General features: G+C 38.2%; 1 protein-coding gene across 1 annotated transcript; it reads right to left on the bottom strand.

The window, feature by feature from the left end:
• Nucleotides 1-11,126: 11,126 nt before the first annotated feature.
• LOC131901796 (sulfotransferase 2A1-like) lies at nt 11,127-55,648 on the bottom strand. The gene is made up of 6 exons (XM_059252872.1): nt 55,516-55,648; nt 54,232-54,440; nt 52,445-52,571; nt 32,711-32,805; nt 15,660-15,837; nt 11,127-11,239 (listed from the first exon to the last, which is right to left on the bottom strand). Exons 1-6 carry the CDS (start codon nt 55,646-55,648, stop codon nt 11,127-11,129), a joined length of 855 nt encoding a protein of 284 aa, XP_059108855.1.
• Between the last annotated feature and the right edge of the window lie 75,525 nt (nt 55,649-131,173).

Raw genomic sequence — 131,173 nt, 5'->3', positions numbered from 1 at the left:
TAATCCATTAAGGAAAATAAAAAATCAAAATAAAAACAAAAATTGCAGTTGATTATAAGAAAGCCATGCTAACTATAAAAATGGCAAGGCTCTAAATGCAAGGCTTCATAGTTAACTCATTCTTGGTGTCATTTGAACCAAATATGTTCAATCAATACACTTCATATTTTGTACACAAATTTAGTAAACATTAAAAACCCCTATATCAACACATGAACATCATTAGGGTCAAATATAATGTACATTCCATTAGTAATTTTTTTTTTGGTTTTTCGAGACAGGGTTTCTCTGTGTAGCTTTGCACCTTTCCTGGAGCTCACTCTGGAGACCAGGCTGGCCTCAAACTCACAAAGATCCACCTGGCTCTGCCTCCTAAGTGCTAGGATTAAAGGCGTGCACCACCACAACCCAGCATTCATTAGTAAATTTTATGTGTTAATTTTTCATGGGCAAACCCACATGTATACACATATTTATACATAATTAAAAATGAAATTTTTGTTTGTTTTTCAAGACAGGGTTTCTCTGAGTAGCCCTAGCTTTTTGGAACTTGCTCTGTAGACCAGATTTTCCTCAGTCTCAAAGATGCACTTGCTTCTATCTCTCAAGTTCTGTAATTAAAGGCTTGTGCCACCATCACCCACCTAAAATAAAATATTTTAAGAAACATATATTTTAGGGGGAATGTCTTCTACACTATCCTTGTGCTAGTCTTGTTTCATGTGAGGGCATACTTAACTTACACTCCAATGTAGCACCCCATATCACTCAAGATTGAAGTCTAAAATCAAGAGGGGAAATGTAACCAACCTAGAATAAAAGGTTATATTATAACTCTAGAGTCTATGGAAGAAATCCTTTTTTTTTTTTTTTACAGGATATGTTAAGAATTTCATAAGGGAGCTAGAGAAATGGCTCATTGGTAAAAGAGGGGTCCTGCTCTTGCAGAGGACCTAAGTTCCACTCCTATCACTCATTATAACTGCCTAACCACAACTCTAAGAGATCCATCAATCTCTTCTTTGTTCCTTGGGAAATACACACACACACACAAACACACACACACACACACACACACACACACACAATATTAAATATGAAATGTTTTTGACAAATACATAATGATAGCTAATGTAAAGAGGTGAGAGGGATCCTTCAGACTTTAAATGTTTTATTTACACTGAATTACTCTTATTTGCATATATGAGTGTGAGTATAAGGCATGTGCAAGAGTAGAAGTCAGAAGACAGTTTGCAGGATCAGTTCTCTCCTTCCACATAGGTTCAGGGGGTCAAACTCTGATCCTCACAATTGGCCACAACTGCCTTTTCCAGCTGAGTGATGTTGCTTGTGAAATAGCATGGGGGGCCACACAGTGTAGCATGGACGTCCTAATAGATGTCACAACCCCAAAAGGGAATAATTCTCTCCCCCAAGCAGTTAGAGCTCTTCAGTGTGGGACTTGTCCTAGAGACCATGTGCCCCACGGATGACAGACTTCTGTTACTTGACCTCCTGCAGGTATCCACAGCTGCTGCATTTTCATATTTGCTACATCATGATGAACCCAGTAAGATGTACTAGGAGCACTTTTGGAAATTAATTGCTCAACAAATGTTTTTTCCTTGGTTTCCCTATAACCTCTAACCCTTAACCCATTTCTTACTAAACACCCATTACATAAATATCCTCTTTCTCCCGAACCCTACGGTTAGGTCTGATCTTTCCATTATCCTTAGTCTAGTAGTTCCTTTTAATTTTACATATTATAATTTGACATATTCTCTTTATTACATCATCTAGGGATTTTTTTTTTGTTAAATGTTTTTTGAGACAGGGACAAACTGTATAACCCTGGCTAGTTGTCAAATCTCAATGAAGAGCAGGCTGTCCTTGAACTTAGAGATCCTCCTGCCTCAACATTCTAGGTACTGTTCGACCATGCTTGGCTATTTTTAAATTATAACTATATGATTGAGGGGCTTTTAGAGGAAGGTTTGTGCACATGAGTACATGCTGAGGGATGGTCTGTATGTCAAATATGTTGCTGATTGGTCAATAAATAAATCACTGATTAGCCAGTGGCCAGGCAGGAGGTACAGGTGGGACAAGGAGGAGAATAAAGCTGGGAAGTGGGAGGCTGAGTCAGAGACACTGCCAGCTGCCACGGTGACAAACAGCATGTGAAGATGCCGGTAAGCCACGAGCCATGTGGCAAGGTATAGATTAATGGAAATGGATTAATTTAAGCTGTAAGAACAGTTAGCAAGAAGCCTGCTATGGCCATACAGTTTGTAACCAACATAAGTCTCTGTGTTTACTTGGTCGGGTCTGAGCGGCTGTGGGACTGGCAGGTGAGAAAGATTTGTCCTGACTGTGGGCCAGGCAGGAAAACTCTAGCTACAAGTACACTTGCACAGGAGAACAGAAGCAGCCCTCATATACCCTCAAGCTATTCTTATAGAAAGTTGTGAGCTGCCCGCCCTGGGTTCTGGATACTGAACTCCAATCTACTGGAAGAGCAGCAAGTAATCTTAACCTCTTAGTCACATATCCAGTCTCAGTACATTTTATAACTCCTTAAACAATTTTATCTATTGAAACAATAGAGGATGAAGTCTGTTAGAAGTATGTTTAAAATGATCCAAAATTTGATATTTCTGAAAATCCCTGGAAATAGTGACATAATATCCTAGAAGCAGAAGTTGAAAATACTCAGAACATTTTTCTCATATTGGTATTATTCTTAAATGTAGAAGTATTTGATGAACAAATATATTTCTTTTAAATTAAAATTAATATAAATACCATGTTACAAGTAATATGAAGGGAAGTAGGGAAAACAGGTGTGTGTACTAACTACAGTGGGGTTGTAGATACATATAGAAGAAGAAAAAACATTGATAAATTAAGAGTATGTATAAATATCATACTATAAAGAAATTAGCATATAACAATTAACATATATAGTTTTTATGACTTTTTTTAATGTGGAAAACAAATCTACACTTTATTTTTGCAAAATGTCATCAAACATCATAAGAATTTAAAATAACTCATTTAATATTCATAGATCACTTAGCTAAGTGCAGACTTAATTCAGGGTATTACAAAGACATGGGAATTTTTCATCTTCATATGAAAAAAAGCCTTGTATGAAATGTAGAATTTCCAGCTTCAGATTTAATAAATCTAATATATTTATAAAACAGAATGACTTCACACTTTCTAGGGGTAGGTTTGGAAATCAAATATCAATATACTAACTACAGACAATATGTATTTTGTGGATTAAAAAGGGCTTTATCTACAGTTGAGTTATGGAATATAAAAGTAATTCTAAAGAATTAGTAATTTTAAGCCATCAAAATCTATGACAATCACCTTGTCTTCCACTCACCATCAAAGACATAAAAATATGTTAAGATGTGTTTGAGAATAATACAGTTGTTTTCCTAGTTTCATTTTCTTTCTTACTTTTTTATTATTAAGAAATTTTATATTCATTTTATATACCACCCACAGATCTCTCTCTTCTCCTCCCCTGCCCAGCATTCCTCCAACCCACGCCCCATTCCCACCTTCTCCAAGGCAAGGCCTCCTATGGGGAGTCAGCAGAGGCTGGTACACTCAGGTGAGGCAGGTCCAAGCCCCTCCCCCTGCAACAAGGCTGTGTAAGTTGTCCAACCATAGGCACTTGGCTCCAAAAAGCCCACTCATGCACCAGGGATAGATCCTGATCCTACTGCCAGCAGTCTCTGTAAACATTTCAAGCAAAACAACTGTCTCACCTATTCATAGGGTCTAGTCCAGTCTCATGGTCACTCCAAAACTATTAGTACACAGTTCATGATCTCCCACAAGTTTGGTTTGGTTGTCTCTGTAAGTTTTCCCATCATGATCCTGATGTCCCTTGCTCATAGAATTCTTCTCTCTCATCGACTGGACTCCTGGAGCTTGGCCTGATGCTTGGCTTTGGATCTTTGCATCTGCTTCTATAAGTTACTGGATGGAGGCTCTATGATGACAGTTAGGGTATTCACCACTCAGATTACTGGAGTAGGCCAGTTAAGACATCCTCTCTACTATTGCTGGTGGTCAAAGGTGGGGTCATCCCTTTGGATTCCTGGGAACTTCCCTAGCACCCTATTTCTCTCTATTCCCATGATGTCTCCGTCTATCATGGTATCTCTTTCCTTGCTCTCCCATTCTGCCTGTGTTCTAGCTTGAACCTCCCATTCCCCTGTGTTCTAATCCCCATGCCCCACTCTCTATTACCCCCTTCACCCCCAGATTGCTCATGGAGAACTCATCTATTTCTCCTTCACAGAGAAATCCATGAATCCCTCTTAGGGTCCTTCTTCTTAGCTATCATCTCTGGAGCTGTGGGTTGTATTCAGTTCATCCTTTGCTTTACAGCTAGTATCCACTTATGAGTGAGTACATACCATGTTTGTCCATCTGAGTAAAGGTTACCTTACTCAGGATGATATTTTCTAGTTCCATCCATTTACCTGCAAATTTCATGATGTCATTGTTTTTTTTTTTTTTTGTTTTTTTTTTTTTACTGCTGAGTTATACTCCATTGTGTATTTGTACCACATGGTCTTTATTCATTCATTAATTGTTTGAGTGACATATAGGTTGTTTCCATGTTATGGCTATTATGAATAAAGCTGCTATGAACATAGCTGAGCATGTGTCCTTGTGGTATGAGTGTGCATTCCTCGGGTATATGTCCAAGAATGGTATGGCTGTGTCTTGAGGAAGGATGATTCCCAATTTTCTGATAAACTGCCATACTGGTTTCCAAAGTGGCTGTACAAGTTTGCACTCCCATAAACAGTGGAGGAGTGTTCTCCTTGTTCCACATCCTCTCCAACATAAGCTGTTTTCAGTGGTTTTGATTCTAGCCATTCTGACATATGTAAGATGTTATATCAGAGTCATTTTGTTTTGCATATTCCTGATGACTAAGGATGTTGAACAATTCCTTAAATGTCTTAAGGCCATTTGAGATTCTTCTGTTGAGAATTTTCTAGTTAACTCTGGAGCCTACTTTTTGAATGGATTGTTTGGTATTTTGATGTTTAGTTTCTTGAATTCTTTATATATTTTGGAGATCAGGCCACTCTCAGATTTGGGGATGATGAAGATCTTTTAACATTCTGTAGGATGTCATTTTGTATTATTGACTATGTCCTTTACCCTACAAAAGTTTCTCAGTTTTAGGAGGTCTCATTTATTATTAATAGTTGCTCTCAGTATCTGTGCTACTGGTGTTCTATTTAGGAAGTTGTCTCCTATGCCAATGAGTTCAAGACTACTTCCTACTTTCTCTTCTACCAAGGTCAGTGTCATTGGATTTATGTAGAGGTCTTTGATCCACTTGGACCTGAGTTTTGTGCATGGAGAAAGATATGGATCTACATGCTGACATCCAGGTATGCTAGTATCAATTGTTGAAGATGCTTTCTCTTTTCCGTTGTACAGTTTTGGATTTTTTATCAAAAATCAGGTGTTCATAAGTGTGTGGATTAACGTCAGGGTCTTCAATTCGACCCATTGATCCACATGTTGGTATTTATGCTGATACCCAATTGTTTGTATTATTATAGCTCTATATTAGAGCTTGAGGTCAGTGACCATGATGTCTCCAGTGGTTGCTTTATTATACAGGATTCTTGTAGCTATTCTGGTTTGTTTTTGTTTTTGTTTTTGTTTTTTTTATGAAGATGAGTGTTGTTCTTTCCAGATCTGTGAAGAATTGTGTTAGGATTTTCATGGGGATTGCATTGAATCTGTAGATTGCTTTTTGGTAACATTGCCATTCACTATGTTAATCCTACCTGTCCATGAGCATGGAAGATAAGTCCATTTTTCTGATATTTTCTTTGATTTCTTTTTTCAGAGAATTAAAGTTCTTGTCATACAGGTCTTTCACTTGCTTAGTTAGAGTTACCCCAAGGTATTTTATATTATTTGTGTCTACTGCAAAGGGGGATGTTTCTCTGATTTCTTTCTCAGCCCATTTATCATTTGTGTATAGGAAGGCTACTGATTTTTTTGAGTTAATCTTGTATCTTTCCACATTACTGAACATATTTATCAGCTGTAGGAGTCCTCTGGTAGAGTTTTTGGTGTCACTTATGTATGCTGTCATAGCATCTGCTAATAGTGAAATTTCACTTCTTCTTTTCCAATTTGTATTTCCTTGATATCTATTTATTGTCTTATAGGTCTAGCTAGAACTTCAAGTACTATTTTGAATAAATATGGGGAAAGTAGATAACCTTGTCTTGTTCCTGATTTTAGTAGAATCACTTTGAGTTTCTCTCCATCTAATTTGATCTTGGCTGTAGGCTTGCTTTACATTTCCTTTATTATGTTTAGGTGTATTCCTTGCATTCCTGAACTCTTCAGGATGTTTATCATGAATGGGTGCTGGATTTTGTAAAAGTATTTTTTCAGCATCTAATATGATGATCATGTGGGTTTTTCCTTCAGGTTATAAATATCTGGTGTATTATATTGACAGATTTTTTTTTTTGTTGAATCATCCTTGTATCCTTGGAATGAAGTTCACTTTGTGATGTTTGATTTTTTTTCCTGTTCTTGATCTTGGTTTGTCAATATTTTATTGAGTAATTTTGCGTCAATGTTCATGAGGGAGATTGGTCTGTAATTCTCTTTCCTTGTTGCATCTTTGTGTGGTTTGGGTATCAGGGCAACTGTAGCCTCTTAAAAAGAGTTTGTTAATGTTCTTCTGTTCTTGTGTGGAACATTTTGAAAAATGTGGCTATTAAGTCTTCTTTGAAAATCTGGTAGAATTCTGCTCTGAAACCATCTGGACATGAGCTTTTTTTTTGATTGGGAGACTTTTAATGACTGTTTCTATTTCCTTAGGGATTATTGGTGTATTTAAATTGTTTATCTAGTCTTGATTTAACTTTGGTATGTGGTACCTGTCTAGAAAATTGTCCATTTCTTTTATGTTTTCCAATTTTGTGTAGTATAGGTTTTTGAGGTATGATCTGATGATTCTCTGAATTTCCTCATTGTTGTTATTTTTCTCTTTTCATTTTCGATTTTGCTAATTTTTGGTGCTCTATTTGCCTTTTGGTTAGTTTGGATAAGGGCTTTTCTGTCTTGTTAATTTTTTAAAAAAAACACAACTCTTTGTTTCATTGATGCTTTGTATTGTTCTCTTTGTTTCTATTTCGTTGATTTCAGCCTTCAATCTGATCATTTCCTGCCACCTATTCCTCCTGGGTGAATTTTGCTTCTTTTTGTTTTGTAGCTTTAAGGTGTGCTATTCAGTCACTAGTGTGAGATTTCTCCATCTTCTTTATGTTGACATTTAGTGATATGAATCTTCCCCTTAACACTGCTTTCAAAGTGTCTCATAAGTTTGGTATGTTGCACTCTCATTTTCATTGAATTCTATGAAATCTTCAATTTATTTCTTTATTTCGTCCTTGACCTATTTGTGATTCAGTTGGCCATTATTCAGTTTCCATGAGATGTAGATAACTATTAGGTCAATTTGAGTCATAGTATCTATTAGTTCCCTTTTTTATCTGTTAAGTTTCTGTTTGATGTGTGATTTATGCTTTAGTAATGTTTCTTTTACAAATGTGGGTGTCCTTTTATTTGGAGCATAAATGTTCAGACCTGAGATTTCATCTTGCTGGTTTTTTTTTCTGTGATAAATATGAAATGTCCTTCCTGATCTTTTTTGAATGATTTTTGTTTGAAGTCTATTTTATTAGATATCTGGAAAGCTAAACTAGCTCACTTTGTAAATTCATTTGATTCGAAAGTCTTTTCCCATCCTTTTACTCTGAAGTAGTACCTGTTTTTGAACGTTTGGTGTGCTTCCTGTATGCAGCGGAAAGATGGATCCTCTTTTCATATCCATCCTGTTATCCTGTGTCTTTTTATAGATCAGTTGAGTCTATATGGTTTTGTGTTATGACTTTTTTGGCTTTAGTGTTTTCTTTGGTGAATCTATTTCCTCTATTGTATCCTCCATGCCAGAGATTCTCTCTCCTATCTGTTGTATTCTGTTGGCTACACTTGCATCTGTAGTTCCTGTTCATTTACTCAGATATTCCATTGCCAACAGTCCCTCTGTTTGTGTATTCTTCATTGCTACTATTTCAATTTTCAGGTCTTGAACTGTTACCTTTACCTGTTTAATTGCTTTTTCTTGGCTTACTTTAAGGGATTTATTGATTTCTTCCATTTTTTCTTTGTCTTTTCCTCAGTTTCATTAAGGGAATTTCTTATTTTCTTTTAAAGGCCTATATCATCTTCATAAAGTTATTTTTAAGGTTTCTTTCTTCTGCTTCTTCTTTATTGTGATGTTCAGGTCTTGCTGTTGTAGAACCACTAGGTTCTTCTGGTGCCATATGGCTCTTCATGTTGTTGTATTTTTGCACTGGTGTCTACCCTTCCTTTAATATGTGCAAGAGGTGTCTATGCCTTTGGGAGCTGTACTTAGTACAATCTGTGCTTGTTGTGTCTGTGTTTCAGGGTGCCATTCTTAGTACATATGGAGCTCTTGTTCTAGTAGGAGATTGAAGATTCTGTGTCTCAGGGAGCCACTGAGGTATTTGGGGGGATGCATGGGTTTGGGGGAGGGAGTAGGTCTTGTAGATTGTAGGGCCTGATGGCAGTGTTGATAGTGAGGCCTGGCTGCAGGAGTCTTCCCTGCTGGCCTGCAAATGGGGCAGCAATGTATAGGAGCCTGAGTTGTGCCCCAGGGAAAGTCTCTGCATGGGAGAAGAGTCACTCACCTCTTTGTTCAATCAGAACTGACAGATTCTGTGTCTCAGGAAGCCACAGAGGTCACTGAGGGATGTGTAGTTTTGGGGGAGCAAGCGGATGTTGTAGGTTGCAAGGCCGAATGAGGGATATTACTGGGGATGCCTACCCAATGGAGTCTTCCCTGGTGGCCTGCAACTGGGGCAGTCATCACTTGTATATTTTCAAGGACATTGTTTAACCATTTGGTAACCCTGGGGAAGTCTATTCCTCTTGTTATCAGTATTCCTTATTTGCCTGCAGTTCTTTGTGTAGGGTTGAGGTCTCCTGAGCTTTCCCTTGTACATGTTTGCTCTGTGTTCAGCTCATATTTAGGCAGCTGTGTTGGTCAGACTTAGAAATCCCCAAAAGTACACTAACATCAGATTTTTTTTTAAAAAAAAGGAGAGGCTAGAGTGAATGTTCAGTTGTTGAGAAAACTGGCTGCTCTTCCTGGGGACCTGAGTTCAGCTCTTAGCATGTGCACGGTGTCTCACAATCTTTCAATTCTGGGATTGAATGTTCTCTTCTGTCATTTTTGGCTTCCAGGCACACAAATGGCACTCAGATAGACATGAAGGCAAAACATTTATACACATGAATTAAATAAATCCTAAACAAATACTACTCTTACAGAACACACAGGTTGGATTTCTAGAACCAATATGGTGGTTAAAAACCATGTGTATCTCCAGTTACACATAATCCAGGGCTATAATGCTCTCTTCTAATTTCTGAGGGCACTGGCCACACACACATATGTCCATATTATTATTCATTTTTAATAATGATTTATCATTAAACACTTCATTTAACCTCAGATGGATTTATTTGTTTGTTTATTAGTTATGTGTGTGTGATATTGGATAAGTCCACAGAAGTTCAGGGTCCTCCAAGGTGATGAGGATGTTGGATTGTATGCATGGAGAGTTATAGGCAGTTGTTAACCACCTGACAAGGGAACTAGGAAAAGAACTTGGGTTCTTTGCAGTCCCTGGTGACTGGTTTTCCTTGTGGCTTTGTGGTCCAGGAGGGGCAGAAGGAAGAGTAAACCTATTCATCTGCCAGAGCAGAAGGGAAACTTAGGCATTCATAGCTGTTGTGATGCTAATAGCCACTAGGAGGCAGAAACACACCCACATCCCAGCCCCAGTGTGCACCCTGAACATGAGTGCTTGGTCTTGTGATTTCTAATTACCACCTGGGTTTTCCACATGGCCTCATATTTGGGAAAAATAAGGGCAGTCGACACATATTTCTCCCATTCCCGTCCCCTCGAGTAAACACACAGAGACTTATATTACTTATAAACTGCATATCCATGGCAGGCTTCTTACTATCTGTTCTTATATCTTAAATTAACCCATTTCTATAAATCTATACCTTGCCACGTGGCTTGTGGCTTACCGGTATCTTACATTCTGCTTCTCCTCTTGGCCGCTGGCAGTGTCTCCCTGCCTCAGCATTCCACTTTCCAGAATTCTCTCTCCCCACCTATACTTCCTGCCTGGCTACTGGCCAGTCAGCATTTTATTTATCAATCAATCATCCACAGCAATACTGAGTAAATTACAATGGTGTGCATGTTTGTTACAAATTTCATAGTGTAACCCAGTATTTTATACACTTACTAAAAGTTACAAAAAAAGGAAAAGTGAAATACTGATATAAAATACTAAGCAAAAATGTAAGTTTATAAACGTCTTAATATACCTTAGGCTATTTGAATGAAGTTTCAAATTCTCCAGAAATATATTTTTTTTTAATTTCTTTTGCACAAAAGTCACAGAATAAAAATTTTAAAATTCATGTAATTTTTTTATGTTTAAAATGTTTCAAAAATTGTTTTAAGCTGGGATTCCATGAAGCATATTGGAGTTTGCTGATAATGTATAACAAACCACTAATAAAAGAAGCAAATATTTGATGACTCAAGACTCCAAGATTCACAGCTGGAGAGATGATGCTGAGGTCAAGAAAACTGCACTGACCTTATTGAGGACCTGAGTTCAGTTCCAAGACACAAAGCAGGTAGCTTATAGCAATATATAACTATAACTCCATGGGAACCAATGAGCTCTTGTGACCTCTGAAGGTACTATAGACAAAAATATGGGGACACACACACACACACACACACACACACAAAACAGCTACCTCCACTACTATTACCACTCCTAATACTTCTACCACTTAATATCTAAAAAAAAACTCTAAAATTCAATAACAGGATTTATTCTGTGACAACACTCAGTAATTAACATATACAAGAACAGGAAAATAAATACCACTCTTTATATATAAATAAATTTAACAATTTATTCCCATGGAAACAACCCTGAAGGGAAACCGGCCATTTTCTCCTGGAATACTTCATCAAAGGCTTCAGCTTGGGCTACTGTAAAGTGATTCTTCCAGTCCCCAGCCATGCCTAGAAAATGTGAAGCAGATACATAGTTGGGTTAATGATGATCTCAACACTGCTCTCAGTCTTTCCTTCACATGCTTTTACCATCTGCTTGACAAGAACCACAAAGTTAGTAAAGTAGAAGTACCAGTGACTTCCTGGAGAATATATCTTATTCTCTTGAAATAATATACATCAATCTTCTAAGTCTGTGGTGATAATGTAACCCCTTATTCTTTCTCATCATATCAGCTATATACTCTAATAGCTTCCACACTAGCTCTACCTTTTAGATGTTGAGATTATTCCTGCTTCCCACTACACCTGCATCCATCACACTGTCCAACTACTCAACAGAGTTTCTTATTTCAATTATCCAAACAGATTTCAATTGTTCTTTCTTAATTTTAGTGTACACTTTTAAAAGTTCTATAAAACATGCAAGCAATTTTTAAAAGATCTTTAAAATTAAGTTTAATTGTATGTGTGTAGATATACATGAATGCAGGTTCCTGCAGAGCTTTAAGGCATAGGATCCCTTAAGCTGTGAGCTATATGCCAATTATCTTGATGCTTTCATCAGATGCAAGAGACCCAGATACTGCCAGCTGAGAACATTCCAAGATTTCTGTTTTCAATCACCATGGTGTCTGGTGATGCATGAAGACATACATGATCTTTTCACCAGACTTTGGTTGTCACCACTCCTTTCTAGTATGTCTTTAGTTTTGACATTAAAGATGACAAATTGTCCATCTCTATTATTGAATTGTGTGTTCCTTTTTTGTAGAATGCTGATGTCTTCCATGTACTCACTTCTTGTTCTTTGGTTTCCTAATTTATGCAACTGTGAACACCTCTTTCTATCTTCCCTTCATGTAGTATTCTGCAGGCCCCATCCTTGCTGTCTTTATTTCATAACTCTCAAATTTTGATGAATTTTCTTTTTGTAAAGATGCCTCAAATATGTATCTAATATATTTAAACTGTAAAATGTTTTTTTCATCAGCAAAGGCTTCATTCATCAAATAATAACAGACACATAGAACATACTCAGTATGGAATTGTTGAAAGCTTTTATGAATGAGGAAGGAAGGTACTGGCCTTGTTTTCATTTTGCAGAAGAGGAAAAATTAGTCCTTGAGATGATACACAGATTGATAGTGATGGATATAGACTTGAAGCCAAAAAGACTGATAGCAGAAGTCATGCTATTCCTAATTACGTTGTATTTCTTATGTATCATTTAAGTTAACTTCACATTCCCAGTGGTATTATTAAAGAAAATATATGCTGTTCAAAATTAAATGGTAATTATTGGTACACCATATTCAAATAATATGCCATTAATTGATATGAGTATAAGAGTGTCATCTGTTAAGATGGGAATCTATCGGTATCCATTGCTACTCTCACGTTTGTTATTTACTTCATTATTGGAATAAATTTCTTTATTGTTTCCCATAGCACCCCTGGCTCTTCATAAGCCAGACTGGATGCTGAGCTACCAGAATCTCAGTCAATTCAATGTCTACCCACATTGATTGAATCAGCCCAGATGAGAGAAGCATGTATTTGCAGGTACAGACATGAAGTTGTATGCCAAATTATATCAAAATCCTGAGCACATTATAAGCATATATTTCTCTTCATGTGTTCATCTTAAAAATCTCTTCAAACTCTGGTGTGTCAGGGGACAGGATAACCCTAATTTTTGGTGGCTTAAGTCTTGTTGGAAAGGAACTTCCTCATAGTTATGGATGCTGCCAGTCTCACAAACGTTTGTTGTCCAGTCTTTCCCGATTTTTTATTGGCCTGCAGATAGTAGGCTTCATTCTAGGTCTTCTTCCCTCTGTGTCTCAGATTAATGCCTTCTAAGGACATGAGTGAAAATGATTAATGGCTCAAGCATTCTATTTAGGAAACATCCAATATGAAGTATTGAGTTCCAAAACCTATTAAGTTTATCAGAAGATGTTTTCTTCCACATGTCTTCATTGTGACAATGTCGAATGACTATCTCTCTAGTCTGCAGTATCTAAATATGGAATCATAATGATCAAAGTTGTTTGTACATAATTATTACTTGAAGCTTAAAACCAAATTCATCCCACCAAGTCAAATAACTGAGTCTCCCAGGTAAAGAGTAGCTCTTCAGAGGCAAGAAAAGGAATTTTTCTTGGATCCTGAGAAGATCAACTAAAGGACAGTGAAAATAGGTCTAGAGAATTCCTCCCACTTAAGGTCAGTATAGCAGTTAGCAAAGCTTTTCATGCATTATGATTTAGGGAATTAAGTATCTACTGGTAAGTAATTCAATTAATTTTAGAATTAATCTTTGATCACTCATACCTTCAATTTAAAAAAAAAAGGAACCAACCTGATGTAGGAATTGAAAAGACCAACATTATGCTCAAGCATCTTATTCTTTTAAAAGTATTTCCCAGATATCCATCTTAGCAAACTCTATTTATGAAGTCATGAATCAGGGTGACGTAAATAATAAAGTTGGTCTCCCCCTTCAATGACCTGGTTTCCAGTGGGACTCATGGCTTATATTTTTGGTTGTGAGCCTAGCCTTTAATGGATGAGCTATCCCTCCAGCCCGACTCATGGCTTATAATGAGTGTGAGTACAAGAAAAATCCCCACAGTAAAAATTATCTTCTAATGTAGAAGAAATGGATGTCATATATAGTCACTACAATAAATTACAAAGGACTTACAGAGTCACATCATTTTTTTTGACAGAAATAACATATATAATACACAAAAAATACAATCTTTTGGAAGAGACTTAACTACAATTCCATTGTGGTCTCATCCTAGAAGAGTCTACATGGAAAAAAGGAAATGACAGATATCTTCACAGAATTGTGTCCTTAATTCTATTGCATCAGCTCAAGTGTGTTTCTGACAAAACTTTTTTTTGTTGTTTTTTATTTTTTGAGACAGCGTGTCTCTGTGTAGCTTTGTGCCTTTCCTGGAACTCACTTTGGAGACCAGGCTGGCCTCAAACTCACAGAGATGTGCCTGGCTCTGCCTCCCAAGTGCTGGAATTAAAGGCGTACACCGCCGCCGCCGCCACCACCACCACCACCCGGCCTGACAAAACTTTTACATGTAACTTTTACATGTTAGTTCCCATAGCCTTTCCCTATTAAACAAGCCACTTCATTCCTTTTGGCTTTCATTAAAGCCTTTTATGTATACATACTGTTTTGCTTTGGCCAAATTCGGATTCATTGCAAGAAATCCAAGAATGGGTAACTTCTCTTCTTATGTGGCACCTTCAGTTCTAGTGCAGACAACTCTGTCTCCATAGAGTCTGGAGCACAGCAGTCTGAGGTTATCTGTCAAAAGTAGTGGATTCTCCAAAGGTCTCAGTCCATAGTATATAGATGACCATATTTTTGAGGTGACATGTATGTGTGCTCAAATCTGAGCCCAAACTTCCTCTTGTGAGGACACTAGGAGTATTGGTTTAAATGCAATCTGGTAACCACTTTAACTTACTTCTCTATATGTATACTTCTGATGTCTTTATGTTCTATGACATGATCCTTATAATCTAGGTAGAGGAGGATTGGAGGTTAAGGCTGAAGCCTGTAAATTATTAGAAGAAGAAAATTAAACCCATAAAACATAACTCTCCACTTGCTGCATGTATACCCATGTTCTTTACTTGTCCCCAAAGACCTGACATCTGATTCATTCCTTCTTCAATGCCAAGTCCCACCTCACTAATTATTTGCTAACTAGTTAAAGGTGACACTCGAGGTGTGATTCTTTCTGGCAAAGTTGTTCCTTAACTTTACAGCTATTAAACCATACCCTCAATCTGCACCAAGCATAGAGAGATAGCACAGACATAGAGAAGATGTATATACCCATTCCTGGAGAGGCATTCAGAACAAACTGAGTAGCCCTGACCCTGAAGAAATCTCATTTTAAGTTAATAAACATCATCAGATTGTAATATTAGTAAATAATTTGCTCAGTCTTTATGGGGTCTATTCTCACCCTAGTGTGGGACAGCAATCTTGACATGTTCGACATCTTTTCCAGCCATGAATGGAAGTTTTTCTGTGGTTATCATCCCAGGTATATGTTTGGCCCTATGCACTACATGTTTTCTTTAGATTTTTATGATAAAAGAATCCTTACCAGACCTCATTGCAACATGTCTACCCTTTTGTTTTCCATTTAGGGTATTGGACACAACCATTTGCAAACCCAAGATGCTCAGCCAGAATAAATCAATTTTTTCAGAGCTACTGAAGCCTACATCATCACCATGGAATGACTAATCTTAAGGTCTGTGAGAAACTATGATATGATGAGCAATGACTTCTGAAACATTCCCAACTTTTTCTTAGAGTCTTTTTAAAACACCAAGCCCTTCACATGTTCTGACATCATTTAAAGCTCAAAAATTTCTTCACCTTTTCTCAAGAGAACCAAATCATTAGCAGCCACATTTTTTGTCAGGAGACTGAAATTGGACATTTTATTTTCCTTCATGGCTTGGAAGGAGCTGTACTTGAGTACCATATCCAGCTCATCTGGCTCTAATCTTTTTCCTAGGAAGTCACAAATCTTCTTTATAGTGCTCTTTGTGTCCTAAAAGAAGAAGAAACAAAAATGAAGGTAATCAACAGAAAGCTCTGAGAGAACAGATGCAGAGATGGGAACTATGGATGGAGGGTGAAAAGGGACATGAAGGAAGAAATGGCAATGTTAAATGAGAAAACACTAAAAAGGTTTTAGGAAAGATACAGGCAATGTAGACAGAGTAGGAAACCCACAGCATTTGTATATTGTGTGGGCTTGCAATGTGGCTGATCTTGCAGCCCTAAAAGACAGAGGCTGAAATTTCTTCTAGGGAGGGGAGGATATTAGAGACAGTGTCTCATAACTAATGCTGTTCTCAAACTTACTTCAAAGTGGATGAAGTCCTTGAACATCTGATCCTCCTGCTTTTATCTCTGTAGTGATGTATTCACAGGTGTGTGACAACCCACCTACTAAATGCACTGGGGTCTTTATTCTTGAGAAGTGTCTCAATATAGGGCCCTGTCTCATGGGATGGATGTTGATCTGGAGAACAGACTGACTTCAAACTTAAAGAGATCAGAGATCCACAAACATGCCTTTGGCACCTAAGTGCTGGCATTAAAGGTGTGCCCCACCATACTCAATCTGCCCTGTGGTGTTCAAAGATACTTATAGAAATAATTCTAGACAATTATCCTTGAGAAAAAAGTCAATGTGCACAAAGAATTTGAGAGAGGTTAATGTTTACACCATGTAATATTGTATCCTATGGGTAAATGAGAATAATATAGTTTTACACTTTTATAAGACTGATAATAATTATTACTTGGGGGTACTTCTCTAGATGAAATTCTAAACAGTCTAATTAAATAAGAAACACAGAGCCAAATACAGGGATGAAAGCTTTAGAAAGCTATCATAAAGCTAGTGATAGCCAACAACTAACTTTAGCTCATCATGATGCCGTAGCTTCCCAAGAGAACCAGCTTCTTCTTGTCTAACCTGCACTTTTATTGCCTTGCTCTTCTGCCTTCTCATTGGCTCTTAGCCCAGCCACCTCACTTTCTCATCACTGCCTGTCTACACAGACCTCCAGGTCTCTATGGTTGGCACTGGAATTAAAGGTGTGTGTCACTGTCTTTTGCTGAGTCCTTGAACACACAGAGACTCTGCCTGCCATGTGATTGGATTAAGGGCGTGTGCTACCACTGCCTGACTTCTGTTTATGGCTGGCTATGACCTCTGATCTCCAGGCAAACTTTATTTATTAGCATAAAAATAAAATATCATATTTCAGCACAAATAAAATATCACCACATACTTCTGGGAGACAATAGTTTTGAGTTTTACCTCATGTTCTAATTCAGATGGGCATTACATTCACAGATATCTTACTTCAGATATGTGTAGCTTGAGTTTTCCTGCCTGGCCCACAGTCAGGACAAATCTCTATCACCTGCCAGTCCCACAGCCTCAGACCCGACCAAGTAAACAGAGACTTATATTGGTTACAAACTGTATGGCCGTGGCAGGCTTCTTGTTAACTGTTCTTACAGCTTAAATTAATCCATTTCCATTAATCTATACCTTGCCACATGGCTCATGGCTTACCGGCATCTTCACATGCTGTTTGTCATCATGGCGGCTGGCAGTGTCTCTCTGACTCAGCCTTCCACTTTCCAGCTTTATTCTCCTCCTTGTCCTGCCTACACTTCCTGCCTAGCCAATGGCCAATCAGTGTTTTATTTATTGACTAATTAGCAACACATTTGCCATACGGAACATCCCACAGCAGATATGCATATCCTGGAATTACAACTGTGCACTGTCACAAGTGGGTTAATATTAGAAAATAGTCACAAGAAGGCACAATCTTCGATTGTGCTTTGAATTCCAGTTCTTTTCCTGGGTATCTTAATGTATCATTGTCTCAAAACTTTTATTATATATTTAATATTAGAATCAGTTAATAATACATGGGAAGGTAAGCAGCTATGTCAAGAACAGAAAACAAATATGTTGAATGGTTTGACAGAAAACTTATGGGAAACTGCACTACAATGCAACAGAGATATCTGAGCAAGGAAGTTTCCTGAGGAATATTGAATTTTATGATGAGAAAGTAAAAGATTTTCCAAAAGACAAAAGAGTCTTTAGTATTGCTACTTATGTGGAAACTTTCTGTTCCTGGATGACAATATTAAGAGATCAAATTCCTTTTGAATATTCCAATTTTCCTGTTTTTCTTGCTCCTTAATATTTTTCATTAAGAATTATTTTTTGACTACTGCCAGGGAAGCAGGTAGGCTGACTGCAGATTTTTACCTTTCACTGTGTTCTTCCAGATCCAATTCCCCAGTCTCATGCCCAGTTATGCCACAGAAAATTTGTGGCAACTCCCCCCACTCACCTAGAATGGATTCCACAGACCTTCTAACCTCATTCCTCCAATTCATTGTACTATCCCAATATCCAACTCCAACAGGCCCTCTTTGGGGAACCAAAGACCACTCTGGCCAGGGAAGAGGTAAGCTAACTACAGATCTTCACCTCCCCCTCATTCCTTTAAGACCAATTGTCCAGCCTTTCTACCAGCTCTGTAGCAGAACACCGGTTTAGCCACCCACATCCCTAGTGGATCTCCAAGACACCTCGTAACATTCCAACACCAATGCATTGATTTGTTCCACACTTCAACTCCATCATGCATTTCCTGGGAACCCACAGAACAAGCTGGGCATGGAAGCAGTTACACTAAATGCAAATCTTCACATCTCTATTTGCTCCTTCAAGTCCAGTCTCCTAGTCTCATTCCCAGTTCTGTGTAGAACAGGTGCTACAGTCTCCCTCCTACAAATGTCCCTGTCTCATATTGATAACACAAGTCTTAAGTTCCAAAATTCCTTCTCCCTTCACATTGTTTTGTCCTAGCAAATCCTGTAAGCACCTACATGCCACCCTAACCAGGGAAGTAAATAGGCTGACTGTAGATCTTCATTTCTTCCTCCATTCTTCCAAGTCCATCCCTTAATCTCTCAAAAGCTTTATATTGAACTTCTGCTGTGGCCTGACCTCACTCAGTGGCCACATTCTCAGGTTACTAACTAAGCAGCTCCTGTGGAAAACTCTGCTCTCTTCCCTCTTATGAAGCTTCTAATGACCTCCTCCTAGGTGATCCCCATTCCTAAGTGTCAGCTTTCTATATCTGGAAACATTTAACCTGGAACTCCCAGTGTCCACATCTATCAGGATCCCAGAATAATTTCCTACAAGGCAACACACAGCCACCACACTCTCCTAAGTACCAGGCAGAGCAACAAAAAATTAGGAAGGAGGAACCAACCCAACAAAGACAAGACCAGATATCACCACCTAGAATTATAGTTTTCCCAATCCCAGATGCTTAGATGCCAACCTAAAAGCACAGTTAATAACATCCAAGACAGTGTGTTTTCGGTAGAGCCCAGCAACCATACTACAACAGGCACTGAGTAATTCAACATAGCTGCAGAACAAGAAAATGACCATAAAATAGCATGCATGGAGATGATAGAGGTCCTTAAAGAGGGAAAAGAGTAAATCTCATAAAGAAATCTATGAAAACACAAACAGTGGAAGAAAATAAATAAACCATTCAATACCTTAAAGTAGAAATAAAATCAATAAAGAAAACCAAATTGAAAGAAATCTGCAAAAGAAAAACCAAGGAACTCAAACAGGAAGCTCAGATGTGTGCTTCATGAATAGAATATAAGATATGGATGAGAGAATCTCACTCAGACACTAAAGATAAAATAGAAGAAATGGATACATTTGTCAAAGAAAATGTTAAATATAAAAAATACCCATCACAAAACATGCAGGCTATCTGGGACAGTATGAACAGAACAAATCTAATAATAAGAAGAGAGGAAGAAGATGAAAACCCAGGTTAAAGGCACAGAAAATATTTTCAAAAAAATCATACAAGAAAATTTCTCTAACCTAAAGAAGAACATGCCTATCAAAGTGAAAGAAGCATACAGAACACCAAATAGGCTGAATAAATTAAGTGAGTCCCTACAGCACATAATAATTATAAAAAAATCTAGATATAGAGGGCAAATTATGTATAGATACCTATGTGCTTGAATGGTAAGATCATGTGGGGAGGGTGAAAGGAGAGAGACTTGGAGGAGGGAGTATTAGGAGATACATCAAAAACTAAGGGACATTTGAGGGAACATATTCTACCCAATAGTAGTAACTTCTTTATATATATATATATATATATATATGTATATATATATATATATATGTATATGAATGAATACACACAAACATATATGTATGTATATATGTACACACACACACACACACACACATATATATGTATATATACCATCTAAATAATATAATAATGGGGAAGATGGTGTCCTAAATGGTCATCTCTTGTCACCATAGACTTTTCTATTTCTGAGATTTGTTTACACCTAATTGAGTTGTTGGGCAAAGAGATCTCATGGGAACTCCTAACAACACAGGCTATAGATTGCTCTTCACACTGATAGCAAGGTACTGTTGCTGAAGACAACACCTTCATAACTCATTGAACATGGAGATGCTTGGCTGGTGACTACAAAGAGTTTTCATCCCTACTTTCTAGCATCTTTGCAACAGGAATGTACTTTGCATACCATCAAAAAAGAAATGTAAACATGAAGCCAGCCACAAACCCTTTGATCTACCAGGGTTTCTGCTGTAGTGCAATCTTTTTCTACATTATGAATCTGTATTATTCACATTGTTTAATAAAAAACTGACAGGCAGGTAGCTGGGCAGCAAGGTAAATGGGAAAGCCAAATTGAGAAGGATGGGAAAAAGAAGGTGGTGCCAGGAGAGCTGCCAGCCAACCACCCAGGAAGCAAGACATGCTAGAGGACAGGTAAAATGACAAGCCACCAGGCATTAATAGATTAATAGAAATGGGTTAATTTAAATGTAAAATTGAACTGATAACATGCCTAAGCTATCAGCTGAACATTTACAATTCATACTCAGCCTCAGATTCGGTTATTTGGGACTCGGAAGTTGCGATAGGAAATGTCCCTTTACATATGGTATTCCAATGTGTGGCTGAAATTTCCCCATAAAATCTGACAAAGCTTATAAAAGGCTCCTAGAGCCCCACCCCCTCCCCAAGATAACCATTCCATGTGGCACTAGAGACCGCTGGAGCCATAAGCCCACCCTGCACCACTTAGGAAATGGTAAGGCCCCATCTCCTGACTGTGCAGACCAGTTCTCTGACCCATAGAACCAGGGGATATGTTCCATGCCTCTCCCCTTACAGCTCAGGCAGTACAGCCCTAGAGCCCTACTTGCCAATCCAATAATCCCCTGCAACACCAGTGACAACAGTAGCTATAAGCCCCCCCCTCGCACCAATAGGGAACAAGTCGAGCCCCATCTCTGGACAGTGCAGACCAGGTCTCTAGCCTCTAGGCCCTAGGGGCACATTCTGTGCCCCTCTCCCCAAGTCACTAGAGCCCCAGGAACAAGGGAGCCATATCTGCCCTCCCCCCTCTTCAAGCCAACCACACCCTGTGGCACCAGTAACCACTATAAGTGCACCCTGTACCAACTGGGAATAGCTACTCCCCAAGACAGAGCCCACTAGTGCCAACTGGATTAAGAGCTGCTCCCTGAGACACAGAGTCCAACAGCACCAATTGAACCAAGAGCTCCAGTTAGATCAAAAGTATCAGTTGGACCAAGAGAGTCTCCCTCAGACATAGACACTGCTTACACCGAGTTGAGGAAGAGACGTGTAGATGCAAATGCAAAAATACAGTCAACAACATAAATACCAACATGGCACCATCAGAACATAGTGGTTCCACATTAGCAAGACCTGAACATCCTAACACAGAAGAAGCAGAAGAAATTGATCTTGAAAATGACTTTAAGAAGATGATAGAGGCCATGAAAGATGAAATGACAAATTCCCCTAAAGAAATTGAGAAAAAGACAAAAAATTGGAAGAAATCAATTAATCCCTTAAAAAGAGGTAATAAAAAGCAATTAAACAGGGTTAGGACACAGTTCAAAATTTGAAAAATGAAATAGAGGCAACAAAAAAAGACAAATTGAGGGAATGCAGGAAATAGAAAAACTGAGTAAATGAATAGGAAACACAGATGCAAGCATAACCAACATAATGCAAAAGAAGGAAGAGAGAAACTCTGGCACTGAAGATATGATAGAGGAAATAGATTCATCAGTCAAGGAAAATACTAAAGCCGACAAACATATAACACAAAATTTCCCAGAAAATTGGGACAATATGAAAAGACCAAACCTAAGAATAATAGGGATAGAAAAAGGATACCAACTCAAAGGCACTGAAAATATTCAACAAATCATAGAAGAAACATTCCCAACCTAAAGAAGGAAATGCCTGTAAAGATACAAGAAGCTTACAAAATGCCAAATAGACTGGATCCAAAAAAAAAAAAAATGTCCCCTTGCCACTTAATAATCAAGCCACTAAACATACAGACAAAAGAAAAAATATTAAGAGCTGCAAAGGAAAAAAAGCCAAATAACATATAAAGGCACACACTTCAGAATAACACCTGACTTCTTAATGGAGACTCTAAAAGCCAGAAGGTCCTGGTCAGACATTATGCAGACACTAAGAGACCATGGATGCCAACACAGACTATTGAACTCAGCAAAACTCTCAATCGTCATAGAGTAAAGAAAATATTCCATGATAAATACATATTTAAACAATACCTATCTGCAAATCTGGCCCTTTAGAAAGCACAAGAAGAAAAATTCAAAACTAAGGAAGTTAGATACATCCATGAAAATACAGGCAAAGGATAATCCCATATCAACAAATGCCAAAGAAGAGAAACACAACAGTACCAAAAAATAACAGGAATTAACAATCACTGGTTGTAGCATGAATCTTAGAGAGTCTTACTAATAAAATCAAACCCGAGGCCAGTTATTGGGGTTAATGCTGGTAGATCAGAGAGACAGAACGAGCCACAGCTATCTCACCTTGCCGGATCCTCAGCTGGTCTTGTTTCCTCAGACTGGAAGCTTCTGTGTCCTCATCCCAGTGGCTTTCAGCTGAACTGTTGCTCGAAATCCTGAACGCTTAACCAGCCAAATGCTTAACCAGCCAAATACTTAACCAGCCAAATGCCTAACCAGCTAAATGCTTCTCGTTTCTGGTCCTCACGCCTTATAAACCTTTCTGCTTTCTACCACCACTCCTTGGGATTAAAGACTGCTTTCTGGGATTAAAGGCATGAGTCACCATGCCTGGTTGTTTCCAATGCGGCCTTGAACTCACAGAGATCCAGAGGGATTTCTGTCCCTGGAATGCTAGGATTAAAGGCATATGCTAACATTTTCTAGCCTAAGTATCTTGTAGCTTTTCTGTTCTCTGACCCCAGATAAGTTTATTAAGGTACACAATATTTTGGGGAAAACAAAACCACCTCATATAATCCCATATCAACAAATACCAAAGAAGAGAAACACAACAGTACCAAAAAATAACAGGAATTAACAATCACTGGTCATTAATATCTATGAATATTAGTGGTCTCAATTTGCCTATAAAAAAGTCACAGGCTAACAGAATGGATACGGAAACAGGGTATTTCCTTCTGCTGCATAAAAGAAACACACCTTGACTTCAAAGCCAGATACTACCTCAGAGTAAAAGGCTGGGAAGAGACTTGCCAATCAAATGGACTTAAGAAGCAAGGTGGTGTAGCTATTCTAATATCTAACAAAATATAATTCAAATTAAAATCATTTGAAAGAGATCGGGAAAGACACTACATATTTATCACAGAGAAAATCCATCAAGATGAAGTCTTAATTCTGAAAATTTATGCCCCAAACATTACTAAAGCTGAAATTGCACTTCAAACCCCACACACTAGTAGTTAGAGATTTCAACACCCCACTCTCACCACTGGATAGATATACCAGACTGGAACTTAACAGAGAAAGAAGGGACCTAACAAATTATGACTCAAATGGACTTAATAGATATCTACAGAATACTCTGCCCTAACAAAAAAGAATACACCTTCTTCTCAGCACCCCATGGAACCTTCTCTAAAATTGACCAGATAGTTGGTCACAAAGCAAATCTCAACAGATACATAAAAAATTAGAATAATCTCCTGTATTTTATAAGTCAACCATGATGGCTTAAAGTTAGAATTCAACAAAAGAAAAATTACAGAACCCTACAATCTCATGGAAATTGAATAATTCTCACTGAATAAACAATGTGTCAAGGAAGACATAAACAAAGAAATCAAAGATTTCCTAGAATTCAATGAAAATAAAAGTAAAAAATACCCAAACTTATGGGACACTATGAAAGCAGTGCTAAGAGGAAAATTCATAGCACTGAATGCCCACATAAAGAAGATGGAGGAATCTCACACTAGTGACTAAATGGCACACCTGAAAGTTCTAGAACAAAAAGAAACAAACTCACCCAGGAGAAAAAATACCAGGAAATAATCAAATTGAGGGCTGAAATCAACAAAGAGAACAATACAAAGAAACAATGAAACAACAAGTTGTTTCTTTAAGAAAATCAACAAGATAGACAAGCCCTTATCCAAATTAAATAAAAGAGAGAGAGAGAGAGAGAGAGAGAGAGAGAGAGAGAGAGAGAATGCAAATTAACAAAATCAGAAATGAAAAGGGAGACATTAACAACAGACATTGAGGAAATCCAGACAATTGTAACAACATCAGAAATGAAAAGGGAGACATTAATAACAGACATTGAGGAAATCCAGACAATTGTCAGGTCATACTTCAAAACCTGTACTCCACCTGAAAGAAATGGACAATTTTCTGGATAGGTACCACATACCAAAATAAAATCAGGACCAGATAAACAATTTAAATAGACCAATAATCTGTAAGGAAATAGAAACAATCAGTAAAAGTCTCTCAATCAAAGGGGAAAAAAAAACCCGGTCCATGTGGCTTCAGAACAGAATTCTACAAGATTTTCAAAGAAGAGCTAATACCAATATTCTTCAAATTGTTCCACACAACAGAAACAGAGAAACATTAACAAACTCTTTTTTATGAGGCTACAGTTGCTCTGATACCCAAACCACACAAAGATGCAACAAAGAAAGAGAATTACAGGCCAATCTCCCTTGTACACATTGATGCAAAAATACTCAATAAAATATTGGCAAACCTAATCCAAGAACACATGAAAAAATTATCCACCATAACCAAGTAGGCTTCATCTCAGAGATGCAAGGATATTTCAATATATGCAAATCTGTCAATGTAATACACCATATAAATAAACTTAAAAAAGAAAACCTCATGATCCTCTCATTAGATGCTGAACAAGCCTTCAACAAAATCCATCACTCTTCATGATAAAGGTCCTAAACAACATAAAGGCAATTTACAGCAAGCCAACAGCCAACATCAAATTAAATGGAGAGAAAACCTAACCAATTCCACTGAAATCAGGAACAAGGCAAGGCTGTCCACTCTCCCCATATTTATTCAACATAGCACTTGAAGTTTTAGCTAGAGCACTAAGACAACAAAACAAGATAAAAGGGATAGAAATTGGAAAGAGAGAAGTCAAACTTTCAATATTTGAAGATGATATGTGTACATAATTTACCCCAAAAATTCTGCCAGAGAACTCCTACAGCCCATAAACTCCTTCTGTAATGTGGCAGGATACAAGGTTAACTCAAAAAAAATCAATAATGTTCCTATTATATACAAATAATAAATGGGCTGATAAAGAAATCAGAGAAGCATCACCCTTTGCAATAACCACAAATAATATAAAATATCTTGGGGTAACTCTAACTAAGCAAGTGAAGGACATGTATGACAAGAACTTTAAGTCTCTGAAGAAAGAAAGTGAAGAAGATGTCAGAAAATGGGAACACCTCTCATGCTCATGGATAGGCAGGATTAACATAGTAAAAATGGCAATCTTACCAAAAGCAATCTACAGATTCAATGCAAACCCCATCAAAATCCCTACACAATTCCTCATAGATTTGGAAAGAACAATACTCAACTTCATATGGAAAAACAAAAAACTCAGAATAGCTAAAAGAATCCTGTACAATAAAACAACTACTGGAGGCAACACAGTCCCTGACCTCAAGCTCTACTATAGAGCTATAGCAATAAAAACAGCTTGGTACCAGCATAAAAACCAACATGTGGACAAATGGAATCTAATTGAAGACCCTGACATTAATCGGCACAACTATGAACACCTGAATGTTGACAAATAAGCCCAAACCATACAATGGGGAAAAAAGACATCTTCAACAAATGGTGCTGGCATAACTGAATGTCAACATGGAGAAGATTGCAAATAGATCCATATCTGTCACCACGCACAAAACTCAAGTCCAAGTGGATCAAAGACCTTAACATAAATCCAGTTACACTGAACTTGATAAAAGGGAAAGTAGGAAGAAGTCTTGCATGTATTAGCACAGGAGAGCACTTCCTAAATATAACACCAGCAGCACTGACACTGAGAACAACAATTAATATATGGGACCTCCTGAAACTTAGAAGCTTTTGTAGGGCAAAGGACACAGTCAATAAGACAAAATGACAGCCTATTGATTGAGAAAACTCTTCACCAACCCCATATCTGACAGAGGGCTGATCTCCAAAATATGTAAAGAACTCAAGAAACTAGACATCAAAATACCTAACAATTCAATTAGAAAATGGGCTACAGAGCTAAACAGAGAATTATCAACAGATTTATCTCAAATGGCCTAAAGACATTTAAGGAATTGCTCAACATCTTTAGTCATCAGGAAAATGCAAATAAAAATGACTATGAGATACCATGATCAAAAACGCTGATGACAGCTTATGTTGGAGAGGATGTGGAGGAAAGCAAACACTCCTCCACTGTTGGTGGGAGTGCAAACTTGTACAGCCACTCTGGAAATCAGTATGGTGGTTTCAAAGAAAATTGGGAATCAATCTTCTTTAAGACCCAGCTATAGCCTTCTTTCGCATATACTCAAGGAATGCTCAATCATACTACAAGGACACAACTATGTTCACAGCAGCATTGTTCATAATAGCCAGACCTAGAAACAACCTGGTGTCCCTCAAACAAAGAATGGATGAAGAAAATGTGGCACATACACACATTGGAGTACTACTCAGCAGTAAAAAACAATGACATCATGAAATTTGCAGGCAAATGTATGGAACTAGAAAATATCCTCCTGAGTGAGGTAACCTAGACTCAGAAGGACAAACATGGTATGTACTCACTCATATGTGGATACCAGATTTCAAGCAAAGGATATCTAGACTGCAACAGGCAACTCCAGGGAGGCTAGCCAGCAGGGAGGATTCTAGGAGGGATGCATGGATCACTCAGAGAAGAAGAAATGGATGATATCTACATGAGCAAACTAGGGGTGAGGGGCTAATGGAGGGCAAGGAAGGGAGGATGAGAACATAGTGGAATGGCAGGTTTGAGCTGGAACAGGAACAGACTGGGAGAGCAATGAAAGAAATAACATGATAAATGAAAACATCATGGGAATAGGGAGAAACAGAGTGGTAAGGAAGTCCCTAGGAATCCACAAGGATGACCCCTCTTTAGACTATTAGCAATAGTTGAGAGGGTGCCTGAACTGGCCTACTTCAGTGATCAGATGGGTGATTATCCTAACTGTCATCATAGAGCTTTCATCCCGTGACTGATGGAAGCAGATGCAGAGATCCACAGCCAGGAGCCAGGCCAAGCTCCAGGAGTCCATTTGATGAGAGAGAGGAGGGATTCTATGAGCAAGGTACATCAAGATCATGATGGGGAAACATACAGAGATGGCCAGCCAAATTAGTGGAAATGCATGAACTGTGGACTAACAGCTGTGGAGCCCCCATGTTACTGAACTAGGCCCTCTGGATAGGTGAGACTGTTGTTTAGTTTGAACTGTTTAGGGGGCCTCCAGGAAGTCGGTTCAGGATCTGTCCCTGGTGCTTGAGCATGCATTTTGGAGCCCAGTGTCTATGGTGGGACAACTTGCACAGCCTTGTTGCAGGGAGGAGGGGCTTGGACCTGTCTAAACTTACTGTACCAGGCTCAGCTGATTCCCTGTGGAAAGACCTTGCCTTGGAGGAGGGGGGAATGTGGGTTGGGTTGGGGGTGAATGCAGGGGTGCAAGAGGAAGGAGGAGAGGGGTATCTGTGGTTGGTATGTAAAATGAATATAAAATTTCTTAATAAAACTTTCTTAGTAATAATTGAAAAAAGGAACCTAGACACACAAGAATGTAGTCAAGCATTGCTGATAGCAACTTATTTGCCAGTGGTCTTGGTTTGCTGGCAGTGAGCACAGGCATGGCTCCTTTAAGAGATGGCTTTCAGGCTTAGTGCTAGCAAAAATAATAGGCGGTGGCTCTTTTAAGAGGCCCTACTACCAAATACTTACATGGGGCTTATGAGCAGCTGGCAGCATGCTACTATGTGGCAGCATGGAACTAGAAACTTCCTAGAGGTCAGGAAGTAAACATGGCTCCCAATGCTGATGGTAAACACGCCTCTGCCATGAGACTAGACTCTCAGGGAACTGAAGGGGAGGAGCTAGTGTGAGCATTCTGTGATCTAATTTACATAGCACTTTTTTTGTTATCCATGTTTAATAAGGACAGAATTTTAAAGAGAGCCTCTAAACAGGTCACAGTGTGTTTAAAAATATGTATAGGCTTGGGAGAGAGAAAAAAAGAATATATATGGTCATTGATTAAAAAAATATAGTTTTTTAAAAAAAGAAATTTCCTTAAACAACAAGCCATATAAATACGGAAAACACACTAAGAGTCTGTATCCTGTATGCTATTGTATTCTCTTTAAATTTTTGACTCCTCATCAACAAATGAGAACTGCAAAGAAACATTTAATTATGAAAGTTGCTACATTAAACCAACCTATATATTTTAAAACTATCTTGACCTCAAAATTTAAGTCAAAAGATATGTTACTTTGGGAAAGAAATTCTGATTTTATTTCCACAGGAAGTGAGAGGCTCTGGAGTCATTCAGGGTTAAGAAAAATCAGGTTTGAATGAGAAAGACCCCCTGAAAAATCTCCAGTGGAAAGGGTTACCCAGCTGATGTAATGTTTGAGAGACCGTCTGTTGCAGTTCCCTCTGAGTTCTGCATCAGAACAACTTCAAGGCTGCTGGCTGAGATGATCCAGCCTCACAGAATACTTCAGTCAGAACTTGACCATAATCCTGAGTTTTCTCAGGATCCCCAAAAGATTACCAGAAGTCAAAATCAACTGCAAATAGTCTGGAGAGTTACACCCATGTTCCCAATAACACACTATGATTGTCATTATTTGGAGGGTTGGCTACAAGTTGTTATACATAATGGTCAGAAAAAAGACAAATGAAAGAGGTTAGATTCAAGAATCTTGTTCTGAAAAAGATAAAGGGGGGTATAGAAATGATAGGATAAAAGGGTAGACTATTGAATCTACTTTAATCCAAAAAAAAACAAACATTAATCTTATGTGTTTGATATTGATATGGATTTTGGTTTATTGATACAAATTTAAAGTTAATTTTGTTATAATGTATGTATATTTCAACTCTTGTTTCAGGTATTATGTTTATGCTGCTAATTTTAAAATGTAATATATAGTTAAGAAATATAGATTAATAGTCATCTATAATAGCAAATGTATAGTTGTGTTAGGTCTTATAGGTATACATAGGTATATTTTATATAGATAGGCAATCTTCAAACACTTCAAAGACCTACAGAATATTTAAAATGTTTTAAGAACATAGACTTTTCTGACAGTGAGACAGTAATCAACAATTACTTCAAAGAGGATGATGGGAATCAAAGAAATTCTATATGGAGTTTGTTTTCTTTATGGCAAAAGCTATCCACAGAGGTAAAGAAACTGACATTGCCTCAATTGCTAACAGTTACTGTCTGAACTTGACCAGCAGGGTGCTAGAAATGGGACTGCTGAACTTTGCCAAGATAGTGTAGGACAGTCCTTCAATATTCCCTGCTTAACAGAAAAGTCTGTCAGATATACTTGGCCTGAAGGCCAGCATTGGATGACTATCCAGGCAACCTGATGCCCTGCCATTAGGTAACTTTTTACTCTTCTGGGTTCTTTGATGGAGTTGAAGACTAGTTATAATTATAGTTTTCCTTAGTTATAATAGATAGTAAATTAGATACAAAATTTTAGACAGACCAAGATAAGATAGATAATTAAGTATTTTCTCTAATTTTGCCAAATGTAAATGGATCAGATACGATTACTCTAATTCTTACTTAATAACTGTTTTAGCTGTATATAGTTTTACTCTATTAAGGGGAAAACCTTCCTTTTTAATTAGACAAATAGGGGAAAATTATCTGTAACAATCCTTTCTAGACTATGAATATGTATTACTCATATTGATTAATAAAGAGCTGACAGACCAGTAGCTGGGCAGGAAGTTAGGCAGTAAAACCAAATTGAGAATGATTGGAAGGAGAGCAGATTCAGGAGATATGCCAGCCAGCTGATCAGGAAACAAGACATGGTAGAGGACAGGTAAAGCCATGAGACACCTGACAATACATACATTAATAAAAATGGGTTGATTTAAAGGTAAGACTTAGCTACTTACAAACCTGAGCTATCAGCCGAGCATTTATAGTTCACATTCAGCCTCTGAGTTAGTTATTTGGGACAAGGTGGTTGGGACAGGAAACTTCCTATTACATAGTCCTACCTACAAGATAAGCTAGGGCAATGATGCCACAAAGCTCATGAGAGTAACCATTGACGGGATTGATATGAAAATAACTGATTTTACTTAAGGCCTACTCTATGAAATGGGACACACAGCTGACACTGCTTTGTGGACCAGAGACTAGACAGACTGGGAACCTAGGGTAAAATCAAATAATACTGGTCTGAAAAATTCGTGACAAAATGACTCCAGATGGTGATCTGCTACGCTCTGAATAGTGCTTTGTACAGCCGCCATCGGAGAAGTTTTCTCCCAAAGCAGTTGAGGAGAAAAATAGAGATCCACAGACAGAGAATACACAGAGTTTGAGATACTTTTGAACAATCAGCCCTAAATGGTATGTCTCTACCAAATCTCTCACTTTAAATCTCAGACAACTCTCAGGAGAAGGAAGAGTGTTAGAGCCAGAGAAGAGGGAGGACACTAAGAAAACATGACCATCCACATCAACATAAGAAAAGCTCATATGAACCCACAGACTGGAGCAGCATGCATAGTGCCACACCAGTCTGCATCAATCCTCTGCTTATATGTTAGGGCCACAGATTAGTAATTTTGTGGTCTTCCTGGATGTATGATAATGTGGGTCTCTGCTTGTGCCTTCTCTTGTGCTGTTTTCCTTCTATTGGTTTGTCTTGTCCAACTTAGAGGAGATAATATTATTTCATCATATTGTACTTTATTTTGTTATATTTATTAAAAATAAATGAATGAAAACCTACCCACTAGAGTAAAGGTTAACAACTGAACTGTCATTTATACCTGCTGGTAGAGGGAAAATCCATTGTCTCCAATGAAGTGACACTGGATATATCAACCACTGCAGACAAAGTCTTCATGTGAAGGAGTAGTTGACCAACATGTACTAGACTCCACAGTTGTGTGTGTGTGTGTGTGTGTGTGTGTGTATGCTTTTATTTGGTTGCAGTTCAGTGGGTTTTTTGGTTATTGTTTTATTTTGTTTTCTTTCAGGAGGAATTTTGTTTTATTTGGATTTTGTTTGGTTTTTCAGAAACAATTTAAGCTTGTGTGGATAAGGAGGAGGAGAAAATTTGGAAGAAATTGTGGGAGAGAAAGAATACATTCAAAATACATTCAAATTTAAAAATTCTTTTAAACAATAAAAATTTTTATAAGAGAAATAAAAATGAAAACAAAAAATTTACAGTTGTCAGTAACCTTCATCATCACCAGAGTCTACTTCTAAAAGGTACACAGTGGCTATAAGATTCTTTTCCTTTCAATTTAATTTAATTCTTCTTTTCCTTCTTAACTAAATTTTTGAACTAATCTAAGGATGAGAAGTGTTTTCTCTGACAGACTGCATATGTTTTTTCTTGTTCAGTAAAAATTACAATTGATATTTTTATCTGTGATATATAAATGATGGTTATCTTTCACTGATAATTTCCAAACTACCTAAACTTTTGAGTTGCTAATCAAATTTGAATATATTTGTGCTTATATGCTTGGTGTCATTATTATGTGTCCATCAGTAGAGGGAGAAATTTTTAACTATATGAAAATAAAATACACAAATGAACTTAAAATTATTTCAATTAATGATCTTGTAAATCAATGTCTCTTTTAGTCAAGGTTGACCTCAATCCTACCATACAAACAAGGATAACCTAGATACCCAGGCACTCAGTGCTGTTCATGTGACTTCAGCACTTGTGCTCTCCCATGATTCACAGATTTCCTGTCTTCGTTTCTCTTGTTGCCATCAAGGGGAGATGACATACATTTGGGCCCAACAGTGGAATGAAGCTGCTTTACAAATTCCCCACTGACCACTGAGTTATCAGGTGTATCAAATGTGTTCCATAGACAAAATCAAAAACCCTATAGTACAAATGTGAGCAACCCCACCCTATCCCATGGTGGAGTAGGACAAAGAAGTTGTGGGTGATGGACAAGGAGACTGGAGAGAAAATTCCAGATTCAGCTCAATAAAAGACATAGGGCATAATCTCACTTTTATTGACTCTTCATTGACCTACCACTGACATGGGTATACTGAAGAATGTGAGGTGCTGCATGGGGTTAGTTTGTGAGAAACCTTGTGATTGAGGTAAGAATTTAATCTACCTGTTTCATGTCTTTGTAGCTCAGTAGCAGGAAGTTGTCACTTTCTCTCATGGACAGCCAGGCACGGGTGTGCTCAAACCATGATCCACATAACACTATGTGAAGGGAAGAGAAAAGTGTTGATTATAAAGAATGAAATGAGGTCTGCCTGATATTCTTCTCTTTTCTGCAAATGGCACACAGCTTTACTAAGAAAAATCAAACTGTGTTTCCAGTATACAACGTGACATTTAACACATAACACAGATAGTGACCTGATTAAATCAAGTTCATTAGTAAACTTATCATCTCACAGCTTTACCCCTGATGCCTCATAGAAACATCCTCCTGGTGGGCTACAATAATGGAGACATATTTTGAGAAAAGCAATCATATCAATACAGTAAGCCAGAGGGGTCTTTGCATGGCCATGCTTAGACTTTATATTACCATCATGTCTAAAGGTCTATCTTACCACTTTTGGAGGAAGATCCCCTCATCCTGGCATCTACCTCTAAGGTTCCACCACTTCTCAATAGTGACTCCTCAATACCCTAGCCTCCTAAACACAGACTACTAGAGACCTTCCAGGAATAGCATGCCACCTTCACTCCAAAGCTTCAATTACATTACCAGGGCTACTGTGATGTATTCTCAACAGTCACAGTGTCCTAACTGTTCTTGGTCTAGAGCTCTCTCTACATTTCTCAGATGCCATTGCACACTTGCATTTTTCATGATTATCTGAAGACCTAACTAAATCAAGTCAGAAGTGAAGTTAAGAGTTAAGCAAGGGTCAGAGCAGTAGGATGCATGAATTCAAGGAATCTAAGATTTGATTGAAAGCTGGGGTCAAATGATCTACAGAGAAGTAGTAGAGGGAAGTGAAATGCACAATACATGACAGAATTTTTTATTGAAAGCTGGGTGAAAATGATCTGCAGAGAAGTAGTAGAGGGAAAATAAATTGTACAATACATGACAGAATTAAGCCACTTAAAGAGATTGAAAGCTGGGCTCAGGTGATGTCTCAATGAAAAACATTTGCTTTGCATGTGTGAGGACCTGAGTTTGAATCCTCAGGAACCATTCAACAATGGTGATGCAGTAAATTTGTTACCCTAGTGCTCCTTCTATGACAGCCGGGACCAGCTAATCTGGCACACACAGTGATGAACAAGAAGAAAGAGACTCTGTCTCAAACAAGGTAGAAATTACGGCTCAACACCTGATGTTGTTGTTTGTCTTCCACACTCAAGCTTTGGCACAAGAATAGCCACATTTATACATTTGTAACCACACCAGCGTAAACACACATACCTATGCACATCCAAAGAAAACCTAAAAGCCAAGCCAAATGTGGCATACATCTGCAAGACTAAAACTCTGGAGGTCAAGACAAGAGAAGACCAGAGGTTCAATGTCTTTTTCTATTACATAGAAAATTTGTGGTCAACCTGGGATACAACAGATCCTGTCTGAAAACAAACAAAAAGGCAAAAGCATTTTAGGGATGGCACTAAGCATAAGCTAATGGCATATATGTAGCTGATAATTAACAGTGGTTCTGCCTAGAAAGTCATTTTAAAAGATATGTGTTTATTTGGAGTTACAATATCTCAATAAGGCTGCCTCCATCTTGATATGTAGACAAGCGTGCTCTTGAACTATTGATTCATTTGAATCTGTCCCATGAATATTGTGATTGCAGGTTTGCACAATAGTAATCAGCCTGGATATTTATTATTTTGTTACCTTTTAACTGATGTGTATCAAGTGATGAGACCTAATGGACCTATCCAACAACAAACAACCACAAGATCTGAGTGTTAGTGGGGAGTAATTTTCAATTAGCACATAAGTAAGTACCTGTCTCTTGGTCCTAGAAAAACAGAAAGATTCAAAGACAGAGTTGGGAAGAATGTCATTTTGTATGACATTGGGAAGAATGATTCTCATCAATACAACAACCAGTTGAGTGAAACCAAACGAATGAATCAAGGTTGTATGACAACATTAATAATCACAATTAATTGAATCGAAGGAAATAAGTCATCAAGTAGAGAGAAAGAGGTGGAGAAAGAGGACAGGGAGTAGAAAAGGGAGAGAGAGAGAGAGAGAGAGAGAGAGAGAAAGAGAGAGAGAGAGAGAGAAAGAGAGAATATTATAAATGAACATTCAGAGAATATACAAGGCCCTAGAAACTTGTAGTTAATGAAATAATTTTTCAAAGATTTATTTTATTTTTTCTTTTTGTATATGTTTGTGTGTTTTCATATGAGTGTGAGTCTGTGTGTTTGTGTGTGCAGAGATGGCAGAGTGTCAGTTTCCCTGAAGTTGGAGTTATGGAAGATTGTGAGCCATTTGATGTGTGTACTGGGGAACAAACTCCCCTCCCCTAAAAAGCACCAAGTTCTTTTGAGCACCAAAGCATCTCTCCAGTGCCTAATGACATAATTTTCAAAAGTAAGTTATGAAAACAACTTTATTGCACAAGGAAGAGTAGAAATTAGCACAAGTGATCTACACAATTACTAAATAGTAAATGAAGTAAATAGAGATACAAAAGAGAATGGTGTCATTTTGAAATAATAATGGGTAAAAAAGTGCTTATCATATAAACCTGAAGACCAAACTATCTCTGTAACCCACATAAATCAGAAGTAGGCAACTGACTCCACAAAGTTGTTCTCAGGTTCTTACCAAGGTTTTGTGAGATGTGTGTACCCACACAGACAATCACACACACACACACACACACACACACACACACACACTCACACACCAGATTACAATAAATGAGATATTTTTAAAGGAAAAAAATCACAGTGTGAAGGCAAGTTGCAGGACTTGGGAAAAGCCAATAAGAACAAAGTTAATAATAAGAATATAGAATATATAGCCGGGCGGTGGTGGCGCACGCCTTTAATCCCAGCACTTGGGAGGCAGAGTCAGGCGGATCTCTGTGAGTTCAAGGCCAGCCTGGGCTACCAAGTGAGTTCCAGGAAAGGCACAAAGCTACACAGAGAAACCCTGTCTCGAAAAACCAAAAACCAAAAAAAAAAAAAAAAAAGAATATAGAATATATAGAATAAAGAATATAATAAGAAGATAGGAGTAGGAATTCCAAGATACCCCTCACTCTATGAAAAGAGGAAATCTAAAGTTTATAGGTATAGAAAATATATTTAATATCATTTCCTATAGTTAGGAATAGAGTGGTGGTGTTTAGTAGCTTTTAGTGTTAACTTTACACAACCTACAACCACCTTGGAAGAGAAGGTTCCTGAGGAATAGTCTAGATTACATTGGCCTGTGGGCATGTCTTTCAAAGGTTGTGCAGATAGTACATGGATAATGTAGAAGGATGAAACACATTGTGGGAAGCATCGTTCCCTACTGGAGGGGCGCAGAAAAGCATAAGGAAAGAGAAGGCTAGCTGTGAGCAAGGAAGCATGGGTAAACATCTTTATTGTCTCTCTGCTCTTGACTGTGGACAGAGGACTGTAACTTCCTGCTGACCTTCTCATCAATCATAAACTAACCTGAGTTGTAAGCAACACAAATTCTTTTCTCTCTAAAATGCTTTTTGTTAGAACAGATGCCAATTGAGATGCAGGCAAAATTTCAAACACCACATAGACAAGACCAGAAAAGAACCTCCCCTCATAATATTATAATTAGATAAAGGAAGTACATTGAAATTCACAAGAGAGAAACACCAAGTCAAATGTAAGGGAAAGTCTGTCAGAATAACAGATTTTTTAACTCAGACTTTAAAATGCAGGAGGGACTGGAAAGCTATACTTCAAGTTATAAAAGACAACCAATGACAACTACCGTACTCATCCAAGCTGCTTGTCATAACTCAAGGAGAAATAAAATTTTACATGCAAAAATTATGCAAAATGTATTTATGCCCATCCACACAGCTTTACAAAATATATTTATGGGAGCCCTTCAGACTGAAGTGAAAAACAGATATGTCCATAAGACTGCAATACACACAAGATTGCTTTACCAGTCTCTAATATGGGACAGTACCAGTAAAGTACCAGTAAGCCATGAGCCACATGGCAACTTATAGATTAATAAAAATGGGTTAATTTAAGATATAACAACTGGATAACAAGAAGCCTGAGCCATTGGCCAAAAAGTTTAAATAATATAGTGTCTGTGTGTTTATTTGTGTCTAATAGGCTGCAGGTCCAGGCAGGACTAGAGACAATTCCAGCAACAAATGGCACACAACAGCTTGAGTTTCCACCTGAAACCTGAGAATATTTAATAAGCAATTCTAAACAAACCTAAAAACAGCTTCCTGATTGTCTCTCTCAAATTAGCCACAGCCTGCTTGCTTGCGCTACTCTATGGCGGGTTTGTGGCGAGCAAGCTTGACCTATGCCACATTACACAGAGGTGTCTCCAAGCTGTGTACTATGCTCCATGGGGGATTTGGTCTTTGCTAGTACACACACACACAAACACACACACACACACGCACACACACACACACACACACACACACACACACACACACACACACAGAGAGAGAGAGAGAGAGAGAGAGAGAGAGAGAGAGAGAGAGAGAGAGAGAGAGAGAGAGGTTTCTGGGTTATATGCTGCTTTGATAGAGGCATAGACCCACTGCCTCCCAGAGTCAGGCAGTTAACATAGTTCCTCAGAAGCTGGAGGTAAACATAGTTCCACCAAATTGGAAATCTGAGGAAAGTGGAGCCAGCAGCCACAGCTGCCCTTTCAGTCTTAGTAATGATTTAGTTTAAAGCAAGAGATTCACAATAAGAGAGATTCAGATTGGACAGTTTACAGTAGGTATGAAAGTATATGTAGACTTGGAAGAGAGACAAAAAGGAATATATACAGCTATAAAAAGAAATAGTTTTGAAAATAAAGTCTTTAAGAGAAAATAAAAGTAATATAAAAAATAAGCCACATTAAGATGGATATCACACAGAGAATCTAGATTGTGTCTTCTTTGGGATTTTTAACTGCAGAAAGACATTTGATTGTAAAGACTGCTAAATTAAGCATTTATATATATTAAAGGTATCTTGACTTCAAAATTTTGATCTAAGGATATGTTGCTTTGGAAAGGAAGCTCTGCTTTTGTTTCCACAGAAATCAAGGGGTTATGGATTTGTTCCAGATTAAGATACATCAGGTTTAACAAGCCAAGACCCCCTGAAACGTCTCTGATGACACCATGGCCCAGATGATCCAACATTCAGAATGGTGTCAAGGCAACTGGCTCACACAATACAGCCTCATGGACTACTCCATAATCTTAAAATTTTCTTTATGTTCTGATAAGAAATATAGCACTCTCACTCAGCAGGAAGTAGTATGAGAAGCTATGCACAAATTCCCAAATATACCAGGCTGGCTTTGGAGATGGAATTGGCTCACTCCTTCTCTAAACCCAAGCATATTTCTAAAAAAATGCTGAGAGATTATTCTGTCCCATATTAGAACCCTCTGGTGTGGGACAGACAAAAAACAATATTTTATATAAAGCAGGTTGATTATAAATGCAATCTCTTTCTAAAGAAAAAGAGGATAATATAGATAATGATAAGATGAAAGGGTAGATTAATGAACCTACTTTTAAAGAACAACAACTTGTTTAGAAATGTTTTACATTGCTATGGATTTTGGTTTATTGATACATGTTTAAACTTATTTTTGCTACACTGTTTATGTATTTCTACTCTTGTGGGAGGTATTATGTTTATGTAACTCATTTAAATTGTAGTGGATAATCAAGAAATACAGATTAATAATTAGTTTTCTGTGATATTCAAAAGTATAGCCATGTTAGCTAAGTTTTCTAGGTATACATAGATATATTTCAGATAGATAGGTAATTTTCAAACACTTCAAAGACCTACAGAATATGACATTTAAAATGTTTTACAAATTTAACCTTTCTGGACAGTCAGATATGTCTGCTCCTGGCAACACTGGATTTACTTCAGAGAGGAGGATGGGCATTGAAGACACTCCATATGGAGTTTATCTTCTTCTTGGCAAAAATAGCCATTTGGGCAAGAAACTGTTCTTCCCTGGACTACTTGAAAAAATGTATCAACTGGACATGCAGGACCATTAGGAATGTGACCACTGAACTTTGCTTGGCAAAATGGTCCTTAAGGTACCTACTTCACAGAGGAAACTGCCAGACATTCTACAGGACACAGAGAGAAGTGACGGAGAGTCTCTAGGCCTGTGGGCTGAAGACAGATGCTCTAAATTTACATGACTGTCCAGGCTTCCAGCTGTCTCTGTATACTCTCACAAGACTCCTGAAAGTTGCTTGTGTCCTTCTCCTGTTTCTCAGTTAATATTATATCCTTCTGAGGTCTTTGGTATAGTTGAAGACTAGATATAAAATCCTTAGTCAGGATAAAAGATAAGTTAGATATGAAACCTTAGATTCACAAATATATCATAGAATATCTTCTTTAATTTTGCCAAATACAAATAGACTGTATATTATAAATAGACTAGATATTGTAACTGTAATTCTTGCTTGATAATTGTTCCGTTATATGTAATTTTACTATGTTAAAGTTAAATCATTCCCTTTTGAAAAAAAGAAAAGGGGAAGTGCTGGGATGTTGTACATGTGTTGCTCTGATTGACTGATAAATAAAATGCTGATTGGCCAGTAGCCAGGCAAGAAGTACAGTATAGGCAGGATAAGCAGAGAAGAGAATTCTGGGAACAGGAAGGCTAAAAAAGGAGTCTCCAGCCACTTCCACCATGAGAAGCAAGATGTAAAGTATCGGTAAGCCACAAGCCACATGGCAACTTATAGATTAACAGAAATGGGTTAATTCAAGATATAAGAACTGGATAGCAAGAAGCCTAAGCCATTAGACCAAACAGTTTAAATAATATAAGCATCTGCATATTTATGTGGGTCTAAGTGGCTGAGGGCCTGGGCGGGACTAGAGATAACTCCAGTAATACCAGTCAAATTGACACAACCTAGAATTATCTGAGAAAGTCTCAGTTAAGCTATTGTCCCTATCAGATTGTCCTGTGGCCAGGGGTTTGAGTTGTTGTCTTCATTGATGATTGATGTGTTAGGGCCCACAGCATACACAGCTGGTCCTGGGATGTATAAAGAATCTAACCTAGCCTGAAACACTGAATGAGTTAGCAAACAAACTAGTAAAATAGTTTCTGCTTCAGTTCTTTCTGGAGATACTGCCCTGACACTTTCCATAGATAGACTGTGACCTGAAAGTGGAAGCCAGATAAACACTTTCTTTCCCTATATTGTTTCTGACAAGAGCACTTTGTCATAGTAATTATAAAGCAAACTAGAACAACAGTTAAACAAGGAAACAGCTTGAGTCCCTTGACAAAATCATCAAAATGACAGTAATCAATAGGGACCTTTCACTAGTAACTGAATATTAATGTCAATTCCCAATTAAAAAACACAGGCTAGGAGATTGGAATAAAAAAGTAGGAAGTATATATTTGTTGTACTCTGTCATAAAAGAGAGATATAACCTTACAAAGAGGTGATGAAGAAAGGTGTTCAGGGCAAATGGAGCTAGAAAACAAACAAGTGTTGCTGATCTAATATGACAAAATAGACTTGAAAGTAAATCTAGTGAAAAAATGATATTACTTCCTACTAATTAAGGAAACAGTTCATGGAGAGAACTGTACAATTCCACACACACGTGCATCCAGTTCTATACAGAAAATACTATTAGATGTACAGTCACAGAATATCACTAGGTGTCATAGTAGTTTCACTCGCAACAATTAACCCTTCATCCCATTAGAGAGTAGACAGAAATAAATCACAGATAAAATTGCCTTAAAAGATATCTATAGAATATTTTATCCAAACACTGCAGAGTACTTCTTGTTCTCAGCAGTCCATGGAACTTTCTCTAAAATAGATCGTATATCAGGACAAAAAGAATATCTGAGCAAATATGAGGAAACTGAAATATTTCCTTATATTCTACCTGACAACAATGAGATAACTACATACAAACAGGAGAAATTCCAGAAGGTAAACAAACTCATGGACATCAAACAACTCACAACACAATTATGAATGATTTCTTGAAGAAATCTAGAGTAGAAAGTCTCCTGTAATAAAATGGAAATTAAAACCTTTGTACTTTAATCTGTGAGACACAATGTAGACAGTCCTAAGAGAGATGTTTAAAGGTCAATGTTCCTAAACTAAGAAATTAAAGAGATGTCCAATTATTTAGTTAATTATTCACCTTAGGGCTGTAGAAAAGTAACAAATCAAACACCAAAATCATTAGCTGGAAAGAAAGCACTGACGTTAATGAAATTAGTGAAAGGAAAACAGCTCAACAACAAAACAAACCACAGAGTCATGAAGTAGATTTGCTTCTTTCACAATATAAACAATATTGACAAACTTTAGATAAACTAACCAAAGAAAGAATGAATGCCAAAGTTAATACAGTAAGACTTGAAAATGGAGTCATTATGACAAGCTCCAGTGAAATTCAGAAAATTATTAGAGTTTACCTTAAGAACATTCCACCAACCTGGAAAATCTAAAACATATGGATGAATTTCTGCATAGATTAAAAACTACCAAAATTAAGCTAAGATGATATTTTGAACAAGTAAACAAGTAGGAATGGGGAGAAGGCTGAGCAGTTAAAAGCATTCACTGTTCTTTTATAGAATAAGGACTCAGTTTCTACTACCCACATGATAACTCACAATGCCTTCTCCCAGCCTCTATGGTCACCAGACACATATGTAACAAACACAGACATACAAGAAAAATACTTCTACACATAAGATAATATGAACGTTAAAAATAGTCAGGACTGGCCCTGCCCCCACCTCTGGGGTGGAGGACAGCATAGAAAAGACCAGTGCTGAATAACTCAGCAACCACCCAGGCCCAGATTTAGGGCTTTGAGTTGGTTCACCCCCATATTTACCCTATCTATGATCAGGTGGAGAAAGTGGAAAGGGCCAGTCCTGCAGAAGCATAGCCACAGGATCTCCATGACTCTGAGCAACAGTAGGATATCTGAGAGACTAGGGGAGTCAGTATTGATGGTGTAGCAGAAGCCAGAGACCAACAGCTCATTGCAATAAACATTTGCAAGTAAAGCTGTCTGGGCAAGTAAAACATGTCTCTACATGACAAATCTCAGTTCCTGATGCCATTATGATGAACAAGTAGGTGATGGAGAGGTGGAAAAGATGGAGTAACAAAGTGGTACAAGTATGTTGGAATAGGGGACACAACAGTTTTGACTGTTATGAGAGAAGACTGCCACCGACAGAGGAGCATGTCATTGCCCAGAGGGATCGGCAAGATGGTTTGATTTTCGGTTTGTTTTTCTTTTTCTTTTTAAAATAAATGTAAGTGTATTTATTTTACTTTCCAGCCACGATTTTCTGCTCTAACCTCTTCTCCCATTATCTCCCCTAGTGGAACTCCCCTCTATTCCCACCCTCCAAACCACTCTTCATCCATTTCTGTTTAGGAAAGGGCAGGTCTCCCATGAGTATCAACAAACCATCGCATATCAAGTTGCAGTAAGACTAAATACTTCCCCATGTATTAAAACTGGGCAAGGTGACCCAGTATGTGGAGTAGGGTCTGAAAAGCCAGTAAGAGAATTGGATATAGCCAGTGTTCCCACTGTTTGGAGTCCTATAAGAGCACCAATCTACAAAGTTATAACACATGTACAGAGGGCCTAGACCAGTACCACGTAGGCACCCTGGTTGGCATTTCAGACTCTGTGAGTCCCTATGATCCCAGGTTGACTCTGTGAGTGTCCTTGACCCTTGTGGCTCCCACAATTCTTTCTCCCCCTCTTCTGCAGGATTCTCTGAACTCTACCTAATATTTGCTTGTGGATCTGCATTTATTTCTATCAGTTGCTGGATGAAGTCTCTCTGATGACAATTGAGCTAGCACCAATCTGATCACAAGAGATGGACAGTTCAGACTACATATCTGCTATTGCTAGGAGTCTAAGGTGGAGTCTTCTTTGGAGATTCTTGGCAATGCCTTTTGCCAAGTTTTTATCTGACCCTGAAATGTACCCCTTTCCAGGAGTCTCTTTCAGAACTCTCCCCCTTCATCCCCTCTCTCAACCTGATTGCTCACGTTCCCATGCCCAACTGCCCTCAGTTCACTCACAAAATCTCTTCTATTTCCCTTTCACAGGGATGTCTGGGTGTCACTCCCCCCATGAATCCTCCTTGTTCCCTAGTCTCTCTGGGTCTGTGGATCATAACACTATTATTCTTTATTTTACAGCTAATATCCACATATGAGTGAGTACATACCATGATTGTCTTTCTCTGTTTGGGTTGCCTCACTCAGGCTGATTTTTTTTCTAGTTCCATCCATTTGTTTTCAAATTACCTAGTGTCCTTGTTTTAAGCAGCTGAGTATTGTTCCACATTTTCTTTATCCATTCCTTGGTTGAGAGACGTCTAGGTTTCCAGGTTCTGTCTACTACAAATAAAGTTGCTATGAACATAGTTGAGCAAATATCCATATTGTCTGATTGAACATTCTTGTTATTTGCCCAAGAGTGGTATAGTTTGGTCTTGGGGTAGGTTGATTCCCAGTTTTCTGAGAAACCTCCACATTGGTTTCCAAAGTGGCTGTACAAGTTTGCTCTCCCACCAGCAGTGGAGAAGTGTTCCTCTCACACTGCCTCCTCTCCAGAATGAGCTGTTACTTGTGTTTTTTTTTCTTAGCCATTCTGACTGATTAAGGTAGAATCTGAGAGTCATTTTAATTTGCATTTCCCTAATGACTGAGGATGATGAACATTTTGTTATTTTGTCTTTTTTTTTTCAGAGCTGAGGACCAAACCCAGGGCCTTGTGCTTGCTAGGCAAGTGCTCTACCACTGAGCTAAATCTCCAACCCCCATTTTGTTAAGTATTTCTTAGGCATTTTTGTTTTCTCTGTGGAAATTTCTCTATTTAAATCCATTTTTAATTTGGATTATTTAGTTTGTTGGTGTCTAGTTTTTTGAGTTCTTTATATAATTTGAATATTAACTCTAAGTCAAATGTGGAGTTGTTGAACTTTTTTCCAATCGATGGGGCTGCAAATTTGTCCATATTGATGCTGTCCTTTGCTTTACAGAAGATTTTTTATAAAGCAAAGATGCAGTTTATTAGTTGTTAATCTTAATGTCTGTGCTATCAGTGTTCTGTTTAGGAAGAGTTTTCTCCTGTGCTAATGCATTAAAGGCTGTTCCCCATTTTTCCTTTTATCAAATACAGTATATCTTAATTTATTTCAAGGTCTATGATCCACCTGGTATTAAGTTTTGTGTGGGATGATAGCTATGGATCAGTTTGCATTCTTCTATGTGCCGACATCCAGTTAGACCAGCACCAATTTTTGAAGATGCTTTCTGTTTTCCTTTGTATAATTTTGGCTTCTTTGTTGAAGAGTGAGTGTCCATCAGTATGTAGATTTATGACTTGGTCTTTGGTTCAATTACTCTGTTCCACCTTTCTATTTTTAAGCCAATACTTTTCAGAACTATAGCTCTGTAGTAGAGCTTGAACTCAGGGATGGTTATTTCTCTGGGCATTCTTTTTATTGTACAGGATTGTTTTAGCTATCCTGGACTTTTTGTTTTTCCATATGAAACTGAGTATTGTTCTTTCAAGTTTTATAAACATTTGTGTTAGAATTTCTATGGGAATTATGTTGAATTTGTAGCTTGCTTATGGTAAGATGATCATTTTTACTATGTTTATCCTACAGATCCATGAATATGGGAGATCTTTCCCTTTTTTGATATCGTATTCAGTAAAGAACAATACTCAACTTTTAAAAAAAAAATTCTTATTTTTTTTATTTTCTCTTAGGGGGAAGTTACAATGGTGGAGGGAAGGTTTGGAAGACCAGGGAAATGAGTGGGATTGGGGTAAATGATGGTAAACTCCCAAAGAATCAATGAAAAATTATGTTATACAACTACTCGGGCCTGAAACAAGCGATGAGTTTGCAGAAGTACTTAAAACAATCTCTAAATTTAAAAAAAAAAAAACCATCAGGTCCAGATGAATTTTCTCAGACCCTCAGAAAACTTGACAAAAGCTTGTTGAACTGTTCCATAAATGCAGGAAAAGATGGCACAACATCAAAGTACTTTTATAAAGTATCATCTTGATACAAAAAGCAGACAAATATTCAACAAAAAATCCATCATGAACATAGATGTAAAACTTCTCAGCAAGATACTTTCTAACCAAAACTGAGAATATATCAAATATCAGTTAAATGGCTCAACAGGTAAGGTTATTTGCTGCCAAACCTGATGACCTAAATCCACATGATGAAAAGAAAAAAACACATTCCTGTAAGTTGGCCTCTACTCTCCACCTGCACACTTGATTTCAATTGTACCACACAATTGTGTGTGTGCATATATATGTGCATGTGTGTGTATATGTATGTATGTATATTTAAGTAACCATTCATCATAATCAAGTACAAATATCAATAAATATAAATTAAATAGCATAAATGGACTCAATAACAGGAAACACATTGGAATCTGTGTAGACACAGAAAAGGTTTTTTTTTATAAAGTTCATAATCTTCAAGACTAAAGTCCTGAAGAATTTTGAATAGAAGAAATGTATTTCAATATAATATTTGCCTTATGTTAGGAAATATAGTTAATATTCCACTAAGTAGGGGGGAATCCATTGCATTTCCAGTAAAAGCTGGAAGAGCACAAGGATATATACTTCTTCCACTCTTTTTCAATGTAGTACCAAAGGCTATGTTAGAAGAAAAAGACAAAAAGAACAAACAAAAGGGATACAAATAAGAAAAGAAGTCAAAGTACCTTTATATTCAGATCACACAATTCTATCAATAAGAGAGCTGAGAGAGTTTACCAGGAAACACTTAGATCACATAAAGGCTTTTATACAAGTGACTGGGTATAAAATTATCATACAAACATCAACAGCTTTACTATGTACCAAAGACAAATAAACTGAGAACTAAACCATAGGAATAAGTCTGTTCACTATTGCCTCAAGAAAATACATTAGGATATATATAATCAAGGGTGATGCCTTGAAAAGTATGTCCCCTATAATTTTCAGGTGTTTGAGTATTTGTTTCCCTGTTGCTTGATGTTTTGGGAGGATTAGGAGTTGTGAATTTGCAGTAGGAAATATGTCACTAGGTAGGATTTAAGTTTTCAACAGAGTAGCACCATTACAAATGTTTTATGCTTCCTTTTTGTGGATTGAAATGTGGGATCTCAGGTGTTACTGGACTGCCATGCTTTTCCTTCTGGTGCCATGCTTCCTGCCATAGTGATGATGAACTCTCACCTCTGTAGAACAATAAGTTCCAAACAAACCTTTTCTTCAATAAGTGGTCTAGTTAATGATGTTTTATCACATCAATAGAAAAGTAATTAATGTACCAAATATTCAAAGTCCTCTTTAAGGGGAACTTCATCACAATGAAGACAGAAACTGATGTAGACAGTAGGCCATGGAAAATGTTCCCAGGGTCACAGACTAGAAGATTGGTGATATGTAAATGGCCCTCCTACCAATTGCAATGTCCAGATTTAACATAATCCCAACCATGAATTTAGTGTCACTATACACAAAAATAAGAACAAATTTAAAATTTGTACAGAATTTTAGGAGGATGCTCACTCCTAAATGGAAAGGTATGCATTTCCCTTTAAGGCTTAGAGACCTTTGCAGAAGTGGGAGTGAGAAGAACATAGAATGTGGAAAGAGAAATAGAAGAGCTGGAAAATGCTGACCTGTGGGCATGACAGAGCAATTGCAGCATGATCTCAAAGCAAGTGAGGCTGCTTGCAATGGGCTTGCACAAGACAGGCCCATCAATGATGTATGATGGGTGGGGAAGGCACTCATGAGACACTACTTACTGCTCCCTGCTGAAGTCCTGGATACTGAAGAATTCTGGGTGATAAGAAGTCATTGTCTTCAGTTGTGTCCCACTGTTGTACCTACTAGGTTTCAAATGGTAGTACAAAACCCACAGCCCCACAGATGATCCTCATCATGATTAAACTAAATGGATCATAAATAAAGAGACATAAAGTTTTCAAAGAGAAATTTAGGGAACGAATTAGTACAGACAGGGTGATTAGAAAGGGTGAAGGGTTTCAATAATCAGCATGTAATTTATACAAGGTATAAAATTCCCAAAGAACAAGTTCAGTTACAAATTCCTATGAAAGCACAGATAATCCAACCAATTTTCCAAAAGATACCCTGTTTCAAGCTATACTACAGCAATATAGTAATAAAAACAGCACTGCACTGATACAAAACAGACATGTAGATTAATCGAACAGAAAACCAAGATGTAAGTTCTGATAACTGTAGGCAACTGATTTTTTGACAAAACGTCAAACATATTCATTGGACTAAAGACAAAATCTTTAGTAAATGGTGCTTTGAAAATTGGATTACTATGTGTAGAAGAATTTATTTATATCTTAATCTCTCCTAGCACACACACACACACACACACACACACACACACACACACACGCACGCACACACGCGCACACACACACACGTGCATTCACCCCATTTCCAAATGGATCAAGAACCTCAATAGAAGATCCAAAACTCTGAAAGTGGTAGAGAAAAAGATAGGAAGTCCTCTTTGAAATGGAATCATAGCTAAGGACTTTCTAAATAATACTCATCTCACTCAGAAAAGTAAGTCAGATAAACAAATGGGACTTCATGAAATTAAAAGGCTTTTACCAAACAAAGGAAACCATTAATCATGTGAATATACAACATACAAAATGGAAGAAAATCTTTGTCAACTACATGCTCTCAGACAATATGTACCTAGTATCTATGAGGAAAACAATGCCTTGTGTGCATTTTTAATGTTTTAAATATTCAACATCATTAGCTGTCAGGAAAATACAAATAAAACTAATTAGAGAGTTCATCTTACCCCAAGTCAGAATGGCTATTGTCAAGAAAACAAATGATGCTAGAACAGTTGCACAGAGAAACACTATCTCAAAAAAAAAAAAAACAAACAAACAAAGGAAAAAAGACATCAAATGACAACAAATGTTTGAAGTGTGGGGCAAAGAGAAAAAAAATCCAAATACAAGGGGGTGAGAAAGGAGGATGAGAGTGTTCAAAGAGAATATAAGACTACTGTTTTCCTAGTTAAAAATTTGTCATGGAATTTGGTATTGATGATGGAAAATTGAGTGTAGTATAAGTGATATTTAAAGTGGAACATTCAACGTGACTCTCAACAGCTTCTCTTTGAGTATCAAATCTAACTGTATTATATACAATTTATATTTATTAAGTTTATAAGCTTAGAGTCTCATTAATTTGGATTTATCTTATTTTTACTTATTTATAAGTTCTTTATAATAAAGCTTAGTTTTTAAAATTTTAAGAGGAAAATATGGGGAAAGAAAATGTTGGTGGGAGTGCAAACTGACACAATCCTTACTGAAATCACTGTGGAGTTTACTTAAAAAAAAGCTGAAAAGAGAACTTCCATATGACCCAGCTATAGATTCTGAGTTACATACTCAAACTGTTTAGGTATAGTCTACTATATACTTAGGTATGTACAACTGTACAGGTGTTTGAACATCTGTGTTCATTACAGCTCTACTCACAATAGCTAGGAAGCAAGTTCACCTTACATGCCATCAACTGAAAAGTAGAAAATGAAATTGTAATATGTATACACAATTAAATTTCATTCAGCTACAAAGATGAAATTCTCAGTAAAATAGATGGAACTGAAAAATATACTTAATGAGGTAACGCCAGCACAGATAGACAACCATTTCATGTTGTCTCTCATATGAGGATCCTTGACAAATTCTTAGTGTATTTAACTTGAAGTGCATGTTAAGTACAGGAAACTGGAAAGGGGCCATTAGAAGGGAAACATGAAAAAAGAGACCTTAAAGAAAGAGAAATTCCAGAATATCTCTGATATGAATGTGAAGGGAGGGAATATGAGACTGAGTGGGTTAAAGTAAAGATGGGGTGAGTGGATAAGGGATAAAATTAACCAAAACTGCTGGGAAGTGGTGGTGCATGCCTTTAATCCCAGTACTTGGAAGGTAGAGACAGTAGGATCTGTGTGAGTTCGAGGCCAGCCTTGGCTATAGAGTGAGTTCCAGGAAAGGCACAAAGCTACACAGAGAAACCCTATCTCAAAAAATAAACAAACAAATAATTAAATAATTAAATAAATAAATAAAAATTAACCAAAACCAAGAATATATGACAATGCCTTATGGAAACTCATCAGTTTATAAGCTCATTAAAAACATTAACAAGGATAAGTCAAGGTACAAAACTGCTCCCAGAAGTCATAGGTTACTAAATGAAAATTCCACTGCTAGTGTTGGGATACCTCCCTAGGAGTAGTTTGTTGCCTAGAAAGGCCTGAGGAACCAAATAATATAGGCAATTGGCGCTTTTGTCAGTACCCCCTAAAACTAGTTGGTAAGACCCTATTTCTAAACACACCCTCATATTCTTATCATAGTACATAAAAAAGCACACTAGGAATGGGCTTCCTGCTCAATAGTTCTCATAGTACCAGAAAGTGTCATGCAGTCTGATAATAGGAGACTCTCATCAACAGTCATATTCAGCTGTGGACACTGTGATCTATACTTCAACCAGCCTTACAAGATATGCCCACTAGTGCAATAATGATAATTGTGGTATCAGGGTAACCAATCAATTTCTGATTGAGAAGAGTTCAAATGTGGTATAGTCAATGTGGTTGAATATCCATGATGGGGAGGGAATATATCCTAGTGTTGAAGCTTACTGTTTTCCTGCTGAATGGACTTGATGTGCACATCAAATTCTCTTCTAAATAGCTATGATTCTCCTTATATATCACTACTGTCAGCTTGGTTAAAAAAAAGATTCTTCTTGCAGTGCAGTGGTAGATTTGGAGACTCAAAATCGACCAAAATGCTGAGAACAGGTATCTCTTTCAGTGCTCACCAAATGAGATAATCTAGAGCCCCCATGTAACATTAAGAAACATGGAGGAAGAAGGTATGGAAATGATATAAAAGCTTAATTATGTGGTAGAATGATGTGGAATATTGTCTTCCAGACATGACATGGCAATAGTACATTTTAACTCTTAGTATCCAGGATTACTGCACAAGACTGGGCCCTAAAATACTCTATCAAGGAGAGAAAAGGTGCTCACAAGTAACCACCCCTTTTCCATGGCTTTATGAGCAGCCAAGTGTAATTAGGGGGCAGGGCCCATGAGACGCCCTCCTTTCACGGTCTATAGGCAGTTAGTGGTTGCTGGTAGAGGTAAAGGTGTTTTCTTTTTTTCAGTATAGGTGCTACTTGTGAGGTACCCATGTTCCTATAAATGACTCCTTCCCTGTGTTTCAGTAAGAAACCCCAATGGACCTCACTGGGTCACAAACACCCACATGTAGAAAAGGGACATGGATGTAGAAAGCAGAGTTACTTGGGAAGAGGGAAAGGATCAGCAAAAGTGGGGATAGGAGAAGAGAGGTTAGTGGGCCATTATTTTGATCAAAAATACCTGCACACATGTATTAAAATATTATCATGAAACTGGTTACTATATATAATTATTGTAACTCAATAAAAGTTAAACTATATACAAAGTGTTAAGAATTCATGCCTATGAAAATACTTTTGAGATAATAAAGAAAATAGGATTTACAATATTTGGTAAGATGCGTCTTAACAAAATGGTGGACAGTCAGGACAGTGTATGGGAAGCCAATAAAAAAAGACTAAGAGAATCCACAAATGAGTTATGTGGTAGGAAGACAAGGACATTTTTTATTTTTCTGTTGCTTTGACAAAATATCATCAACAATGGAAACTAAAGAAAGCAGAAAGAGATTAAGTTTGGCTTATTACTCAAGAGGGATAAGAATAAATGATGGGAGAAAAGAGGCAATGGCAATAAGCTTCAAGCAGGGCTATAGCAGCAGAAAGCTGAGAGGTCATCTCAACTACAAGCTGGAAGCAGAGACAAGGAACTGGAAGTGACTTAAGAACTTAACCTTTGATGTGGATTTAGGGGAATGCTCCTCCACTGCTAGTGGTAGTGCAAACTTGTACAGCCACTTTGGAAATCAATATGGACATTTCTCAGAAAACCATGCTACAATCCACTGCCCCATAGAGACTAGGTAACAAGGATGGCCTAAAGAGGATGGCGATGCACAATGTCCCTGGGAAGGGAAAATAGAAGAGATCTCTTTGTTGACTTGGGATGGGAACATGATAAATTAGTTTGGGGACATGGTTGGAATGGAAGAGAAATGAAAGAAACATCTTGATGGTGGGCATTTGGGTGCGGTAGATACCTGGAAAAAGAAACTCCCATGAATCTACAAGGATGACTCAAGCTAAGACTATTAGCAACAGTGGATAGGTAGCCTGAATTGACCATCTCCTGTAATCAGGTTGGTAACTACCACATTGTCATTTGAGAGCCTTCATCCAGTGACTAAAAGAAGCACATAGAGAGCCCCACAGCCAAGCACTGGGCCTAGCTCAGGGAATCCTTTGAAGAGGCAGAGGAAGGATTGGATGAGCCAGGTGGGTCACGGTCACCACAAGGGTACCCACAGAAACAAATGACATGTACTCATAGGAACTCACAGACTTTGGACTGATATCTAAAGATCCTGCCTGGAACTGACCTAGGGCCTCTACATATGTATGACAGTTATGTAGCTTGATCTGCTTGTGAGACTCCTAGTGATGGAAGCAGGGCCCAGCCCTATTTCTTTGACTGACTTTTAGGAACCTATGCCTCATAGTGGGTTGCCTTGTCCAGCCTTAATACAAGTAGCAGAGTTTAGCCCTACCTGAACTTGATACACCATGCTTTGTTGACACTCATGCTGAGGCCTGCACCTTTATGAACAGAAACAGAGGAGGAGTGGATTGAGGGGTGAGGTGGAAAAGATGGTGAAGAGAGCAAATTGGAGGAAAGGAGGGAGGGGAAACTGGTCAGGATAAAGAACAAATGAATAAATTTAATTAAAAAAGACTTTAAAACTTCTCAAAGTCCACACTCAGTGATGGACCTCCTGCAAGGTTGTGCCTCATAAATCTTCTGAAACAGTGCCATCAAGTGGGAAACAAGTGTTCAAATGTCAAGGTCTATTTGAAGCATTTCTTACTCTATACCACCAATTATAATACCTACCTTAGTACTAGAAAGACCAGTTAATCCAAATGCTGCCAGGATAATGTGTTATGTGTCAAGCTGTAGCTGTGCCCTGTTATTCAGTGGTGTGTGAAAACAGGAAGACTTCACAATTAGGTTCAAAATGGTGATGAGAGGTGGAAGCAACAATTGATTGAATATAGAGAGATAAGATGGAGCCAAGTGAAGTCTACAGAATATACTAAAGACTAGGGACATAACCGAGTTAGATAAAATACATAATCTTGTGGGTGTGAGCCCCAGCATTAAATTGAGGGAACATGGTAGTAGATGCTTTTAGTACTAGAACTCTAGAACTAGATGCAGGAGGAGCAGAGCTTCAACATTGTCCCTAGCTATAAAGAATTCAAGACCAACTGGAGCTATATCTCACCTTGTCATTAAAAATATCTCTGAGCCTTCCCCAAGTCCCATATTTAATATGACACTCACCATTTCCTTTGAGGAACCATTCAAAATAAGTTGTCATTGACTCTGGACTCCTAACAAATTTTGTCTTACTCCAGAAAAAATAACCAGACACAAGAACATCTCTGGGATTTCTGATCATATAGATCATCTTAAATAGAAAAACATGTACATGAAGGTCAACATAGTAATTCCAAACCTTTTAACTGGCACAATTTATATAAAATGTCAATCAAATCTCCATGAGGTTTCTAAAAACATTAATTATTTTGGTTTGGACAAAATATCCACATAAGTGCAAACTATCTATAGTCAGAATTCTCTTTTATAATTTTATTTAGTTTACAAACATGTAACAGCAAACTTACTCAGGTCACTAATTCTGTAAAAAACAAAACAACAATAACAAAAATACAAGACTGATTTTGTAGTTGTAAAGATCAGTGTCTTACAGTGTGAAAAAGAATCCATCCACCTTGAAAGAACCTCTTATATACTCAGAGATGAATGCTGTGCTAAATCTATCTGCAATATTAGAAACTAATTGTTTTCCATAACTTTAACTACCAAACATAACTTTCGAAACAATCATGGTGCAGAGCTCAAAGCCAGTGTGTCATTGCACAATAGTGAACACAAAGACCTACAGGCAACTCAGAAATGCAAAGAATTGGAGAAATAGACTTTCCCTGGAAAAAAGCATAACAATTGGTTATGCAATTCGAAATGCTCAGCCCTGAAAATATACATACAAATAACATTTTACAGACTGAGCAGGTAGTATTTAAATATTGAGAAATATGTAGATACATATACAGATGTAAAAACAATTAATGAAAAAAGAGACTACAAATTTGAAAGAGAGAAAGGAGGAAAACTTGCAGGGAGGAAGGAGGAATGATGTATGTAATTATATTATAATCACAAACAATAAAAGAAACTCATAAAAAATAAATAATATTTTTAATAAAAGGAAATTTATATTTTGTGTCAATTGACTTTGTGACATTATTCTAGAATTCAACTCTTTAGGCCTCAACTTTCCCAGCTAAGTATATGTTAAATCTTGATAATGTACATGCATATAACTGAATGGTTACAAGTTCCTCATGATATTTTCAAGAGAGGAAATTTTTCTAAGTTTGTCTTTGTAGTTTAAGCATAAAATATTTTCAGGCTCCATGGTGCAGGGACTTCAAAATAACTTTCTTACTAACAAGAAACTATGATAGTTCAGAACCTGGATATTTCTGATCCCTTCTAGAGATCCTCTATCAGTGATGTGGGGGATTCCTGTGGCTACTGATCTCAATGGACAGCTAGATACAGCAACACAGTGGGTACAGATGAGCCATGACTGCTGAACAATCTCCATGATTAGAGCACTGATGCCTGGTCAGGCTGCTACCCCTATGAGCAACAGTGTCTGGGGTGATTCACACACTGCTCATGGGATATATGTAGAATCAAGATTAGCTAATTGACTTTGATGACAGCAAAACAGTAATGTCCACTGTACACTAGAGTGTGCCCTCTGTTTGACCTGTATCTGTAGTTCCTGAATGCTCTAGTTGATATTTCACTTTCTCTCATTTATCTGCCCAGGATCACTGAGTAGTACTTGACATTCTGGTGCTCTGATGTAGTCTGAGGTGGAGACACATCTGCACCACTTAGTGCATGAGAATCTCATGTTTGTACCCACAACCTACACAATTGGAGTCCATTTCTGCCAGAGCCCCAGGGCCCATCAAGGTAGATGAAGTTCAAAGAGCATTTGGTCAAAGATTTCTCAACCACTGGACACTGACCTTGGCCTTTGAACTGAAGAAAGACTTGGGGAAAAGATGGAAGGGAAGGTGGGAGCTGATGAGGCGTGGTCCTTCCTTATTGATTAATTTTTTATATCCATTTTGAGTCTCCATCCAGGGTGAGCGGTCCCAGACAGGCACAGATTGGATCCAATTGGGATCCCCCTTGGTCTGAATCAAGCAGACAATCTCAATCAGCCAGTTAGTTCCTGCAGAAGGAAAAGTAATGGTCACTCATTTCAATAGTGCTTATGAAAAAGCCTCAAGAAGAAAATTGTACACCTGTACAATTTACAGTGCAGCTGTTTCCAAGCGCACAGACCTGTAGTGTTCACAATGTCCACATGCTCTAAGTACAAAGTATATTCATCCAGCACATTGCCAATGCTTCACATGGAGAAACTGAGACTATACTCAATTAACTCCACTTGAACATTCCCTGAAGTCCTGGGCCATCATTATTCTACATTCTGGTGCTTTGAGTTCGACTTTCCCAGATACTTCACAGGGATGTAATTGTGGACTCTGTCCTTGAGTCTCGATCCCTTCTTTTAATGCAAAGCAATTGAGATGCATCCATGCTGCAGTATGTGTGTGAGTACTGCTTCTCTTTAGGTGAATAAATCCCCTTCTGTCCATTTACCACACACATTTGTATTTATGTTTACATGTTCACTTGTCCTTGGATATTTCTTTAGCTTTCTTCTCTGGGCCATTGTATGAATCTTCTTCATGCATTCCACCCACCACCCTTGGCTTTTCCATGTTCTTTCACTGTCAGTGTCAGCAACCCAAAACTTACCTATGTTTAGTGCTTCTGCCACCCAGCATACAACCCTCCCCAAAGCCCATGATGCTTCTTTTTTGGTTCCTTGAGTTTTGAGACTGTTTTCACTCCCTGGACAAGGTTCATGGTAATTCTTCTTCTCCCTGACATTGTCCTCTCCTCCACATATTCTTACATCCATTCCTTTATACCTTGGTGCTATTTTTTCTGTATATTTTTGTCATTTCTCCCTTCCACTCTCCTCCACTCAGAGACAGAACAATGCCAGAGTCTGCCTTAGAATCCACTGGCATTGTTCACATGGCTTAAATGACCCTCTGCCCACACAGACCGGGTCTTTCTCTGAGTGAAAATGCACTCACACACAGCAATCCATGCCCACAAAACATTTTAAACATCAGATATATAGAGCACTCTACTTATTGCCCAAATTCATGAGGATCAAAGCTCTATTCTCACTCATACACTTCAGGATCATCCTCACTAACAGTCCTTACCTGATTTAGGGTAAGTCAGTATGACTGTGTCTTCATCTCTCATCACAAAGTTGTCACAAGTTTCTTTAATTATCTCTTTTTCAAACCCTACAGCAGGGAAAGGTATCCCTTCAAACCAAAGGTAGTATGACATGGCAAAGAGCTCTTTGTGGGTGCTGTTAGATTACACCTTTAACCACCTTTTCAGCTTCTAGCAAATGCTGAGACATAATATTTATGTGCAGGCAAAGAAATCATTAACACCCCACAGTTCATTATAAAACTAGCTACTGAGGGGAAGAAATAATGTAACAACTAGTTAAAGGTTGTTGTGTTAAGCAATTGTGAACTCATTCAGAGATCATTCTGCAGTATTTGTGAGCCTGAGTTTACGACCCCAAACAAGAAACTCAATAACAAGTACTAGGACATAGAAATGGGGCTAATTTAAAGTGTTTTCTAATATAATTCAGCTTTCAGAATGGTTTTAAATGTGCATAAAAGTTACAGAGATCATACAAAATGTTACCACATGCAATTCTTTTTTTTTTTTAAAGTAGTGGTTGTTTATGAGAAACTCAATTCCTTAGCTGTGCTTTGTGACTCCCACCCTCACTCTTCCCATCCAATGCCTCACTCTCTTCCCATATTTATAATCTCTTCTTTAGTTTTCAGTTTATGCATATGTACATGTATATTATCACATGTACATATAACCTACTGAGTCCAATTAGTTCTGTTTGTATGTGAATGTATTCCATGCTGGGCACTTGTAATTGGAAAGCCTTATGGGATTTCCCTCTTAGGATATCTTGCCAGTCAAGTTATTTTTGTAGTTCACAGATAGCACACCTGGATAAGCGGAGTGATTGTTCTTCTCCCTTGGCAGCTTTTCAATTTATGAAAGCCACTTCTATGGAAGTTTAAAATACACATATTGATTTGACTCAGCAGCTTTTACAATCAAATGTCTTTCTGCTGTTAAAAATCTGAAAGACAACACAATCCAGAGTCTCTGTGTAATATCCATTTTTATGTGGTTTATTTTTTATATTACTTTTACTGTCTCTTTAAAGACTTCATTTTTAAAAACTATTTCTTTATATAACTGTCTATATTCCCTTTCCTCTCTCTTTGAAGCCTATACACGTTTTTACACATAGTGTAAAAAATTTAGAGGTTTATTTAATCTGCATCTGATTTATTGTAAATCTGTTGCTTTAAATTGTAGAATTGTAAAATGACTAGGACTGAAATGGAAACTTTGGATGCTGGCTCTGCCCACCTAAGCTTCTCAACATAGCAGAACTACGTTTACAGTCAGCCCTGGGAACCAAGTTCACCACCGACTCTGGGAAGCAGTGGCTCTATCCTTCCATCTCGCAGTGTATAGTCCAAAAAACTTTTATTCCTTTGCCTTAGCAAAAGCTGTTTCTTTCACGCAATGTATTATGTGGCTTAGAGACTCTACTGTGTACTGCAACAGAAATCAACCATGCTGCACTCAAGCCCACATGCTCCTGCTAACTGCCCATACCATATCTCATGGCTTGCCTGAGAGACACAACTAGGAAGGTGTTTTTAGTTCCATTTCAGAAACTTTTTTAAAAAAAGCTTTATCAGGTTTTAGGTGGAAACTCTTGCCCAATGTTGGGCATCATTGTTAGCAGAGTTTCCCTGTGTCCCACTTGGCCCATGGTCAAAACAAATCTCTCTCACCCACAAGTCCTGCAGCCACTTGGGACCCATGTAAACACAGAGACTTACATTATTTACAGACTGCATGGTCATTAGCTCTAGCTTTTTACAGGCTCACTCTTACATTTAAATTAACACATAATTCTTATTTATGTTTAGCCATGTGGCTTGGTACCTTTTCTTAGTCTGACATTCACATCTTGCTTCCTCTGCATCTGGCAGGCAATTCCTGACTCAGCCTTCCTCTTCCCAGAATTTTCCTTGACGGCTTATCCCACCTATATATCCTGCCTGGCTACTGGCCAATCAGCACTTTGTTTATCAACCAATCAGAACAACACATATTCACAACATGCAGAACAACATTCCACAGCAAACCTGCCTTAGTTTCACTTCCAGTGTTGTGATGATTCACCCTGAGAAAAGAAACCTAAAGGAGGAAGGTTTCTTTGGCTCATAGCTCCAGGACACAGCCCATCATTGTGAGGAAGTCAAGGCATAGGTCTTTGAGGTAGGTAGTCACATTACAACAGACACACAGCATACTGTGGGAAATATAGTAGAGCCATTGTACCTGACATAAAATCAAGAGTGATGGCACAACTAGACTGTGAAATAATATTTAGCAATAAGCAGTGATTGTTATCTGAGATTTATGAAGTTGCTTTTTCTGTAGGATCTTAGATTCTTTGCATGAATTCAGTAACAAAATATTCATGATAAACTAGAAAGTCTTTTTTTAATTGTATTTTTTATTTTATAATTTAATTTTATTTTACATATCAGCCACGGATTGCCCTGTCCTCCCTTCTCCTCCCTCCCCCAACCCACCCCTTATTCCCATCTCCTCCAGGGCATGGATTCCTCTGGGGATTCAGCTCAACCTGGTAGATTCAGTCAAGGAAGGTCCAGTCCCCTCCTCCCAGGCTGAGCAAAGTGTCCCTGCATAGGCCCCAAGTTCCAAACAGCCAGCTCATGCACTAAGGATAGGTCCTGGTCCCACTGACTGGAGGCCTCCCAAACAGATCAAGCTAATCAACTGTCTCACTTATCCAGAAGGCCTGATCAAGTTGGGGGCTCCTCAGCTATTGGTTCATAGTTCATGTGTTTCCACTAGTTTGGCTATTTGTCCCTGTGCTTTTTCCAAGCATGGTCTCAACAATTCCCATTCATACAATCCCTCCTCTCCTCCTCTTTCTCGCCAATTGGACTCCTGGAGCTCCACCTGGGGCCTGGCCGTGGATCTCTGCATCTGTTTCCATCAGTCATTGGATGAGATTTCTAGCACGACAATTAGGGTGTTTGGCCATCCAGATCACCAGAGTAGGTCAGTTCAGGTTTTCTCTCGACCATCATCAGTAGTCTAATGTGGAGGTATCATTGTGGATTTCTGGGGACCTCTCTAGGACTTTGCTTCTTCCTATTCCCATGGGGTTTTCATTTATCATGGTCTCTTTTTCCTTGTTCTCCCTCTCTGTTCTTGATCCAGCTGGTGTCTCCCACTCCCCTCAGCTCTCTTTCCCTCGACCCTTGTCCTTCATTACCCCCTCTCACATGCAGTTTGCTCGTGTAGATCTCATCCATTTCTGTGTCATTGAGGGATCCTTGTGTCTTTCTTAGGGTCCTGTTTTCTAGGTAGCCTCTCTGGAGTTGTGATTAGCAATCTAGTCATCCTTTGTTTTACATCTAGTATCCTTCTATGAGTGAGTACATACCATTTTTGTCTTTCAGATTCTGGGTTACCACACTCAGGATGATTTTTTCTAGATCCATCCATTTGCCTGCATAAATGTGGTACATATACACAATGGAATACTACTCAGCAGAGAAAAACAATGACATCATGAAATTTGCAGAAAGTCTTGCAATGGATAAGAATTGCTTGGATAAGCCGGGCGGTGGTGGCACACGCCTTTAATCCCAGCACTGGGGAGGCAGAGCCAGGTGGATCTCTGTGAGTTCGAGGCCAGCCTGGGCTACCAAGTGAGTTCCAGGAGAGGCTCAAAGCTACACAGAGAAACCCTGTCTCGAAAAACCAAAAAAAAAAAAAAGAAAAAAAAAGAATTGCTTGGATAATATGTTCTTTCTGATTACCCCTAGATCAGATCAAAGAATATGGCATGTGGAATTTGACTTGTTAAAAATACCTTGTGTGTAATAATTAATGAAATGATTTATCAAGGCAAATAAGGGTTCAGTCCACTGTGATTCCCTCCTTGCTCTTTCAAGGCTTCATTGTATCCTTGAGTGTCTCTCTTTTTTTCTGGTCATCTCACATGAAACAGTTATTGACACTTGTTAACCAACCTGTGTTGCTCAAAAAATGAGGGGTACAAATGCTCCAGGACTGCAGATTAAGTCCATTCACATGCAAATGAGACTCCAGGATTGGTAAGGGACATAAGTAATTTCCCAGTTCAGAAGCAGCAATATGTGCAGTTGCTAAAAAGTTTGTCAAAAGGAAATGGAAAGTGAAAGAAAAACAGCTTAACAAGCTTATAGAACTGATTAAGTGGCTTTGTATTGATTTCAGGAAACTCCTCACGTTGAATTAAAATGACAGTGTCAGAGTATTGAGAGCTTTCAGGAAAGCTCATCAAAGAAGAGAAGCTATGCTCTTTCAGATTTGGCCTTTATGTAAATATTTCCAATGCTTTGGAGCTGCTGCAGAATGAAGAGTCAGAAAAGGCTTCATCAGATGTAGAAAAGGGAAATAAGAAGGAGAATATTCTGGCTAGGAACTGTCAGAGAAGAATATTGTCTCAGAGGAAAATAAAAACATTGTTTTGGAGTAAGATGAAGCTGTGGAGGCTCAAGATGCTGGAGATGAAACTCCTCTTCCTCCTTTAGATGAAACTTGGATTAACTGCATTGGATTAATGAATGTAACCCAGTGAGAGAGGTGCATATTAATCTCTTACCACAGGGAAACCTGATAAAGAGCCTAGTTACCGGCCATGGACCAAACAATATGAGCCACTTATATCCTGTCAGCAATGGAGTAACTCATCAGGAAAGCAATCAGGGGAAAAATACTCAGTATTGGATATTTAATGCATGCTACTTTGGGTAGTGATGGTTTACATTTGGCTGAGGATAAACATCTTACATTATCTCCACAAAATACTTGTTGTAAAATAGCCACTGGAATGTATATTCCGCTTACCTCAGGGACAGTGGGCAATAATTTTTGACGATTTTTGACAAGGCTAGAGGGATGAGAGCAGGGAAGAGCGGGGGAGGGGGGGATCTGTTATTGTTATGTAAAGAGAATAACATTTTTCCTAATTAAAAAAAGGTATCTACCACCACAGGTAGCCTATTTTACATTATTTAGAAGTTTTTCAGAGGTATTTGTGTTTCATCTTTTGAGAAATCTCAATTTAGTTTTATACCCCAACTTTAAATTTGATAACTTGCTGTCTTTTTTTATTAAGTATTTTGAGAGCATGTCTGTCTTTGTAGCCTTAGCTGTCCTAGAACCATTTAGAAAGACTGGGCTGTCCTGGATCTTACAGAGATCCACCTGCCTTTTCTTCCCTAGTACTGAGATTAAAGATGTGTGCTTCCACGATTTGCTAGGCCAGCTTGTTCTTATACTACATTAAAAAATGTTTGTGTATTCTAAATATTACACATCTGTCAGAACATGTTGTTTGAGAAAACTTTTGATGTAGAGACATGACAGACCCCTGTCTACTCACTTTCTATAGGGAACCCATGACAGAACAAAGTAGGGATATCACCAAAGTCCAATTGGAGCTCAGCATGGTGGTACACACCTTCAATCCTAACTCTTGAAATAAAGAGTCAGGAAGATTTCTGTGAGTTTGAAGGCAACCTGGGCTACTGATCAAGTGCCACAACCCGCACAGCCAGAGACCGAGAACTGGCGAGGGACATCAAGGTTAAGCAGCACTCAGGACACACCTTGATTCATCATTCAAAGAGAGCCCTTTATTGACTATCCATCAGCCTTATATACCCTGCTACTTCCTGCTCTCCATGTGGTCAGGGTACAGTCCTCAGGTTCCCATCCACATCCCAGCAGCTCAGCCAAACAGGAAAACTGCAAGCGAATCAGCAGAGAGCTGATTCTTGAAATAATGTTCCAGCAATAGCTATATCGTAAACATGTGACTTACTGACCACAGGAAAAGAGGAAGAAGAAAAGGGCACCTTAGGGCAACTTAGGGCAAGCAAACAGGCTATGCACAAGGCCTGTTCAGCATCTGCTGCCAACAATCAAGTTCCAATATACCCAGCATTACACAGAGAAATTCTGTTTCCAAAAAAAAGAAAGAAAAAGAAAAAGAAGAAAAACTACAAGAAGAAATAGTAGTTCAGTTTGGTGAACCATAAGCTTTCTTAGGTTCCTTATACATTGTTAGAGACTGGGTATAACAAACATAGTCTACTTCAGGCCACATGGTCAGGGCTGGAGATAACGGTTTAAATGGACTCCACTAGGTGTCTGTGGTTGTGTTACTTATTTTCATTAGAGATAATAACCCTGATGTTTGGTGAATTTGATGTGGATAAGAGCTGGAGTATGGGAAGGAATAGGATTTCACATATCTTCACATCTATACATTTGTTGTTTGAGAAGTTCTTTTTGTGGAGCTCCAGATATCCTAGAAAGTGTTACGTACATCAGGCAGGCAACTAACAGGGATCCACCTGCCTCTGCCTCCTGAGTCCTAGGATTAAAGGTAGAATCTATGCCAAGGTAATTAAAATATAGTTAATACACTTTTCTCCTAAAAAGCCAGTAATTATTTTTCTGAGACCACTAAGATGGCTCACTAAGAAAAGGTATTTGCTGAAAAGAGATTCCTGTAACTTGTCCACTGACCTCTCCATGTGACTCCACAACCGTCATACTACAGGAAAGGTAATTTTTAAAGTCATATAAAGACTTCAAAAGCAATCTTCTTGGACTGAGTGTGTCACTGAGTCTTAGGGTGCTGGCATAGGAGCAAAGATGAGGTTGGAAGGTTCATCTCAAGCCACCTCAGACATTCCATCTCATCTGCCTCTTGTCAGGCCTTCCTCACAAAATTTAATCATACCTTGTATTCTCTTCTCCTTTCTTTCTTGAACTTCTAAAGACTTGTGATTGAATCAGGGTCCTATACATAGTAAAAATGGAAAAAGTCATCTGTCTCATTCAGATAAATTTCTAATGTTCATCATACTTTTTCAAATGAAAAGTTCAAGCCACATATCCCTGGTTGAACTCAAAGTCACTCTGTAGCCCAGGCTGTCCTTGAACTGTTAGTTCTCCTGGTGCCACTTCACAGGTAGCTGGGATTACAGATCTATGGCTCCAGGTTTTGCTCTTATGTAGCTCTTGATAACATTAAGGGTGTGTAATTTTTCTTCTCATTTGAAAACCTAGAGACTCATAGAGAGATTTGGTCTGTTGTTGCTTTATGGCATTTTCCTACTGAGACAGGATCTCCTGTAGCCCAGATTTGGAACAACTATGTAGTTTGTCTAGGCTGGCCTTCAACTTCAGATCTTTCTTTCTTTATCTCTAATACAAAAAGGCCTGGTGTCCCAACATGTCATGAAGAAGTAATAAATTGTCCTAACTTTGATAACTTTACCACTATTTGGCAGTTATGTTAAAGGCTACCAAACAGGTCAGCATTGGACTATGGATTCATTCTGGACATCAGAAGCAAGATGGCAGGAGAAATATTCCCTTAGCTTCCATTTTGCACATAATGCTGTCACTCACTCCATAATCATTTGGAAAACAATGATCAAGCCTCTCAGTGTCCTGGTTACTCACTTCTTTAATGCCAGCAGTTGGGAGCATGAGCAAAGGTTATATATATATATATATATATATATATATATATATATATATATATATATATATATATATATATATATATATATATATATATGTAAGTTTGAGGCCAGGCTGGTCAACATTGTGAATGTTAGGTCAGTTGGTGTATTAGAAAGACCTTGACATAAAAAATATTATGATTTTTTTCTAGATCCATCCATTTGCCTGCAAACCTCAAGATGTCATTGTTTTTTTCTGCTGAGTAGTACTCCATTTTTATATATGTACCACATTTTATTTATCCATTCTTCAGTTGAAGGGCATCTAGGTTGTTTCCAGGTTCTGGCTATTACAAACAATGCTGCTGTGAACATAGCTGAGCATGTGCCCTTGTGATATGATTGAGCATTCCTTGGGTATATACCCAAGGGTAGTATAGCTGGGACTTGGGGGAGATTGATTCCCAATTTTCTAAGAAAGCACATATTGATTTCCAAAGTGGCTGTACAAGCTTGCATTCCCACCAACAGAGGAGGAGAGTTCCCCTTGCTCCACATCCTCTCCAGCATAAGCTGTCTTCAGTGTTTTTGATCTTAGCCATTCTGAGCCTCAGGACCATTTCTTCTGGAACATCATGTCTAAGTCATACTTACATGCTTGAGAAAGACTGCAAGTGAGAACTGACCTCCTCAAGGTCCATAGTCCTTCCTGAGCTGTTCCTTCCTTTCTCCAGGTGCTGACAGACTCTTCACAATTGCTATGGTCAGGTTATGAAGATAGAAAACTGCAAGTCCCTCATAGACAACCCCTACACCAGGTCCTACTCATACGCATATTCTGGAAATGAGGTCACCTGCAGTGAGGAAAAGAACCCCTGTGAGACCTTCATCTGCAACTGTGACCACAAGGCCGCCATCTGCTTCTTTCAGACTTCATACTACATTGAATACAAAACAGTTGACTATTAGACTTATCAGCTCAGTTACTGCCTACACCATCCCTGCCTGCCTGGTTGTGGTCACTACTCACTGCCTCCTCTAATAAAGCACATATAGAAAGAAAAAATTATGATTGAATCAGTAAGATTAGGACTCTCTGGAGTGGGGATGATATTGAGGGGCATAAACTGGTGGTCTTGAGTAATGGATTAGATAGCATGCAGGTTGGGAGGAACCAAAGGATAGGTGGAGGTTTTTTAATTTTCACCTTGGAGAAGGTATTCAAGCCCTGTTTATTGGACTAATGTTCAAACATTGAGAGGAATCAGAGCAAGTTGCAGCAACCTACTGATTTCCTGGTGAGGTGAGACCTCAAGGTAGGTTGAAGGGTACCTTGATGGGGGAGGGGGGAGCTATTCAAGCTGTCTGGTAGCACTGTGGACCTAATATGGGTGTTTGGAGTTTGAAGTTCACAAAAAGCCTGCAGCAGTAGATGGCAAAGAAATAGTGTAGGAGTTATTGACTGTAAGGCTTCTTGGATCTCTGTTATTAATCCCAGGTTCTCCAGTATTAGAAGATCTCACAATGCAATCAAGTTCTCCTGTAATCACTGGCTGCCAAGGCCATCAAGGATCCCCCAGCTCCCTGGAGTGAGTGGACCCCACGTTGTACTTCCAAGTAACAAATCCTATAGTTCTTCAGTGAACACAGATAACCAAGATTCCACAAGTGCCTCAGTTCCACCATTTCAAGAGAGTTTCCTGGCATCTCAAGTTCCACCTAGATCACAAGATTTACCTAGTGAAACAAGGAAGCAACAGAAGCAACTCACTGTGTTCACCCAGGACCAGAAGCTTGTTCTTCAGGAACATCTTTAAAAAGTGCATAAATGTGAGCCAAGAGCAATGTATGGCACTGGCTCAAAGGTTTGCCTTAAAGGAGCACACTATCAAGGAATGTCCCCCTCATGTCTCCTTTTCTTCTATTCTGATAGCCTGTCTCCCAGAAGCCACCCACACACTTCCCTGAATCCTCTAATTCTAGTTACCCAGCATTATTTGGGCTACTTTTTTACAGTAACATTTTGTAGCCATGTAATGATCCTGTATCTCAGGTTGGATGGGAATATCCCTTAGCCCCTTAGTGCAGATTCAAGAACAGACAAGCTTGGGAGAAAGAGAAGAAGGCTAAAGAAGTTCCTCAGAAGCCTGGCTGTTGCTCTCACGATAGGCCCACCTGCCAGGAAGGTTTTGTCCCTGTTGACACCTCTGCCAGTGCAGATTCCTTGTGCCAGAGACCTGAGCTCCCAAAACACCCATCTTCTATAACAAACTGAGTCTCTAAATGTCTGAAAGTCCCCTAATTACTCTAGGAATGCTAATGCAATTAATTTTTCAATGGTACTCAGATCCTGAAAGGATCCTAGGTCCCCATGTGTCCCCAAAACCTTCAATGAAACCGCATATCCCAATGTATCCATGTAGCCCAACACTGGGAACCGAGTCAGTATACTTTAGTCACCAGATGCCTTCATGCTCCTCAGTGAGTTCTGCTTGGGAATATTCTCTAGGCCTTATGGTGCCTACAGTTAAATATGATGACCAGTAAGTTCGCCCTGAAGCTTCAAGGAAGCAACAGAAGGAACTCACTGTGTACTCCAAAGAACAAAAGCTCCTCCTCCAAAAACATTTTGATCAGTGCATTTACCCAAGTGTTGAGCAATGCCTGAAGCTGGCAGTATTAATTGGTGTGTCCCACTGTGAGATCAAGATCTGTCTCTCTCTTGTCCCTCCCTCTTGAAGCCAGAATAGCCATGGCAGCTGCACACTTAGGAGAATCTCACACTCACAATTCATTATTCCATACTGCTTCTAGCACCTTGGGACAGTTGTGGGAGGTGAACCTATGTGCATCCATGGCTGCACCTGTTTTATACTGCTTTAATAAGAGGTACCACTTTGGAGACTTATTATCACCCTGGCAGGGTCTCAGGGATGCAGACATAAGGGACCCTTATAAAACCCCAGACATTCTTGCTGCACATTCCCTAGTTCTTTTTTGTCATATCATAAACCATCTTACCTTCTTACCTTCTTTTAGAGCCCCATACCTCTGTGTTTATGACAGTAGTTGTTAGAAACAAGATTTCCATACAGCATGTTCAACTGGACATACAGGTCATCCCCTGATTTTTTTTCTTCTCTTTTAAGTTCTGGATCAAGAACCAGTGTGCTAAGCACAAAGAGAAGAATCCCCAGAATGCTCAAAAAGGACTGTCAGAGCCAAGTGGAATCTCTAAAGCTGTTTCTGGGTCAACCTATTCTCATGCTCACTTATCTGTCCTTGTCTCTGCCAATGTAGAGTCCATGTCTTCGGGAATATCTACTGTGGACTCCATCCCCAAACTCAACCCCAGCCTGGAAGCTTCTGTCTATGATAATCAGGACATGCAAGACACTCGATGTAGTCTCCAAGAGGAGTTGCTTGATGGTAAGCCCTGGCTCCAGCTTCCAACCCTGGTCAACCTACAGTAGCTGATACCCACACTGACCCAGCAATGACTGAAGATGTGGCCACAGTGGAAGCTCCAGTTCCCAGCACAGCTGCAGCCAGAGGACCAAATGGTGCTCATGAGTTATATCCAACTACTGAGCCCCTCTGGCAATGCATTCTTGAGGCTCTGGACACATGGTAGGACCTGTAGACTTGGACTTACATCCTGACTCCATACAATACCTCTTACATGGAGCAGTCCATGGAAAGAAATATTTCCAGAAAGGAAGAGGTGTGGAGGTTCATGTCTTCAATCTCAGGATTTAGGAGACTGATGCAGGCTCATCTGTAGTAGTTTCAGGCCAGTGTGGGCAATACACTGAGATTAAAAAAAATTGGGAGGAGGGGACTGGACCTGCCTGGACTGAGTCTACCAGGTTGATCTCAGTCCTCAGGGGAGGCTTTGCCCTGGAGGAGGTGGGAATGATGGGTGGGCTGGGGGGAAGGTGAGGGGGGCGGGAGGGGGTAGAACAAGGGAATCCATGGCTGATATGTAGAACAGAATTTTATTGCAAAATAAAAAAATTTATAATATTGATTAAGTATTGTTTTCTTACATGATAAATAAAATTAGAATATATTTTTGCAAACTTTTTTTAACATTTGTCTATGCCAGAATTACTTAATGCATGATTTTTTTCAAAAATGGTACACACACAAACCTATTTTAAAGAAAGCTGGAATACTTCTGTGATAGAGTGTTCTGCCATAGACTATCAGGAGTCCTAGATCAGATGCAACAGCAAAGAGCCTGTATTGTATGCTTGAGCTTGGGCTTCCCATCTATTTGTGTATAATAGTGGAATCAGAGAGAGCATTGAGCTCAGTCGAGGCAGGGTTTTTAAGGAATAATGAATGGGGTTTAGGAGAATTCCAGATTCAGGAGGGGGTTAAACTCCTTATTGAAGCAACAAGAGTTTTGTCAAACAGTGATTGATACTGGTATTGCTGCAAGGAAATTGGAAATTTATATACAAGTGATGTAAGCAAGCCTTATGTTTTATAACATTTAGTACTTGTTTGTCTCAATTCTGATTGGTCTCCTACAGGGTATATTTTGTGACTTTTCCTGGTTTTTTAAATGTTGAGGCCTAGTCCCAGTATTGTTAGTCTGCAGCCTGTCATAGCTACATTAATGTTAAGTTAGGCCTCTTCATTTCCCATTCTACAAGTAACTGTAGAGGACCAATCATGGGTCCTATGTGTCCAAAGGTTCTAGGGGATGATATTGAACCTGAAGGACCATCATATATTATCCTTTTACACCACGAATGTATGGTGTCAACCCTGTGTTGCAGGCCCATCATCCAGATGGAGCAGAGTAATGAGTTTCCTTCTTCAATGATCAAGATTTCTTTTTGTTGAACTAGCACAGAATTATTGACATGTAAGTCAAGGGGTTTCCCTAAAGGGAATTTGCCTTTAACTTAGCATTTTCAGTCTGGTAAGGGGACAGGCATGATGTATTCTCATCTGTAGCAGCTTCCAGCTGAAACTGGGGTGTCAGTTGTCAAGGCCCAGGAAGGCTGAAATGCTAGTCAAGGGCTGGGCAATGGGACATTTACCAGGAACATCTGATTAGTGGTTTCTGGTGAAGGGACAGGGAGAAATCACATTGTCTGGACTAGTTTAAATCAGGTTTCAGCAAATCCAGAGCTCAGCAATTTACAGTCCATAGGTATTCCCTGGATGGAGTCTGTTAAATTGCCTGAGACATATACAGACTAAAAACAAATGTTAAAATGTTGGACCTTTAAAGAAAACTGTATATTTGGATTTGTATTTATCTTTAAGTTTATAATAAAATTAAAAATCTTGAGCTTATAACTGAATAGTGAGTACTCATTGCTCTATCAGTTTATCTGAATTCCTTTTATATGTTAAAACTCTAAACCTCTGAAATCTCAGTGTAACAATATACTTTTAGTCGAGTTTGCAAATCATACTGAGTGTATAAGATTAATGTCCAAGACCAATTGTCCTGTCAGGCTTTCATTTTTTTTTTGAGTATTAAGGGAACACATAGAGAAATAGAAACAGAAAAATTTATAATATATGATGCTTTGTCTATCTGACAAAGCTACAGATAGCTTAGCCATCAATGTCAGAGACCTGAGAAGGATTAATCAAAATTATAGAGGAGAGTTTACAGCCTTACCTAGACAGATTCTTGGGCTTCTGTGTACTCTATGCCTCTGGAGGGCTAAGACTAAAGGTGGGTGCCACCACCACCCAGATGAAATTATAATCTTTCATGTTTGGATGGAATGTCCTACAGATGTCTGTTAAGCCTATTTGAGTCATAACGTATGTGAGTTCCCTTATTTCTGTGTAAAGTGTCAGTCTGTCCGACCTGTCAACAGGTGAGATTGGGGTGTTGAAGTCTCCCACTATTAGTGAGTGGTGTTTTATGTATGAATTAAGCTTTAGTAATGTTTCTTTTACAAATGTGGGTGCCATTGTATTTGGGGCATAAATGTTCAAAACTGAGACTTCATCTTGTGGATTTTTCCTGTGCTGAATATGCAATGTCCTTCTCCATCTCTTTTGATTGATTTTAGTTTGATGTCTATTTTGTTAGATACTAGGATAGCTACACCAGCTTGCTTCTTGAGTCCATTTGATTAGGTATTTTCCCAATCTTTTACTCTAAGGCAGTGTCTGTCTTTGAAGTTGAGCTGTATTTCCTATGTACAGCAGAAGGATGTATCTTGTTTTCATATCCATTTTATTAGCCTGTGTCTTTTTATAGGTGAATGAGTCCACTGATATTAAGGAATATTAATGGCCAGTTTTGTTAATTCCTGTTATTTTTTGGTGGTAGTATGTGTGTATTTCTTTTCCTTGTGATTTGCACTTTTGGGGTTATATATTGGCTATGCTTTCACTGCCTTAGGTTGGAGTTTTCCTTTTATGTCTTTCTGTGGGGCTGGATTTTTGATAGGTATTGTTTAAATCTGGTTTTGCCTTGGAATATCTTGTGTACTCTGTCTATGGTGATTGAAAGTTTTGCTGGGTAGAGTAGTCTCTGTGGTCTCTTAGTTTCTAACAATGTCTGTCCAGGTCCTTCTGGCTTTCAGAGTCTCCAGTGAGAAGTCAACTGTTTTTCTGATGGGTCTGTCTTTTTAAGTCACTTGGCATTTTAACTTTGCTGCTCTTAATATTCTTTCATTTTTTTCTGTGTGTTTAGTGGTTTTATTATTATATAAAGAGAGGACTTTTGTGAGCTCTAGTCTATTTGGTGTTGTGTAAGCTTCTTGTATCTTCATAACATCTACATCTTTGAGTTGGGAAAATTTTCTTCTACGATTTTGTTGAACGTCATTTCTACACCTTTGAGTTAGTATTCCTCTCCTTCTTCTATCCCTATTATTCTCAGGTTTGACCTATTCATGGTGTTTCAGATTTCTTGGAGATTTTATTGTGACATTCAGGTCTTGTTGTAGAACCATGAGGTTCTTCTGGTACCATATTGCTCTTTATGTTATTGTATTTTTGCACTGGTATCTTCCTTTTATTTTCCTCCAATAGGTATAAGGGGTATCTTGGTCTAATCTCTGCTTGCTGTATCTGTGTCTCAGGGTGCCACACTTAGTCCAACTGGAGCTCTTGTTCCAATTGGAGATTGCAGATTCTGTGTCTCAGGGAGATGCTGAGGTAGTGGATGCATGTGTGGGTTTGGGGGAGGGAGTAGGTCTTATAGTTTGTAGGGTCTGATGGGGGTGTTGATGGTGAGGCCTGCCTGCAGGAGTCTTCCGTGCTGGCCTGCAACTGGAGCAGTGATGGGGAGGGGCATGAGATATGCCACAGGGCCTATGTTCTAGAGATAGGACTTTCTGGGTGGGAGAAGAATCACTCACCTCTTTGTTCAATCAGGGCTGACAGATTCTGTGTCTCAGGAAGCCACTGAGGTCACAGGGAGATGGTTATGTTTGGGGATGTAGTAGATCTTATAGATTGAAGGGTTGAATGGAGGGTTGTTGCTGGGGATGTCCAACTACTGGAGTCTTCCCTGCTGGCCTGCAACTGGGGCAGCCATCACTTGTATATTTTCAAGGATATAGTTTAACTATTTGGTGAGCTCTTTCCTGGGGAAGTCTATTCCTCTTGTTATCAGTATTCCTTATTTGCCTGTATTTCTTGGTGTAGGGTTGAGGTCTCCTGAGCTTTCCCTTGTACATATTTGCTCGGTGTTCAACTCATATTTAGGTAGCTGTGTTGGTGAGACTTCAAAATCCCCTAAAGTACACTAACATCAGATTTTAAAAAAAGAGAGGCTGGAGAGAATGTTCAGTGGTTGAGAGAACTGCCTGCTCTTCCAGGTTCAGCTCTTAGCATGTGCATAGTGTCTAACAATCATTGACTTCCAGGGATTGAATGTTCTCTTCTGTCATTTTTGGCCTCCTGGCACAGAAATGGCACTCAAACAGACATGCAGGCAAAACATTTATACACATGAATTAAATAAATCTTAAAAAAATACTACTCTTACAGAAGACACAGGTTGGATTCCTAGAAAAAATATGGTGGCTCAAAACTATGTGTATCTCTAGTTACACATGATTCAGGGGCGTGGTGCTCTCTTCTAGTTTCTGAGGGCACTAGCCACACACATGTATGTCCACATTATTATTCATTTTTAATAATTATTTATCACTAAACTCTTCATTAAACCTCAGCTGGATTTATTTGTGTGGTTATTTGTTATGTGTGTGTGGCATTGGATAAGTCCACAGAAGTGCAGGGGTCCTCCAAGGTGATGAGGGTGTTGGATTGTATGGATGGAGAGTTACAGGCAATTGTTAACTACCTGACAAGGGAACTAGAAAAAGAACTTGGGTTCTTTGCAGTCCCTGATGACTGGTTTTCCTTGTCACTTTGTGGTCCAGGAGTATTAGATGGAGGAGCAAACCTACTCATCTGCCAGAAAAGAAGGGAAGCTTAGGCATTCATAGCTGTTGTGATGCTAATAGCCACTAGGAGGCAGAAACACACACACACACACACACACACACACACACACACACACACACACACATCCCAGCCCCAGTGTGCACCCCAAACATGGGTGCTTGGTATTGTGATTTCTAATTACCACCTAGATTTTCCACATGGCCTCAGATGTGGGTAAGTAAGGGAAACCCCACTTTTAAGTGAGAGGAAAATGGGAAAAAGGTGCAGAGAGTTTGCTATTTGATCTATATCAGAAAACAGGAATTTGGTGATGGTTTATAAAGATTGACATAGGAACTAATACTTTGGTGTGAGTTTGGCTGCCTAAACTAAACTTATAGCACATCTTACCTTTTGTTTTTGTTTTTTTTTTCTTTCTAGCTGCTAGACATCAAATCAATGTCTCATTAATGCTATGCTAGTGGAAAATAGCTGAGACATGCCACCCAACCCTTACCTGTGGATTCCAGGCAGGTGTGCTGCCACTAAACCACACCCCCAGTGCCTCACTTGAGCAATTCTACATCTGTGTTCTACTGTTGAGCTACAACCCCTCAGGCTGGATTTGTAGATTCAAGGCAAGTGTTTTAGTCTCTAGACCTTTACATACACTAAATAATAACACAGATATTTATTTATTAGTTTTGGATAATTTTTAATTAAAATTATTTTAGCATTTGAAAGAACATTACATCACTTTCTTTTTTCTTTCCTCCATCCAAACCCTCTCATGTGCTCTACCTCACTCTCTTTCAAATTCATGACCTCCTTTGCTTTCCTTGTTTATATGAATATATTATTCCTAAGTATGTAAGTATTACCTACTTACTCTGTATAATATTACTTGTATTTACATTTTTTCAAAACTTACAATGTTCTATTAGATAACCAACTGTTGTTCTTTTAACCTTGGGAAAACTGTTATTTTCATTCTCAGAATTCCTTAGTTTCCTATACTTCTTTGTCTAGGGTTGAGGCCTCTTGAGATTTTTCCTCCACATGCTATCATGCCCACTTGTGTTGTTGTTGTTCAGGTTATCCTTAGACAGCCATGTTAGTAAGATTTGACATCATAGGTGAAGCAACTCTGACATTTCTAGGAGATACAATCTGATGGCAAACTTGCTAGTCCTCTAGTTTTTCTTTCCCCTCACTCTTGGACAATAATACCTGACCTTAGATGCAAGAGTTATTTTGTGGGTTTATCAGTTGGGACTGGGATCCACAACTCTGCATTTTGTTTGGTTATGGTGTACAATGACTGCTTCATTTTGTGTAACAGTCTAAGTCTGTTGTAAAGAGAAGTTTCATTGATGAGGGTGAGTGTTACATTTACCTGTATGCATAAGGACAAACAGTTATAGTGTAGTTGGGGGTTATGCAGGTTTAGTAAACTGGTGGTTGTAGGTTCTTCTCCATGATCCATGACATCATAGGCCTGGGTAATTGTCTAGGATTCTATTACCTAGCATGAATTACCACTGGTGTTGGGCATAATTCAAATTAGAGAGCTATTAATTAACATCAGTGTATGTATGCATCTGCTCTCTTAAAGTCAGGTCATGCCATTGTTGTGGTATGTAGATTTTAAGGTAGGTGGGACTATTAGTTACTTTCCTTCATTTGAAGCTTGCATGGCTCCTTCTGGTACAATGAAAGCTAGTACTAAAGAAGATGCTTTCATATCAGCTTGTGTCCTCTGTGCAATGTGTCTGGAGGGTATGATGTCTTCAGCAATCAGGACTTACTTTCCACCTGGGTGGGGAGGTTTGCACATGAGGTCAACAGGAATACTTTATAAGTTTTGAAAATTTCTCAGAGAACCCTATCCACAAATCAAAAGAGGGCTTTCATGCCTGGTGTTTATGTTTTAATCAGAAAATAGTTTTGAGGAACATTCTCAACTTAGATAAGAAATTTTAATAGAGAGAGTCTACCAGCACCAATTGGAATAAGAGATGAGTCTTTAAGAGACCATGGATGCCAGCCTAGACTAATAAAAAAAAAGTCCCCTCGCCACATAATAATTAAACAATTAAATGTACAGAATAAAGAAAAAATATTAAGAGCAGCAAAGGAAAAAGGTCAAGTGACATATAAAGGCAAACCTATCAGAATAACACCCGATTTCTCAATGGAGACTTTGAAAGCCAGAAGGTCCTGGACAGATGTAACGCAGACATTAAGAGACCATAGATGTCAGCCTAGACTAATATACCCAGCAAAACGTTCAATCATCATAGATGGAGTCAACAAGACATTCCATGACAAAGCCAGATTTAAACAATATTTATCCACAAACCCAGCCCTACAGAAAGCACTGGAAGGAAAATTCCAACCTAAGAAAGTCAGATACAACCTCGAAAACACAGGCAATAGATAAAGCCACAGCAGTAGACCCCAACGAAGAGAAGTACACACACATCACCACCAAAAAATAACAGGAATGAACAATCACTGGACATTAATATCCCTCAATATCAATGGACTTAATTCACCTATAAAAAGACATAGGCTTACAGAATGGATACGAAAGCAGGACCCATCTTTCTGCTGAATACAAGAAACACATCTCAAATTCAAAGATAGACACTACCTAAAAATAAAAGGCTGGGAAAAGACTTTCCAATCAAACGGTCTTAAGAAACAAGCGGGTGTAGCCATCCTGATATCCAGCAAAATAGACTTCAAACTAAAATCAATCAAAAGAGATCAAGAAGGGCATTACATACTCATCACAGGAAAGACCCACCAAGATGAAGTTTCAATTCTGCACATTTATGCCCCAAACACAAGGGCACCCACATATGTAAAAGAAACACTACTAAAGCTCAAATCACATATAAAACCCCACACATTAATAGTAGGAGACCCCAACACCCCACTTTCACCACTGGACAGATCTCTCAAACCAAAACTTAACAGAGAAATAAAGGACTTAATTGATGTCATGACTCAAATGGACTTAATCGATATCTACAGAACATTCCATCCTAACAAAAAAGAATATACCTTCTTCTCAGCACCCCATGGAACCTTCTCTAAAATCGATCACATACTTGGCCACAAAACAAATCTCAACAAATACAAAACAATTAGAATAACCTCCTGTGTTCTATCAGACCACCATGGTCTAAAGTTAGATTTCAACAACATCAAAAACTACAGAAAACCTACAATCTCATGGAAACTGAATAATACTCAACTGAATCACCAATGGGTTAAGGAAGAAATAAAGAAAGAAATTAAAGACTTCCTAGAGATCAATGAAAATGAAGACACCACATATCCAAACCTATGGGACAATATGAAAGCAGTGCTAAGAGGGAAATTCATAGCACTAAATACCCACATAAATAAGCTGGAGAAATCTCACACTAGTGACTTAACAGCATACCTGAAAGCTCTAGAACAAGAAGAAGCAAAGTCTCCCAGGAAAAATAGAAGCCAGGAAATTATCAAAGTGAGAGCTGAAATCAATAAAATAGAAACAAAGAGAACAATACAAAAAATTACTGAAACAAAGAGTTGGTTCTTTGAGAAAATCAACAAGATAGACAAGCCATTATCCAAACTAACCAAAAGACAGAGAGAGAGAGAGCATCCAAATCAACAAAATCAGAAATGAAAAGGGGGACATAACAACAGACATTGAGGAAATCCAGAGAATCATCAAGTCATACTTCAAAAACCTCTACTCCACAAAACTGGAAAACCTAAAAGAAATGGATAACTTTCTGGATAGGTACCACATACCTAAGTTAAATCAAGACCAGATAAACTATTTAAATAGTCCAATAACCCTTAAGGAAATAGAAATGCTCATTAAAAGTCTCCCAACCAAAGAAAGTCCAGGACCAGATGGCTTCAGTGCAGAATTCTACCAGATCTTCAAAGAAGAGTTAATACCAATACTCTCCAAATTGCTCCACACAATAGAAACAGAAGGAACATTACCAAACTCCTTCTATGAGGCTACAATTGCACTGATTCCTAAACCAAGCAAGGATACAACAAAAAAGAAAACTACAGACCGATCTCCCTCATGAACATTGATGCAAAAATACTCAATAAAATACTGGCAAACAGAATCCAAGAACACATCAAACAATTATCCACCATGATCAAGTAGGCTTCATTCCAGGGATGCAAGGGTGGTTCAACATATGAAAGGTGTCTTCTGACAGGCATAAGGTGGTATCTCAGAGTTGTTTTGATTTGCATTTCTCTGATGATTAGGGATGTTGAGTAATTCCTTAAATGTCTTTCAGCCATTTGAGTTTCCTCTGTTGAGAATTCTCTGTTTAGTTCTATAGCCCATTTCTTAATTGGACTGTTGGGCATTTTGATGTCTAACTTCTTGAGTTCCTTATATATTCTGAATATCAGTCCTCTGTCACATGTGGGGTTGGTGAAGATCTTTTCCCATTCTGTAGGCTATTGCTTTGCCTTGTTGACCGTATCCTTTGCTCTACAAAAGCTTCTCAGTTTCAAGAGGTCCCATTGATTGATTGTTTCTCTCAGTGTCTGTGCTACTGGTGTTCTATTTAGGAAGTGGGCTCCTATGCCAATGCGTTCAAGACTACTTCCTACTTTCTCTTCTAGCAGGTTCAGAGTAGCTGGATTTATGTTGAGGTCCTTGATCCACTTGGACTTAAGTTTTGTGCACGGTGATAGATATGGATCTATTTGCAGCCTTCTACATGTTGATATCCAGTTTTGCCAGCACCATTTGTTGAAGATGCTTTCTTTTTCCATTGTGCACTTTTGGCTTCTTTGTCAAAAATTATATGTTCATAGGTGTGCGGATTAATGTCAGGGTCTTCAATTCGATTCCATTGGTCCACATGTTGGTTTTTATGCCAGTACCAAGCTGTTTTTATTACTGTAGCTCTATAGTACAGCTTGAAGTCAGGGATCATGATGCTTCCAGAGGTTGTGTTATTGTACAGGATTCTTTTGGCTATCCTGGGTTTTTGTTTTTCCATATGAAGTTGCGTATTATTCTTTCCAGGTCTGTGAAGAATTGTGTTGGTATTTTGATGGGGATTGCATTGAATCTGTAGATTGCTTTTGGTAAGATTGCCATTTTTACTATGTTAGTCCTACCTATCCATGAGCATGGGAGATGTCTCCATTTTCTGACATCTTCTTCAATTTCTTTTTTCAGGGACTTAAAGTTCTTGTCATATAGGTCCTTCACTTGCTTGGTTAGTGTTACCCCAAGATATTTTATGTCATTTGTGGCTATAGTAAAGGGTGATGTATCTCTGATTTCCTTCTCCGCTTCTTTGTCCATTGTATATAGGAGGGCTACTGATTTTTTGAGTTGATCTTGTATCCTGCTGTGTTCCTGAAGGTGTTTATAAGCTGTATCAGTTCCTTGGTGGAATCTTTGGGGTTGTTCAAGTATACTATCATGTCATCTGCAAATAGGGAAAGCTTGACTTCTTCCTTTCCAATTTGTATCCCCTTAATCTCCTTATGTTGTCTTATTGCTCTGGCTAGAACTTCAAGTACTATATTGAATAAGTATGGGGAGAGCGGACAGCCTTGCCTCATTCCTGATTTTAGTGGAATTGCTTTGAGTTTCTCTCCATTTAATTTGATGTTGGCTGTTGGCTTGCTGTAAATTGCCTTTATTGTGTTTAGGTATGTTCCCTGTATTCCTGATCGCTCCAAGACCTTTATCATTAAGGGGTGTTGGATTTTGTCAAATGCCTTTTTAGCATCTAGTGAGATGATCATGTGGTTTTTTTCTTTTAGTTTGTTTATATGGTGTATCACATTGACAGACTTTCGTATGTTGAACCATCCTTGCATCCCTGGAATGAATCCTACTTGATCATGGTGGATAATTGTTTTGATGTGTTCTTGGAGTCTGTTTGCCAGACTCCAAGGAATTGCTCAAGATTCCTAATCATCAGGGAAATGCAAATCAAAACAACTCTGAGATACCACCTTACGCCTGTCAGAATGGCTAAGATCAAAAACACTGAAGACACCTTATGCTGGAGAGGATGTGGAGCTAGGGGAACTCTCTTCCACTGCTGGTGGGAATGCAAGCTTGTACAACCACTTTGGAAAGCAATATGGCGCTTTCTTAGAAAATTGGGAATTCATCTCCCCCAAGATCCAGCTATACCACTCTTGGGCATATACCCAAGGAATGCTCAACCACACCACAAGCGTACTTGTTCAGCTATGATTATATCAGCATTGTTTGTAATAGCCAGAACATGGAAACAACATAGATGCCCTTCAACTGAAGAATGGATAAACAAAATGTGGTACATATACACAATGAAATACTACTCAGCAGAGAAAAACAATGACATCATGAGGTTTGCAGGCAAATGGATGGATCTAGAAAAAATCATCCTGAGTGAGGTAACCCAGACTCAGAAAGACAAACATGGTATGTACTCACTCATAGGAGGATACTAGATGTGGAACAAGGATGGCTGGACTGCTACTCACATCACCAGGGAGGCTACCTGGAAAACAGAACCCCAAGAAAGATATAGGGATTGCCCATTGATGGAGAAATGAAAGAGATCTACATGAACAGCCTGGACATGAGTGGGGGTAATGAAGGGGGAGTGTTGAGGGAAAGAGAGCTTGGGAAAGCGGGAGATCCCAGCTGGATCAAGAACAGAGAGGGAGATCAAGGAACAGGAGACCATGGTAAATGAAGACCACATGAGAATAGGAAGAAGCAAAGTTCTGGAGAGGCCCACAGAAATCCACAAAGATACCCCCACAACAGACTGCTGGCAATGGTCGAGAGACAGCCCGAACTGACCTACTCTGGTGATGGGATGGCCAAACACCCTAATTGCCGTGCTAGAAACCCCATCCAACTACTGAGGGATCTGGATGCAGAGATGGATCTCTGGGAGTCCAATTAGTGAGAATGAGGAGGGTTTATATGAGCGAGAATTGTTGACACCAAGGTTGGATAAAGCACAGGGACAAATAGCCAAATGAATGGAAACACGTGAACTATGAACCAATGGCTGAGGGGTCACCACCTGGATCAGGCCCTCTGAATGGGTGAGACAGTTGATTGGCTTGATCTGTTTGGGAGACATCCAAGCAGTGGGACTGGGTCCTGTGCTCATTGCATGATTTGGCTGTTGAAACCTCGGGCCTATGCAGGATCACTTTGCTCGGCCTGGGTGGAGGGGAATGGACCTACCTGGACTGAGTCTACCAGGTTGATCTCGGTCCTCGGGGGAGGCTTTGCCCTGGAGGGGATGGGAATGGAGGGTTGTCTGGGGGGAAGGTGAGGGGGGAGAACAAGGGAATCCGTGGCTGACATGTAGAACTGAATTGTATTGCAAAATTAAAATAAAAATTAAAAAAGAAAAGATGAGTCTTTGTTCTCATAGCAGATCACCACAACCTCTAGGCTTTGGGCCCTGAGGCACAACCCTGTACTATACACCACCACACATTGCAGTCCCAGTTTAAAGCCAGCAGGCATGTCTCTTCCAGCCAGGCCAGATTACCACTATCCCCCAACAGACTCTGAAACCTACAAAACCCACCCCACCTACTAAAACCCAGTCACCCCCTGAGACTTCAGCTGTTCCATGAGACAGAGTCCATCAGCACTGATAGGACAAAGAGCTCTGATTAGACCAAGAGCTCCTATTGGACCAAGAGTATTGATCAGACCAAGAGAGGCTCCCTCAAACACAGACACTGCTTGCACTGAGTGGATGAAGAGACAGGTAGACACCAGTACACAAATACAGTCAACAACATGAAGACCAACATGTTACCATGAGAACTTAGTTGTTCTACATCAGCAAGTCCTGAACATCCCAATGCAGAAAAAGTAGAAGAAAACAAACTTAAAAATGACTTTAAGGATATAATAGAGTTCTTTAAACGGGAAATGAAAAAAATTCCTTTAAGGAACTGAGGAAAAGACAAACAAAAAATTGGAATAAATTATAAATCCCTTAAAGAAAGCCAAGAAAACAGTACAAAACAAAACAAAAGCAACTAAACAGGTCAAGGAAAAAGCACAAGATTTGAAAACCAAAATAATATAGACAATAAAGAAGGCACAAATTGAGAGAATGATTGAAAAGGAAAATCTGAGTAAACAAACAGAAACTAAAGATGCAAGGATAAACAATAAAATACAAGAGATGGAAGAGAGATTCTCTGGCATTGAAGATATGATAGAGGAAATAGATTCATCAGTCAAAGAAACATTAAAGCTTACAAAGTCATAACACAAATCTTGCCGGGAATCTGGGACACCATGAAAAGGCCAAACCTAAGAATAATAAGAATAGAAGAAGGAGAAGAATACCAGCTCAAAGGCACGAAAATATATTCAATAAAATCATAGAAGAAAACTTCCCCGACCTAAAGAAGGAAATGCCTATGAAGATACAAGAAGCTTACAGAATACCAAATAGACTGGATCCAAAACAAAGTCCCCTTACCACAGAATAATCAAACCACTAAACATACAGAATAAAGAAAAAATATTAGAGCTGCAAAGGAAAATGGCCAAGAATCATATAGAGGCAGACCCATCAGAAAAACAGGTGACTTCTCAATGGAAACTCTGAAAGCTAGAAGGTTCTGGACAGATATTGTGCAGACACTAAGAAACCATGTATGCCAAACCAGACTATTATACCCAGCAAAACTCTCAATAGCCATAGACAGTGTAAACAAATTATCTCTTGATAAAACTGCATTTAAATAATACCTATCCACAAACCCAGCCCAACAGAAAGACTTAGAAGGAAAAAAATACAATTTAAGGCAGTTAGATACACCCATGAAAATGCAGGCAAAAGATAATCACACACCAACAAATACGAAAGAAGGGAAACACACAACACTACCATCAAAAAATGACTGGAATTTACAAACACTGGTCATTAATACCCCTTAATATCAGTGGACTCAACTGATCTATAAAAAGACACAGGTAACTTAATGGGTATGAAAATACATATCCTTCCGCTGCATACAGGAAACATACCTAAACTTCAAAGAAAGACACTACCTCAGAGGAAAAGGCTGGGAAAAGTATTTCCATTAAATGGACTGATGAAGCAAGCTGGTGTAGCTATACTAATATCTAGTAAAATAGACTTCAAAGTCAAAACATTTGAAAGAGATCAGGAAGAATATTTCATATTCATCACAGAAAAAATCCAATGTGATGTATCAATTCTGAACACTTATTCTCCAAATAAAAGGGCACCCACATTTTTAAAAGAAACATTACTAAAGCATAAATCACACATCAAACTAGTAGTGGGAGATTTCATCACCCCACTCTCACCAAATGACAGATCTGCCAGACAGAAATTTAACAGAGAAATAAGGGAACTAACAAATATTATAACTCAAATGGACTTAATAAATATCTACATCTCATGGAAATGGAATAATGCCCAACTGAATCACCAATGAGTCAAGGAAGAAATAAAGAAATAAATTAAAGATTTCCTAAAATTCAATGAAAATGAAAGTACAACATACCCAAACTTATGGAACACTGTGAAAACAGTTCTAAGAGGAAGATTCATACCTCTAAGTGTCAACATAAACAAGATGGAGAAATCCCACATAGTGACTGAAAAGCACACCTGAACAAGAAGAAGCAAACTCATCCAAGAGGAATAGATGCCAATAATCAAATTGAAGGTGGAAATCAATAACAAAGAATCAAAGAGAACAAAAGAAAGAATCAATGAAACAAAGATTTGTGTTTTTTGAAAAAAAAAACGACAACAGATAGACAAGCCCTTATCCAAATTAACCAAAAGACAGAGAGAGAGCACCCAAATTAACAAAATCAGAAATGAAAAGTGAGACATAACAGACAATGAGGAAATTCTGAGAATAATTAGGTCATACTTCAAAAACCTATACTCCACAAAATTGGAAAATCTGAAAGAAATGGACAGTTTTCTGGACAGGTACCACATACCAAAGTTAAATCAAGACCAGATAAACTACTTAAATAGACTAATGACCCCTAAGGAAATAGAAAGAGTCATTAAAAGTCTCCAAACAAAAAAAATGCCCAGGTCCAGATGGTTTCAGCACAGAATTGAACATTAACAAACTATTATGTGGCTACATTTACCTTGATACCTAAACCACACAAAGATGAAACAAAGAAAGAGAATTACAAACCAGTCTCCCTCATGAACATTGATGCAAAAATACTCAAAATATTGGCTAACATATTCCAAGAACGTATCAAAAAATTATCAACCATGACCCAGTGAACTTCATCTCTGGGATGAAAGGATGGTTCAACATACAAAAATCTGTCAATGTAATACACCATATAAACAAACTGAAAGAAAAATTAACATGACCATCTCATTAGATACTGAAAAATCCTTTGACAATGTCTAGCACCCCTTGGTGATAAACATCTTGGAGAGATCAGGAATACAAAAAACATAACTAAATATAATAAAGGTAATTTACAGTGGGTCATAGAAAACATCAAATTAAATGGAGAGAAACTCAAAGCAATTCTACTAAAATAAGGAACAGGACAAAGCTGTCCATTCTTCCCATATTTATTCAACATAGTACTTGAAGTTCTAGCTAGAGCAAAAAGACAATAAAAGGAGATCAAGGGAAAACATATTGGGAAGAAAGAATTCAAATTTCATTATTTGCCTATGCTATGATAGTATAAATAAATGACACCAAAAATTCTACCAGGGAACTCCTACAGATAATAAACACCTTCAGTAATGTGGCGGGATACAAGATTAACTAAAAAAAAAAAAAATCAGTAGCCTTCCTATGAACAAATGATAAATGGGCTTAGAAAGAAATCAGAGAAACATCACCATTTACAATAGCCACAAATACTGTCAAATACCTTGGAGTAATCCTAATAAAGCAACTGAAAGATCTGTATGACAAGAACTTTAAGTCTCTGAAGAAGAAAATATCAGAAAATCAAAATATCTTCCATGCTCATGGATAGGTAGGATTGACATAGTGAATGCCAATCTTACCAAAAGTAATATACAGATTCAATGCTATCCTCATCAAAATCCAAACCAATTCTTCACAGACCTTGAAAGAATAACACTCAACTTCTTATGGAAAAAGAAAAAAAACCACAGGCTAGCTAAAAGAAACCTGTATAATAAAGCAACCACTGGAGGCATCACGGTTGCTGACCTCAAGTTCTACTATAGAGCTATAGTAATAAAAACAGCTGGGTATAGGTAATAAAAAACAACATGTAGACCAATGTAATCTAATTGAAGACCCTGACATTAATCTGCACACTTATGACATGAAAGCCAAAATTGTACAATGGAAAATTGAAAGCATCTTCAACAATTGGTGCTGGCATAACTGGATGTTAACATGTAGAACATTCCAACTAGATCTATATATGTCGCCATGCACAAAACTCAAGTCCAAGCAGATCAAAGACCTCAACATACATTCAGTTATACTGAACTTGGTAGAAGAGAAAGTAGGAAGTAGTCTTGAATGCATTAGCACAGAAGACCCTTCCTAAATATAACACTAGTAGCACAGAAACTGAGAGCAACAATTAATAAATGGGACTTCCTAAACCTGAGAAGCTTTTGTACGGCAAAAGACATTGTCAATAAGACATACATGACAGCCTTCCAGAGTGGAAAAAAGATATTCAACAACCCCATGTCTGAGAGGGGCTGATCTCCAGAACATACAAAGAATTCAAGAAAATAGACTTCAAAATACCAAGCAATCCAGTAAAAAAATGGGATCCAGAGTTAAACCGAGAATTTTCAACAGAAGAATCACAAATGGCCTAAAGACATTTAAAGAATTGTTCAACATCCTTAGTCATCAGGGAAATGGAAATCAAAATGATTCTGAGACAACATCTTACACCCATCAGAATGGCTAAGATAAAAAAACACTGAAGACAGCTTATGTTGGAGAGGATGTAGAGCAAGGAGAACACACCTTCATTGTTGTTGGTGGTACAAATTTGTACAGCCACTTTGGAAATCAGTATGCCAGTTTCTCAGAAAATTCAGAATCAACCTTCCTCAAGACCCAGCTATACCACTTTTTTGCATACACCTGAGAAATACACAATCACACCACAAGGACATATGCTCAATTATGTTCATAGCAGCATTATTCGTAATGGCCAGAACCTGGAAACAACCTAGATGCTCTTCAACCAAAGAATGGATGGATAAAGAACATGTGGCACATATACACAATGGAGTACTACTCAGTAGTAAAAAAAAATGACATCATGAAATTGGCAGGCAAATGGATGCAAATAGAAAATATCATCCTGAGTAAGGTAACCCATACTCAGAAGGACAAACATGGTATGTACTCATTCGTAAATGGATACTAGATTACAGCCAATGATAACCAGAGTACAACTCACAGCTCCAGAGTAGCTACCTAACAAGGAGGACCCTTGAGGGATGCATGGATTGCCCTGCAAAGGAGAAATAGATGAGATCTCCGTGAGTAAACTGGGGCTGAAGGGGGAAAATTGTGGATAGGGGATGGGGGATTAGAACATGAGGGAATTGGAGTTTCAAGCTGGAACAGGGGCAGAATGTGAGAGCAAGGAAAGAGATACCATGATAGACGGAGACATCATGGGAATAGGGAGAAATAGGGTTTTAGGGAAGTTCCAAGGAATCCACAAGTAAGACCTCACCTTAAACTACTAGCCATAGTGGAGAGGATGCCCTAACTAGCCTACAACAGTAAACAGATTGTTGAATACCCTAACTGTCATCATATAGCTTTCTTTCATCCAGCAATGGATGGAAGCAGATGCAAAGATCAACAGCCAAGCATCAGGCCTACCTCCAAGAGTCCAGATGATGAGAGAGAAGAGGAATTCTATGAGCAAGGGACATCAAGATCATGATGGAGAAATATATAGAGACAACCAAACCAAAGTAGTGGGAACTCATGAACTGTGGACCAATAGCTTTGGAGCCCCCATGGGACTGGACTATGCCTTCTGCATTGGTGAGACAGTTGTTTTGCTTGAAGTGATTAAGACTGTTTAAGGGGCCCCATGGCAGTTGAATCAGGATCCATCCCTGGTACATGAATGGGCTATTTGGAGCCCAGTACCTATGGTTGGACACCTTACACAGCCTTGGTGCAGGGGGGGGGGGCTTGGACCTGCCTCAACTGATTGTACCAGGCTCTGCTGACTCCCCATGGGAAGCCTTGCCTTGGAGGAGGTGGGAGGTGGGGGAATGCTGGACGGAGGTGGTGAGAAACGGGGATCTTTGGTTAGTATGTAAAATGAATAGAAAATTTTTTAATAATAAAAAAGAAAGAAGAGAAAAAAGAAACTAGGAAACCAACTGCATTATTCTCATACACATCTTAACATATTTTTATATCTTTGATGGTGAGTGGAAGACAAGGTACTTGTCATACATTTTGATGGCTTTAAAATTACTAATTCTTGCCGGGCGGTGGTGGTGCACGCCTTTAATCCCAGCACTCGGGAGGCAGAGGCAGGTGGATCTTGGTGAGTTCGAGGCCAGCCTGGTCTACAGAGCGAGATCCAAGAAAAGGCGCAAAGCTTCACAGAGAAATCCTGTCTCAAAAAAACAAAAAAATTTACTAATTCTTTAGAATTACCTTTATGTTCCACAACTCAACTTTAGACAAAGCTACACAGAGAAACCCTGTCTCAAAAAACCAAAAAAAAAATTTCTAATTCTTTAGAATTACCTTTATGTTCCACAACTCAACTTTAGATACAGCCTTTTTTCACTCACAAAATGCATATTGGCTGTGGTTATTCTATTGATATTTGATTTCCAATCCTACCCCTAGCATGTGTGAATTAATTCTGTTTTGTAAATATATTAGATTTATTAAATCTGAACCTGGAAATTCTACATTTCATACCAGGCAATCTTCATATGAAGATGATAAATCCCCATGACTTTGTAATCCCCTGAATTAAGTCTGCATTAAGCTAAGTGATCTATGGATATTTAATGAGTTATTTTAAATTCTGTATGATCTTTGATGAATTTTTGCAAAAGTAAAATTTAGGTTGGTTTTACACACTTAAAAAAGAAATTTTCAAATAAACTATATATGTTTATGTATTGTATGTTGGTTTCTTTCTAGTATGATTCCTTATGATATTTTTTATTTATTTTTTCACTTTTTTATTTATTTTTCTATTGTCAGCTTTATACAGTATAAATTCTTATCCTAATTTTGAAATGTTTCATTGAGGCTTGCCCAATAATTGAGTAAAACCAAAACTTATTATAAGCCACAGTCATCCTAGGGTCCTCCCTGCTATATAGTCTTCCTGGTTCTGTGGGTTGCAGTTTGATTGTTCTTTGCTTTATATATAGAATCCACTTATGAGAGAGTACATACTATGTTTGTCCTTCTTGCTTTGTGTTACCTCACTCAGAATGATTTTTTTCTAGTTCGATCTATTTGCCTGCAAATTTCATGCTGTCATTGTTTTTCTCTGCTGAGTAGTACTCCATTGTGCATATGTACCACATTTTCTTAATCTATTCTTCAATTGACGGGAATCTAGGTTGTTTCCAGGTTCTGGCTATTACAAATAGTGCTGCTATGAACATAGCTGAGCATGTATCTTTGTGGTATGATTGAGTATTTCTTGGGTATATGCCCAAGAGTGGTATGGCTGTGTCTTGAAGTAGATCTATTCCCAATTTTCTGAGAAACCGCCATATTGATTTCCACAGTGGTTGTACAAGTTTGCACTCCCACCAACAGTGGAGGAGTGTTCCCTTTGCTCCACATCCTCTCCAACATTGACTGTTATTAGTGTTTTTGATCACCAGGCTATGGGATTGGCACATGACTTTAATCCCAACACTTGGGAGGCAGAGCCAGGCAGATCTTTGTGAGCTCGAGGCTTGATCATAGCCTATCTGACAGGTGTAAGGTGGTATCTCAGAGTCGTTTTGATTTGCATTTCTGTGATAATTAAGGATGTTGAGCTTTTCTTTAAATGTCTTTCCGCCATTTGTGATTCTTCTTTTGAGAATTCTCTGTTTAGCTCTTTAGCCCATTTTTAATCAGAGTGTTCAGTATTTTGATGTCTAGTTTCTTGAGTTCTTTATATACTTTGGAGATCAGTCCTCTGTCAGGTGTGGGGTTGGTGAAGGTCTTTTCCCATTTTGTAGGCTGTCTTTCTGTCTTATTGACCATGTCTTTTGCCCTACAAAAGCTTCTCAGTTTCAAGAGGTCCCATTTATTAATTTTTGTGCTCTGTGTTTGTACTGCTGGTGTTATATTTAGGAAGTGATCTCCTGTGCCAATGCAATCAAGACTACTTCCTATTTTCTGTTCTATTAAGTATGGTGTAACTGGATTTATGTTGAGATCTTTGATCCAACTGGATTTGAGTTTTGTGAATGGTAACAGATATGGATCTGTTTGTAATCTTTTACATAATGATATCCAGTTTGCCAGCACCATATGTTGAAGAAACTTGCTTTTTTCCATTGTATAGTTTTGGCTTCTTTGACAAAAATCAGGTATTCATATGTGCGTTGATTAATGTCGGGGTCTTCAATTTGATTCCATTGGTCTGTATGTTATTTTTTATGCCAGTACCAAGCTGTTTTTATTCCTATAGTTCTATAGTAGAGCTTAAGGTCAGGGATGGCAATGCCTCCAGAGGTTGCTTACTATACAGGATTCTTTTGGCTATCCTAGGTCTTTTGTTTTTCCATATGAAGTTGAGTATTTTTCTTTCCAAGTCTGTGAAGAATTATGTTGGGATTTTGATGGGGATTGCATTGAATCTGAAGATTGCTTTGAGTAAGATTGCCATTTTTACTATGTTAATCCTACCTATCCATGAGCATGGGAGATCCTTCCATTTTCTGATATCTTCTTCAATTTCTTTCTTTTGAGACTTAAAGTTCTTATCAAAAAGGTCTTTCACTTGTTTAGTTAATGTTATCCCAAGGTATTTTATATTATTTGTGGCTATTGTAAACGGTGATGCTTCTCTGATTTCTTTCTCAGCCCATTTTTTATTTGTATATTGGAGGTCTACTGATTTTTTTGAGTTGATCTTGTATCCTGCCCCTTTACTGAAGGAGTTTATCATCTGTAGGAGTTCCCTGGCAGAATTTTGGGGGTCACTTATGTATACTATCATATCATCTGCAAATAGTGAAAGTTTGACTTCTTCCTTTTCAACTTGTATCCCCTTGATTTCCTTTTATTGTCTTATTGCTCTAGCTAGGACTTCAAGTATTGAATAAATATGGAGAGAGTAGACAGCCTTGTCTTGTTCCTTATTTTAATGGAATTGCTTTGAGTTTCTCTCTGTTTAATTTGATGTTGGCTGTTGGCTTGCTGTAAATTGCCTTTATTATGTTTAGGAATGTTCCTTGTATTCCTGATCTCCCTAATACCTTTATCATGAAGGAGTGTTGGATTTTGTCAAAGGCTTTTTCAGCATCTAATGAGATGATGATGTGTTTTTTTCTTTCAGTTTGTTTATATGGTGTATTACATTGACAGATTTTCGTATGTTGAACCATCCTTGCATCCCTGGGATGAAACCGACTTGGTCATGGTGAATAATTGCTTTGATGTGTTCTTGGATTTGGTTTGCCAATATTTTGTTGAGTATTTTTGCATCAATGTTCATAAGGGAGATTGGTCTGTAATTCTCTTTCTTTGTTGCATCTTTGTGTGGTTTGGGTATCAGGGTAATTGTAGCCTCATAAAACGGGTTTGCTAATGTTCGTTCTGTTTCTATTGTGTGGAACAATTTGAAGAGTATTGGAATTACTTCTTCTTTGAAAATTTGGTAGAACTCTGCACTTAAACCATCTGGTCCTGGGCTTTTTTGGTTGGGAGACTTTTAATGACTGTTTCTATTTCTTTAGGGGTTATTGGTCTGTTTCAATAGTTTGTCTGTCTTGATTTAATTTTGGTATGTGGTGTCTATCCAGAAAATTGTCCATTTTTTCTATATTTTACAATTTTGTGGAGTACAGATTTTTGAAGTATGTCCTGATGATTCTCTGGATTTCCTTGTTGTCTGTTGTTATGTCTCCCTTTTCATTTCTGATTGTGTTAATTTGGGTGCTCTCTCTTTGCCTTTTGGTTAATTTGGCTAGGGGTTTGTCTATCTTATTGATTTTTTAAAAAGAACTAACTCTTTGTTTCATTGATTCTTTGTATTGTTCTCTTGGTTTCTATTTCATTGATTTCAACCTTCAATTTGATTATTTCCTGGTGTCTATTTCTTCTGGGTGAGTTTGTTTCTTTTTTTCTAGAGCTTTCATTTGTGCTGTTAAGTCTTTGGTATGAGATTTCTCCATCTTCTTTATGTGTACATTTAGTGCTATGAATTTTCCTCTTAGTACTGCTTTCATAGTGTCCCATAAGTTTGGGTATGTTGTACTTTCATTTTCATTGAATTCTAGGAAATATTTAAATTCTTTCCTTGTTTCTTCCTTGACCAATTCGTGTTTCAGGTGGGCATTTTTCAGTTTTCATGAGATTGTAGGCTTTCTATAATTTTTTTTTTTTGGTTTTTCAAGACAGGGTTTCTCTGTGTAGCTTTGTGCCTTTCCTGGAACTCGCTTTGAAGACCAGGCTGGCCTCGAACTCACAGAGATCCACCTGGCTCTTCCTCCCGAGTGCTGGGATTGAAGACGTGCGCTACCACCGCCCGGCTCTTTCTATTTCTTTCTTTCTATTTCTATTTCTATTTCTATTTCTATTTCTATTTCTATTTCTATTTCTATTTCTATTTCTATTTCTATTTCTATTTTTGTTGTTGTTGAAATCTAACTTTAAGGCATGGTGGTCTGATAAGATACAGGAGGTTACTCCAATGTTTTTGTTTCTGTTGAGATTTGCTTTGTGACCAAGTATGTGGTCAATTTTTTGAGAAGGTTCCATGTGGTGCTGAGAAGAAGGTATATTCTTTTTTGTTAGGATGAAATGTTCTGTAGCTATCTATTAAGTCCATTTGAGTCATAACATCTGTTAGTTCCTTTATTTCTTTGTTAAGTTTCAGTCTGGTAGATCTCTCTTTTGGTGAGAGTGCTGTGTTGAAATCTCCCACTACTAATGTGTGGGGTTTGATGTGTGATTTAAGCTTTAGTAATGTTTCTTTTATGAATATGGGTGCCTTTGTATTTGGGGCATAAGTGTTCAGAATCGAGACTTCATCTTGATGAATTTTTCCTGTGATAAATATGTAACATCCATCCTGATCTCTTTTGATTGATTTTAGTTTGAAGTCTATTTTATTAGATATTAGAATAGCTACACCAGCTTGCTTTTTAGGCCATTTGATTGGCAAGCCTTTTCCCAGCCCTTTACTCTGTAGTAGTGTCTGTCTTTGAAGTTAAGGTGTGTTTCTTGTAGGCAGTAGAAGGATGGATCCTGTTTTCTTATCCATTCTGTTAGCCTGTGTCTTTTTATAGGTGAATTGAAACAATTGATATTGATGTATATTAATAAACAGTGATTGTTAATTCCTGTTAGTTTATTAATTAATTAATTAATTAATTAACTAACTAATTTATTTATTTATTTATGTGGTCATGTTGCATTTTCCTTCTTTGGTATTTCTTGGTGTGGGATTATCTATTACCTGAGATTTCATGGGTGTGTTTAGCTTCTTTAGGCTAGAATTTTCCTTTTAGTGCTTTCTGTAGGGCTCGATTTGTGGATAGCTATTGTTTAAATCTGGTTTTATCATGGGATATTTTGTTTACTCTGTCTATGGTGATGAGAGTTTTGCTGGGTATAATAGTCTGGGATGGCATCTGTGGTCCCTTAGTTTCTGCATAACATTTGTCCAGGACCTTCTAGCTTTCGTGGTCTCTATTGAGAAGTGTGGTGTTATTCTGATGGGTCTGCCCTTATGTTACTTGGTCTTTTTCCTTTGCGGCTCTTAATATTTTTTCTTTGTTCTGTATGTTTAGTGTTTTGATTATTATGTGGCAAGGGGACTTTTTTGGATCCAGTCTATTTGGTGTTCTGTAAGGTTCTTGTATCTTTATAGGCATTTACTTCATTAGGTTGGGGAAGTTTTTCTTCTATGAACTTGTTGAATATATTTTCTGTGCCTTTGAGTTGGTATTCTTCTCCTCCTTCTATCCCTATTATTCTTAGGTTTGGTCTTTTCATGGTATCCCAAATTTCTTGGACATTTTGTGTTATGACTTTTTTGTCTTTAGTGTTTCCTTTGATGGACGAATCTATTTTCTCGATTGTGTCTTCAACATCAGAGACTCTCTGTTCCATCTCTTGCATTTGGTTGGTTATGCTTGCTTCTGTAGTTCCTGTTCGTTTAGTCAGAATTTCTATTTTCAGTATTCCCTCAGTGTGTGTTTTATTTATTGTCTCAATTTCATTTTTCAAATCTTGAACTGTTTCCTTCATCTGTTTAATTACTTTTTCTTGGCTTTCTTTGATATCTTCCAATTTTTTGTTTGTTTTTCCTTCCATTTCTTTAAGGGAATTTTTTATTTCCTCTTTAAGGGCCTCTATCTTCTTCTTAAAGTCATTTTAGGATTGATTTCTTCTGCTTTGGTATGTTCAGGTCTTGCAGGTGTAGAATCGCTAGGTTCTGATGTTGTCATGTAAGTCTTTATGTTGTTGCCTGTGTTTTTGCACTGGCATCTACTCATCTCTTCCTCTGCTCAGTGTAGGTGGTGTCTATGTCTGAAGGTGCCTCTCTTGTCCTAATCGATAGTCTTGGGCTATTAGGAGCTCTTGATTAAATTGATGCTGTTGGGCTCTGTTTCTCCAGGAGCAGCTTAGTCCAATCAGTGTTAGTGGGTTCTGTCTCAGGGAGCAGTTGTTCCCAATTGGTGCATGGTGTGCTTATGGTTCCAGTGGTTGTTAGGTTTGTAGGGGTTTTATTTGGTGGGAGAGCAGGAAAAGGTAGCTGTTTGGCCCCTGGGACTCCAATAGGTAGGACCTAGAGGCTAGAAACCTGATCTGCCAGTCTGAAGATGGGGGCTTACCTATTCCCAGTCGGTGTAGGGTAGGCTTATGATTCTGGTGATCTGGTTTGGTGGCTGGGTGGCACCTTCTTTTGTGTTCTCAGGTCACATTTTGCTCATTCATCAACTCCTCAGCTGATCTTGTTTCCTCAGACTGAAGACTGCAGGCTTCTGAATGAGATTCTCTCCCAAATGGATCTCAGCTGAGCAGGTTGTTTAGTAGGGTAATCTCACCAACACCTCCAAGTTGTTGGGTTTCACAGGATCAGCAGCTGTGCCCTGGGTTGGCCTCAGGCAGTATGTTTGGATCCATTCTGGTCACATCCCATGGAGATCTGGGTACTGGGTACTGGGATTTAAGGCGTCCCTGTTCCAAGCTCTTAATCTTCATGTTTTCACTCAGTTTATCTTCTTCTTGGCAAAAATAGCCATTTGGGCAAGAAATTGTTCTTGCCTGTACTCCTTGAAAAAATGTTGTATTTACTGGACTGCAGGACCCTTAGGAAGGTGATCACTGAACTTTGCAAGGCAAGATTGTCCTTCAGGTTCCTGCTTCACAGAGGAGACTGCCAGACATTCTACAGGACACAGGAAGAAGCAACTGAGAGACTCTAGGCCTGTAGGCTGAACAATGGATGTCTCAACATTGCAGAAGAACTTTGGGTGACTGACTGTTCAGGCAGGCAGCTGTCTCTTCATTTCCAGTGTTTTGGAAGTTGCTTATAATGCTCTTCCTATTTACTTAGGTAATATTATAACCTTCTGGGATCTTTGATGTAGTTGAAGACTAGATAGAATATTGTCTTTAATGTTGCCAAACATAAATAGACTAGATATCATAACTGTAATTCCTGCTTGATTACTGTTTTATTATATGTAATTTTACTATGTTAAAGTTAAAACCTTCCTTTTTGATTAGATAAAAAAGGGGAAATGGTGGGAATGTCATTCTGTATGCTGTGAATATGTTGCTCTGATTGGTTGATAAATAAAAGGCTAATTGGCCAGTAGCCAGGTAGGAAGTATAGGTGGGATGAGCAAACAAGGAGAGTTCTGGGAAGAGGAATGGTGAGTCAGGAGACACTGCTAGCCACCACCAGAATAAGCAAGATGTAAAATACCAGTAAGCCATGTGGCAAAGTATTGATTTATAGAAATGGGTTAATTTAAGATATAAGCACTAGCTAGTGAGAAACCTGAGCCATTAAGCCATATAGTTTAAAAATAATATAAGCCTCTGTATGTTTGCTTGGGTTTGAGCACCTGCAGGACATAGTGGGACTGAAGAAAACTCCAGTTACATTTCTGTAATGCAAAGGATATTGTCACTAGTACAAAAAGACAGCTCACAGAAAGGGAAAACATTTAAAACAACTCCACAGCTGACTGATATCTAATATCCAAAATATATAAAGAACACAAGAAACTAGATATCAATAAAATAAATAATATAATTAAAATTGGGGGACAGATCTAAACATAATTCTCAATGGAGGAGTATCAAATGGTTGAGAAGCATGTAAAGAAATGTTCAAATCATTAGCCATCCAGGAAATGCAAATCAAAACAATACTGAGATTTCATTGTACACCTGTCAGAATGGATAAGATCAAAAACACAAGTGACCACTTCTGATTGAGAGCATGTGGGGTAAGGGGAACTCTCCTCTACAGTTGGGGGGAGTGCAAACTTATAAAGACACTTTAGAATCAATATGGCAGTTTCTCTGAAAATTGGGAATAGATCTACCTCAAGACCCAGTTATACCACTTCTGGGCATATGTTCAAAGGAAATTCCATCATACCACAAGGACATTTGTTCTACTATGGTAATGGAAGATTTATTTGTAATAGCAAGAAATTCTAACTAACATAATTGTCTCTCAATCAAGAAAGGAATAAAGAAAATATGGTACATGTACATGATGGAATATTACTCAGCTGCTAAAAAAATGATACCATAAAATTTGGAGAGAAATGGATGGAACAAAAAAAGATAATCTTGAATGAGGTAACCCAGACTCAGAAATACAAACATAATATGTACTCCATCATAAGTGAATATTATCTGTAAAGTGAAGAACCATGCTCAACCTACAGACCCAGAGATCTAAGCTAAATAACAAGGAGGACTCAAGGTGGTATGGATGAATCTCACAGTGAAGGGGAAGTGTAATGGACATTGCCATTGAATGGGAGAGTGACATAGAAGGAGGATGAGGATTAGAATAGGAGGGGCCAGGTGGGAGGAGAATGGGTTGAGAATGCATTGGAAGAGATAACTGGAATCTGGGGCCATCTTTGGGATGAGGTAGAAACCTGGAGCAATAGAAACATCCAGGAATCTGTGATAATGAACCTAGCTAAGACTCCTAGCAATAGTGGATATGGTGCCTAAACTGGCCATCTCCTGTTACCAGGCAAGACTCCTAGTGGAGGGACTGGGACACCAACCCAATCACAAACCTTTCAGCCTATAATCTGTCCTGCCTACAAAAAGTGCATGGGTAAAGACAGTGCAGAAATTGTGGAAGTGACCAACTGAAAACTGGCACAGCTGCAGACCCATACCCTGAGAGGTTCTCCACTTTGAGTGCCAGGACCCAGAGGTGGGATACCCCAGAGATTTAGGATAGAACCAAATATGAATGGCAAAAATGTCCATGAAATGATTCCTAATGTTATTCTGCTATTCTCATAGATTGCTGTCATCAAAGAGACTTCACCACCAAGCAACTGATGAAAAAAGATGCAGAGACCCACAGTAAGACATGTAGGTGGAGCTCACAGTATCCTGCAGAACAGGACAAAGGAGGGATTACAGGGCCAAGTGATATCAATGGTAGCAAAAACAAAAGCAAAAAAAAACAAAAAACAAAACAAAAAACAAAACAAAAAACAAAAAAACTAAAACAAACAAACAAATGAACAAACAAACAAACAAAACAAAGCAAAAAAAAAAAACCTCACAGAATTAACTAATCTGGGCTCATAGGCACTCAGTGATCATAGGCACTCAGTGACACCAAACCGACAACAGAGAGTCTAAATGAGACTGACTTAGGTGCTCTGCATATATGTTACAGTTGTATAACTTAGTGTTCATGCAAGACTCCTAATAATGAGAGTAGGGATGTCTCTGATTCTGTTGCCTGCTTTTGGGACTCATTCTTCCTACCAGATTGCCTCATCTAGCCTTAATTGAAGTGGAAGAGCCTAGTCACACTGCAACTTGTTATATCATTGCTGGCTGACAGTATTTAGAGGCCCACATATATCTGAAGAGAATGAGTGGAGGGTGAGAAGACTGGGTAGGGGAAAGTGGTGGAGGCACTGGGAAGATAGGATGGAGGGAAATTTTGGAAATTTTGGAAAAAAATCATAAAAAATTCCCTAATCTAAAGAAGTAAAAGGAAAAGAAACATATGGAACATCAAATAGACTGGATCAGGAATGAGTCCCCTCAGCAATAATAATAATAGTAATAATAATAATAATAATAATAATAATAATAATAAGCTTAGAGGACAAATTATGGTTGAACAGGCAAGGACTTGAATGGGAGGTTCAAGTCGGGAGGGGGAAAGGAGGGGAACTTAAAGGAGGTAATATGAGGAGAGATAGCTAAAATTAAGGGATATTTAAGGGAATGTATGGAAACTTACTACAATACAAACTTCTTAAAATATATACACATATGATGGCAATGTATACAATATTATCAAATAATGTTAGACATCTAATAAATGACCATCTCTTGTTACCAAAGGAAGCTTTCAGTACTGGGATTGGGTTGAACCTAGTTGAGAGGCTGAGCAAAGAGATCCCATGGGAACACAGGCTGTTGCTAAGGCTATAGACTGCTCTCCACACACTCACACCAAGGCTCTATTTGTGCAGACAACACCTTCATGACTCATTGAACATGGAGATGCTGGGCTGAAAACTACAGAGAGCTTTCAAACCCCTACTTTCCAGCATCTTTGTTAAAGGAAGGTACTCTGCACACTATCAAAAGAGAAATGTAAACATGAATTCAGCCCCAAATCCTTTGATCTACAGTGATGTCCTACCTGTGAGATATGCTAGGGCAATGGTGGCACACAGCTCACAGGAGGAACAAAGAAATAATTTATTTTATTTAAGGCCCACTAAATGAGATGGATCTCATACCTGACACTGCTTTGGTGACCAGAGACTAGACAGCCTGGGGATCTAGAGTAAAATCAAGTAATACTGGTCTAAAACTTTAATGACAAAATGAATCTTAATTATATTCTGTTATGCTCATATTAGTACCTTGTTCCGCCATCATCAGAGAAGCTTTTTCCTGAAGCAGTTAGGAAAAAATATAGAGACTCCCAGACAGTCAACTCACAGAATGAGATACTTTTGAACAATCATCCCTAAATGGTATTTTCCCACAAAATCTCTTCCTTTAGAGATCAGAGAACACTTAGGCTTTCTGTAATTTTTGTTGTTGTTGAAGTTTAACTTTAAACCATGGTGGTCTGATAGAACACAGGAGGTTATACCAATTGTTTTGTATCTGTTGAGATTTGCTTTGTGGCCAAGTATGCGGTCGATTTTAGAGAAGGTTCCATGGGGTGCTGAGAAGAAGGTATATTCTTTTTTGTGAGGATGGAATGTTCTGTAGATATGGATTAAGTCCATTTTAGTCATAACATAGGTTAAGTCCTTTATTTCTCTGTTAAGTTTTGATTTGGCAGATCTGTCCAGTGGTGAAAGTGGGGTGTTGAAGTCTCCCACTATTAATGTGTGGGGTTTTATAAGTGATTTAAGCTTTAGTAATGTTTCTTTTACATATGTGGGTGCCCTTGTGTTTGGGGATAAATGTTCAGAATTTAAACTTCATCTTGGTGGATTTTTCCAGTGATGAGTATGTAATGTCCTTCTTGATCTCTTTTGATTGATTTTAGTTTGAAGTCTATTTTACTTGGTATTAGGATGGCTACACCCGCTTGTTTCTTAAGACCATTTGATTGGAAAGACTTTTCCCAGCCTTTTATTCTTAGGTAGTGTTTGTCTTTGAATGTGAGGTGTGTTTCTTGTATGCAACAGAAAGATGGGTCCTGCTTTCATATACATTCTCTTAGCCTGTGTCTTTTTATAGGTGAATTAAGTCCATTGATATTAAGGAATATTAATGACCAATGATTGTTCATTCATGTTATCTTTTGGTGGCAGTGTGTGTGTACTTCTCTTCTTTGGGGTTTACTGTTGTAGGGTTATCTGTTTGCCTGTGTTTCTGTGGGTGTATCTGACTTCCTTAGGTTGGAATTTTCCTTCTAGTGCTTTCTGTAGGGTTGGGTTTGTGGATAAGTATTGTTTAAATCTGGCTTTGTCTTGGAATGTCTTCTTCACTCCGTCTATGATGACTGAAAGTTTTGGTGGGTATATTAGTCTAGGCTGGCATCCATGGTCTCTTAGTGTCTCCATTACATCTGTCCAGGTCCTTCTGGCTTTCAAAGTCTCCATTGAGATATTGGGTGTTATTCTGATGGGTTTGCCTTTATAAGTCACTTTTCCTTTTTCCTTTGCTGCTCTTAATATTCTTTCTTTATTCTGTAGGTTAGTTGTTTAATTATTATGTGGCAAGGGGATCTTTTTGGTGTGTCTAGTCTGTTTGGTGTTCTGTAGGCTTCTTGTATCTTCATAAGCATTTCCTTCTTTAAGTTGGGAAAGTTTTCTTCTATGATCTTGTTGAATATATTTTCTGTGCCTTTGAGTTGGTATTCTTCTCATTCTTCTATCCCTATTAGTTGTAGGTTTGGTCTTTTCATGGTGTTCCAGATTCCTTGGACATTTTGTGTTATGAGATTTTTGGCTTTGGTATTTTCTTTGACTGACGAATCCATTTCCTCTATTGTATCCTCTACACCAGAGATCCTCTCTTCCATCTCTTGAATTCTGTTGGTTATGCTTGCATCTGTGTTTCCTGTTCGTTTACTCAGATTTTCTATTTTCAGCATTCCCTCTGTTTGTGTCTTCTTCATTGTTTCTATTTCCCTTTTCATGTCTTGAACTGTTTCCCTCATCTGTTTCATTGCATTTTCATGGTTTTCTTTAAGGGATTTGTTGCTTTCTTCCAATTTTTTATTTGTCTTTTCCTCTATTTCTTTATAGATTTCTTCCCATTTTTTGTTTTACTTTTTCTCAATTTCTTTTTTGATTTCCTCCACTTTTTTTTCATTTTTTTCCTTGATTTCATTTTTCATTTTTTCTTTAAAGGCTTCTAGCATCTTCATGATGCTATTCTTAAGGTTGCTTTCTTCTGCTTCTTCTACCTTATGATGTTCATGTCTTGCTGTTGGAGAAGGGCCTGGTTCTGGTGATGCTCTATTGCTCTTTATGTTGCTGTCTGTGCTTCTGACTTGACATCTGCCCATTTCCTCATCTAATAGGTATAAGATATACCTGTGTCTGAAGGAGTTGCTGTTGGTCCACTCTGTGCTTGTTGTGTCTGTGTCTCGGGGGTCCTTCTAGGTCTAATCTTAGCTCTTGATCTAACTGGATCAGGCAGCTTCTATGTCTCAGAGAGCTGCTCTTGTGTCAACCAAAGCTAGTTGATTCTGTGACTCACGGATTCATTTTTGGTCTTAAGTCGAAGGAGGAGGAGGAGGAGAAGGATGAGGAGGAGGAGGAGGAGAAAAAGAGAAAAAGGAAGAGGAAGAAGAAGAAAGAAAGAAAGAAAGAAAGAAAGAAAGAAAGAAAGAAAGAAAGAAAGAAAGAAAGAATAAGAGCCAGAGAGAAGGGAGGGCACCAAAAAAACAAGGCTTTCCACATCAGCATGAGAAAAGCACATATGTACCCACAGACTGGAGCAGAATGCCTTGGTTACACATCTGCACCAGTTCTTTGCTTATATGTTAGGACTTCAGTTTAGTGATTTTTATGGACTTCCTGAATGTGGGAACATGTGAGTCTCTGATTCTTGTGCCTTTTCTTGTGCTGTTTCCTTCTGTTGATTTGTCTTGTCCAACTTTGAGGTAATTACATTGTTTCATCATATTGTATTTTATTTTGGTAAATTTTTTGAAAAATCTATTCATGAGGTTAAAGGAGGAGATTGGAATGGGGGGCGGACTGGGGGGAAGGTGAGGGGGGTGGGAGGGGGAAGAACAAGGGAATCTGTGGCTGATATGTAGAACTGAATTGTATTGCAAAATAAAAATTAAAAAAAAAAAGTTAGCAACTGAGCTGGCACTTATACATGCTGGGACATGCAGTAACACTGTGTATATAAACCACACCAGGGCAGTCTTCATGTTCAGGAGTAGCTGACTAACATATAATAGACTTCACAGTTCTGTGTATGTCTGTGGTGTTTGTGTGTGCGCTTTCATTTTGTTACAGTTTGGTGTTTTACTTTTTTGTATTGTTTTCATTGAGGGGGGTTGTTTAATTGGGTTTTTGTTCATTTTTTGAGAAAGTATTTAAAGTTGGGTGGGTAAGGATGCTAGGAAGATTTGTGAGGAATTGTTAGAGGGAAAGAATATGATAAAATTTATTTAAATTTAAAAATGATTTTAAATAATAAAAACATAATAAGAAAAATCAAAACAAAAACAAAGAAGTTACAAGTATTAGTAACCTTTGTCATCACCAGAGTCTACTTCTGTAATGTAAAAAAATACTTGCTATTTTTCTTCTTTACTAAATTTTTTGAACAGTTCGAAGGTTGGACAAGTGTTTTCTCTGAAAAACTGTGTGTCCAGTGCAATATTTCTGCTCAGTAAAATGTATGATTGATATCTTTATCTATGATATGTAAATGATGGTTAACTTTCAACTATATAACTTCCAAACTACTTAAACTTGTGAGCTGCTGATCAAATGAGAATATTATTTTGCTTATATGCTTGGTGTCATTATTATGTGTCCATCATTAGAGGGAGTATTTTTTTAATTAAATGAAAACAAAATACACCAATGAAATTAAAATTATTTTTCTTAATGATATTTTAAAACAATGTCTCTTATAGCCAAGGTTGACCTCAAACCCACCATACAACCAAGGATGACCTAAAACCCCTGAAACTGTCTGTATATCCAAGTGCTAGGTTTAGTGTCATGTTGTCACATCCGCCTCGACCGGCAAGGAAGATGCAACACCAGGCTCTTCTCCAAGCAGTTTCTTCAGGAACCTTGAGGCAATCTTTTGACCCTGGGGAGAGCCAACCCACAACCTAAATAGCCTCTGGGTAGCCTACCCCAGTCTGCCACATGGGTACTGTGGATAGGTCCAGGTGCACAGAAGCAAGCCAGATCCTAGCCTTAGCCATATAAGGAGTTGTTTATCTCAGAGAGCACTCACCGTCTGGAGGGTGGAAGGCAGAAGCCAGCACCATCTTTAAGGCTCAGCTGTACACAACTCCTACATCATGTGACACCTTGGAAAGATTTTTTTTAATTAAAATAAGAGATATTTGAGACACACACATAATACTTAAAAATATTTATAACCTATAGTGTAGAACATTTCAATAAAATGAAACCTGCAATGATCAGATAAGGGAATGACTTGTCAGACTATTTAGAAATTTGTAATTCTTTAATGTTTTAACATTTTAAATATTCTATACTGAGACTTTAGAAATCTCCTTTATATTCTAGCCCACCATACAGAACCCTCCGTACTGTATGGCACAGGACACAATCCTTCCTGAATGGCTCAACCCTATACTTACCTGGTCATATTTAAGTATGACTCAGTGCTGTTCTTGTGACTCCAGCACTTGTGATATCCCAGGATCACAGATGGGTTTCATGCTATTGTCACTCTTCTTGTGGTCATAGGGAGATAACATACGTTTGGGTACAACAGTGGAATGACACTGTTAACCCACTCCCCACTGACCACTGGGTTATCAGCTGTATTGACTGTGTTTCATAGATAAAATTAAAATACCTGAAGTACAAGTGTGAGCTACCCTACCCTACTCAGATTGGAGTAGGGTAAATAAGATATGGTTGATATACAAGGAGGCTGTAGAAAAAAGACGGATGCAGGTCCATAAAAGACATAGGGCATAATCTCACTTTCGGTGACTCATCATGAGCTTAACATTGACATGGTGATACTGAAGAATGTAGAGTGAAGCATGGGCTGAGTTTGTGAGAGGGTTTGTTCTTTCTGCAAGAGTGACAGTTACCTTTTTCATGTCTTCATAGCTCAGAAGCAAGAAGTTGTCTCTTTCTTTCATGGACAGCCAGGCATGGATGTGCTCAAACCATGATCCGTATATCACTGTGTGAATGGAGTAGGGAAGTGTTGATTACAAATAATAAAAGTGAGGTCTGCTGATATTCTTCACTTTTCTGTAAATGACAGACAGTTTTACTAAGAAGAACCAGTATTTACCGTATTCAATGTGATATTTTTCCTGTGGACATGTCAGAGGAGATGCAGGTGGCAATTGAAGTTCAGGAGATTGGTCCACCAGGAATGAAAGCTTTGATGGATGAGTCTTAATAGGCAATACCTTGAGGGTTTGACCCTGGAATGTCTCTTGCTTTTGCTATGCCATTACATGTTTTCCACTGATATTTTCCTCTGGTATCTTGCATGGTATAAAGATGGTTATTAATTAATGCCCATTTCTACCCTCAGCTTCCTTGTATAAAAAAACAGTTGATGAATGTATATGCATTCTGAGGTTTTAAAATAGAGATGAATGATTATTTTTCATATCTAGAAGTGTGTTTTGTAATTTTTTTAAGATTCCTCATGAGATTACCTTATGAGATAAGTAATAAAGTGCTTGATCATTTCTTTGTAAACTCAAAATCCAGCCTGCCAGCCAAAGAACTGGCTCAGAAAAATACCTTGCTTGCTTACATTTTGTTAATCTATAACATATTGCTTTGATAGGAATTTATGTAGGTTCTTGGAATAATTTTTTTATCTATAATACATAGGATATTTAATTGAGTAAGGGAAATTGGAAATCATGGTTTTGCCTGTATTCATCATAATCATTCACTTGAAAAAATAGAATTTAACTACAGTTTAAGTTGTATATTGTCTGAGAGATTTTACTGGGCTGTATAAGCTGTAAAAGAAAAATAAGGAAGAACAGAGAGAGAAGATGGAGAGACACAAACATGTATGTATGTTTCTTCTTGCCAGCCCCAGAGAGTTAAATTTAGCCCCATTCTCTGGCTCCAGAAAATTGTATTTTACACCCTCAGATAGAAAACTCAAGTTGATTGATTAGTTCACCAACTCCATGGCTCCCCATTCAAATCCTGAGCTCCTGAAGACAAAATCATCAAAATTACAGGAATCAATAGAAACATTTATTATAGGAATCAATAGAATATTAATGGTGTCTGTTCCTTAATCAAAAGACACTGGCTAGGAGATTGGAGTGAAAAGTAGGAAGTTTAAATTTGTTGTACTTCATCATAAAAGACAGATAAAACCTTACAATAAAATGCCAAAAAAGGTGTTCATGGCAAATGGGGCTAGAAAACAAGCAAGTGTTGCTGACTTAATCAGACAAAATATACTTAAAATCAAATCTAGTGAGAAATGATAAACACTATTTCCTACTGATTAAGGGAAAATTTCATAAAGAGAACTGTACAATTACATACACAAATTGACCCTGTTTGAGACAGAAAATACTATTAAATGTAAAGCCATAGACAGACGTCATGGTAGTCTCATTTTCAGTATTTAATTCTTCATCCCAACAGAAAATAAACAGAGTTAAATGACATCTCATGTAAAAGGGCCTTAAAAGACATCTATAGAATATTGTATCCAAACACTGAAGAATGCACATTGTTTTCAGAAGCCCATGAACCTTCCTCTAAAATAGATTATATACTAGAACACAAATAACATCTTAACAAATATGGGAATTGAAATAATTCTTTAAATTCCATCCAAAAATGACTATAAGTAAACAACAAGAGAAACTCTAGAATATAAACTCATGGAGATTAAACAAATCACAAAATAATGATGAATGAGTCCTCAAAGTAATCAAGAATAGAAAGACTCATAGAATAAATTTAAAGTTACAACACAACATTCCTTAACCTGTGGGATGCAATGAAAACAGCACTAAGAGGGATATTTAATGCTCAAATTACCTACATTATGGCATCATAGAGATTTCTAATAAATTATCTGATGGGCTTTGGAAAAAGAATAAGTCAAACATCAAAATCAGTAGCTGGAAAGAAATCACAGACATTAAAGAAATTAATGAAATGAAAAAAGCAGTAAGAATAAAACAAAGTTAGAGAGTCAATGAAATGGTTTTTGTTCCTTCAACACATAAATAGTATTGAAAAATCTTTAGATAAACTAACAAAAACTAAGAGCAGCTGCCAAAGCTAATACAGTAACACACGAAAAGGGAGTCAATCATTGTGACAAGCACCAGTGAAATTCAGAAAATTATTGGAGCTTAAATAAAAAATCATCCTACTAAACTGAAAAATCTAAAATATATGAATGAATTTCTACATAGTTAAAAACTACCAAAATAAAACTAAGATGACACTTTTAAAAATTAAACAGGTAGGTGTGGGGACAAAGTTCAGCAGTTAAAATCATTCACTGTTCTTCTAAAGGAACAGGATTCAATTTCCAGTACCCAAATGATAGGTCACAATGCCCTCTTCTATCCTCTATGGGCACAAGACAAATATCCAAAAAACATATATGCAAGCAAAACTCTTCTTCATTATAAACCTTGAAAGTAATCAGGCCTGGACATGTCCCTTGGCTCACACCTCTTCAGCCAGTGTAAAACACAGCAAAGACCAGGGCTGAATGACTCAGCTACGACTGACGTTTAGATCCAGGGACTTGAGTTGGTTCACCCCAATATCTACCCCATCTTTGAGCTGCTGGAGAATGTGGAAAAGACTGGTCCTGCGGAACCATAGACACAGGATCTCCATGATTCTGAGCAATAGTAAGATATCTAAGAGAAGTCTGGATGAGGGACCAGTATTGATGGTGTAGTAGAAACCAGATGTCCTGAATCAGACCAACCAATTATTGCAATGAACATTTGAAAGTAAAGCTGTTTGGGCAAAAGGGTATATTCTAGACACACCAGAGCCCCCGGTGCAGCAGCAATGAACAAATATGTGATGGACAGATGGGAAATACAGAGGAGTGAAGTGGTACAAGTATGGTGGAACTGCTGATATGACAGCTGTGACTGGTATTAGAAAAGTTGGCTGATTGATAGAAGAGCAGGGCATTGACCCAGGTCTTGGCAAGACATATGTTTTTGTTTTTGTTCTTAACTTTTATTTTCATTATTTATTTTCTTTTGGGGGGCAGGATACAGGAGTGTTGGGTAGATATGAAATGACAATGAAATGAGTGGGACAGGTGTGCATGATGGGAAATTCCCAAAGAATCAATAGCAAGGAATGTGTTTCTAAAGTACTTAAAAAAACTCCAAACAGAAAAAAATGTTCAGGACAGATGAATTTTTCCATACCTTCAGAGAACACCAAAGCTTCTTGAACTGTTACATAAAAGAAGGAAAAGAAGGCTCATTAGCAATGCATTTTTTGAAGTAATATTTTGATACAAAAAGCAAACAAAAAAAGTACAGACTATGATTAAGATAGATGTAAAACTTCTCCACAAAATACTTTAAAAACAAATTCAGGATTCATCAAAAAGATAGTGAAATTGCTGAAAAGGTAAAGGTGTTTGTTGCCAAAATTGATGACCTAAATCCACATGGTGGAAAGACAGCACACATTCTTGTAAGTTTTTCTCTGCATACTTTGGTGCACATATTCCCACAAAATACACACACACACACACACACACACACACACACACACACACACACACACTATCCCATAACCACCATTCACCATAAGTTGACCTTATTAGAGACTCAGTGAAAGACTGGTTCGATACACAAATATCAATATATATATATATATATATATATATATATATATATAAATGAATGAATGCATCAATGAACTTAAGAACAGAAAAGACATCGTAATCTGTATAGACACAGAAAAAGTTTGGAATAGAAGGAACAAATTTCAACATAGCATTGACCATATGTAAGAGAACTGTAGCTTTCTACAGCTTACCTTCCAGTAAATAAGGTAAAATCCAATGCATTTCCAGTAAAAAAGTAGACAAGGATGTGCACTTCCTCCAATCTATTTTGGTATAGTACCAAAGTGTAAGCTAGAACAAAAAGACAAAAGGAACTAATAAAGGGGATACAAATAAGAAAGAAGGAAGTCAAAGTAACTTTGTTTTCAATGATACAATTCTGTTAATAAGAAAACTTAAAGAGTTTAACAGAAAACACTTAGATCTGATAAAGACTTTTATCAAAGTAGAAAAAATTATCATACAAACATAAATATCTTTTCTATGTACCAGTGAAGAACAAATTGAGAAACAAACCAGAGACATATATCTGTTCACAATTGTCTGAAGAAAATACTACAGAATAAATCTGAACAATTGTGCTGGCTTGTAAAAGATGTCCCCTATAATGTTCAGGTATTTGAATACTTGGTTCACAGTTGGTGTATGTTTTGGGAGGATCAGTAAGTGTGAACTTGCTGGAGGAAATATGTCACGGGGTGTGATTTAAGGTTTCAAAAGACTAGCACAATTTTGGGTGCTCTCCTGCTTCCTGTTTGTACATTAAGGTGTGAGATCTTAGGTGCTACACCAGTGCCATGCCTGCCTTCCTGGTGCCATTCTTGCTGCAATGGTGATGATGGACTCTTATCACTCTGGAACCATAAACCCCAAACAAAGCATTCCTTCAAGAAGTTGCCTCGTTCATGGTGTTTTATCACAGTAATAGAAAAGTAATGAATATGCCAAAGATGCAAAGTATGCTTCAATGAAATCTTCAACACATTGAAGGCAAAAATTGATGCAGATATCAGGAGATGGAAAATGTTCCCATGGTTAAAGACTAGAAGAATTCATATTATGAAAATGGCCATCAAAAACAATGTACGTATTCAACATAATACCAACCAAGACTTCAGTTTTACTATCCACAGAAATAAAAAGAATCTGAAAATTCATACAGAATGATTGGATGTGCACTTCTAAATGGAACATTATAGAGCTACCTCTAAGGCTCAGGGATCATTACAGAAGAAAGACTGGAAAGAATGGAGGAGCTGGAAAAGAGAAAGAGAAGAGCTTGAAAATGTTGATGTGTGGGCATTATAGAGCCATGGTAGTCATGATCTCAAAGCAAGAAGGATGTTTGCAATGGGCCTGCATAATACTGGCCCATCAACAATGTATCATAGGTTGAGGAGGACACTTGTGGAACACTACATCTCCCTAATGAAATTATGGATACTAAAGGATCCTGGGTGATAGGAAGTCACTGTTCTTAATTCTATCACCAGTGAGGTGTCAAGTAGGTTTCCATTGGTGGTTCAAAACCAACAGTCCTACAGATGATACTGATCATGGTTAAATTAAATGGTTCACCAACAAAGAGACAAGAAAGTTATAAAAGAGAACTTTATAGACTAGGGGTTACTAAAGATTAGAGGGAGATCAGAAAGCATGAGGAGTTTCAATAATCAGAATGGAATGTATATGTGTTTGAAATTTCCAAGGAAGAAATTCAATAATAAATTCATATGAAAGCATACCCCCCCACACATAATCAAAGCGATCTTGGAGAAAAAAAACAGTGACTTATTTCAAGTTATACTACAGAGATAGCATAGCACAGATACAAAAACAAACATTTAGATTAATTGAATAGAAAATCAAAACATAAATTCACACAATTGCAGGTACCATATTTTGGAAAAAATTTCCAAAAATATGCATTGGAGGAAAAAACAGGATCCTAAGTAAGTGTTACTTTAGAAACTGGATAGCTATGTGTAGAATAATCAAATTTAGATATTAATCCCTCATCTCTCTCTCTCTCTCTCTCTCTCTCTCTCTCTCTCTCTCTCACACACACACACACACACACACACACACACACACACACACGAGAGAGAGAGAGAGACAGAGAGAGAGAGACAGAGACAGAGAGACAGAGACAGAGAGACAGAGACAGAGAGAGAGTGAGAGAGAGTCACATCCATCAAGACCTTCAACAGAAGATCCAGAACTCTGAAACGGCTAGAGGAAAATACATAAAGTGCACTTTGATATGAAATCACAGGTAAGGTCTTATTAAATCGTACTCATCTCACTCAGAAAATAAAGCAAATAATCAACAAGCAGGACCCCATGAAATAAAAGGCTTGTATCCACCAAAGGAAATGATTAATCATGGGAAGATTCAGCTAAAATAATGTAAGAAAAATTTTGCCAGCTATATGCACCTAGACAATTTGTACCTTGAATCTATAAAGAATTATTAATAATAAAGACTATTCAATATTGAGAAAAAACTGGAATAAAACCTGGGTTATGTAATTTAACAGTGTTATCATTATTAGTCATTAGGGAAATACAAATAAAAACTAAAAACTACTTAGACAGTTCATCTTGTCTGTGTCAGAATGGCCACTGTTAATAAAACAAATGATGCCAGAGCTGTAACATAGAGTACTACTCAGCAGAGAAAAACAATGACATCATGAAATTTGCAGGCAAATGGGTGGAACTAGAAAGTATCATCCTGAGTGATGTAACTGAGACTCAGAAGGACAAACATGGTATGTGCTCACTCATAAATGGATACTAGATGTAAAGCAAAGGACAACCAGGCTGCAACCCACAGCTTCAGGGAGGACAGCTAGCAGGGAGCACCCTAGGAAGGATGCATGGGTTGCCCAGCAAAGAAGAAATACAGGAGATCTACATGAGCAAACTAGGGGTGGAGGGGGGTCACGGTGGTCAAGTGGTGGGGAAGGAGAATATAGGGGAACAGGAAGTTCAAGCTAGAATAGGGACAGAGTGGGAGAGCAAGGAAAGAGATACCATGATAAATGAAGACATCATGGAAATAGGGAGAAACAGAGTGCTTGGGAAGTTCTCAGGAAACCACAAGGATGAGCCCAGCTTAGAATACTAGCAATAGTGGAGAGGGTGCCTGAACTGGCTTACCCTAGTAATCAGATTGGTGAATACCCTATCATCATAGAGTCTTTCTCCAGTAACTGATGGAAGCAGATGCAGAGATCTACAGCCAAGCATCAGGCCGCGTTCCAGAGTCCAGTGGAGGAGAGAGAAGAGGGATTCTATGAGCAAGGGCCATCAAGATAATGATGGGGAAACCTACAGAGACAATCAAACCAAACAAATTGGACCTCATGAAATATAGACCAATACCTGTGAAGCCTCCACGGGACTGGACTGGGCGTTCAGCATGAGTGAGATAATCGTGTACCTCACTCTGCTTAAGGGATCCCCTGGCAGAAGAATCAGGATCTTTCTTTCATGCATGAGCAGGCCTGTTGGAGCCCACAACCTAAGATTAGCTACCTGACTTTGATAACAACAAAACAGTAATATGAACTACCCACTAGAGTTTGAACTCTGCTTGACCTGTATGTGTAGTTCCTGAATGCTCTAGTGTGATATCAGACTTTCTCTCAGATATCTGCCCAACATCACTGTGTGGTGTTTGATATCCTGGTACTCTGATGTAGTCTGAGGAAGGGACACAGCAGCATCAAATAGTGAATGAGAATCCCAGATTCCTTTCACCAACATATACAATCAGAGTGCATTTCAGGCAGAGCTCCAGGGCCCATCAAGATAGAATAAGTTCAATGAGCATTTGGTCAAATATTTCTCAACAACTATTGGATACTAACCTTGACCTTGGAACTGAAGAATGACTTGGGGAAAAGATGGATGGGAAGGTAGGAGGTGATGAGACGTGATCCTTCCTTATTGATTAATAGTGAATATCCTTGTGGAGTCTCTATCCAGGGTGAGCATTCCCGGAAGGGCACAGACTGCATCCATTTGGGATTCCCCTTGGTCTGAATCAAGCAGACAGTCTCAATCATCCAGTTAGTTCCTGAACAAGAAAAAAAAGTGATGGTCACTCATTTCAAGAGTACTTTTGAAAAGCCTAGAGTATAATATACAATTGTTCAATTTACACTTGAGCTGTTTCCATGCACACAAACATGTGTTGTTCACAATATCCACAGGTGTGAGTACAAAGTATATTCATCCAGCATGCTCCCAATGCTACCTGGCAAAACTGAGACTCTACACTCTGTAAACTCAATCTGCTTATTGAACATTCCCCCAGTCCTAGGCCATCAGCATTGTACATTCTGAATTAATTTGACTGTCCTAAATATTTGCCAGGGATGAAGTCATAGAATCTGTCCTTGATACTGGCTTCTTTCATTTAATAGAATGTCACTGAGATGCATCCATGCTGCAGTGCAGGTATGAGTGCCATTTCCCTTTAAGGCAAATAAATCACTTAGTGTCTATTCACTAAACACATTTGTGTTTGTAATTATATGCTCATTTGTCAATGGATATTTCTCTAACTTCTTTTTCTGGGCTATTGTCTGAATCCTTTTCCTATCCTGTGCACTGCCTTTGGATTTTTCATGGTATTTCCTTTTGATGTTAGCAACCTCATACTTACCAAATCTTTCCTACTTCTGTCACCCATGATTTCTCATCCCCTACATGCCCATGATACCTCTTTTTTTGAGTTTTGAGACACTTTTTCTACCTGGACAGTGTCCACAGTAATTATTCTACCTGACATTGTCCTCTCCTCCACATATTTTTATGTTCATTTTTTTCTCTTGATGCTATTTATTCTGTTTATTCTCATCATTCTCTCTTCCACACAGAGACAATTTCCAGAGTCTGCTTTAAAAATCTATTTTTATTGCTCATAGGAGCAGCTAAAACACTAACAGTGCCTCTGATTACACAGGTTAGTTTAGAGGTGTTTCTCTGAGTGGAAATACTCCCTCAAACAGTTCTCCATGCCCACAAATTATTGATTACATTATTGCTTACCACCCAAATCGATGAAGATCAAAAGCCTAAACTTCCCCAGACAGTTCAGGATAATTCTCATGGATTGTCCTTACCTGATTTGGGGTGACTCAGTATGACTGTGTCTTCATTTCTGATCACAAATTTATCATGGCATTCTTCAATTATTTCTTTTTCATAAAATTGACTATAGAAAGGTATTCCTTCAAACCAAACATAGTCTGACATTGCAAAGTAGTATTTGTGGGTGTTTTGAGGATTCCAGTCTTGGCCACCTGTTCAGCTTATGGCAAATAATTAGAGGAAAAAAATACAGTGCAGGCAACAAAATCATTAACATCCCAACCTTTGTTCTGAAATGAGCTACTGGTAGGAAGAAATATTGTGACACTGGTACAAAGGTTGCTGTACTGAGAAATTGTGAATTTATTCAGAGATCATTCTGGAGATTTGTGAGCCTGAGGTCATGACCACAAACCAGAAACTCAATAAAAAGTACTTGGAAATACAGATGATGCTTACTTTAAACTGTTTTATAATACAATTTAGCTTTCAGAACTTTTTCACGTGCAAAATCAATTACAGAGCTCATAAAATGTGTTGTCCTGTGGAATTCTTTTTTTTTAAGAGAAACTCATAATGCCCTCATTGTACTATGTGATTTCCATTCTCCCTTTCCCCTCTCCATTGCCTCCCTCCCCTTCTCCTGTTTATGATCCTTCCTTTGATTTTCACTGCTATGTGTATATAATCACATGTACATATAACTTACTGAGCCCATTAAGTTCTGTTTGTATATGAATGTATCCTGAGTTGAACACTTGAGACTGGATAATCAATAAGGAATTTCCCCTCCTGACACACCTGTTTGTCCATCTTTCAGCAGCCAATGACTTGCTGTATTCCTTCCTCTAGTTATAAGACCATGTAGAATGTCCTCTGTCCTTATTTGGGTACTGACTGGTACCATTATGATGGGTCATTTGGGTAAATATACTGTTGAGAGTTCATAAGTGTATTTCACTGTCATATCTAGAGAATATATCTTATCAACAGGATCCTGGGCCTCTGGGGGCTTTCTGTTCCCTTTTCTGTGTTTTTCCCAAACCTTAGATTGAAGGGATTATTGCAGATACATCAAATGGGGTTTGTCACCTTATAGACAATTATTCTCTGCATTTTGGCAAGTTGTAGGACTTTGTGATAGGCTTCATATATTGTAAAAAGAAGCTTCCTTGACGAGGGGTGAGAACTATATCTGCCTGTGTGTATAGAGATAGGTATTTAGAATCAGGTAGAAAGTATACTGGTTTCAGACACTGGTAGTAGCAGGTTCACCTCTTGGATCTATGCCCTCTCCAGGCCCAAGTGGTTGTCTATGTTTACAGTTCAAGACATGGCTTACCTCTTGCTGAGTGTGCCTTAAGTCTATTTGTACAGCACTTGAAATCCCCAGCATGAAAGTTCCACTATTTCACCATTGTGGATATTTTGCTAGTCCAGTTATTGTTGTGGCTCACAGAAATCATATCTGTATAGGTCAAGTGATTGCTCATCTTCCTTGGCATTCTTTCACTTTAAGAAAGCCACTTATCAGGGTAGAGGTTCTAGGTCATTTTCAGTTTAATTCTCCCAAATTCTTTCTCTGAGGTGTATTGAGGTTTCATCAACAGAGTTGTGTCTTCAAATTCTGTGAGCCAATCAAGGGCAACATTAACAGATATTTTTTGGAGGCCACTTGGACTACCCTCACCAACAACTTGAGATGAGGTCGCCAACGAATGGTACTGGAGTTTTCTTATGTAGGCATGGTACTTAGGGAATACTATTATTATAAATGGCATAGCGTCTTTAAAATACATGTTAATACTTGTATATTATATGTGATTGTAGATAGATATGACATAATAAGATTCCCTGTGTCTTTTCAGACATCCTTAGCAGTATTTATTCCTCTTTCCCCTCTCACTCCATATTGCCCTCTGTGACCTCTTTTCCGTTAAAGTGTATTCTGTTTATTCTATTTTCCCCATGCATGTTATTCCAGTATTGAGAGTCACTTTAACAATTGGTCCCATTTTGCTTTCTTAATTCTGCAGTTACTTGAGGTTATAAACTCACATCTCCAGATTCAATGCCAGAAAGCACAAATAAGATAAAAAATTTAAGATTTTACTTCTGTGTCTGTGATACCACATTCAATACAATCCTTTCTAATTCCATGCATTTACCTGGAAATTTCATGATTTCATTTTTCTCCACAGCTGAATAGAAGTCCACTATTCATATGGACCTCATCTTCAGTACTCATTCGTTGGTTGAAGGACACTGAGGTTGTTTTCATCTCTTAGCTATTGTGAATAGAGAAGTAATATACATAGCCAAGGAAATATTTGTGGAGTAGTTTATCAAGTCCTTTGAGCAAATGCCAAGGAGTGGTATATCCAGGCCACGTGATAAAATTTCCACACTGATTTCCTGTGTAGCTACACTGATTTTCAGAGTTTGCGTTCACACTAAGAGTGAATGAGGGTTCCCCTTTCCCCAAACTTTCACCAGCCTTTATTCTTACCAGCATTTGTTGCTGACTGTTTTCTTGATAATAGCCATTAGTGCTAGAGTAAGATGGAATCTCAAATTATTTTCACTTTTCATGTTTTTAAGATTAAAAATGTTGACCAATTTTAATGATATTTCTTAGCTATTTTAATTTCTTCTTTTGAGAACGTTTGGTCACAGAAATTGCCCAGGTTATAATATAGCCCAATTTTTAATAATCATCCTGTTTTCCTTACACTTTTGTATTTTTTAAAATTCCTTTCATATATTTTATTGAAATTTTTTTCATGGAACATATTTTGATCATAATTTACAGTACAACCCAACACTTTTCTGATCTTACACAGTCAACTTTATAAAAACTCAATAAAAGCAATAAAACACAAATAAAACTACAAACAAACAAAAAATCAAACAAAAATGAAATAATAGCTCCCCTAGACACACCAAATAAACATGGAATTTAATTTTGTTTTGGCCATCTACACCTGGGTGAGAGGGCTGCCATGGAATGTGGTTGATACACCCAATGACACTCCAGTGGAGGAAACTAATTTTCTCTGTCCTGGAAGGTATCAATTGCATATACCTTTTGGAAAAGGATGAACTTCTGTCCACTTCTCTTTCTCTGTGCTGAAATTTTGTCTCATCCAACCTGTGCAACTTGTGCATGCTAACAGTCTCTATAAGATCCTATATGCCCCAACCTTCTTGGGTCTGAAATTTTCTGTTTGCTTGAAGTCATCCAACAGTTCTGGATCTTGCAGTCTATCCATTTCCTGTTCTTCATCCATCGCAGTGCCATGAGTGGATGGGTTTTATGAAGATACTGTGTTTTGGAATGAAGTTTCTCACTGTCAGCATTTTGTCCAGTTGTGATCTCTGTGTTAATTACAATCGATTGCAAAAAAGGAGCTTCTCTGATGACAACTGAGTGATGCATTGATCTATGGGTAGAGGAAAATGTCATCAGGACTAGTTTTATTGCTGTGTTTATTTAGCAGAATAATAGTTACAGATTTTCCCATAAGTTCATCACCTGTCAAGGATAAAGTTTTACCCTCATTATCAGTGCCAGATATGGGTTCCATCTGATGAAGTTGGATTTAAATCAAATAAAATGTTGTTGATTATACCTATAACACTTTTGCCATTATTATATTAATATATCTTTAAGGTAAGTCACTGGTATATGTCATAGGATTTGTAGATGTGTGAGAATGATGATTGCTTTTCTCCTCCTGTAGTGTGCACAGTACCTTCCAGTACTATTAATGGTAATCAGTAGAAATGAAGCTTCCTGTTGAACACCAGATCACTTTCTCCATGGTCAATTATATGAGCTATGTCCTGCTTTCAGGAGTAGGGCCTTACCATCAGATTGTAAAAGGTAACCAATAGCACTGAAAGTAGCCTATAATATTTGGGAGGCTCTATGGGACCCCTTTGCAACTCAAAGGATGCAACCAATTCCTGATACTAGAGATTTAAATTGATAGCATGTGATTTTCTGGTTGGAGCATTGTCTCCCCAATATTTCATAACACAATTTAAATTATTTTATTTACTTTATGAAGTTTCTAAGTTAGGAGGTTGCAATTTGGCTTCTCAAAACACTTTCAGTATCAATTTTAGGAAATACTAGTCACATATATATGGCAAATAACAAAAATTAACACTAGGAAAATATATTCTGCAACAATGGACTGCATTTTGAATTCTTTTCTAATGAATTATTATCATCTGATACCAAATTGTGGTTGTTTGAAAGAAAATGGTCCCCCAAGGCAGTGGCAATGTTAGGAAATGTGAGTTTGTTGGAATGAGACTGGCCTTGTTGGAGAAAATGTGACACTGTGGTGGTATACATTTGTGTCTCAAAAATGTTCAAGCCACTTTCAGTGACTCAGACCACATCTGGTCCTGTTTCCATTGTATAAAGACCTGAGGACTCATGGCTTCATTATCACGTTTGCTTGCATAGTATCTTGCTTCCCACCATAATAATATTGAACTAAACTTCTGAAGTGTAAGCTAGCCACTCATGAAATGTATTAATTTATAGGAGTTGCTGAAGCCATGTCCTCTCTTCACAGCTCTAGAAACCCTAACTAAGAAACAAATCTTATTTGTGATGGGAGAAGAAACAAGAGATTAGTCCTGTGAGAAGTAGAGATCCATAGATTTTTTGTGGAAAATCTTTTTCTCATTTATAAGCAGACCACAGAATGGAAAAGACATTATACAGCTCTTGGATAAGAGCACTTGTTGTTCTTCCAGAGGACACAGGTTCCAGTGTTGCCACCCATATGTCACTCTCAACCATCTCTAACTGATGTGTCAGGGAATCCAATGATCTCTCCTGGCTTCAACAGGCACCAGGGATGCATGAGGTACACAGACATTCATGCCAGTAAAACACTCACAAATAGAAGTAAAATAAAATTAAAACATATTTTTTAAAAAGGAATGCATTAAAATTGTGACACAATTGCACTCTGTTTTCCTGTGCTAATTTAGTCATTTTAAAAATATTAAATTTGCCAATATGTAAAGAGATTATTGCTGGAGGGGGTGTCATGCCAGTTTGTGTTGTCTATCTGAGGTGCTTTCTTTGGTTTCTTTGCTGTAAATGACTTTCACTTCATCTTTTCAGGATTAGTTCCAATATATTTTAAGCTCTTGTGAACAGTATTCTTTTCTTACTTTTTCAACATGTCCATTGTTGTTATTTAGAAAGGTTATTGATTTGTGCTGTACTGTCTTGTGGAAAGTAGTTATCAGGTCTAAGTGTTTTCTGGAGAAGCCTTTAGGATCTGTGACATATGGCACTATATCATATGTGAAGGATGACCATCTGACAACTTTTCTACTCCTATCTTTTTTGTATATTTCTCTTCTCTGTTCTTTTAGTCAAGATCTTGAGTAGTGTATAAAGTTCAATCAATGAGGTATAACAGTATATACATATATGTGCATATAAACAGACACTCATGCATGTGTTCTTTTACATGCGTGTATGCATGCACCCCATTCACAAATCAAAAAAATACATTCTGAAATCAGAGACCAAACAATCTGTAATCTTGGAGCATAACAATAAAGTACAGCAATTCATTTTCCTACATGAAAGGTTCATGAAAGATCCCAGTACAGGGAAAGTCTCTGAGTGAAATCACTAGGCAGCTGCTCAGGACCTTCCCATCCCAGAACACAAAGCCCCCACCCAAGAATCACCAGCCATGGTGACAGTCAGAGCTCTTCCTTAACATCTGAAAACAGAATCTTATACCATCCCATTTGCGTGGACAGTACTTGTAATCTATGTGGCCTCTGACCATGAATGGCCATGAATAAGCACTGGAAAGAATCTTTCCCTTGTGCGCTATTGAGGGAGCCACCAGTCTGAAAAGACAGCAAGTTAACATCCGAAAGCCCGCCTTTCTTCTGATCTCTAGCCAGCTATCCTTCTGGATGAGTGGAGAAACAGAAGCACATAGCAATTCCACATCTCAGGTTCTCTCCAGTCTATAAGCATATTTCTGATGTCTGTGTCCCTCTTTATTATCACATGCATTTTCCCTCTTTCTGTGGATGTCTGAGTTGATGGACTTTTTAAAGTGCTCATTCTAGCTATGGCCTGGCATCTTCAGTCTTATATTCCTCTAGGATTCTGTGGGCTGAGGGTGGGAGTTAACTCAGACCAAGAAACTTGCCTTAATTTTAATTTCTTGTGCTGTGAATACATACCCTGAGAAAAGGAAACTAAATGAGGAAGGGTTTATCTCATAGTTCCATGATAGAGCTCATCATTTTGAGGAAATCAAGGCATGGTACCTTGAAGTAGCTAGTCACTTCACAACAGAGAGACAGGCTTGTATGGGAAATTTAATAGAGTCATTGTACCTGGCATTAAACTATGGTGGACCAGGTGTTGAAATAATCTTTTGCAAATAATCTTTTGCTTGTTATTTGAGTTTTATGGAGTGGTATTTCCTGTAGGAACTTCAGAGTGTTTGCATGAATTCAGTCGCAAGACATTCTTGTCAAACCAGGAAGTCATTTAATGGCCGAGAATTGTTTGGGTAATGTGTTCTTCAGACAACTCCTAGAACATATCAAAGGATCTGGTATGTGGGAGCTGACTTGATAAAAATACCTTTTTGTGTAACAATCTATAAAAACGTTTCTACAAGGTGACTCAGGGTTAAATCTGCTGGGATCCCCCTCCTGATCTTTCAATGCTTGTTTGCAGCCTTGCGTCTTTGGTCATACTATGTGAAACAGTTTACCAACAGGCTAATGCTCTGTTCCTGGTGCAGTCACGTCTGAGGGTAACCAGTGTTTGATAAAAACCAAGCAGAAAAAGCCACATGTTATGATCTCCATTGTACCACCTTTCATATGTGGTTTTAATCTCTGCATGTTTCATGCTTGGTGGGGTTTAATATTTGTGCAATTTTGGGATATTGTATTGTGGCATTTTTTAATCAATCAATTATGCCTTCTTCCTGTAGTACTGATTTTAAACTTCCTCAGGAAAGTCCTGGGCTTACTACTCCTCCTAGTTTCTGGGAAATACCCTTATGTGTCACTACTTGAAAGTCTTCCTTGAATCCTGGAGGTTTTGATGTACACGTCTATCCCTCTACTTACTCAGGAACAGGATAATCAGAACAAAATAAACTTTAAAAAGTCAACAAGAATGAGGGTGTAGATTTGGTGCGCTAGAGGAGCTGGAAGCAAATCAGTTTACAAGTCTATTGCCACTCTACAATCAGGCAATTATGTGGCATATATTGAGGGCCACATACGTCACTCCAATTAAGGGAAAGATACAGCAACAAAGTTAAATTGGCTGACGTTTAATTTACCCTATATAGGGGCTTATATTGATGGGCAAAGAATGGTGTGGAAATGTAGTAAAAGAATGAGGTATGAGGAATTCTCTTAGAAAAATTAACTTGTGCAGAACCACTCTGGTGTCATATGACAAAGGAACAAAAGAATGACAGGATTAGACATACAAATAAATTCTATAAATTATAAATTATAAACATTGCATTATGACAGAAATGGTATAACTGCAACAGCTTTGGCCTGATTATTCTCTTAGGCCTATGGACAATTGGTACTCTGACCATTAAAAGTCAATAATACACTGCTCAGAAAGTGGCAATCCATCTGGGGTGGTTTGAAGATTTTAATTACTGTCTAGTGACTTTTAACCTGAAGATCTGCCAACTGAAAATGGGCTGTCATTTACCATATATTCTTGCTTTAGCAAAATATGCCTCTAGATTCTTTTTTTTTTTTGAACACATTTATATTTCAGCATCAATATTTTTGTCAGATACTCATCTTAACAATCTTACCAGCTGTTTGAGTCTTCTTTTTTTGTTTTTTTTCTTTATTAAGAAATGTTCTACTCACTCCTCATGCTATCCACAGACCCTCCCCCCTCCCTCCTCCCACCCCCAGCCCTCTTTCCTAAGCCACCCGCATCCCCACATGCTGCAAATTGAGTTCTCTCATAGGGAGTCAGCAGAGCCCAGCAAACTGAGCCTAGGCAGGTCCAAGTCCCTTCCCACTGCACCAAGGCTGTGCAAGGTGTCGCACCACAGGAGAGAGAGGAGAGATACTGCAGGAGAGAGACATTGAGATCATGATGGGAGGACGTGCAGAGATGACTGGCCACACTAGTGGAATCACATGAACTGTGGACTGGTGGCTGTGGAGCCCCCATGGGACTGGACTAGGCCCTCTGGACATGGAAAACAGCTGTTTGGCTCGAACTGTTTGGGGGCCACCCAGGCAGGGGGATCGGGATCTGTCCCTGGTGCATGGGCAGGCCTCTAGATTCTTAGAAGATGGTTTATGGGATTGATAAGGGAAAATGATTGTAAAGGATAATTCTGTTCTATCATGGTTTATCAATGATAAATAAACTTATGACACCAGACATACAAGAGGATGTTAACCATGTGTCCAGGGACAGAAACAATATAGTCTGGTTTTCTTCAAACAACATGTGTAAATAAAGAATCACACTGACTGCAAGTCAGTCAAGGCTGCAAGTTTCTCCTGACCATTGTGCCTGACTTAATACTACCTTGCCTACTCTTTGCTTCCTTTCTGGAAGCTGTCAACTGCTGGGGAAGACCCATAGCGTATTCCCTTGCTCCTCTTCTAAAGTCTTGGGTCCAGCATATTAAATGATCTCACTCACATTCAAGGTCCATCCTTCCACTTCCATTAACCTAATTAAGAGGATCTCTCACAGACACGCCCACAGGCCCATCTGTTCTAGGTAACTACCATTGCAATCCACACAGCAAGTGATTTTACAACATGTCAAGGCCACAATCAATGTTAACTACTATAAAAAATTCCCCAGAATTCACATGTGATTCTATTGCACTGTATGTGCTACCTTCTTTCACACTATGAAGTACAAATGTATCCTTAGTAGAAACACAGGATCATCTCCATGTGTCCTTCCAAGAGTCCTCTACCAATAGTAGAGTGCCACTTGCTCCTGCTATTCCTCTCTCACAATAGGCTGCTAATCTTCAATATTGCAGAAAAGAATAAGAAAAGTTTTGTTTTATACACCCCAGACCTGAATTAACCGATAATTTAGAGACAGGTGTGAAAGAATGTAAAGGAGTCTTAATTCTATCTGGATTTTATTTTTGACACAATTGTAATAATATCTGTGTGATTTCTTCATCATTCTATGTATTTTAAATATTAGATATTTTTAAGTTACTCTAATTTATTTATTTTGTGGGTGGTGCCATCATGGCATGAGTGTATGGATGTCAATGGACAACAATGGAAATTCTCTCTCTCTCTCTCTCTCTCTCTCTCTCTCTCTCTCTCTCTCTCTCTCTCTCTCTCCAGCATGTTGTTATAAGAATTGAACTCAGGTCCTCAGGCTAAGTCACAAGTGCCTTTATTCACTGAGCCTTGCTGGGTAAAGGATCTGAGATGAAACCTTAAATCGCACACAAATACAAGGACAATAGACCATATAGAGCATCCCTGTAACATCCGGGTAGTTTTCAATATTTTTTCTATGCAGACAGCTGTTTAGGAAAACCTACTGTCTTTTACTGAAATGTTTTATTAAAGTATTTAGCCTGTACTACTACTGGGAAGTGACTCTTCCAGTCCCCAGTGATACCTAGAAAATATGGAGGAGAAGTTTAGGGTAACTTATGATAGGATGAAGAGCAAACCTGTCTCCTTCATCTGCACCAACATCCATAAAGTACTAAAGCCAAATAACTCTAACCTGTACGTATCATACAGATAAAGAAATTCATATTTCTTTTTCTTTAAAAAAAGCCTGCAAATCTCATATGCCCATTTCTAATGCTGCTGGAAAAAAAGTGGCCTAGTAGAAAATATATTAATTCCTGACAGTTCTGGAGACTGGAATTCTGAGTTGTGGTGTTTGGTGTGATCTATTCCTTCTTAGCTTACCAGGGACAGGTCTGTTTCAGGCTTTTTTACTTGGCTGGTAGGTGGCAGTCTACTTGTGTCTTTATCTCATCTTCCTTCTGTGTGTCTGTCGAAGCATCCTTTTGTAAGTACAATAGTTCCATTGGATTAGATTCACTTCTGATCATCTTATTTTAACCTAATTGGCTTAGTAAATGTGCTGTCTCTAAGAAGTGGTTTCATAGCTTATCAATACAATACTGGTTATGAATTCAGCATTCATTCTTAAAAAGTGAAGCTCAGTGGTATATTACCTGCCTACATTCTTTCAGTGAATGGCTATGGTTGTAGCTAGTCGTAGTACTACTAGTTGCAGTAGTAGTAGTAGTAGAGAGTAGATCAAATAGTGAGGAGCCAGGGAAAAGCTGTGCTGTACACTATTTTATAGTATACATGAAATCCTGTCTTCATTTTGTGGCATGACAAAATCTGTAACAACAAAAAATATCCATAGACTGCCTACTGTCACAGTTGATCACATTTGAAGTACTCAGACTAGGACTTCAACATCTGAAGCTCTGAGAAAGCAGAATTCAGGACCATCTTAGCTAAATTGACCCCTTTATAAAAGTACTCACAAAAAACTAACCAACAAACAAAAAATGCACAAACTTGGCCTAGATGGATGGCTTAGCAAGTAACAGTACCCAGTAATCCTGCAAAAGATTCCAGTTTAGTGTGCAAGACCTTTGTCAGACAGCTCAAAACCTCCTGTAACTATAGTTTAAATGGCTCTTGTGCCTGCTTCTGGCATTCTTGTTCACTGCATAAGTGCAGTAAATGCAGGCTCACATACACACACAAAAATAGAAATCTTTAAAATGTAATGGGAGCTAGAGAAACAGAGAGGTGGTTAAGAGCACTGGATGCTATTCTAGAGGAAAGGGCTCTGAATTCCAGCTCCCATTTGGAAGTTCACAACCATTTGTGACTAGTTCAAGGGAGTCTGACACATTCTTCTGGTTTCTGCAGCAAACTGGCATTCCATGTGGTGCACAGACAGAGATGCAGGCAAATGAACTCTGAATAAAATAAAATAAAGATTAAATAAATTAATACATAGTAACAAACTCTTACAAGAAGTGAATATCACAAATAATAGCTGAATGGAGGATATCTCCTTCTATGTGTAGCTTTCCTGTTACTTTTTATTTTATTTTATTTTATTTTTATTTTGCAATACAATTCAGTTCTACATATCAACCACGGATTCCCTTGTTCTCCCCCCTCCTGCCCCCCCTCACCTTCTCCCCAGCCCGCCCCGCATTCCCATCTCCTCCAGGGCAAAGCCTTCCCCACGGACTGAGATCAACATGGTAGACTCAGTCCAGGTAGGTCCAGTCCCCTCCTCCCAGGCCGAGCAAAGTGATCCTGCATAGGCCCCAGGTTTCAAACAGCCAACTCATGCAATGAGCACAGGACCCAGTACCACTGCCTGGATGCCTCCCAAACAGATCAAGCCAATCAACTGTCTCACGCACTCAGAGGGCCTGATCCAGTTGGGGACCCCGTAGCCATTGGTTCATAGTTCATGTGTTTCCATTCATTTGGCTATTTGTCCCTGTGCTTTATCCAACCTTGGTCTCAACAATTCTCGCTCATATAAACCCTCCTCTTTCTCGCTAATTGGACTCCCAGAGATCCACCTGAGGCCTAGCCGTGGATCTCTGCATCCAGATCCCTCAGTAGTTGGATGAGGTTTCTAGCACGACAATTAGGGTGTTTGGCCATCCCATCACCAGAGTAGGTGAGTTCGGGCTGTCTCTCGACCATTGCCAGCAGTCTGTTGTGGGGGTATCTTTGTGGATTTCTGTGGGCCTCTCTAGCACTTTGCTTCTTCCTATTCTCATGTGGTCTTCATTTACCATGGTCTCCTATTCCTTGTTCTCCCTCTCTATTGTTGATCCAGCTGGGATCTCCCGCTCCCCCCAGCTCTCTTTCTCTCGACCCTCGCCCTTCACTACCCCCATTCATGTCCAGGCTGTTCATGTAGATCTCATTCCATATCTCTGTCATTGGGTGATCCCCATGTCTTTCTTGGGGTCCTGTTTTCCAGGTAGCCTCCCTGGTGATGTGAGTAGCAGTCCAGTCATCCTTGTTCCACATCTAGTATCCTGCTATGAGTGAGTACATACCATGTTTGTCTTTTTGAGTCTGGGTTACCTCACTCAGGATGATTTTTTCTAGATCCATCCATTTGTCTGCAAACCTCATGATGTCATTGTTTTTCTCTGCTGAGTAGTATTCCATTGTGTATATGTACCACATTTTGTTTATCCATTCTTCAGTTGAAGGGCATCTAGGTTGTTTCCATGTTCTGGCTATTACAAGCAATGCTGATATGAACATAGCTGAACAAGTGCTCTTGTGGTGTGGTTGAGCATTCCTTCGGTATATGCCCAGAGTGGTATAGCTGGATCTTGGGAGAGATGGATTCCCAATTGTCTAAAAAAGCTCCATATTGATTTCCAAAGTGGTTGTACAAGCTTGCATTCCCACCAGCAGTGGAGGAGAGTTCCCCTAGCTCCACATCCTCTCCAGCATAAGGTGTCTTCAGTGTTTTTGATCTTAGCCATTCTGACAGGCATAAGGTGGTATCTCAGAGTTGTTTTGATTTGCATTTCCCTGATGATTAGGGATGTTGAGCAATTCCTTAAATGTCTTTCAGCCATTTGAGTTTCCTCTGTTGAGAATTCTCTGTTTAGTTCTATAGCCCGTTTCTTAATTGGACTGTTGGACATTTTGATGTCTAATTTCTTGAGCTCCTTATATATTCTGGATATCAGTCCTCTGTCAGATGTGGGGTTGGTGAAGATCTTTTCCCATTCTGTAGGCTGTCGCTTTGCCTTGTTGACTGTATCCTTTGCTCTACAAAAGCTTCTCAGTTTCAAGAGGTCCCATTGATTGATTGTTTCTCTCAGTGTCTGTGCTACTGGTGTTCTTTTTAGGAAGTGGTCTCCTATGCTAATGCATTCAAGACTACTTCCTACTTTCTCTTCTAGCAGGTTCAGAGTAGCTGGGTTTATGTTGAGGTCCTTGATCCACTTGGACTTAAGTTTTGTGCACGGTGATAGATATGGATCTATTTGCAGCCTTCTACATGTTGATATCCAGTTTTGCCAGCACCGTTTGTTGAAGATGCTTTCTTTTTTCCATTGTGCACTTTTGGCTTCTTTGTTAAAAATTATATGTTCATAGGTATGCAGATTAATGTCAGGGTCTTCAATTCGATTCCATTGGTCCACATGTTGGTTTTTATGCCAGGACCAAGCTGTTTTTATTACTGTAGCTCTATAGTACAGCTTGAAGTCGGGGATCATGATGCCTCTATAGGTTGTTTTATTGTACAGGATTCTTTTTGCTGTCCTGGGTTTTTTGTTTTTGTATATGATGTTGAGTATTATTCTTTCCAGGTCCGTGAAGAATTGTGTTGGTATTTTGATGGGGATTGCATTGAATCTGTAGATTGCTTTTGGTAAGATTGCCATTTTTACTATGTTAGTCCTACCTATCCATGAGCATGGGAGATGTCTCCATTTTCTGACATCTTCTTCAATTTCTTTTTTCAGGGACTTAAAGTTCTTGTCACATAGGTCCTTCACTTGCTTGGTTAGTGTTACCAAATAAAGAAAGAAATTAAAGACTTCCTAGAGATCAATGAAAATGAAGACACCACATATCCAAACGTATGGGACACTATGAAAGCAGTACTAAGAGGGAAATTCATAGTACTAAATGTCCACATAAAGAAGTTGGAGAAATCTCCCACTAGTGACTTAACAGCACACCTAAAAGCTCTAGAACAAGAAGAAGCAAAGTCTCCCAGGAAAAATAGACGCCAGGAAATTATCAAAGTGAGAGCTGAAATCAATAAAATAGAAACAGAGAGAACAATACAAAGAATCAATAAAACAAAGAGTTCGTTCTTTGAGAAAATCAACAAGATAGACAAACCCTTATCCAAACTAACCAAAAGACAGAAAGAGTATCCAAATTAACAAAATCAGAAATGAAAAGGGGGACATAACAACAGACATTGAGGAAATCCAGAGAATCATCAGGTCATACTTCAAAAACCTCTATTCCACAAAACTGGAAATCCTAAAAGAAATGGATAACTTTCTGGATAGGTACCACATACCTAAGTTAGATCAAGACTAGATAAACTATTTAAATAGTCCAATAACCCCTAATGAAATAGAAACAGTCATTAAAAGTCTCCCAACCAAAAAAAGCCCAGGACCAGATGGTTTCAGCACAGAATTCTACCAGATCTTCAAAGAAGCGTTAATACCAATACTCTCTAAATTGTTCCACACAATAGAAACGGAAGGAACATTACCAAACTCCTTCTATGAGGCTACAATTATCCTGTTACTTCTTAATATGAAAGCCTTGTTGTGAAGATGGCACCAGATTTTGAATAAAGCCCATTAAAGATAAGGCTGTTTTCACAATACTTCCTCTCAGTATCACCAGACTCTAAACTTCTGTAAGAGCCACAGCACATTTAGAAATATTCAAATTGTGGATTGAGTGTCCACACTACATGTCAGCTACTGCACTTTTAACTGAGATAATGAATTAACACTTTTTAAAGAATCCATTCTGCTCTTTCATGAAATGACATAGAATTCCTATTCCATACCTGACACTATTTAATATTTTTTGTATTTGTTTGGAGTGGATATATGTGCCAGGATACATGTATTGCTTTCAGAGGAGACCATGTAAAGGGTGATTCTCCTCTTTGATCATGTGGGTTCTAGAAATCAAAATTGACAGCACACATATTTACTCACTGAACTATTTTGAAGGCACAGAGTCACATTCTAGAATGAGAACTGTCTCCCAACATTTATTAATTCATTTCCATTCTACAAAATATTAGAAGGTTGGACACTTTAAGAGTATTTTGCCCTCCACTCATCTTCATTTTCTCTCTCCTGGTGCTGTGAGAGTGTACAGTGTAAGGATATAATATATGCTTTAGAATCAGTGTTAAGTTAGCCTCATGATTAATATGCGTATCGATAGAGATTCTGATGAATATAAAAAGCCTCATGAAAAAAATCTGAACACACGTGGGAAAGAGCTACTCTGTCTGTTATTATTCCTGGGGTGAAAACAAAATATTAAAGGCCAAGAACATGGCTCAACAGACAAAAGCACTTTCTATGCCAGCCAAAGGATATGAGTTCCATTAATGGAACATGCATAAAGATGTAAAGGAGTGAGGCATGCCCACAATATTACCATTGAGCTCCTCACATGTGCCATGACACATGTCCACACCTCAGAACATAATTTTATTGGCTAGTTTTCTGTCAACTTGACACAAGCTAGAGATATCTGAAAAGATAGAACCCTAATTGAGAAACTGCCTACATAAAAACTGCAGGTCATTTCTTTAATTAGAGATTAGTGGGGGTGGCTCAGCTCATGTGGTTGGTGCCATCCTGGGTTCTATATTAAAACAGCCTGAGAAAGCCATGATGAGAAAGCCAGTTAGCATCACCCCTGCATGATCTCATGGTGAGCACCTGACTACAGGTTCTTTCTCTGTTTGAAGTCCAGTCCTGACTTCCTTCATTGATGGACTATGATGTGGAAGTGTAAGCCAAATAAGTCATTTCCTCCCCAAGTTCCTTATCATGGTGTCTTAACACAGCAATAGTAACACTAAGACAAGTTGATACAAAAAATGGGGAATTTCTATAACATATCTGATCATATGTTTTTTTATGAGGATGGTTGAAAAACCGTTGAGCATTCAAACCTTGTTGAGTTGTTTTGTGTGAGCATGGAAGGTAAAAATATTAAGAGAAATACAGAGGTTGGAGGCTTGGCTTGGGAAGTTCAAGAAAGAAGTATGAGAGTAGTTTAAAGACTCAGTTAAGATCATTGCATACATTGAGTTATGAATCTGTAGTTCTGGTCAATGAGGCCTGAAGAGTCAGCTGTGATTAACAACAACAGATCAGTGTCATGGAAGTGAAAGTATTGCATTATTGGGACAATTGATACCGGTCAGCTGAAGCTGAGAAATTTGAGATGATTAAGAAGATACCAGCATCATTGAACTGAAACATTCTAGATGGTGTTTCCTCGGAGACATCACACAGAAATTGTATTATAGAAGTGGCCAAAATGTAACTCCTCTTTGTAGCCAAACTTCGTAGTGTAAGACTCACCCATGAGTTAATGGTTTTGAAGTCATGAAAGTGTCATGGAGAGCAACTTAGACTTGGCAGTATGCAGTACGGCTAGAGTCCCACAGGAGAGCCAAGGAGAGGAGACCAGTGAATGTACAGCCCAGTTGAAGCAGAAGACCCCAGCATTTTAGAGATTCCATTATTTTGGGATGACCACGGACAGCAACAAGAATAGAGTGGAGGCAGTTTGAGCCTTGGCAACAATTTGTGTATGCTGCAGTAGGCAGAATCAGAGAAGTGAAACAAGCCCTTTGAAGGAGGACAGAAGATCATCATATAATGCAAATTAAACCTACTTTGAGATTTTTATCTCATCCCAGGCAAAATGAGCATCATGAAGGGCAACAAATGCTGGTGAATATGTTGGGTAAAGGTAACACTTATCCTCTGCTGGTGGGAGTGTAAACAAGTGCAGCCATTATGGAATTATGGAGATTTCCAAAGAAATACACAAATAACACTTTCCTGTTTCCCTCCTGGAGATATATATATATATATATATATATATATATATATATATATATATGTATATATATATATATATATATGTATGTATGTATGTATACACACACACACATATATTCTAGAACCAGAGATGCTTCACATCTATATATATATATATTGCCTTACTATAAATAATATCAAGGAAAAAGAACAAAAGTAGATGTTTATCAATTGGTGAATGCTGTGAGATAATGCTTTTGTACATTGGTTTAATAAAACACTGATTGGCCAGTAGATGTCAGGAGATGGCACCCTGCCGTTCAGGGAGCAGCATATAATGTCACACAGGTAAAGCCACAGAACACGTGGTGACATACAGCTTAAAAGAAATTGGCTGAGTTTAAGTGTAAGAGTTAGTCAGTGGTAGACCTGAGCTAATGGCCGAGCAGTTTTAATTAATATAAGCTTGTGTGTGTGTTTACTTGGGTATGAGTGGCTGCAGACTGGGAGGGACACAGGAAAACTTCCAACTACAGGTGAACCTAATGTGAAAATGTGATATATGCACAGAAGTGGATTGAGCCTTAAAGAAAAATGTCATTATGAAATTTGCAGGAAAATAGAAGCATCTGGAAATTATTATTTTTTTAATAAAGTTACATAAGTCACTTTATTGAAGGATTGTTTTGTTATAAACACAGATATATCTGAGAAACCAGTAATGTTTTTAACCTTGTAGCTTTAAAAAAGTTATTCTTATTTGCAAGATTTTTTTTTAATTTTATAATTTGATTTAATTTTACATTTCAGCCATGGATTCCCCTGTCCTCCCCCCTATTTCCCCAACCCACCTCCCATTCCAACCTCCTTCAGGGCAAGGACTTCACTGGTGATTTAGCTCAACCTGGTAGATTCAGTCCAGGAAGATCCAATCCCCTCCTCCCAGGCTGAGCAAAGTGTCCCTGCATAGGCTCCAGGTTCCAAACAGCCAGCTCATGCACTAAGGACAGGTCCCAGTCCCACTGCCTGGGTGCCTCCCAAACAGTTCAAGCTAATCAACTGTCTCACTTATCCAGAGAACATGATCCAGTTGGGGGCTCCTCAGGTATTGGTTCATAGTTCATGTGTTTCTACTAGTTTGGCTATTTGTCCCTGTGCTTTTTCCAATCTTGGTCTCAACAATTCTTGCTCATACAATCACTCCTCTTTCTCACCGATTGGATTCGTGGCGCTCCACCTGGGGCCTAGCCATGGATTTCTGCATCTGCTTCCATCAGTCATTAGATGAGATATCTAACAAGACAGTTAGGGTGTTTGGCCATCCTATCATCAGAGTATAAGTTCAGGCTTTCTCTCAACCATTGCCAGTAGTCTATTGTGGAGTTATCTTTGTGGATTTCTGGGGACCTCCCCAGCACTTTACTTCTTCCTATTCCCAAGGGGTCTTCATTTATCATGTTCTCTTTTTCCTTGTCCTCCCTCTCTGTTCTTGATTCAGCTGGGATCTCTGGCTCCCCTAAGCTCTCTTTCCTTCAACCCTTGCCCTTCATTACCCTCCCCACCATGTCCAGTTTGCTCATGTAGATCTCATCCATTTTTCTGTCATTGGGTGATCCCTGTGTCTTTCTTAGGGTCCTATTTTCTAGGTAGCCTCCCTGGAGGTGTGAGTAGCAGTATAGTCATCCTTTGTTTTATATCTAGTATCCTCCTATGGGTGAGTACATACCATGTTTGTCTTTCTGAGTCTGGGTTACTTCACTCAGGATGATTTTTTTCCTAGATTCATACATTTGCCTGCAAACCTCATGATGTCATTGTTTTTCTCTGCTGAGTAGTACTCCATTGTATATATGTACCCCATTTTATTTATCCATTCTTCAGTTGAAGGGCATCTAGGTTGTTTACAGGTTCTGGCTATTACAAACAATGCTGCTATGAATACAGTTGAGCATGTGTCCTTGTGGTAAGAGTGAGCATTCCTTGGGTATATGCCCAAGAGTGGCATACCTGGGTCTTGGGGGAGATTGATTCCCAATTTTCTAAGAAAGTGCCATATTGATTTCCAAAGTGGCTATTCAAGCTTGCATTCCCACCAACAGTGGAGGAGAGTTCCCCTTGCTCCACATCCTCTCCAGCATAAGCTGTCTTCAGTGTTTCTGATATTAGCCATTCTGACAGGTGTAAGATGGTATATCAGAGTCATTTTGATTTGCATTTCCTGATGACTAAGGACGTTGAGCAATTCCTTAAATGTCTTTCACCCATTTGAGCTTCCTCTGTTGAGAATTCTCTGTTTAGCACTAAAGCCCATTTCTTAATTGGACTGTTGGGCAATTTGATGTCTAATTTCTTGAGTTCTTTATATATTCTGGATATCAGCCCTTTGTCAGATGTGGGGTTGGTGAAGATCTTTTCCCATTCTGTAGGCTGTCGCTTTGTCTTGTTGACCATGTCCTTTGATCTACAAAAGCTTCTCAGTTTCAAGAGGTCCCATGGATTTATTGTTTCTCTCAGTGTCTGTGCTACTGGTGTTATATTTAGGAAGTGATCTACTATGCCAATGTGTTCAAGACTACTTCCTACTTTCTTTTCTATCAGGTTCAGAGTAATTGAATGTATGTTGAGGTCTTTGATCCACTTGGACTTAAGTTTTGTGCACGGGAACAGATATGGATCTATTTGTAGCCTTCTACATGTTGATATCCAGTTTTGCCAGCACCATTTTTTGAAGATGCTTTCTTTTTTCCATTGTACAGTTTTGGCTTCTTTGTCAAAAATTATATGTTCATAGGTGTGCAGATTAATGTCAGGGTCTTCCCTGACATTACTCAACTTCCATATGAAGTTGAGTATTGTTCTTTCCAGGTCTGTGAAGAATTGTATTGGTAATTTGATGGGGATTGCATTGAATCTGTAGATTGCTTTTGGTAAGATTGTGATTTTTACTGTGTTAGTCCTGCCTATCCATGAGCATGGGAGATCTTTCCATTTTCTGACATCTTCTTCAATTTCTTTTTTGAGGGACTTGAAGTTTATGTCATATAGATCCTTCACTTGCTTAGCTAGAGTTACCCGAAGGTATTTTACTTTATTTTTGGCTGTTGTAAAGGGTGATGTATCTCTGATTTCCTTCTCAGCCTCTTTGACAATTGTATATAGGAGGGCTACTGATTTTTTTGAGTTGATCTTGTATCCTGCTATGTTGCTGAAGGTGTTTATAAGGTGTATCAGTTCCTTGGTCAAATTTTTTGGGGTCACTCATATATACTATCATGTCATCTGCAAATAGGGAAAGCTTGACTTCTTCCTTTCCAATTTGTATCCCCTTAATCTCCTTATGTTGTCTTATTGCTCTGGCTAGAACTTCAAGTACTATATTGAATAAGTATGAGGAGAGTGGACAGCCTTGCCTCATTCCTGATTTTAGTGGAATCGCTTTGAATTTCTCTCCTTTTAATTTGATGTTGGCTCTTGGCTTGCTATAAATTGCCTTTATTATGTTTAGGTATGTTCCCTGTATTTTGATCTCTCCAATACCTTTATCATGAAGGGGTGTTGGATTTTGTCAAATGCCTTTTCAGAATCTAGTGAGATGATCATGTGGTTTTTTTTCTTTCAGTTTGTTTATATGGTGTATTACATTGACAGACTTTCGTATGTTGAACCACCCTTGCATCCCTGGGATGAATCCTACTTGATCATGGTGAATAATTGTTTTGATGTGTTCTTGGAGTCTGTTTGCCAGTAATTTATTAGTATTTTTGCATCAATGTTCATGAGAGAGATTGGTCTGTAATTCTCTTTCTTCGTTACATCTTTGTTTGGTTTAGGAGTCAGGGTAATTGTAGCCTCATAGAAGGAGTTTGGTAATGTTCCTCCTGTTTCTATTGTGTGGAACAATTTAAAGAGTATTGGTATTAACTCTTCTTTGAAGATCTGGTAGAATTCTGCACTGAAACCAACTTGTCCTGGGCCTTATTTGGTTGGGAGACTGTTGACGACTGATTCTATTTCCTTAGGGGTTATTGGACTACTTACATAGTTTATCTGGTCTTGGTTTAACTTAAGTATGTGGTACCTATCCAGAAAATTATCCATATCTTTTAGATTTTCCTGTTTTGTGGAATAGAGGTTTTTGAAGTATGACCTGATGATTCTCTGGATTTCCTCAATGTCTGTTGTTATGTCCCCCTTTTCATTTCTGATTTTGTTAATTTGGATATTCTTTCTGTCTTTTGGTTAGTTTGGATAAGGGTTTGTCTGTCTTGTTGATTTTCTCAAAGAATGAACTCTTTGTTTTATTGATTCTTTGTATTGTTCTCTCTGTTTCTATTTTATTGATTTCAGCCCTCAATTTGATTATTTCCTGGTGTCTGTTTCTCCTGGGTGACTTTGCTTCTTCTTGTTCTAGAGCGTTCAGGTTTGCTACTAAGTCACTAGTGTGAGATTTCACCAACTTCTTTATGTGGACATTTAGTGCTATGAATTTCCCTCTTAGCACTGCTTTCATAATGTCCCATAAGTTTGGGTATGTGGTATATTCAATTTAATTGATCTCTAGGAAGTCTTTAATTTCTTTCCTTATTTCTTCCTTAATTCATTGGTGACTGAGTTGAGTATTATTCAGTTTCCATGAGATTGTAGGCTTTCTGTGGTTTTTGTTGTTGTTGAAATCTAACTTTAAGCCATGGTGGTGTGATAGAATACAGGAGGTTATTCCAATTGTTTTGTATCTGTTGAGATTTGCTTTGTGGCCAAGTATGAGGTTGATTTTAGAGAAGGTTCCATGGGGTGCTGAGAAGAAGGTATGTTCTTTTTTGTTAGGATGGAATGTTCTGTACATATTGATTAAGTCCATTTGAGACATAGCATCAGTTAAGTCCTTTATTTCTCTGTTAAGTTTCGATTTGGCAGATCTGTCCAGTGGTGAGAGTGGAGTGTTGAAGTCTTCCACTATTAATGTGTGGGGTTTTATATGTGATTTAAGCTTTAGTACCATTTCTATTACATATGTG

The sequence above is a fragment of the Peromyscus eremicus genome, unplaced genomic scaffold (assembly GCF_949786415.1).
Source record: "Peromyscus eremicus unplaced genomic scaffold, PerEre_H2_v1 PerEre#2#unplaced_407, whole genome shotgun sequence".
In the NCBI taxonomy this organism is placed as follows: Eukaryota; Metazoa; Chordata; class Mammalia; order Rodentia; family Cricetidae; genus Peromyscus; species Peromyscus eremicus.
This window is presented reverse-complemented; position numbering and strand designations above follow the sequence as displayed.

Excerpts from the sequence above, each read along its gene's own strand:
- LOC131901796 (XM_059252872.1), bottom strand. The coding sequence starts at position 55,648 with ATGTCATACTACCTTTGGTTTGAAGGGATACCTTTCCCTGCTGTAGGG. Across the intron at positions 52,572-54,231 it reads TCTTCAGTTCAAAGGCCAAG|ATGATCTATATGATCAGAAA; the intron begins GTCAGTGTCCAG and ends TTTCTATTTAAG. Across the intron at positions 11,240-15,659 it reads TTTGGTTCTCTTGAGAAAAG|GCATGGCTGGGGACTGGAAG; the intron begins GTGAAGAAATTT and ends CACATTTTCTAG.